Source organism: Balaenoptera ricei, chromosome 8 (assembly GCF_028023285.1).
Source record: "Balaenoptera ricei isolate mBalRic1 chromosome 8, mBalRic1.hap2, whole genome shotgun sequence".
NCBI classification, from domain to species: domain Eukaryota; kingdom Metazoa; phylum Chordata; class Mammalia; order Artiodactyla; family Balaenopteridae; genus Balaenoptera; species Balaenoptera ricei.
Genome location: NC_082646.1, coordinates 22,382,239 through 22,512,876, shown reverse-complemented (window position 1 = coordinate 22,512,876; position 130,638 = coordinate 22,382,239). Strand labels below are relative to the sequence as shown.

The following is a 130,638-nucleotide window of genomic DNA, read 5'->3' as shown; positions in this document are numbered from 1 at the left end:
CCACGGCCTGGGAGGCACCGGGCTGCACAGCAGGAGGCGAGCAGCGGGCGAGCGAGTTAAGCTTCATCTGCCGCTCCCCATTGCTCCCCATCGCTCCCCATTGCTCCCCATCGCTCCCCATCGCTCCCCATTGCTCCCCATCGCTCGCATTACCGCCTGAACAAACTCGACCCCACCCCGCCACCAGGTCCGTGGAAAAATTGTCTTCCACGAAACCGGTACCTGGTGCCAAAAAGGTTGGGGACTGCTGGTGTATAGCACAGGGAACTCTGTTTAACGCACTGTGGTGACTTAATGGGAAGGAAATCTGAAAAAGAGGGGATATATGTATATGTATAGCTGATTCATTTTGCTGTATAGTAGAAACGAACACAACATTGTAAAGCAACTATACTCCAATAAAAATTAATTAAAAAAAAATACCTGTGTCAATTAGTTACAATAAAATACACACTTAATGGAATAAATTAAAAGACCCTGGAGATCTGTCAATGCCCTAATTGTCCATATTATTACTACTCTCAGGGTAATTATTGATTAAACCCTTACAAAATATTTATGCATTATGTCTCACCTGTCTTCTTGTAGATACTGTTAGTTATTATAGTACATTAACCCAAGCCATTCAGTCCTGTCATCGAGAGGTGGTTTCTTCTTTCCTTAACACTTGCCTAAACACACCTGTTATTACACTATAGACCAGTAATGGAGTCTTCTGGAAGAAACGTTAAAAGAATCATAACCTCAGGAAAGGCCTGAAGCCTGTACTCTTTACTATTGATACCAAGTGGAATAGATTCACAGGTACAGGCTTTCCACTCTAAGCTGATGTCACCAAGTGCATGGTTGAATGATGACTGAGGATTTCCAGGACCTTTTTTTTTTTTTTAGTTCAAAAGCAGATGATTTTGTGATAGTAGATGGCCAATTATATACCAAGATTACAAGATAAGAAATTAATTATCTAGGATGGAAGGAAATTAAGATGAAATATTTGCTTGTGACTAATATTCTATTGATATATTCTGTTGGGAAAATAAGAACACCCCTTTCTTCCTGATTTAGCACTAATTTTTGATTTAACAAGCTAACTATGTACAAAGTGGAACAAAACACTTTTAAATGGTGTCTTATTGCAGTTGGTCTCCCAGAGTTCAGGAAAAAAAATCTATAAAATATCTTAGAAAATGATCATAAGGTAATAAATCAAGAGGAAAACCTAAGAAAAATGATTTTTTTAAACTTACAATATTTTATTTAAAAAATGGAAATATAATTGACATATAACATGTTAGTTTTGGATGTACAACAATGATTTCATACTTGTATAAATTGCAAGATGATCACTAAGAAAAATGATTCTGAGGAAAATAGTGACACATACTGATTGGCTTTGTCTGTAAAACTACACAGAACAATTATCGTTACACAAAGTGCCATTTATTGCTTCCCTTTACTTTTTCATGACCACGTCATTATTTACATAGGTTCAGAACAAATCTATCTTTTTTCTATTGGGATTGGATAAAAATTTGTGACAGAAATGTCACATTCAAAAACAAATCTCATTTAATTAGGTATGATAAGCTCACTATTAAGAAACAAGGACTGCAGTTGAATATTTGGAAATGATGCCTACAAAATCCTTCCAGAAAACATACCTGTACGTGTTCTATGGCTAGTGGAATCTTGGCCTTACAGTTAATAAAGAATGCTACTTCCTGACAGACAAGGAACATTGGCTGACTTGGGGATCTCAGAGAAGGAACAGCACCCCAGTTATACAGTTACTGCAGGTAAAGCTTGGTAGAGGCAAACTGGATGCCTTTTGTTCCCAGACATAGAAAGGACAAGTGGATAACATCGATTCAAACACAGTACTTCTGTAATGCTGATGGGATCAAAGTATGACTAGGAGCTTTATGAAGCCTCTAGACAGATGTTAATTCATCACAAGACTTTAGCTCTTTTAAACCATACAAAAAGGAAATCTTTGCATATGAATCAATACCTCTTGTGACTCCTATGTGAGTTAAACTAGCCAAATAGGAAAAACCCACCAAGTTAATGACATGAATCAGAAAATTGCTGAACAAACCTATATGTCTATGCTTCAGGGACAGAAACTCACCAAGCAAGCAGGAGTGATACTTGTTCTGCTGCCCTTTTGACTTAGCTCATCAGGTACCACAGTCAAAACCCCCCCCCTGCAACAAACAAAGAAAGAAACTTCGAGCATTTGGCATTTTTAAATAAACTAAAAAAAGGCAGAAACATCCTAACACTAGCCTCTGAATGAAGACCTGAACCCTTCTTGTAAGCTGCTAACAACCTGATACAAACAACTTTATTCCTGATTTTTGCAATATTGATATCTGACTGTAATCCTGGCAACTTCTCATTTTTTCTCTAAATACCTGCTATGTTCTTTGTTTGGAGAACACAGTTGTTCTGAAGTATCGTCTCCCTTGCAAAATAGTGAAAGTAAAAAGTCTTTTCTTAATGGTTCTGTGTCTTGAGTTCTCCTTTCACAATTGGTAATTGTTGAAGCTGGGTGAACAGCTTCTCTCTAATTTTGTATATGCTCTTAAATTTCCATAATAAAAAATTAAAATAATATAGAAGGACTACACGCAGTATTAAAGAAATATTGTTACTGCTTTCATGCAGAGACACAGGGCTTAGTCTAATTTTAGCTAGTTTCCAAACCTGAAGGCTACTTGGAAGCTGTGTACAATTTTACAGCACGTGCTGCTAGTAGAAATGACAAATCATCGCAACGATGGTACTGGGGTTGGCAGCCTGGACCCAAGGAAAGTTATCTTTGTAGTTGTGAAGCTGGTGTTTTCTGGCCTCACTAGTGAGGTTGGGTTCCTTAATGTCAAGCAAAGATGAAAGGGGCCAGAGTTTCCATATCATTTGCTGTGTTCAGTGTGCATGTCAAAAACATATCCCAAAGCTATGGCAACTGAAAAATATTTGTTTTAATCAGTGTTTGGGAAACAAATGCTGGTATTTGGCTTTAGGGATGTCTTCTTCAGCATTGGTATTGGCACATTCGATTCACAATAAAGTCCAGCAGCGCTTGTGTTGTTTTTTAAAATCCCATATGGACTTACTCTGTAAAACCTCTTGGCACACTTGCACATTTTTGTTTCCTGGAGGTTCTTTTGGATTTTTTTGGCTCTGGTATCATGATTATTTATTATATTTTCCCTTGAAATATAGAAAGAAAGAACTCGCTTGTTACATTCTGTCCTTTGTATATTTAACAAGTATTTATTGATCTCCTACTGTGTATGAAGCTTTATTCTTGGCACTCTGGAAAGATATAAAAATCAATCAGATAAATATTTTGATCTCAAGGTACTTTCAGCCCAATCAGGAAGACAAGTTATGGGCCAGGCATTGGACTAGATGCTGGGGATGCAGAGGTGAACATACCAAGCTCCTGACTCTGTGTTGCTCCATTAAGACAGATAAGTACAGGAATCAGAGAAGGCCTTATGGAAAAAAATAAGTTCGAAGATGGAGTCATAAAGGACAAATTAGAGTTAGCTAGACAAAACAGAGTGGGATGGAAGGTGTCTTTTTCAGTTGTCTCAAGGTGTCTTTTCTGGTTGGTTGGTTCATTTCAGCAACCAAACAAAGTCCCCACACCCGTAATTCCTTTTAGTTAAAATTCCAATCCAACCCATTACCTCGTAGGTAATGTTTCCTATGTTCTCTTTATCGTACACACAAAAGAGACAACTCCAAATTCCCGTAACTGCTGACAGCCCTCCAGCCCACCCAGTGGGCCCAAGTCCCTTCTTTGAGCCTGAGGAAGGGTTGATTTGGGGTGAGTTATCTGCCAAGTATGGCAACTTGCAGTGCTGCCTATTCCAGATCAATTTATTCAAGACTCTTATATTCATTGTCCGTGGGGTAAGGCTCAGGGTGAAATGTTGAGGACACGTGTGACATAGGATTGGGAGTGGGGCTTAGGGGCAGAGTTCCTCAACCTTAATACTACCTAACTGATCTCAGTCTTAAATTTACCATTAAAAAAAAAAAATTATTAGCACCTTTAATTATTATTTATTTATTTATTTGGCTGTGTTGGGTCTTCGTTTCTGTGTGAGGGCTTTCTCTACTTGTGGCAAGTGGGGGCTACTCTTCATCACGGTGCTCGGGCCTCTCTTGTTGCGGAGCACAGGCTCCAGACGCGCAGGCTCAGTAGTTGTGGCTCACGGGCCTAGTTGCTCTGTGGCATGTGGGATCTTCCCAGACCAAGGCTCGAACCCGTGTCCCCTGCATTAGCAGGCAGATTCTCAACCACTGCGCTACCAGGGAAGCCCTGATCTCAGTCTTTAATAAAATTGGCTGTTAGAGATTCTAGATCTTGGTAGAGAAAAAAAAAAAAAACTACCACCAAGCTTCTTTTCTCCCTTTCCTTTCCCAGCTTTTCTAGGGTCAAAGGAAAATGACTGAAATTCATGCCCTGAGATAAAGAGTGATGCTACAGTTATTAAATTCAACTCTCCAACCAGCAGGAGGTCCCCTCTGGTAAGAAGAACTAACACTTTTATAGGGTGTGGCTGGGAGGCTCAAAACCACAGGACTCCAAATCCTACCCCCTCTCGGGGAGTCACGTGGCCTCTGTGTGAGCTTCCTCAGAGAATGAAGACCTTATAATTCTCGTTGTTAGCAGGTGTCCTCCTGTGTTTCAGTGAAATCTCCCTCCCTGTGTTGGGAGTTTTGCTCTCTCTTGCTCCATAGAATGTCATGATTTGGGTGTGTGTGTGTGTGTGTGTGTGTGTGTGTGTGTGTGATATAAATCCATGACAGCTGGAAAATGCACTTTAATTTACAGTAGAAATGGTTTTGTTGCCTTGGTACAGTTATATTAAAAGTGTTCAGGGCCAATAACAGCTAATATGAATTAGTACTTTTCACGTGCTGTTTGTTTCCCAGGGCTGCTGAAACAAAGTACCACAGACTGGGAGGCTTAAACAACAGAAAAGTATTGTCTCACAGTTCTGGAGGCTGGAAGTCTGAGATCAAGGTGTTGGTAGGGTCGGTTTCTTCCAAGGGTTCTGAGGCAGAATCTGTTCCATGCCTCTCCCCTAGCTTCTGGTGGCTGCTGGCCATCTCTGGTGGTCCTTGGCTTGTAGAATCATCACCCCAAGTCTGCCTTCATCTTCACATGATGCTCTCCCTCTGTGAGTGTCTGTGTCCAAGTTTTCCCTTTTTAAGAGGACACTGACCATATTGGATTAGAGTCCACCTGAATAACTTCATTCATGTGAACTAATTATGTCTGCAATGAGGGTCACAGTTTGATGTACTGGAGATTAGGACTTCAACATATGAATTTTGGTGGACGCAATTCAACACATTAACATGTGTCAATGCTTTGAATATATTCGTGATTTTATTCTCACAACACTTTTAGGTAGGTAATGTTACCCTCATTTTAAAGATGAGGAAAATGAGGCTTAAGTAATTTAGTAGTTTGTTCAAGATTGCACAGCCAGTAAGCGGCAGAAGCAGGATTTAGAACCTAAATTTAGAACACTCTGCTTCTAGAACCCAGAATTCTAACTACTTCATTGTACTGTCTTATTTCTCCTTATATCATTTTTACTTCCCTTTCCCTTATAGTTGCAGAAAGTTACTTGTCAGAAACCAATAAACATCAGTGCAGTAGTAAGTAAAATTTCGACGGTACCCTAACACTGCCACCTGGTGGTGGAAACAATTAAAGCAGCTTCTAACTTCCTAGCAAAAGTTGCCTTCCAAGAAATGTTCACTTGCATTTTCCTCTAATTACAACAGTTCAGCCAAACAAGTATGGATTCTGCTTGATATTGCTTTGCACCAAACACAAACCATAAGAGAAAAAATAAGAAAGGAATAGCACAAATTTTGAGCCCTTGATGGGCTCTAAATTTTGCTAGTTAAAATATGTAACTCATTATATTGATAGAAAACTCTTCAGTGTCTATTCTGTGATAATACATATTTAACAGCTTTGTATTTTTGAAACCTATACCTGGTCTTTTTTTTTGGCCGTGCCGCCCGTGGGATCTTACTTCCCCGACCGGGGATTGAACTCACACCCTCTGCAGTGGAAGCATGGTGTCTTAACCACTGGACTGCCAGGAAAGTCCTACCTGGTCTTATTCTATTTTGAAAAACTGGTTTTTCCTGATGCCCTTGCTCTGGTGACTCAGTATAGACATTATTCCATTCTGCTGTTCAAACTCAGGATTCAAAAATAACTTGAGATTAGTTAACAATTACTAACCACTTACTATTCTTTAAAGGAAAAAAAAAGAGGGGGTGAACAGAATTGGCTTTGTTGCTTTTCCATCTCTGGGCATGTTATTTCCTAGGCCTTCATCTGGTAACTCTTTCTACAGTTTGCAATCCACTATTAGGTTATTAATTTGTTATTTTATATCAGTAAGGTTTCCTGTTTATCCAATGGTTTATAATCTATCACTGTAATTATTTATTTTGATGCTGAAATTATCCCACATTTGGCCAATGCTGCCCACTGTAAGCTGGCTCCTGTGATCTACTGACACATACCCATCATTCTTGGATACTTCCTTGCTTTCCTGCACAAAAAAATTTTCCAAGCTAATCTAGTATTTTCCCTACTCTGGCCATGGAATCAGCAATTTTTTCAAGGAGCCCTTTTGTAAGTCACCTATACTTCAATTAAAAAAGGAGCCCTTGAATAAAAACAAAGAAAACAAAAAATAAACAAAATGAAAAAACAAAACCATGAAGGAACTGGAGTATTGAATAAAAAAAAAAAAAAAAAGGAGCCCTGGTTTATTTTACTGGGGAATGTTATTTAGAAGACAAGATCTGAGTGTCAGCTAGAGGATATATGTATATATATACACGGTATATTGAAAACCATGAGATCACACTGATATTTCTAATTTCAATCTAATACCGCAGAGCCCACTCCAGTTTTCTCTTTTTTCATATCTGCAACTCCCTTCTCTGACGGCGAGAAGCCTGGCACTTCTTATCCTTAGCATGCTTACTTATTTCATCAACGCCCCTGTGCAGTCCATCTCCCATCGTAGCTGCTGCCCCACGGCCGGTGTGGATGGCCTCCTTACTCACGTGGGCCACACCCGAACCAGACTTCTGCTCTGCATGGACATCTTCCTCATCCTGCTCCGTCATGACACTCTGATCTAAGCCACCAAGTCCCCCCATGTCCCCGGACATGGACGCTACCTTCCTCTGACTTACCTAATGGCTTCAGGACTGAAGGGTTAAAGAACAGGAAAGAAGGGAAGGGAAGGGAAAGGGAAGGGAGACTAGAAAGAGCTGCACACAATTTAAGAAAAAACCAAAAACTGATTACAGCAAATTCTCTTTCACTCACTTGTGTTCTAATGTGGCTTCATTCCCTACTAGAATGTAAGCTCCATGGATGGAGCCTGTGTCTGTCTTATTTACCATTATATGCCTAGCACTTAGCGTATTTCCTGACACAAAGTATGAATGTGAAAACTTTTTGAATGAATGAATGAAAGTATAACAGGAGGAAAAAAAAGAGCTTTATAACTACCATGTTGGGAAATGTACATAACCTACAACCCCACTTGTCTAAGCCTTAGCCTGACATCTGGCTGTGTACCACATCTGGCACAGTGTGTGGCAGGCACATAGTAGGTATTCAAGAAATTATTTTTAAATGGATAGATCCAAGGAATTATCTGATACATTCATTTCATCTATTGTGTGTCACAGTGAAAAAAAAAGCTGGAAACTATGGTTTTAAATGATGAATGAGGTTAACTAAATTTTCAAACGATACCAGGACGGGTAAGCTCAATGTTCAGTTTGAACATAATACTTCACATTTAACAACTGCTTGTTAAACTGGTGAAGTGTAATTATCAGAGATAGAAATGGAGTTGGCTAAATTCAAGCTAAGAAATCTGAGGAGGAAAAAAGAAATTGAATAATTTAAACACAGGGTAAGACTGGCTGTGTGCAAACACAGAATAAGAGATCTGTGGGTCCCAGCGGAGACAAGACACTAATGACAAAAGGAAGATGCAGAGAGTTAGCTCTGATTATAGCCTTAAGAATGGGTCCTCATTTTAAGTTTTAGTGACATAATTAACTCGTTAACTAGCTTCTGTTTCCTTGTTACTAATGCTTCCTTCTTCCCAGGCAGTAGGAGTGCTTTTCAAACTAAAATAACTCAATATCATCCCCCCATCCAGGTGGAGTGTGAAAATCGGGTCCTACAAACTTTTAAGCTGAAATATGTAGGTGATTTTACATCACTCTGAAAGAGGAACTGTTCATCCATCCAACGAGTATTGATGGTTTATTCTACGCAAGGCACTGTCTTGGGTGCAGGAGGTACACGGCTGGCAGGGCAGATTGGATCCCTACCTTCATGGAGCTTCAGCCTAGTAGGGGCCAGAGCGTAGGGAAACAGGGGCGGATAAAGGCACAGATCACAGAGCCAGGAAGTCTGATGCAAAATGGGAACCTCAGTGTTTTGGACAATGAATCAGTCCTTCAGACTATATGGTCACTCCTTTTGCTTGAAATATTGTTAACGGCACAGAACACACTTCCCTGAAGCAGGCATAAATAATGTTTTTGTTATCCACTCTGCGCCCTGCCTCGGTAAGGCAGGTAATTGGCACTGACTAGAATCCACTACATTTGATACTGCTCCGACCCAGACGAGCTTACTCTGTCTAGATTGGGGCTCCATGTGTCAGGCAAAGTTACAGACTATTCAAAAACAGGACATATGAGGAATGGTTAAAATAATAAGATTATTAAGCTGATAGAGGGATGTTGTTGGTGATTTAAACAATGACCTTCAGAACTTCATCTGGTAAATGACTGACGTTAGGTGACTTTTCTCAGCATTTGAGTCCAAAAGTTTTTGAAATAGTCAGATCCCGAAAACAAAAAGGTAAAATCATTAGCATTATTACTAATGCTATGTTGACGCTGCAGTAAAACAAACACACAAACAGAAAAACGTGCAGTAACAGGGCTGGGAACACAAATAAGCCGAGAACCCTAGATTCAACCTTCATTTTCAGTTTCTAAAGTGTTTCCAAGTTAGATATTTCCACGTTTGGATGTCAGGAAAAAGAAAAAAAGGTCCCCAGAGGCCACATGCAGAGGAAGGGCTGTAGACACAGACTGACTAACATTCTGTTTCCTGCTTTTTATTTGATTTGATTCTTCGAAAAAAATAGATATAAGAATTGCTGATGCGCAGCCCAGCTCGAGGCTGGCATAGGCGGGCTTTGAAAAGATTCTGTACTTTCTGTCTCTTTGTGGTGATGCTTGCAGCTGTACAGAACAGGAGAAACAGAACCTAGAGGCTGGTTTCCCAAGCTCCACGGCAGCTACCCCCCCGCCACCCACCCAGTGAAAGCACTGTCCCTTGAAAGTCAGTTGTAACAATCAGTTGTTTATTTTCTATTATGTGCCAGACGCTGGACAAGGTGCTTTCTCAGAAGTTCCAGCCAGGTGAGGGACTGGGATAAGGGATATAGCCCGAAGTGCGGGTCCAACAGGGGCTCTCATGCTCGCCCCCAGGACCTGATCTGAGCACTTTCACAGACCTTCTGAGTGATTTCCTTATAGAAAATAGACTTTTGCTTCTCTCTTCTTTCCCATTCTTGTCAGTTCAGGGTTCGATCGTGCATCCTAATAACCATATATTTCATTTTCCACCCACTCGGCCTCCTTGCTCCTTCCCACTCGGTCTGGGGAGAATTCATAAACGTCGTTGTTCACGAAGCCACTCTCCATGCTCACCAGCGTCAAGAACCCGCTTTCGGATGGGTTCATGGCCACGTTGTCATAGTCACAAGACATGGTGTCGGGAGTGGCCTCTCCCGAGCGCGCTCGGAATGAGATGTTCTTCAGGTCCGGCCGGGTCTCGGCTAGATCAGCTTCGCTCTGCTTTCGTATGACATTGTAAACCTCCAGGTCCGGGCTGTTCCCCGGCTGAGGAGCGGGCCAGGCGGGGCGCTGCTCCTTCGTGCTGGGGCCTGGCTGCCCCCGTTTCCTAGGAGTAAAGAGAACCAGGGCTCAGCGGACAAGGGGACTGAGAACATCCCTGTGCCCCTGTGCAGGCAGGAGGGGGCCATTCTGGGCAGTCACTGTGCTGCGCTTCTCACCTGCCTCAACCTACAGGTCAAGGTTTTGGGTGGGGTGGGAATAAAAGAGGAGAGTGTTGTTATATATCTATCACTCACTGCTGCCAGAGCACAGAACGGAGGTGTTGATTCTGGGATCCCCAGAGCCTCCAGGGGGTCCATGGATAGAATTGCATGGGGGAAAATACCGCCTTTAAAAAAATCCATCTCTAAGTGAAATTGAGCTTGTCCTTCGGTTTTGAATGTGGGCAGTTAACCTGAGTAGTGATAGCTTTCTTTGTTTTTGTTTTTGTTTCTGTGTTTTTCTTTTTGGCTGCACCACTCGGCTTGTGGGATCTTAGTTCCCCCACCAGGGATCGAACCCGGCCCTCGGCAGTGAAAGCAACGGAGTCCTAACCACTGGACCGCCAGGGAATTCCCACTAGTAATATCTTGACTTGCTCACCAACAGAAATCATAGATATTTTCATATCACATCACAGTTATTACTTAAGATGCCTTAAAATATTTTATGCTCATCTCTACTTCAGTATTATGATACTTATACTCACCACTAAATAAAGAAGCATTAATAAAGGAGCATGTGTATTACTGTTTCACATTCATTTCTGGAAATATTTCGCTAAACTATATAACAGCATTATTCCTTCCCTTGTAATCCAGTGTAATTTATTTTATGCATTTAAAAATATTGTTCTGGGAAGGGATCCATAGGCTTCACCAGACTGCTACAGGGGTCTGTGGCACAAAGATGGTTAAAAACCTGAGATAGACTCCAGCTTCAAAGCCACAATCCCACATTGTGGTGAGGTGATAAATAGATAGATAAGGGAGGGAAATCAAGACCCAACCACAGACTAAGCAGTTAGAAAATATATTTGCAAGTTTTTGAACTGAATTCTATTTTTGGGTTAAAAGGAATTAACCAATGAAAATGATCATAGGAAGAGATAACATTTTTGAGTGCTCACTATATACTCATTCTGCATATATTAACTGCTTTAATTCTTCTAATAATCCTATAAGGAAGTTATTATTAAATGAAGTAGGGTCTACATTGGAATCTTACTAGTTTATCTTAAATTGGTCATCAAAGGGAGTCAAGTCTTAAACTGTACCTTTGCTTTCTTTCTTCTATGTAGACCATGATGATGGGGGATAAAAAGGTAGCTGAGAAGACCTCTGGTTACCTCAAAAATGGTGGCACATGATCCAGTAACAGAGGTGCTTTAGGCTACTTAGTGCAGCTATTTTGTAGCAATCTACACTTGTGAATTCAATTAAAAGTCAATTAAAAGGATTTGGCTATTTCATTTTGAATTAAGTGGTTTAGCGTCAGTGGTTTGCCAGGCTTTGGAACAGTCGTTTTCAGAGGGCTCACTATCCATTCCTTCACTCACCCAACAAGCATTCCTGGAGTGAGCGCATACATGCATGAGAGCACTTTGCTGAGTGATGTGTGGATGCACAGACGAATAACACGGTCTCACCCCTCAAGTCGTTTAAAATCTTCCACACACACAAAAATTAAAGAATGTAAGATCACTCTCTTAATCACAGCTAAGCACAATGCTTAGTACTTCTGAGTGCCCTGAGCCCATCAGAAAATTTACTCTCAAATCTGTAGGAGTGATTCTCTTGGAGCTGCCACGGCTTTTAATGAAGTCCAAATCTTGAAGAGTTCAGAAAACACAAAGGTTTACATGATGAAGGTTTTACTTGCCTCCTTCTACAGATCCAAACCCAACATACACCTGTGGTGACCACAAGGAAGAGGAGAAGGGGGATGCTGGGGGTTAGGATGTAGGCAAGATTCAAGGCAGCTTCTGCAAAGAAAAGCACACATTATCAGCATTAGTGGTGTTTCTGTGTGCTTCAAAACAGGCTTAAAAAAGCGTAATCAACACAGAGCATTCCAAGGAGCGCATTCTGGAAGGAAATAGTTACCCAGAGAGCAAAGTCTTCCAGTTTCAATAAATGAGGCTTTTCTACCTGTCCTATTATCTGAAGTAATAGCGAGAAAAGAAGTTTACATTTTTGGGTCTCTTGCAAAATACAAGATGGGCAGTTTTGTTAATTAAACATTTTTTTCAGATGAAAGAGATTATCTCTTTTCTCGTTCTTCCTCTTTGTTAACAAAGCTGAGGCTGCTTGGGGGTGCTGATGTCTTTGACTCTAAGGACAGAAACAGTAGTTTCCAAGGTGGGATCGGGGAGAGGGAGGTAAAAAGAAACAAGCCAGAAGTCTCCGTGTTATTGCCAGGAATGAGAAGGTCACGTGTAACACATGAATCAGACTGTAGAGCCTTACCCACGTTTCTGACTGCAAACTGGATCCGGTTGGGCCCATGAGCAGTGACTGTGGAGGGCACTTAGAGATCTACCATTCTTACCTTTCCTAAGACTTAAGTCTTAGAACCAGAGAATTTTCCCTCAAGGGGCTTTGGGAGGAATCAATGATTGGGGACTGAGCCCTTTCCTACTCCTACTGGTTAAGATTCCCAACCATCCAGAGGCTGTGGCTTTGTTTTTCTGTGAGGCTACAAACCCGACAACCACCAAAAAGAAACCTCAAAACAAAACCTACTTTAAATACCACCGTAGTAACAATGAGCAATAAAAATGCCACCCACCGCTGCACAGAACTTTGGATTTTTTAAAAAGCATTTTCACACATTACATCTGTTGTATGATAAAGAATTTGACTGGGCTTTGTCCCTGGTACCTGGGCGGGAGGCTCTAAATCTTTGGAATTTCTCAGAAATAGGAGTAACTTCCTTATCCATGAGCCCTTCAGACCAGATCAGAGTTTATACTGACAGAGATGTCTCAGGATGGGGGCTGGTGGGGCCTAGGGGGTGAGTTCAGTTACACAGCCAATGATCAAATCAACTGTGCTGAGTAATGAGACCTTAAGAAAATCTCTGCACACCAAAGCGCAGTGGAGCCTTCTGGCTGGTGAACACGTTGATTTGCCAGGAAGGTGATTAGGCATCCTGATTCCACAGGGAGAGGACACAGAGAGTCCCCATTCGAGACCCTCCCAGACCTTACTGTATGTGTTTCATTTGGCTGCTCCTAGATTTGTATCCTTTATAATAAAACATAGTCATAGGTACAGTGTTTTCCCGAGTTCTGTAAGTTGTTCTAGTGAATGATTGAACGTGATGGGGTCATGGGCGCTCCCTGGAATTGTAGCCAGTCGATTAGAAGTGTGGGTGGCCTGGGGACCCCTAACTTGTGGCTGATATCTGAAGTGAGGGCAGTCTTGCTGGGGACTGAGCCCTTAACCTGTAGGGTCTGTGCTAACATGCGGTGACTAGTGTCACAACTGAATTGCAGTACTGTAATATCCTGTTTCATTTTATGGACACAGAAATGCTCTCAGGTAGGTGAGAAAAATGTTATTACTTCTATTATGCAAATAACTAAACTGAAAAATTAAGTGTTTTTTAAAAAATTGCCCAGTGACAAAAACTCAGATCTTTCTCTTTTTTGTCTTAATTGAAATATAGTTGACATATAATATTATGTTAGTTTTGGATGTATTCTATATTGATTTGACATTTGCATACATTATGAAATGATCACCATGATAAGTCTAGTAACCAGCCCTGATCTCCCTCTTGAAACTCAAGGTGAGAGTTGAGGTTGAAAGTCCATTAGCACTCCAATTTATCACTCCATTTTCTTTTATCTTTTATGTCCATTGCCTCTATTTGTCTCGTAAAGAAATATTAATCATGGCCTGGGTCTTTCTGCTCTTATTTCTCTACATCCATTCTCTAGTTCCCCTCCCCCCAAACAACTTCTGGGAGGTTCTCAAGCCTCGTCTGTCTTCATGCAGATTTTTTTTTACCTCCTGTCTTGTCTAATCGCCCCAATTGTCTTAGGATAGCTCCATTTGTGTATTTCACTGACAAAATCTAACATATAATGCAGTTTTTACAAAGTCACAAGTGCTCTGTCTGGTTCCATTTTTAAGTTGCTGTGGGAAAGAACAAAGTAGGGTATATAATCATGGGGAATTTGTGATCAAGAGAGTCATATTATCTATTTTTCTCTGGGAGAGTTCTGTACATACCTTTGCTTTCTTTCAGTGTTTCTGTGGCATCTTCTTTCTCTGTGTCTTCTGGAAGTATGGGCATTGCTGGCTCTGTTCTTTCACCTGGAGGGAGACACATGCACTTGAGAACCTGGAGAAAGGCATCAAAATCCAGATATTCTCTGAGGTCCTACCAGCTTCAGGGTGGGATGCCAAAAAGCACCAGCATTGTGACCAGTGCCGTTTATAAACACAGGGAAGTAAAGAATTGAATTTGCTGACCTAGAGGTTTACTTGTCTTTATCTTTCTGGTGAGACTTGCTGCCAAGAATCATGTACGGACACAACCAGCAGGCAGCTGATATCAAGGACCATAAAGTACTGAAGTGCCAAGGGGAAGGGCCAATGACTCACTTCTAGGACCACAAATTATCAGTTTGACTTGCTTCTTGGATCATTAGATTGGATTATTCCTTTCATATTGTCAGTAATGACAAGTAACATCCCAAACTGAACTTGCAACTATTACTTTTCAGATATTTGAGAGAAAGACAATGCTAGTGAGATTAATGAACTACTGGTCATGTCCGGTGTGGCATATACCTGTCCAAAGGGTCAGGGTTAACACCAGTGGTCTTTCTGCTGAATAATCTGGTTTAAAGAACATGTGGTTCTAAACCTATGAAAAGCTTCTAAACCTGTGAAACAGCCCAAATTAACTCAAATCTCAATTGACAGTCTTACCTCCAGGCCTTGTAGAAGGAGCTGTTGGTTTTTCTATAGCAGAAAGAAACAAGAATGAGAGTAATAAGTAAATTTCCATGCCATCTGAATGAAGTTGGCCAGAGCATGGCATCCATTTATCTGTTCATTCAGTTGTCCAACAAATTTCGTTTAGTATTATCAGACACTAGAAACCGGGTTAGTAAGTCCAAAGAATCTCTTCTGCACAAAGACTAGCCTTTCCTCAGCTTTACTTGGGCACTTTTTTCTTTTTTAAAAAGTAAACTTTTTAGTTTTAAAACTGAAAGTTTTAAATATGAGAATTTCCAAATATACGCAAAAGTGGAAAGATCGGTATAATGAACCCCTATGTACCATCATGCAGCTTTAACTCTTAGGAACGTATGGCTAATCTGCTTTCAACAATAATCCCCACTCCTCCCTGGCTACACCCAGGCCTGAACTGTTGTAAAGCAATCCAAGACATTTGATCAATTCCTATTGGGGATATTTTAGAGCAACAAACACTGATCTCCAAGCAGTGGAAGTGGCCTGGGACTAAGTAGACCACGGCCAGCCCCAAGGCAGAGCCTGGTGATCTAGAACACGAGTCATTTAAAATATTTCTAAGAACCTCAGGAGAGTCAGGCTGCACAGACAACCTACATCAATGTTTTTATTTTTGGCTGAAAGTGTGTCAGCCTTTTGTACTGGCGGTGACTCTACGCTGATCAGATGCTCTGGGATCATAGCGTCAGGGTCCATAAGGTCAAAATTTTAGAATTCACAGTCCTAAGGCCAGGATGTCAAAGCTATTCTGAAGTTTTATTCAGAAAGGAAACTTTTAATCGTGTGTGTGTGTGTGCGTGTGTGTAGAGATGATGCAAATCCATTTATTTATTAAAAATGTCTGCTATATGATAGAAACAGCATCATGCTCTAAATGTTTTATTAAAAACAAACACAATTTATCCTGATAATAGCCTTATGAGGTAAGTGCTGTTCTGAATTTGCACACAAGGAGACTCAGGTACAGGGAGATTAAACACCTTGCTCAAATCTCACAGCTAATAAGTAGCTGAACTGGGATTTTAATTTAAAAAATTCAAATGAAAAATTAAAATCACAAGGAGACAAACTCTGTGCTAGGTATTAGAGATACAATAGCAGGTGAAAAGTAGTCCCAGCCCTCTAAGGAACTTATATTCTACAGGATGGCAATAAAATATGGAAGTACAGGAGAATATTAACACATTAATTTTGTGATATATTGCAATACATCATATATTCAAAGACATTACACGATGTAGTCATTTTCTTGTCCCTCCATAGTTCAATCCACTGGGCAAAACTGCAGTGAACATGGCAAATTAACGCAGCACTTCCATCAGTTGCTGCAATGGTCTGTGACACATGGCCTCAGATGATTTGTCTCTGATTTCCACTGAATGCGTCTATGCCTTTAGGACACCCCAGGAGGAATCAAGTGATCAGATCTGGCTAGCATGCCACCTACTCTATGTGGTCATGTTGTCAAATCTAGTTTTAGATGCTATCTTTCAACCTGTCCCTTGCCCTCTGGTATAATGGGATGTTGTGCCATCCTGTTGCAACCATACTGGGTGACCTTCCCCTAGCCCGTCAAGTGCAGGGATTAACTGGTCAAACATGTATATTTCCAGACCTCATGCCAACCATATAGTGAAGGGGACAAACCTGTAAACAGGCAGTTAAAGTACTGTGTGTGTGAGGTGTTATGATCCTCATAGGAGGAACACTTAACCTAGTTTTGAGGGGCCCTGGATGCTTACCAGAGGAAGTGATTTTTTAAAACTTCTTATTTGGAAATAATTTCAGATTTATGGAAATTTGCAAGATTAGTACAAAGAATTCCCATGTATCCTTCACCAAAATGTTATCATTTTATCACGTTTCATTTATATAATTATTCTCTGTCTCGCTCTTTATATATATCCTATATATTTATATCTACAAGTCTATATCTAAATCTATACACACACACACACATACACGTATATATATTCACATACAGATACATCCATAACTTTTTTCCTGAGAATAAGTTGCAGCCATAGTTACCCTTTACTCCCTAAATACTTCAGTGTGTATTTAAGATGGGAGGGGGGGGGTAATACTCTAACATAATCATAGTAAAATTATCAAAACCAAGAAATCAACATTGATATATATAGTATTAACCAATCTACAGATCTTATTCAAATTCTGCAGATTGTCCTAAAAACGCCCCTTATAGAAAATCACCATTGTCATCATCATCATTATCATCAAGGATCACCTACTGCACTGGGTTGTGATGAGAGGTGATGTTTAACCTGAACCTGAAGGCTGAGAATGAGCTGACCGGGAAAGAGGGAAGGGTGTTCCAAGCACTGGAAACAGCAGTTAAGAGCTCTTGGGGAACTTCACAGAGGGCAGAGGGGAATGGGATGGGGGGGGAATAAGAGTGGTAAGAACTGGGGCTGGAGACAGGCAAGGGTCTGATCAAGCCAATTTTTTATGGCGTGCTGAGGTGTGTGAACTTATCCTGAGGAGGGGGGCCACGTAAAGGCAATGTGTTAGTCTTTCTCCGTGTGCCCACTTCTCTCTGCTGGATCTATTCTTGGTCCTTCTCTGTGTCCTGGGAGGCTGACGTCTATGGACTGTTTCTTGCGGCTCCCTTGTCCTTTGGCTCTTTTTTTTTTGGCTGTGTTGGGTCTTCGCTGCTGCGCACGGGCTTTCTCTAGTTGCAGAGAGTGGGAGAGCGGGGGCTATTCTTCATTGCGGTGCGTGGGCTTCTCACTGCGGTGGCTTCTCTTGTTGCGGAGTATGGGCTCTAGGTATGCAGGCTTCAGTAGTTGCAGCACGCGGGCTCAGTAGTTGTGGCGTGCGGGCTTAGTTGCTCCGCAGCATGTGGGATCTTCCCGGACCAGGAAAGACCTTCCTGGACCTTCTCAAACCCATGTATCCATGCATTGGCAGGTGGATTCTTAACCACTGCGCCACCAGGGAAGTCTGTCCTTTGGCTCTTGATTGGACTTAACCAGTAGGAGGCAGAAGCAGGAGATTAGAGGGTAGGAGAAGAGAGGAGTCCTGGTAGTTATTCCGCAGGCCCCCTTCCCACGTCACTGTGGTTTGACAGTAGCTGTGTTCTCTGGTTACAGCTCCTGTTGGGTGGCTCCTCTTCCATGACTCCAAGCTTTCTCTGGAGTCCCTCCCCTTGCTCCTTGAAACCTAGGGGTAGTAACAACTTCCCATTGTAGCTAATTCCTGGGCACTTCACCATCTCATGCTCTGTGCCCACACCTTGGCAAATATCATTTTACTTTACTCTTCTCATTAAACCCTTTGAGTGGGCCATCTTTTTCCTGCTAGGACTCAGTCTAAATCAGGCAGTAGCAAAATTAATAAAGATTATGATTAAAAAAAAAAACCTAACTAGGTTCAAAGTCCAAAAATGAAAGGCTATGAAAACAAATGTCAAAATCTCACATTTCAAAAAATATTTAAGAAGTACAACATTTTAAATCATGGAGCTAATAGGATATAAGGAACAAAAGTGATGGGGCAGCCAGTTTGTAACAAGTGCCTTGCTTTAATTGCTCTAAAAATGTGCCCTGCTAAGCCAGCCTCAGTCCTTGCAACCTCCCTGCCTGAGACAACTCTGTATGGTGGGGAACGCCAGGTCTTTGGAGAGAATTCATCCGAAGGGGTGAAGAGGGAGGAAAAACAACTTTAGCAGCAAAAGCACAGTCAAATTCTGACAATTTAAAAATGACAGGATTGTTTAGTCCCTGAATAGATGTAACTAACAAGTCATTCTACTTGTGTCAGGAAAGGATGCAGAATTGGGGTCAAGCAGTTGGCTTCAGGGAGGTGAGAAACTTCAGTAACAGATCAAAAATCACTTCACGTTTAGATCGAAGTCCAACATAATGGAGGAGTTTGGGAAACCTCAGCACAGTGAGACTACAGGCTTGTAGCCAATTCAAAACCCTTCACAGATTTAGAAGCAAACGCCAATTAAATTTGCAAGGCGTGCATTTAGAGGGTGCCCTAAGGAGTTTAAGCCTGCTAATCAAATTGACTTCTATCTGCCCAGTGTCAGTAAAATTGATATATTTTATCATCTACCTCCTCTGGTCATTATTCTGTTTCCTTCAAGCCCCAGAAAATAATGTCACGTGGCTGGTAGAAGACTTGCAGGAACAATGGCCAGCTTCCTTTCATATTTCTTCTTTACAGTAAGTCCACTACATACGAACGAGTTCTGTTCGGAAAGCACGTTTGTAAGTCCAACGACGTTAGCCTAGGTACCCAACTAACACAATCGGCTATATAGTACTGTACTGTAATAGGCTTATAATACTTTTCAGACAAATAATACATAAAAAACAAACAGAAAATGTAACGAAAACATTTTAAATCTTACAGTACAGTACAGTACCAGCTACATCACCATTGCTTTTACACTTGCCTCAGGACATCCTGGGCTTGAAATAAAGATACTGTACCACTATACTCTATACAGTACTGTACAGTAAAGTACACGAAAGCACAAGCACTTGTAGAGGATGCGCGCATGTGACAATGTACGCCAGACACGTGAACTAACTTACGGGACTGGACATGCAAACGTAGGTTGGCATCTTTGAAAGTTTGCAGCTTGAAGGTTCGTATGTAGGGACTTACTGTATTCCAAGCTCCTACAGCATACAACCTCATATCCGGAAAGAATAAGAATTATAACTGTCCACTTGGAGGGCTTTTTGTTTCTTGAATTCTCATAATTCTTGCCTTATCATACATAAATTAGACCCTTTCATTTCTTCAACCCTTCTCTTAGCATCTAACACCCCTCTCCTGTGCTAGAATTACTCCTCAGTGAGGAAGTGTCACTACATCTCCCTTCACAAGAACTCCCAATGTTTAACACTGCAGGCATTTGCAACAAGCTTTCTCAGAGACCACGTGACAAATTCTTGGAACCAGCAGCTGCTTATGAAATGAGAGAGGAGGTTGAGAATTCAGCCATATAATTTGGGAGAGGATTCATTACCAGCGGAATATTTGCAGATGAAATTGTTCTTCATGGTGCATCGGTCGTCATTCCACTGGAACATGTAGGGGCCCCCGATTCCGGCGGGTGCTGATGGCTGATGGTACATGACCACGCAGACCTCGCTGCCGCACGAAGGCTCATCCACATACCAGTTCCTGTAGGAAAGGGGTCAACAGTGGAGGCAACTGGAGAAGGATACCACAAGACTTCAAAGCCTTTGTTTTCCTATCATGTTCCACTGAGCCAGGAGCTTAAGAGACAGGGAGGAACTGAAGTGTTTCCAGTAAGTAGAACCATGCTTTCTAATACGGACATCACAATCAATCATCTGACATTTGCCTTTGCAGGGAGGAATATATTACCATATAAGGTCTGCAAAGGAATTATGAGAAAAAGCAGCCAGCAGGGCCAGTCTGGATGATCTTATTTCTTTTTTGCTTTTGGCTAACTGGGTTTTGTTTCTCTTTTTTTAGAAATCAGATGCACTGAGAGAGGCATGGCTTATCTCATCCAGAGCTTGCCCTGTTTCCATCTCCCCATGCTTTTCAACAGCCATAGCTGCCTTCCTAGCTCTGAGGAGCGGATAGAAAATTCAAGCATCTGAGCAAGACTTTCCAGCATGGAGATGCTTCAAAGCAAGAGATGGGGTGGGGGCAAAAGCAGGAGGCCCAAGTAGTCTTCTTCAGGTTTTAAGTTGTTTCTACTTCATCAGGCTGATGAGCCCTTCTGTCAGCCTCTGCCGCCTGATTTCTTGTCTTTGTCTCCCTAGCTCCTGGGCGGGGTGCACTAGCAGCCCCAATGGTACTTGAAATTAAATGATGCTGCCACCCAGTTGGATATGTGGGTGCCAGGTTAAAGCCTGAGATTCCATAGATAGTTTAAATGCTGCAAGCACCCACCCCATGTGCTGACTCAGGGCTGGGCTTTGTAGTTCGCCTGGTTACTCACCTAAGCAGTTTCCTTCGGGGGCCCAGATCTGCCCTGATGCTCAGGCTATTTAGATGAGCCCTGCTGCTCTGCCTAGCTCGTGTCAGAGCCCCTCCTTAGGAGACAGCTCTCTGTGTAGCACCCTCATATGGCTCTGCTTGAGTCTTGTGCTGCGGTTCACCGAAAGGAAAAATCCTCTGCTGAATCCACTGGGTTGAATTTGCCTGGATGATAGCTGAGCTTGCGAGGCTGCTTGGACACTGCCTGGAGAGCTGGAGATCCTGACTGGGGCTGGGCTCTGCACCTCATTAGTCACCTCCAGGCAATTTTCCAACCCTGTTGGTAGACCTCCTGCTTGTCTGTTCTCCTCCCCACTGGCCCTATGGCTTTAGGTTATTTTATTTCACAGATGATGGAATGGTTGGAATATTATGCCTGGCATCTAGTTTCTGGACTTGAGCCAGCTTTCAGGCTTGGAACTCACTGCTAGAAGGAGGAAGGACCCTGCAACACCACACTAGGTGCACATGGCAATTTCTTCTATTCTCCCAAAGGGACCTATGGCCATTTACTCAAGTAACAATACACTGGGGAAAGAGGAATACCCAAATATTACAAAGACTGCTGGACACAGGGTGCAAGTTAACACTGATACCCAAAGACTTGAAGTGTCATTAAGACTACCCTTTTGAGTGGGAGCATATTGAGGCCAAGTATTAAATGGAGTTCTGGCCCAGGACTGAAGTAGGAGATAGATAGGCCCCTGGGCTGGACAGCTGGTGTTTGTCAAGTGGAATAAAATTGAAGCTTTGTTCTCACCCAGACACTCCAAGGACAAAGCTAGTGGCAGAAGCTGAGCTCTGCAGGAATAAAGAGATAAGATGACCACTCCTGAGGTCAAGGAAAACTTCTTTGTCTGCACATGCACAGAAAGGCTCCTTGAGGGTCAAAACGGGAGGGGGCGCCACCCCATAATAAGTGTGGACATATCCCCACAGGCCTCTGTGGTGGAATCCATCTTAGCAAAAAGTTGCGCATGCATATTAGGGAGGGTCTTAGGACTGGTCAGGTGTGAAAGAAGAAGATAATTGGCCAAAGGTAAACAAAGACCCAGAAGGACTGTCCTACATTAGTGATTTAAATCACCTCTTTACCGCACTCCTCCTCATTACAGAGGATGCCCGAACCCTTTCTCTCTGGGTGTGTATTTCTGCCTTGCTTCTGTCTTAAATAAACGAACTGCTTCTCCGTGTGCTCTGCCACATGTTATGCTGTGTCTCTAATAATAAACTTTGTACCTGCTTTTATAGTTTTTGCCTCCTTGAGAAATGCATTTTCCAGTGTGGGTAAGAGCTAGGGGAACTTTGCTTCTAGCCTCTAGCCCCTAGTGGACTAGCGGCTAGGATTCCTGGTTTTCATCCAGGCTACCCAGGTTCAATTCCTGGGCAGATGACTAAGATCTCTCTTCAGGACCACTCACTGCTTTCTCTCTGACATCAGGACCAGCTCACAGTGGACCCATCCAGTGGTCATTCCCCAGTCCTAAAATATATGAATTGAAAACTTATGGGGTAAGAGCTATAATAGTGGAGAAGGTCAAGTGGAAGCCTCTGAAACTGCATTCTTCCCTATCCTCTCCAAGATAGTAAATAGAAAACAATATCTTATCCAGGCGAAGATGACAGAAAGTAGTGCCACTCCTAAAGACCTAGAGAATGCAAGGATGGTATTCCCTGTCATATCTCTATATAATTCACTAGTCTGGCTCCTGCAAAAACCAGGCAGATCCTGAAGGATGACACTGGAGTAGCACAAATTTAACCAAGTAGAAGTCTCAATTGCACCTACTATGCCATTTGTGGTATCTTTGCTAGAGCTGCTTAACATGTCCTTGGGTACCTAATATGCAGATTTGGTGACTACATTCTTTTTCACCTGTATCAGAAAGAGAATCAGAAAACAGTCTGCATTTATTTGGAATGGACATCAGTATACATTTATGGTCTTTCCTCAGGACTATACTAATTTTCCTACCCTCTGTCATAATATGATGTGAAAAGAGACTGCCTGGATATCTTGCAAAAAATCACACTGGTCCACCATATTGCTGACATCATGTTAATTGAACCAGATGAGCAAGGACTGGAGGCCTTAGTAAGACTCAAGTCCTCCAAGGGTTGGAGGTAAACGCTATGAAGATTCAGGGGCCTGCTACTTCATGAAACTGTGTAGGTGTCTAGTGATCTAGAGAATGCCAGAACACCCCTTTCAAATTAAAGGTCAAATTATTTCATCTCTCAATAATTTGAAGCGTCTTGCAATAATTTTAAGAAGGAAGCATAGCGTGTGGTAGGTCTCTTTGGGTTCTAGAGGTGGCATATTTCACACCTGGGAATACTGCTCTGGCCTATATACCAGTTGACATGAAAGATAGGTGTCTCTGAGTGGGGTCCAGAGTAGAAAAGGACTGAAGCAGTTCTAGGCTGTGATGTAAGCAGACTTCCCACTTGGGCCATATGATCCATCAGACCCTATTATTAGAGGTATCAGTGGTGAGAAAAATAATGCCATATAGAATCTGTACAAGCTCCAATGAGAGAATCACAGTGCAAACCCTTAAGATTCTACAGCAAGGACATATCATCTATAGATGAGAAAAAAATCACCTTTTGCAAAGCAACTCCTGGCTTGCTATTAGGCAAGGAGCACCAAGAGAACATGCAATCCAACTTGCTTAATGTAAGAGAGACACTGTCAGACGTACCTAGTCAAAAGATTAGGCAGGCCTGGAATCAACTCATTACAAGATGGAAGAGGTATATTTAGGACCAGATGGCACTGTATGAACAGGTAGAGCAGACTGCCATGACATCTTCCACTGTTGTACCAGAGCCTGTCCCTCAGCTTACACCTATAGCTGCATAAAGGAATCCCTTACGACTAGCTGATAAAGGCAGCCTAAGTTTGGTTCATGGATAGGTCAGCCAAACACGGGGGTACAACTCCAAATGGGCAGCAGCTGTACTACAGTCCCACTCAGAGGTGGTTCTGAAGGATCAAGTGATAAGGAAACATCCTCCCAATGGCCAGAGCTTAGTTGATATACCTAGTTAACCACTTAGTATAGAAAGAGAAGTTATTAGAGATTAGACTATATAAAAAGTCAGGGGTAAAGGCAAAGAGCTTGGCCAGTTGATTAGGAGTCTAAAAGGATAAAGGGTGGAAGACTGGGGACAAGGAGCTCTTGGATAGAGTGATGTGAATAGACATATGGGAGTAGGTGTAAAGTATGAAAATCTATCATATGTTAAAGCCCACCGAAAAGCCTCTAGCATGGAAGAGGCACTAAACAACCAGGGAGACAAAATGACTTAGCCAGTTGATGTCAGCCAGCCTGTTATCAGCTGCCCCAGTGCTGGTATAAGAGATACATACTAGGGTAGCCATGGTGGCAGGGATGGAGGCCATGTGTGGGCTCAACAGTAGCCGTTCCCACTCACCAAGGCTGATCTAGCTACTGCCCAACATCCAATCTGCTGGGAACAGAGACCAGCCTAGAATTTGGTAGCAAGTTGACTACATTGGACTCCTTCCATCCTGAAAGGGGCAATGATTCATGTTGATAGGAATAGACATACAATCTGGGTATGGGTTTGCCTTTCTTGCCTCAAGGCCTTAGCGCCACTATCCAAATGCTTACACAGTCTTTGATCTACCAGCACAGAATTCCAAATAAGATCTCATCAGACCAAAAAACCTAGTTTATAGCAAAGGAGATGTGGGAGTAGGCAGGGGATTTACTAGCCACATCACATATTCACCCATCCTGAAGCTGCCAGTTTGACAGAGTGATGGATGAACTTGTTGAAAACACAGCTGAAGCACTAGCTTAGAGGCAATACTCTGTGAGGATAAGGCATCACCCTCCAAGATGCAGTGCACATTTTGAATCATTGACCTTTGTATCATCCTTTGTCATCCAAGAGTATTCTGGGGTCTGGGAGCCAAGGGATGTAGAAGAAAAGTTTGAAGCTAACAGAGGTTGGTTCATGAGGTTAAGGAAAAAAGGCCTCTCTGTAACAGAAAAATGCAAGGTGAAGCAGTAAATGCTGATGTAGAACCTGAAGCAAGTTATCCAGAAGATCTAGCTAAGATAATTCATGAAGGTGGCTAAACTAAACAACAGATTTTCAGTGTAGACGAAACAGCCTTATAATGGAAGATACCATCTAGGACTTTTGTAGCTAGAGAGGAGAAGTCAATGCTTGGCTTCAAGGCTTCAAAGAGCGGGATGACTCGTGTTAGAAACTAATGCAGCTGGTGACTTTAAGTTGAAGCCAGTTCTCATTGATCATTCCAAAAATCCTAGGACCCTTAAGAATTATGCTAAATCTACTCTGCCTTTGCTCTATAAATGGAAAACCAAAGCCTGGATGACTGCACAACTGTTTACAATATGATTTACTGAACATTTTAAGCCACTGTTGAGACTTACTGTCAGAGAAAAGCTTCCTTTCCAAATATTACTGCTCCTTGACAATGCATCTGGTCACCCAAGAGCTCTGATGGAGATGTACAAGGAGATTAGTGTCGTTTTCATGCCTGGTACCACAACATCCATTCTGCAGCCCATGGATAAAGAAGTAATTTTGACTTTCAGGTCTTATTCTTTAGGAAATACATTTCGTAAAGCCATAGCTTATGAAAGGAGGAGTAGCCCTGCTTACCTTCGCTGGTAGTACTTACTTGGGGAATTTGTGTTTCTTGTCTCTGCAATGGTGAGCTCTGTGGGTTTAGAGGTCCTGGTATCTTCTGGGGGAATCCTTCCACCAGAAGATACAGCAAGAGTGTTATTGAACTATGAACAATGGCTGCCACTTGGACATCTGGGGATTCTTGTGTCCAGGGACCAGCAGGCAAGAAGAGGAGTCATTCTCTTTGCAGGACCCTAATCATGAGGCGAAGGTATCTCGGCTGTTACAGGCAGGGAGAGATATGTTTGACACCCAGGTTATCTACTTGGGTACCTGTTGGTACTCATGTGCCCAATTTTGATGGTAAATAGAAAAGTGAAATCACTCCAGCCTAAGCAGTGCAAGTTGACTAGGCCTCACACTCTTCAGGGATGAGGGTCTGGGTCCTGCCACAAGGTAAGAGAGCCATTGAGGCTCCCCGAACAGAGGGTGAGGGGAATCTAGACTGGACAGAGGAGGAGGGGGGTCAATAAATATCAGTTGTGGCGCTGGGACCAGCTGCAGTGGTGGGGAGTGTAGTTCCTCCTAAGCTTCCTTTCTAAAGTTTCTCCCAGGAGAGAGGCCCACGAGAATCTTGGAGGAACGACTCCCGGAACTTAGATGAAGGTGTGGATCTGAACAGCATAATGGGTGAACTTCACGCTGTCTTGAATGGAATAGGTAATAAAGATATAGTCTAATCTTCATTCTTTTGATTGAAAATGAGTTTAAATGTTTTCCCCATATTACTGTTTACCAGTTAGATTTTCTATTTTGTGAACTGTTTGCTCAGGTCTTTTGCCCCTTTATCTTTTGGGGTTTTACTGACTTATATAAACTTTTAGTACTTTTTGACTTATACAAACTCTTTATTGTAAAAAGATCATAACTGTTAAATTTCTTACAACATTTTTCCAGTCTTATGTCTGCCTTTTAATTTTGATATTTTCTGACGTTCTTCCACGTCACTGCTTTTCTTAAGGAGGGACGATGGCAATGCCATGGTGCTGGGGGGCAGGTGTGTGAAGTGAGTCCCGTGCTGTGGGTTTAGAAGGGCCCCACAAACTGCAGGCTTCCTTAAGTCCCCTCTTGGTCAATACAGAGAATTAGATCTTGGCTCTAATTTCTTGCCTGTCATCATAATTTCCTACAGTCTGGAGCCCTTCAGCCTCACAGGCCTTCAATCTCTCACTGGGTCAGCAATCCCACACCTGGGCATACACCCAGAGAAAACCATAATTCAAAAAGACACATGCACCCCAATGTTCACTGCAGTACTATTTACAATAGCCAAGACATGGCAGCAACCTAAATGTCCGTCAACAGAGGAAGGGATAAAAGATGTGGTACATATATACACTGGAATATTACTCAGCCATTAAAAAGAACAAAATAATGCCATTTGCAGCAACATGGATGGACCTAGAGATTGTCATACTGAGCGAAGTAAGTCAGACAGAGAAAGACAAATATATGGTATTGCTTATATGTGGAATCTAAAAAAAGGGTACAAATGAACTTATTTACAAAACAGAAATAGAGTCACAGATGTAGAAAACAAACTTATGGTTACCAGGGTGTAAGGGGGCAGGGGGAGGGGTAAATTGGGAGATTGGGGTTGACATATACACACTAGTATATATAAAATAAATAACTGATAAAGACCTACTGTATAGCACAGGGAACTCTACTCAATACTCTGTAATAGCCTATATGGGAAAAGAATCTAAAAAAGAGTGGATATATGTGTATGTATAACTGATTCACTTTGCTGTACACCTGAAACTAACACAACATCGTAAATCAACTACACTCCAATAAAAATTTACAAAAAATCTCTCACTGGGGTTCTAGTCCAAAAGGCCAGGTAGCCAGAACCACTGACTTCAAGCATTGTGTGCCACTGAAGCAATGCTTCTGGGCCACCCTCCTGGACAGAGCTCTCTGGGCCTAGGTTAAGGCTGATTTACCACCTTCGCCCCACTGCTTTGGTCAGTGGCTCTGCCAGTACTGCTATCCCCTCAGGGCTCTGCCTGGCTGGGCCTTCTCTTCCCCACTGACTGGCACCGTGGATCCAGCCTGCCTCTTTCTGGAGCTACATCAAGTGAGTTAGCTGCTGTGAGTTCCACACACTTACCTAAATGCTGCTGGGCTGCCATCGATCCAGGCATAAAGGTCCTGGCAGGCTGTGCCATTGCTTTGTTTCTCTTCACGCCTCCTAAGCCCAATCCAGAAATCACCATCAGAAGCCAGGAGGTTTTCAATGAACTTTTGTATCAGTCTCTGTTCATCTTCAGACTCGATGCTGACTAGCTGGCCCCCAGCTCTCCTGCAGGCTGCTCTGGCCTCCTCGAAGTTCAGTCTTCGAGAAGCATCATGGAAGTAAATGACTTCATAGCAGGGCTTCTGTGTTCCTCCCCGGCAGACTGGCTGACCTAGAGAAAAAAAGAAGCCTCCCTATGTTAGTGCCCCCGACATATACCAGAGCAGGGATGCCTGGAGGCATCTGAGTGAAGCCAGGAGTTCTGATTACTCATCAGTGGTTTGTTGTAGTGTCATTAAGCTCTCAGAGCAAATTAATACCCCTTCCAGCATGGAGATACAGTGACTTAGACTCCATGTTTTGTTTGTTCCATTACAGATTATTGAAAAGCAGACATTTAAAATTAATCTTTAAAAGAGAGGTAGATGAAGATTTATTGTTTCACTCAAAGGCAAACAAATAACACTTTCATGCCATTAGGGAGTCTCAGGAGACGGTGTGGCTTAAAGTGAGTTATCTCTGTTTGGGGGTTCCTTCAGGTAAGAGAGGCGTTCTGAAGTCAGGCGTGGGCTCCTCTACCCTGGAACCCTCTGTGTATGTGTCAGTAGCAGGACTGAACAGTCACCCAGTCTATGGTATAAGCAGAAGATAAAAGCATCAGATCCATGGGGTTTTCTGCTACTGGTCTTGCCTAAAGTCAACAGCTAAGGTTCAGTGAACTCTTACGATGTGTCATGTACTATGCTAAGGGCTTTTGCATTTACATACACACCTTATCTCATTGAACACTCATAGTAATCCACTGTTGTAGATATTGTTTATGCCCCATTTTACAGATGAGAAAACTGAGGCTCAGAGAAATTAGTCTGGCTAAGGCCACATAAGCTATCAGTAGCATGACTTGAGTCAGAACCCAGATCTAATTACAAAGTCACAGCCATAACCACTGAACTCTGCTCCCCACGCCACCCCAGGCTCAGGTTGCACTGGGAGCCCATGTAATATGTCTCATCTGACTGACACCTGAAGGGCTGAAGACGATCAAGGACAAATGGATGGGATTCTACTGAGGACGGATAAAAAATCGTTCACCAGTACACACCACCCTGGCTTGTGTCTGGGTGCCTAAAGCCGTGCTGCACCCAAAACATTAGCCTCATTGCTCCTTCGTTAAGTCAGTATGTATCGCATGTACGCTCGTGCCTGGCGCTGTGCTAGGTGCAGGGAATACAGAAACACTTGCCGCTCCCTAACCCACAGGAACACACAGCATGTTTCTGGATCCAGATGTACAGTGAAAACCAGATTTCAACAAGGGGAATCCCTTGCAATGGAGAGCCAGTCTGTGGGCTGTGGGTATGAATTACTGCCACAGAGCGAGGAATAAAGGATTTTGGTTTGGGAACCTCTTCCCAGCTCTCACAGTTCTCATTTTCCTAATTTGTTTTGCAACTGTGCACGGAGCCAGATAGCATTAGTTATTCTCCAAATTGTCCAGAATACAGAGCAAAAGGCCACAGGCAGTTAACTGCATTTTCAGTGCTTAAATGGGAACAGAGCACATACAGATAATCTGGAAAGCTCCTGTGAATTCTTATTTTCAGTTTCTTCTTTCATCGCTTTTGTAAAGAAATTTTCAATAAACAAATTGTAAAAGTTTTGCATCTTCTCGCTTTCTCTGTCACTTTTCTCCTATTGCTGAATAGGGAAACTCTAACAGGACTGCTCCATCAGCAAATTAGGAGGCCTCAAAAGTGGGACATTCTCACTAAGGAGGTGTTCCAGAGAGACTAGGGACCACTGGCCAGAGAGGCCGGGGCTGGGATGCTCCCTGGGGAGAAGGCTGGGCCAGCTCAGCTTTATGAGTCCTTAAAGGTGGCTCCAAATGAGGCAGCAGAGGAAAAACAAATGAGCCCCAGGCACCCCCAAGGTGGAGTTGAATTTACTGGCAGTCCCCACTTTTCCATCGTTGGATTATCAAGGGAAAACATAACACCTTAAATGAGTTTCCTGTATGGCCCAGCCTGGCCACACATCCCAAGTCAGCCAGTGAGTGCCAGAGGGAGCCAGAGCTGGAAGAAGGCCCAGGGTGCAGCTGGTCCCCCTGCCTTCAGGAAGTGTTTCTCTCCTCTCATTTGCAGGAAGGGGAAGGGCGGCCACGGAGGACAGAGCCCGTGCTGCCGTCACCCAAACAGCTGAATTCGGTTACCCTCCCATTTTGCCACCCTGCACCCCACCCCATCCTGAAACCAACTTTAGATCCCTTCAATCAGCTTCGGAAGCACCGATAACGGAGCGGAGGTTTTCATCCTCCTCCATCCCTCTTGGCCAATCTGTTGCCTGCCAAGGAAACCTGAGAAAGGGGAACGGACATCCCCTCCGCCGCCGCCCCCCCCACCCCGCACCGCCCCCGCCTCGACATGCAGAACAAATGGAAGAGGCAAGGAGCCAGAGCACTGTACCTCCTCTGAGGTCCAAGTCCGAGGCTGCAGTGACACGACAGGAGGAAGGAAGCAGAGAGAGTCATTCCCCTGAGTCAGGCGGGGCTTGCCCCGCGCTAACTAGGCTTCTTTCCCGATCTCTAAGCGCTCTTATTCCAGGCGCTGGATCCTGCCATCCTCTACCCCCAGAAGAGACCAGGAGTAACGGGCTGCGGTTCCCACGGCACAGCCGATCCAGACTGCCTACTGTACGCACCGTCTCCCGGGACAGGAGGACAAGCCCTGCGTGGGGGTCCCGGGGACCACGGCGCCGCTCTCAGTGGAGAGGGCCGAGGGGGGGCCTACTGGGGCACTTTGCTCACTGCCCCATCTAGCCTTCGTCTCTCGGTATTCTGGCAGCCCTGGGCGGGGAACAGACTTCGAGCGGTCCAGGACACGCAGGGAACCGGCGCTAGGCTCAGCAGCCGGGCGATTGCTCCTCTACAAGTAGGGGGCGCCGCAGGGCTAAGTCCACTGGTGGGGCAGGGGCGCCACCCCTCCACCCACTCCGCGGAGGGCCAGAGAAGAGGCACCGTGGCCCTGAGGACGGTCAGCCTTAGGTGGGGTGCAGTGGGTGCTGCAGCCCAGCGCCCGGGAACCAGCCCCCGCCCCAGCGCGCGCGCACTCACCGCTTAGCAGGCGACCCGTCGCGCCCCGGAGCCCCGCCAGCAGCACGGCCACCAGCACGGCCTGCGGCGCCGCTCCCGGCTGCATGGCCCGGCTCGGGTGCGCCTTCGGACGCCGGGGCGCTACGGCGGTGGAGCGGGAAGAACGGCAGCGGCGTGCTCCGCAACTTCAACGGCGGGCGGCAGCAGCATCTCCAGAGGACCGACGGACCCGGCGCCCGGAGGAGGCGGGGAGGGCGCGGAGCCAGTCCGTCGCCCCTCCGCCCTCTGGGACGTCACTGCGGGGAGGGCAGCCCCGCCGCCTGGCCCGCCCCCGCCAGGGCCTCCTCCAGCGCGCTCGGCGCCAGACGCCCCGCCCGCCCGAGGGGAGCGAGCACGGGGGGGAGCCAGCTCCCCACCCCAACTGGCGCTTCCCACGGAAATCCTGCGTTTGCCCAGGGCGCGGGGACGGGGAAATCCAAGACTGGCTTCTCCGAAATCCGATGAAGACCGCACTGTGGCTAAAAACAGGACCGCATCTTGCCCCCACTCCTCAGGAGCACAGCCAATTTCCCAGCGTCCTAGGCTCCGCAGTTGGGAGAGGCAAACTCTGAGACCTTCCAGGGCTCGGTAGGACGCCGTCCAGGCACTCAGGGCTACACCTGAGAAAGGAATGGCGGATGAAGAGAACAGATGCTCAAGTAGGCAGGGTGACCACTGGCCAGGCAAATTTGGGGACAGCGTGGATAGCGTCCAGAGGAGGCTAAGTTGGAGTTCTGGGCGAGAGGAGAGTGGACTTCCCAGAAACCAAAGGGTGTCCTTGAGCCCAGCAAGGAAATAATAGTACTTTTTGCAGGGCACATGGGTGTAGGTGATTGTTCAGCCTTGTGGTAGAAAGGAGATGACCCCCTCACTTTTCCCCCAGCAAAGAGTGACCTCATTTCCTTTGGAAAAGCTTTCCTCACCAACCCAGCCCTCAATGTGTGCTCCTTTTTCTAAACTCCCACAATAGTCGTGTTTTACATTTACTTCTTGTTGTAAACAAAACGTTTTCAAATATATTCAAATAATAAAGTGAGCCTCCTGTCCAAAAACTAAAGTACTAAGTGCTGGAAGGTGGGTCTGATTTGCCTTTTCCCCTGTACCATGCTCTTGTGAAGCATGGCAGAAGCCCCATCTGGGCCACTGACTTCTGAGTTTTGGTCTCAGATTGAGCCACTGCAATTTTAGACAAACAGGCCTGATTGATCACAGGCTGGGGATCTGTTTCAGTATCAGCTGGTAATACTGGGAAGCTCTGCTACTGCAGAAAGCAGCAGCACTGGCAGGAAGAGGGCTGACGTTTATGGCAGGTTCATTTACAGCCCGTCTTTATGTCTGAATTAGAACATTTCACATCCAAAATACATTCTTTTTAGAAATTCCTGATTATCAAAACAACCAAAGAGAGAGCTGATATGGTGAATAGAAGCACCTGAGTTGGCATCAGATGCAAGTTTCTTTGCCTAAATCAATTAACTCTTGGCAACAATAAAAGTTACCTTAACTTGTGCAGGTTTGATAAGGCAACTAGATATGTAAGTGTGCAGATAGCTGAGCACTTAATGTTAATTGCAGAGGATTTATTTCCAAAATTATAACATCTGCTATAACTTAGAGAAGCTGTTACCTTGGCCCAAATAATTAAATTGTGCCCTGAGTTCTCCCTCTGTCACCCTGGCCCTTGGTCCAGATAGACTTGGTTAAGGTATGCAGTTAACCTAATGCAGATTACAACAGTGACCCCAATTCTTCACCCCACCCTGTAACCACACTCTTTACTGTGTGACTTTGAAGTTCTTCTTACTAAAGGGGCAGAGTATATTTCCCCATCCTTTGTCCTTGTGTTTGACCGTGTGACTTGTTTGGCCAATAGAATGAGCCAGAAGTTTCTGAGCCTAGACTGGTAATGGCCTCATGTGTTTTTGTTGTTCTCTTGCTTCTCTGCCACTCGCTGAGAGGAACATAGCTCAGATATCCCACTGGTCCAGGTACATCCCGAAGAAGATACGTGGGGAAGAGCTGCCTCTGTCAATCAACAGACATGTAGCGAGAAGCAGACCTGCCCTGCAGCCTGAAGCGGAGCTATCTGGCCATACTTAGATCAGTCAAATCCTCCGTTGACCTAAGATATGTGAGCAATAATAAATGTTTTAGATCACTTTGTTATTCAGTACTGTTGCAGCAATACCTGACCATTACACTTGGTAATGCAGAGAGGTGTCATTGGGGGAACACTGGTTGCTGAGAAGGCTCATAACGTAGAATTTTTCTTGGTAAAATTGTCTTGGTCCAGGGTCCAATCCTTAGTTTGACAAGCTCAAACCCAGTCTAAGAGACTAATATATTTACCTGTTGAGAAATAGAATCATCAGGTAAACCGACATTTGCCTTGGCCTGTTGAGCACATACTCTCCCTCTGGGCGAAAGAAGATTTCTCGGTGAGCATGCAATCAGAACAAAGGGAATTAACTATATGGTTTGAAAGTTTAGGCTTTGATAGCCTGTTATGTCCGTCTTCACAAGAGAGAGCTATCTGTCTGGCAGTGAAAAACATCACCCTGACAGGGTAACTTTTATTCTTGATGATGCTGAGATGAGATTACTAATTTTGTAACTTTCTAAATTTCCCTTCTCTAAGCCTGATTACCTTCCTTCTATTCAAAACATTTTTTCTCCAAATAGTACTGTGGCAGAGACATTTCTTTTAGTGATAGAGTCCTTGAATTCTAACTAGGCAGATGTCCCCGCATCCACCCCCATTAAAGACTATTTCCCAGCCTCCCTTGCAGTTTGGTGTGTCCCTAATGATTAAGTTCTGACCAGTGGGTCACTAGCTCCGCTGCTGGCACTGTGAATGGGAGCTGCATTGTACGGAGGTTACATCCAGGACTTGCAGGTGGAGGCCAGGAGTGAAGTGCACGGTGGTCCTAAATAGAGCTGGAGCCCTGGAGCTGCGTGTACAACCCTGAGTAGGTCTGCCAGTTGGACAATGCAGAAGGGACAAAGTCTTAACCTTCTCTTTTCCAATATATACCGAAGGGAATGATCTTTGAAAGTGAGCGAGATTGGCACTGGGATTACATCCATGTGTATAAGACAAAGGAATGTTGAACCGCAAGATCTTTTTTGATCCTCCTCCTAGAGCAATGGAAATAAAAACAAAAATAAACAAATGGGACCTAATGAAACTTCAAAGCTTTTGCACAGCAAAGGAAACCATAAACAAGACAAAAAGACAGCCCTCAGAATGGGAGAAAATATTTGCAAACGAATCAATGGACAAAGGATTAATCTCCAAAATATATAAACAGCTCATGCAGCTCAATATTAAAAAAACAAACAACCCAATCCAAAAATGGGCAGAAGACCTAAATAGACATTTCTCCAAAGAAAACATACAGACGGCCAAGAAGCACATGAAAAGCTGCTCAACATCACTAATTATTAGAGAAATGCAAATCAAAACTACAATGAGGGGCTTCCCTCGTGGTGCAGTGGTTGAGAATCTGCCTGCCAATGCAGGGGACACGGGTTTGAGCCCTGGTCTGGGGGGATCCCACATGCTGCGGAGCAACTAGGCCTGTGAGCCACAACTACTGAGCCTGCACGTCTGGAGCTTGTGCTCCGCAACAAGAGAGGCTGCGACAGTGAGAGGCCCGCGCACCGCGATGAAGAATGGCCCCCGCTCTCCGCAACTAGAGAAAGCCCTCGTACAGAAACGAAGACCCAACACAGCCAAAAATAAATAAATAAATAAATATTAAAAACAAACAAACAAACAAAGAAACCTACAATGAGGTATCACCTCACACCAGTTAGAATGGGCATCATCAGAAAATCTACAAACAACAAATGCTGGAGAGGGTGTGGAGAAAAGGGAACCCTCTTGCACTGTGGGTGGGAATGTAAATTGATACAGCCACTATGGAGAACAGTATGGAGGTTCCTTAAAAAACTAAAAATAGAACTACCATATGACCCAGCGATCCCACTACTGGGCATATACCCAGAGAAAACCATAATTCAAAAAGACACATGCACCCCAATATTCATTGCAGCACTATTTACAATAGCCAGGTCATGGAAGCAACCTAAATGCCCATCGACAGATGAATGGATAAAGAAGATGTGGTACATATATACAATGGAATATTACTGAGCCATAAAATGGAACGAAATTGGGTCATTTGTAGAGACGTGGATGGATCTAGAGACTGTCATACAGAGTGAAGTAAGTCAGAAAGAGAAAAACAAATATCGTATATTAATGCATATATGTGGAACCTAGAAAAATGGTACAGATGAACCGGTTTGCAGGGCAGAAAGTGAGACACAGATGTAGAGAACAAACGTATGGACACCAAGGGGGGAAAGCGGCGGGGGGTGGTGGTGGTGGTGTGATGAATTGGGCGATTGGGATTGACATGTATACACTGATGTGCATAAAACCGATGACTAATAAGAACCTGCTGTTTAAAAAAAAAAAAAGGAATGTTGAGCCAGCTACTCATAGAACTAGAAGCAATTCACTTCTGACTTCAGACATGTTCCAGAAACTGAATAAACCAAATTTTCGGAAACGGATTTTTTTTTTTTTTTTTTTACTGCAAGAAGACTTTAAAGTTTTCAGGACTGACCTTTCATCTCTATTTCCTTATTAATTGTTTTTACTGGTGGTCTACAAGTTGAAGCACATAAAGCCCGTTTCTTGTTTATCTGATATTCACAACATAGATAAAATATAGCAATTTTGGAAATACCCTTCAAATGAAAACAAGATAAATAGGAGTTTGTGAATGTATAAGATGAGAGAGACGATTACTGTGTGGTACCAAATACAGTGATATTCACTAAGTAAAATAGACACAAGTATTCAATAACTGGTAAAATTCCTAGAAGTGTTGCATATTTAACTTTTATTTCTTTGTCTAATTTAACTGATTCCAATGATCCTGATGTAAGAGCAGGTTGTTTCAAAAGTGAAGATCTAAGTGAGCCATCCTCTCCCATGTGTCAATCAAATTAGTCCAAGGCTTTGACTTCTTCCTGGTCTTCTTTATCTGACTCTGAAATCACTTTCCTGTTGGCAGTAACATGAATCAGTTCCAATACACAGAACTCTGTAGTTGTGAACACAACATGGCATGAAAAAAACTTTTGAAAGTTTCTCCAGTAAAGATTTACTGTCTTGCATTCTAACTATGCCTTAGATTTTGCAATCAAGTGTAAACTTCTGTGTGGGAGGAGTGGTCATTGCACTGTGAAGTGTGACTTGAAGGACACGGGAGCAGACTTCCTAAACTTAAATATATTGTGCTCACCTGAGTCAAACTGAATTTCATCATTGGTGATTGATTTCTTTGGATGACCCATTGTTCCTTCTTGTCAGCCCTCTTTTACAATGCAAATATTGGATAAAAAAACATAGTGCCACTGAAACATTACTATGTACACACTTTCTAGTTCTTTTTTTCTGACAGAAGGGGACCTGGAGTATCCTAAGATCTGATGAAGGGGTGATGGTAAGGGCGTATCTGTATATGTGAGGAAGGTTTGGGTAGACAGGAAAGGATGGAGGGAGGAAAAAGAGGGCAAAATTAAAATAAAATCGTGTTTAAGATATTTCACAAATTAAAAAATGTTTACAAATTAATGTACAGTATAGAAACACCACTTTCTAAATTAGCTACTGCTGAACTACATGACATTTTTTAGCTAAAATTTTTTGTTACAGGGAACTCTCTGGTTCTCCAGTGGTTAGGACTTGGCGCTTTCGCCGTTGGGCCCAGGTTCAATCCCTGTTGGGGAACTAAGATCCTGGAAGCCACTTGGCATGGCCAAAAAAAAAATTTTGGAGGGGGGTTACAAATATTTTCTGAATTCCTACATGGAGGCAGTGTGCTAGGCACTTTGGGTGACCCAGTTTCTCACGGAACTTACAATATAGTCATAGACGAGTAAAAAATATGTGAAAAGTTAAATAACAACTTAAGAGATAATAAGAGTTGAATAATTATAAAATATGGGCACAAAGTAGTGCATGACTAACTGCCAAAAGAATGGTGCAGACAGTAACTGTGTAAGAAGCTCAGGGGAAGAAGATGTCACAGTGAAATGGAATGGAATTCAAGGCTTCAGGACAGAGGAGGGAGGCCAACCTGGTATACAAAAGGAATTAGGTAAGCGCTTAAATCATTAAGGGAATGATCTGTTCAAGTTGTGAAATAATGTTTTACTCTTAGGTGAATCTACATGGGTAGTAACAGGACTGTTCTTATCATTCCTATAAAAATATGCACAGAAATCTAAGGTACCCAGACAGATCTGTTGATACAATTCAAGTAGCAATCTTCATTATTTGAATCAGATAAGTGAACTTTTGACTGGACTAGTTCTGCTTCACCTTTAGAAGCTAAGTCAAATCATCTAGCTGAAAAGCAAGAAATTAAGTTGTTGAACATTGTGTAGACAATATAGCCAGGTGATTAAGTGATCTTTCCATTTTTTTAGAAGTTTTAAAAATCAGCATAGACATTAATTTTTCATTAATAACATCTGATAACATTCAAGGAAGTTGGCCTCAATACCAATGAGATAAGAATAAAAATTCTATTACTTTTTGTTTTTCCCTGAATGTAGTACGCAAATAAATATCTGTCAAATTAATGTCGAGTTAGCCACATTGGGTTTCAATCAGAATACAAAAATGAAGACATTTACATTTTTTATTAGGGATTCTTTCGTGATTAACCAGTGATAGCCGGTTTCCTTTAAACTCTTCGGGACCATGTGCCTGGTGCTGCTCTAACATTATTCTGCGGATAAGGCTATTAACCCATCACTGTGAAGCTACAGCCCTTGCTACATGAACTTAGATTTAGCAAGCTTAGGTATGCCTTTGGTGGTATCAGAGTCGATAATCTAGAAGACCTGCTGAGCTGCCAAAGATGGCAGGGCTAGGTGTGGGTAGGGGATAAGGGTGCTGAAGGGGAGTGATGGCAGGTGAATACAATCACCCAGGATGAGAAAGGAGGGGAAGAGAATGTGTACAGACTCGAGGTTGATCTACTCTCCTGTTTGCACCAGTTTATAATTGCATGTTGCACAGACATGTAAGTGGGCACAGGCTTTAATGTAGATGAGCAGAAGAAAGTTTTCTCAAGGCAAGAAATCTCTAAAACAGTGGGTGGGTTTTTAGAAGATTTGAAGGTAGGGAGAAAACTGATTTAAAAAAAAAAGAGCACTTCTTTGACAGAAGTAAACTTACTTTGCTTTGTGTACTTTGGCTTTTGGTTTATAAGGAAGGGAAACCAGTTCTTTCTAAAACAAAACAAAATAAAAATAAAAAAGGAAAATTTTTAGTTCTTGCATTGACTGAAATTTACTTACTTGAAAAAAATCTGAGATAAAATTATCACAGAGTTTATAATGACTAGCTTCTTAAATTTGGAGACTGTGGGGTTAGAAATGGTCCAGATTAGGGCATTTGGGATTCATTCAGGAGAGTGCGTTTGTACATCCAGAAGTGTATGGGGTGCTATAGCTTTTATTGTTTTTTCCTCTTCATTTAGCATTTGTTTTTGTAGGATCTAAGCAAGATCAATCATTGTAAAACAAATACTAGCAATGAAGTAGCCCATGTTAATATCCTACGGCTTTACAACATGTGACAATAAGCCCAGAAACAAGAGCACCATTTCTGTGCCAGCAGAGTTGCACATTGTGGAGATATCTTTGGTTTATCAAGGATTGTCAGATTATCTGATGTCTATGCCTTGCCCCCTCCAGCATATAAAAGGCTCTGGACCATGGGCACCTAGATTTAAGGAGTAAAGCTATAAAACCTCTCAGCATTTGCCATAGTTCACACCCACCCTGCCCCGCCCCGAGGCTTATCTGAATGCCTCACTATCAGTCTCACCGAGATCCTTTCTTCTCTTTGTTTTCTTAAGAGTTGGATAATCTCATCTCTCTTTTTAGCCTGTTTAAAGGAAAAAAAAAAAAAAAAAAAGAGCGGATGAGTCTTTTGACTCAATAATAAAGCTATGTGTCTATGGGGGGGGGGGTAGGATTTTTTCCATTTTCCTTCTCGTATTTTGGGGCAGAATTAAAAATTTTTTCCATGATAGATTTATACTTTTCATTTATAACACAATTCAGTTTTTATTCCAGAGGATGCTGCTTTACAAAATAATTTGATTTTGATTCTAAATGGAGAGAATTTTTCTTGCCCATATAATAATAACTTTTATTGACTCTACTACATGAACCATACTAAGAACTTGATACGTTATATCATTATTTTCTTATAATAACTCAGAATTTTGACATCACTATCATCCCATTTTACATATGAAGAATGTGCAGAATACTAAGGTTAAATATCTTACTCAAGGTTTTAAGTGGCAGAACTGGATTTGATACCAGCTCTACTTGAAAACAAAGCCCAAGCTATTGGCCACCTCACTAAATTGCCACTAAATGGTAGCAAGACACAAAATCAGCCAGCTCAAACAGCATGCCACCACGTACATCCATGGCAAGAGGGCTCTTCTAAGTAGCTTACATACAGAACAGAATCTCACACCCCACTGCTCCTCTGTCTTAGATATTGAGACATGCACATCCTCAGGTTCGTTTTCTTAAGAGTAAAAAAACCAAAACAAAACAAAAACTCCCCACTAATTTAGTGCAGGCACAAAGATTTATCAAGATATAGACTGTAGGGCTTCCCTGGTGGCGCAGTGGTTGAGAATCTGCCTGCCAATGCTGGGGACACGAGTTCGAGCCCTGGTCTGGGAGGATCCCACGTGCCGCAGAGCAACTGGGCCCGTGAGCCACAACTACTGAGCCTGCGCGTCTGGAGCCTGTGCTCCGCAACAAGAGAGGCCGCGATAGTGAGAGGCCCGCGCACCGCGATGAAGAGTGGCCCCCGCTTGCCGCAACTAGAGAAAGCCCTCGCACAGAAACAAAGACCCAACACAGCCAAAAATAAATAAATATAATAAAGAATTATATAAAATGGTTAAGATGGAAAAAAAATTATTAAAAAAAAAAGATATAGACTGTATACAAAGAGGCAAATATGGGTACAAATGTTTTTTCATAGAATACAGTTATGTTCAGTATTGGAGATAGCCAGGCAGAAAATTGCATCTGGACTGTTTGAGAACAGGAGGAGAAAGAAATCTGAGAACCTGACAAATCAAACTTGTAGGTTCAAATGGCCAAATAAAATGAAAGAAGCTCTGCTTAGATCAAGGCTAGCAGGAAGATATAACTGAGAACGGACATAGATTTGTTATATCTAGGTAAAAATTCTGTCATCCGTCCATCCATTCAAATTTATTGAGCACTGCATTATTTTCCTAGGGCTGCAGTAACAAAGTATCAAAATCTAGACACTTAAAACAACAGATATTTATTGTCACACGGTTCTGGAGGCTAGAAGTCCAAAACAAGGTGTCGGCAGGGCCCTGCGCCCTCTGAAACCTGTAGGGGCATCCTTCCTTGCCTCTTCCTAGCTTCTGGTCATTTGCTGGCAATCTGGGGCTTTCTTTGGCTTGCAGCTGTGTAGCTCTAATCTCTGCTTTCGGTGGCATGTTGCTTTCTCCCTGTCTTCACATGGCTGTCCTATGAGGACACCAGTCATATTGAATTAGGGGCCCACCCTACTCTAGTATTAACTTCTTAACTAATTTTATCCACAATGATTCTATTTCCAAATGAGGTCACTTTTCATGGTACTGGGGGTTAGGACTTCAACATATCTCTTTTTTTGGTGGGACACATTTCAATCTGTAATGAGCGCCTATGATGTAACATTACTGTGCTAGGGGCTGAACAAAATACCATTCCTGCCTGCCAGGTGATGGCAGACTTGTGGAGAAAAAGACAAGAGTCTCACCTCACATATACTACAATGGGGTTAGAAGAGGATGAAATTAGAGAACTGAGGAGGGACTCTCCATTCAGATGAAGGTGTGTATGTGTCTGTGGGGGAAATTCAGGGAAGATATCCCAGTGGAGGTGATGTCCAAGATTGGGCTTGAAAGCGTAGTCACCAGATAACAGTACAGATGGGATGGGGAAGAAAGCTTTCGAGGCAGAGGAAACAGGGTGTGCAAAGCCCTGGAGGCTGCATATTACTAAGTAATTCCTCAGGATGAGTCTTTAGTCCTGGTGGCTGCAAGAGAAGCTGCAAAGCTCAGGCACGCTCCACCAAGACGTGGGAGGAGGGGCCGTGCTGGTGCACGAGTAATCAGCAGAGTACACTGCTGCTTTGGCTTTGCTTTATTCCGTTCAAGTTAATTAATCATATAATGATTAATTAATCAATCACATTAATGATTAATTAATTATATTAATTAATCAATCATATTAATCTTGCCTTTTAAGAGCCTACAGAGTTTTAATTTTATTTATTTTGGGACAAGATTTCTTCTTTTTACTTGAATTTAAGGCATCATGTATCACAGATATTGAAAGAAAAAAAAATTCAGGGTCTTTTAAAAACTAAGCTTATTTTTTTTCCAGTTATACATATACATGTATCTATTCTTTTTCAAATTCTTTTCCCATTTAGGTTATTACAGAATATTGAGCAGAGTTCCCTGTGCTATAAAATAGGTCCTTGTTGGTTATCTATTTTAAAAGTATAGTAGTGTGTATATGTCATTCCCAAACTCCCAACTTATCCCTCCCCCGCACCTTTCCCCTTTGGTAACCTTAAGTTTGTTTTCTGTGAGTCTGTTTCTGAAAAACCAAGCTAATTTAAAAATACCTGTCAATTTGCTATGGATTGAATAAAATAATGTCTATAGAAAAAGACCTGGGATATTTTCAGTGTAGATAATCAATGTTAGTTTCTTTTCCAACTTTCCCATTACACATGTAACTCAGTGGGAATTAAATGCTCCCATACTGTGATTACACAGCACTTTATACCCTTATTACAGTATTGATCTTACTTTCCCTGCTTTATCTCATAGTTGCTACCATGTCTCTTTCAGAGTGTTACTCATCCTTTTATCCTTCCTTAGAGCTTAACAGTGCCTTGTAAATGATACTCAATGAATTTTTGTTGAATTGATTTGTCATGATATATGAATGAACCCATTACACTGTCTAATGCACAATCATTAGTCTAAGCAAAAAAAAAAAAAGTTTTAGAAAGTGAAATTAAACAGTAAGTAAGTTTAGTTCTTAAAATCCCCTATGAACAAAACTATATGATTATTTTCTGTGTAACTATTGGGTAGTCACAGGCAAGTTATATTGTCATAATGCTTCTAATATAAATGAACAAATATTTAGTTATAAGACTCTAAATAATAGTAGGGTAAAACAATCATTCATTTAAATTTTGATTTCAGGTGATTTTTATTATAATGGATTATATTATATTACAAAACTTAATCAGTTTTGTAATATAATATAATGCACCAGAAACAAAGTTTTCAAATATGATTTGATTACTGCTTCCTGGACATGTTTCCTGGGAATGCATAACAAAACTACTGTAGGCAACTGTGTCATCAGAACAAAAACAATGCCAACTATTCTAAGAAATCTCTGCCAGGATAAGTAAATACATTCAGTGGTAAGAGAAAATTCTTACAATTTACCTTATTAGTAGGGATAAATAATTTACTTGTTAATTTCATAATGACAAAAGAATTCTCATTTCTAACCATGGTGTTTCGGTTGTGTTCATTAATGGAATTTATAAGACATTTTAATCATTTATTAGTTCTTAAAATAATAGCATAAGGGGGTCAGAATTTATACTTATAATTTTTTTTCAGTTTTTGTTGTGATAACTGACATACAACACTGTGTAAGTTCAAGGGGTACAGCGTAATGACTTGACATACATATATTTTGTGAAATGATTAGTACTTGAGTTTAGTTACCATCCATCATCTTATATAATTACAAATTTTATTTTTGCTTTTGATGAAAACTTTTAGGATCTACTCTCTTAGCAACTTTCAAATATACCAGTACAGTATTTTTTATTATAGTCATAATGTTGTATATTATATCCCCAAGACTTATGTATAATAATATATTTATAATATTTTAATGCTGGATATTTTCTTATATTATACATTTTAGTTATATTACTTATAGTTATATCCTACTGCCCAAAAAATAAATTACAGAATAAAAAGTGATTTTAGTAAGTTAGGATATGATCATTTATACATTTAATATCTCATAGAAGGTTAATGGAATTTTAGTGCCACTTCAAGGATTAAGCTGCTGAGTTCTCTGTTTTTGGCTTTTCAGAGCCAAACAATTTGGGTGGCAACATAGATTAGTGGAGTCAAATACATTTGGGTCTGAACCCCAATTCTGCTGTGTGATTAATGGCAAGTAATATCTTAACTATTCCTCCTGGTTCCTCCTTTCCTCCTTCCAATGTAATCACTATCCCATTGGTTAGAGGTTTGTGACCTTGGGTAAATCAAAGAACCACTTCTCTGAGTATTGATTTCTCATCTATAAGGAAGGTTGTGAAAATTGGAGATAATACAAACATTGCTTAACAATGCATGGCATATGGTGGATATTCAATAAATGGTAGCTATTATTATTATAGAAAAAAATTTTTTCAAAGCTTTCAAAATGTGAGAGTGGGAAAAAGAAGGAAAGGATGGATTACCCACCTTCTGTGTACAGGCATGGAGGATTTTTGATGATTCAACCTCTTACCTACAGGTGAGTTAGTGAATAGAGTTGGAAGGAAGAAAGGAGAAACAAGGAGGGATATCTAAGATATTACTTGCCCTTTATGCAGTAGAAATCCCTCTACAAATTTTCCAGTATATTATAAACTTTTTCCTCAGTTAAATTTCAGTTATAAAAAAGCTCTTAATAAGCACTAGACTCTAAAAGAAAGGTCCTTTCTTCTCAAGACCTGGTTCTCGTATGAAAAATGCATTTCTTCCTTGTATTATGATTAAAAATTTTTGACTGAAACATTCATTAAAGATAGCATATGGGGCTTCCCTGGTGGCGCTGTGGTTGAGAGTCTGCCTGCCAATGCAGGGGACACGGGTTCGAGCCCTGGTCTGGGAAAATCCCACATGCCACGGAGCAACTGGGCCCGTGAGCCACAATTACTGAGCCTGCGCGTCTGGAGCCTGTGCTCGGCAACAAGAGAGGCCGCGATGGTGAGAGGCCCGCGCACCGCGATGAAGAGTGGTCCCCACTTGCCGCAACTAGAGAAAGCCCTCGCACAGAAACGAAGACTCAACACAGTCATAAATAAATAAATAAATAAATAAATAAATAAATAAATAAATAAATAAAAGAACGTGAATTTCTAAAAAAAAAAAAAAAAAGATAGCATATGGTAGTGTTTATTTCTCTGATTACCTATCTACATTACCAAAAGAAATTGTCTCTTCACCACCACAGTATAGGAGACTAATTACTGAATTTAATCTTAAGAATATCTTAGAAGAGTATTGAACTGGTTCCAATTCAATAAGCTCTTTGCTTAGTTACCTGGCAACCATCCCGATACCTAGAGAATCTAGAAACTCTTGAAACCAGTGTGGTATAGTAGTTAAGCACATTGGCTCCATTGTCAGATGGACCCAGGTTCAAACTGTCTTTACTATATTTTAGCTGTGTGACCTTGAAAAAGTCACTTACATGTTTCTGCTTCAGCTTCCTCATCGGTAATAGGGGTAATTATAAACCTCCTCAGACAAAGCTGTTCTGATGATTAAATAAGAATATGAACAAAGGACTTAGAGTATATATGCTGTGTAGTTAGTTCTCAAAAATATTACTATTCTCTAGTGAGAGGAGCAGATGGTTGGAAAAGGAAAAAACTTGAAGAAAATAGACTAGGAAGCACTGGGGGAAATATATTAACTCAAATAGAAATTTAAAAAAATATTTATTCTTTCCTTTGACTATCAATGCAATACATGCTCATGACACAAACATTAAAACATGTGAAAAAAAGCACATAAAGGAAAATAGTATTTACACAAATTCATTGCTGAATCTAAAATCTTAATATAAGTTTAAGATTTTAAAACATGTAAAAATTTTAGAAGAACCCTAAAGGACCTCCAAAATAAATAATCTAAGGATTTAAAGATAATACATCAAAGGGAGAAAGGCAGCTAGGGGAGCAGCTTAATGATCATGACACAAAAAGCATGCTCAGTGATGAAAAGAAGATAGCAGTTCATCCAATTAAAAATAAATGGAGATGTAGAGGCAGGAACAAACTTAAAGTTGCTGAAAGATGGTGATAAGCCTGGCTTGACTGGGACAAGATGTTTGTTTTGGGGAATAGAGGTATATAGGGTAGGATAGTTGAATGGCATCATGCTGAGGACCTTGACATAAAGATAGATCTATTTATACTTGATTTAGTAAAGATAGGAACTATATTTCTGACCTCAATATTAATAAGTTAGAAATAAAAAAGAGATAAGAAGACTTCATAGATTTGGTAATTAAAAAGCATACTTCTAAATACTTCATGGGACAAATTATAAATCAAAATAGAAATTTTAAAATACTTAAAGTGGAATAATAATGAAAACATTATATAGCTTGTGAGTTGCAGCTAAAATAGTACTTTGAGGGCTAGTTATAACTATAAATACTAATATTAGAAAAGAGATAAAGTGGAAAATTAAGAAACAAAGTGAGACGGGAAGGAAGTTAGAATGAAAATAAGAACTAACCCAGAATTGAAGGGAGAAGTAATAAAAATCAAGAACTGATAACATAGGAAACAAAAATAATGACAGAGGATAATAAAAACAAATGTTGGTTTTCTGAAAAGACTGTTAAAATAGATAATCCTTTGATATAATTACTTAAGAAAAAAGGATGCAAATGATTAGAAATGAAAAGGGGTAATAACTAGGGCTCAGCAGAGAGTACAAAGATGATTAAAAACACTATGAATCCTTTACATGAATAAATTTGAAAATGTAGATGAAATGGACGATTTCCTAGTAACTTACCAAACTACTGCAAGGGAAAAAAAAAACCTATTTTCTCAAACACAAAAACAAAATAAACAAACAAACCAAACCTATAGTACTTATGCAGATTAGTGCCATATTTTTCATTTCACCTAATTTTAGTCAATATTTAGCTCATGGGTTGGGCTTGCCTTGGATTGAGTTGGGTCTACTTGCTGTACTATCCACCACTCTAATAACCTTGGCTTCTAAGTTAGTTTCTATACCAGCGTCTTTTTCTAGGTTTCCAAGAACTGTTGCAAAGGGTGTGTGTATATAGTGGAATATAGTAATATTCTTTTCTCCCTTGATTTTTGACAGGGTTCTAATTGAGAACCACTGATCCAGACCTGCAGAATTATCATGACATTTACCTCTTAATCTATATTTGTAGAGAGAGGCATTATGATAAAATTTAATTATATTTTATTTACCTGCAATGGTTAAATTAACTTTGCCTACACATTTTGCTCCATAGTTGAAATTTCAAAATATATCTTCAGTGGTAATTTTTCTTTTTGCAGATGATGAAGATTGGGTTAAAAAAAATATGTGAGAGTCTCTTTACAGTATGACCAAGCCAATCTTGATTGTGTCTTTTAATCAGGATGTCGATACCTGGGTGATCATGTCTTTCATAATCTACTCATCATCCTTTGAGATTTACCACTTTGGTCAAACCATTTCATTTAATACTAAAGCTTATTTTGTACTTCCTAAAATTTTATTTTTCAATTATGGGTTAAAAAAAGAGGGAAAGCAGAGAAGATAAAAACAAACTTTCATTGGGTACCAGCTGGATGTCAGGCTTTGTGTAATTCCTTTAATCCTGAGGTAGATGATATTATTGTTTCTTTACAAATAGAAGGAACTCAACCAACATAAAAATTAGCAACTTTTCTCAGGGTCACTTAACATTAATTAGGTAACTAGTAACTGGCAGAGCCAAGGATTCAAACTCATTCTCAATTCTGTTTGACTCCATGCTTCTTCTGCTACACTACTTAAAACACATACTAGAGATTGTGGCACACTTACACACACATTACACACAGTAACAGAATGGTTTCTTTATTCAATCTTGATTCTGGAAATGAAGAATTAATTAGGATTAACCATGGTGAAGAAGACAGTCTCTGCTCTTACAGAAAAATTTATATTCTAGTGGAAAATGTGTGCTATGGGAATACACAGCAGGGGGAGCTAATCCAGAGTGAAGTCTGCTTGATCAAAGTTAATTTACTTATTTTATAGGATCATGTAGCGCTTTGCAAAAAGTGGTTAAAGGGTAAAGAATAGTTAAACTATAGTGGTACCTATAAACTGATGAACTTTCTAAGATCTTATTTAATGTATGCTAAATATTTATGATGACTTTTGATTACAAGTTAAGTATAAAATGAGAATTACAGTACATTCCAATTTTAGAATATTACCTAAGCAGAACCAAGGTTCTGTGGTTTTACAGAAATTAGAGAACATTACCTGATGTTTTTCTTGAGGCTCCAGAATCTAATTTTTATCTCTATGCCAATAATTGCAAGTTAAATGCCCGATGGAATCACAAGGGAGTCTTAGTTCTTATTCTACACAGTCTTAATCTTCAGTAGCTTCTATTCCTGTTCTGTTACAAAATGCAGTTGAGGAAGGTTAGCATTACTATTGGCTTAAGGTAAAACTATGTCTCACATTTGGGCTTGATTCCAAAAGGCAGTATGTGCCTGTTGGCCTGTTGATTTTGATAGCAGAATGCTTCAACTGTGAATTTACTCTATGAATTTACTCCCATTCCGTATCTATTAATTGAAATCTGCTATGTAGATTCTACAACTTCCATATAGTAAATTTATATTTACTCTAATAATAAGATACAGAACTGTTGGCCCGCAAATGATCTACCATGTACTTTAAAAGATAGCCTGACTGGGCTTCCCTGGTGGTGCAGTGGTTGAGAATCTGTCTGCCAATGCAGGGGACACGGGTTCAAGCCCTGGTTTGGGAAGAGACCACATGCCCAGAGCAACTAGGCCCGTGAGCCACAACTACTGAGTGTGCGCGTCTGGAGCCTGTGCTCTGCAACAAGAGAGGCCGCGACAGTGAGAGGCCCGCGCACCGCGATGAAGAGTGGCCCCCGCTCGCTGCAACTAGAGAAAGCCCTTGCACAGAAACGAAGACCCAACACACCCATAAATAAATAAATAAATAAATAAATAAATAAATAAATAAAAAGCCAAAAAAAGAAAAAAAAAGCCTGACTAATCAGCGAAAAGGCTTTCTCCAGCTCTAATCTGATATTTAGAAGGTAGATCTAAAGGCAGTCATCTATGGGAGTGGATGGAAGATGTTAGAGGATTATTAATCGGAGGGAGGAAGAATGCTGACTTGCAGAAAAAAATGCATGTCTAAGCACATTTTCATACCTCCTGAAAATTGCCTGATCCTGGCTCAATTCCCAGCTTGGGCATATATAATTTTCATTTGAAAAATAGTGGCTTACTAAAATGAGAGAAACATATCAGTCATTACATAAAAGGGAGTCAACAATTTTTCTTAAATGTAGGTTTTGATAAAATATGAATTTGTTTTGAAGAAGAAAAAATGTGTATTTTCTTGGTTCTGTTACATATTTTTTCTTGTTACATATATTTTAATGGAAAACCAATAGTAATTACCTGAAGAGCATAGCTCTTATTTTATTTTTTTTAATAGTCTTCTTTTTTTAAATATTTATTTATTTATTTATTTATGTTTGGCTGCGTCGGGTCTTCATTACGGCACGCTGGCTTGTCTCCAGTCGTGGCGCACGGGCTCCAGAGCGTGCAGGCTCCGTAGTTGCGGTGCATGAGCTCTGTAGTTGTGGCGTGTGGACTCCACAGCGCGTGGGCTCTGTAGTTGTGGCACACAGGCTTAGTTGCCCCGTGGCATGTGGGATCTTAGTTCCCTGACCAGGGATGGAACCTGCGTTCCCTGCATTGGAAGGTGGATTCTTAACCACTGGACCACCAGGGAAGTCCCGCATAGCTCTTATTTTAAAAGTCACACAAAACAAATGCATGAAAGTATAAGCATAAATGATTTTTTAAAACTGCTTTATTTATTTTTTAAATTTCCCAGCTTGTTTTTAATTTTTTAAAACTTTTATTGGAGTATAGTTGATTTACAATGTTGTGTTAGTTTCAGGTGTACAGCAAAGTGAAAAACGACTTTAATGTTGCTTTAAAAGGCACTTATTTTTTAAAAAAGCAATAAGTGAGATTTGAATTTTAATGTTGAGAACAATATGAACATAAAATGAATTATTACACCTTTAAATTCAATAAAGTATAGATATATTAAAGATACTTCTATATATGATTGAATTATATACTATTGATGATTTGCTCTACGATAATTACCAAGACTTGTCCTTAGCAAACAAGTAACTGCTGAGTCTTTAATGTTTTCATCATGTTGATGGTTACACACATATGATGAATGGGTGAATGGGACTGACCTCATCTTTCAGGTATGTCTCTCCTGTCCTGCCCATTAGGTTGTAAGAAGGAGAGGGTGGGGGATTCTCCATCCAGATGACTCTATCTCATCTCTGGCCCACACTTCTCTAGCCCATATATTTAGCCCACAGGCCTATTTGACAGCTCGAATAGGCTTATCATTGCTTATCTCAAAGGCACCTCACACTCCATGAGTCTAAAACTGAACTTCTAACCCCTTCCCACTTCCCCCAAAACCCCCAACACCTGACCTTTATTTAACGTTCCTTGTTTCAGAGAATGGCACCATCCATCGTGTTGTGCAAGCCAGAAAACTATGAGTTATCTTTGATACCTTGCTATGCCTCACCATCCATATCCAATACACAACTGAAGTCCTACTTATTTTACTTCCTAAATATCTCTTAAATCTATCTACTTTTTCCTAATCCAAACTACCATCACCTCCCAACTGGATGATTGCAATGGCCTTCACTCTGGTTTCCCTACTTCTGCTCCAGCCACTTTTAATTCATTCTCTTGAATTTTTTCAAACAAATCTGATATTATCATCCCCCAGCTTAAAACCCTTCAATGGTTTCTTATTGTTTATGTACTATGGCCTAACCTTCCCATCACCACACTGGCCATTCAGCTTCAGACACGCACTATGCTGTTTCTACTGTCCGGAATGCTCTTGTAGTGCTCCCTCCACCCCTCCTTCTGGCCTAATTAATGCCCACTCTTCCTTCGAATCTCAGCTTAATCTTTGCAGAAATTCTCCCTGACTCTTTTGATTGGATCAATACTGCCCTATTAAATGTGCCTCTAATATCATGTAAAATTCTTCATAAATATCTCTCTCCTTAATTAAATTGCGAGTTTCAGATAAGGACAGAGTTTGTATCTTGTTTTTTGTTGTTGTTCATCATTGTTCTCCAGTGCCCAGCACAATGCCAGGTGTACAGCAAAGTGAAAAACTGCTTTAATGTTGCTTTAAAAGGCACTTATTCTTTAAAAAAGCAATAAGTGAGATTTGAATTTTAATGTTCACTCAATAAATATTTGTTGAGTGAATCTTGCACAATTTTCCCAAATCAGATTCTCCTAACTTTTGGCTTGGGGTCTTATCCTACTGTTGATGTCTTTGCTTGGCTCTTCTTGCCTGAGCTTGACATTGCCTCTTCAGCTTTGGCCCTTTCCTTGCCTACATCTCTTCTTTTTTTAAGGCTACAAACTTTTCAACTGCTTTGGGCAAACATTCTGTAAAGTTCAGTTTGGCCTTGTGACCCTACACTTCAGTGCAGGGCCCTCACCTGTATGCATTGAGACCCATACAATGTCCAATTCAACTTCACACATAGAGACTAATGTCTATACCTACTCCAACATCTACATTATATCTATTGGGAACATTTATGGCCATAAACCCCAGAGAATGCAAAGGTAATATATAAAACTTTATAACCACAATTAAGAACTATCTTTTTTCTTTCTGTTTTTACTTATTCAGTGCTCTAAAAATTTATCCTTTAAAATAAAAGTTTCAAAGTTCAGATAAAATATCTTAAATAACTTCTAAGTTTTTTCAAATAAATTACCGAATTAGTGTTACAATGAAAATATGCCTTTTTCTTCCTTAAATAGTCATTTAACAGAGTTTATCTCAACAATAGAATCAATTATTGGTAAATTGATTTTTGAACAGTATCTTTTGGCTTGGCCAAGAAAAAATTACTATGGTTAGGTGAATTGTCTCATATATTGATGGCTCTAAAGTAGTTTTCTGGGTATGGCAGTAGAGAATGACATAAATGTTTAGGAAGGTGATTGGAGTTTGGGGGAAAGGTACATGCTTCTAGGAATTTGTTTGTTTTTTTTTTTTTTTTAATTTTAAAACCAAGCCTATCTCTGTACCAAAGTTCTACTGTATAGAATATTGTCTTGTCCCATGTGTTCAAGTCCATGTCTTGTTTCTTTGTCTAGCATCCCCGACACTCTGGGACAGTGGCCTTGACTTATTTTCTACTCCTGATGCTGAATTCTAATTCCCACGTCAAGATTTCTTTTATATGCTGTTGAACCTTGGCACCATGATCTTAAATTTCCATTTATTGTCTTTTTCTGGTATCACTTCCTTCAGAGAACTGATAATGCTCATTGACTGTGGCTTTCTTCTGTGGCCTACAGACTGTATTTCCACTCTTGTCTGTTGCTTGCACATCCTTTTCACAACTGACTACATGTCTGTTCGTTCCCTCTGAGTCTGTGAGGCCTCTGAGTCTTGGTGAATCCTATTTTGGACCGTCCTCCTATTAATGAGTACCTCATATGCCATCCAGCTCAAGGAACTGGACTATCATGCAGGATTCTGGTCCAGACAAGTTACATCATCTATTCACTCATAAGCATTTATTTGGTAGGTTAGAAGATCATCTGATATTTGTCAGGTCTTGTGATTATAAAGTCGAAGAAGTCATGATCCTTTTCCTTAAGAAACTTAGAGCCTGTAGGAGAAATACCTCAACTACACCACAGTACATACCTCAACTACACTACAGTACGATATGTCAGTGATTACGACTGGGGAATGCACAGGGTACTAGGGAAGCACAAAACAAGGGGCATTTGTTATCAGCCTGGGGAATATATAAGGGTGAGGAAAGACTTGAATGTGACTATTTTTGAATTGTTTTTAAATACAAGTAGGCATTAGCTAAAGGGAGAAATGGGAGAAAAGCATTTCCAAGCGGAAGAAACTGTAGACTCAATGTCACCGAGGTGATCATGTCTCCTAGGTTCCTGCCTGTCTTTGATCACAACATTTCACCAATGGATCAATATATAGCCTGGTTTTATGTATATTTCTCTTTATAGACACCTTATTTAAAATACCTTGCTGATTCATCAACATTGAACTCATAGCCAACAGCACTTATAACTCATGTCTGAATAAAGCTTATCTAATGCATGTATTTTCTCCATAAGGCATATCACAACCTTCTTGCACTTAAGAACACTAGACAGTACTTCAGCACTTGGAGGCTATTTAAAACAGCGAAATCATCAAAAAAAAAAAAAAAAAAAAAAGCAAAGAACGTGGCACTTAATAAACTGCAAAAAGGAAACCTGTTCACGGTATGAGCTGAAACAAGAAGGCAGAACATTGCCTTGTTCAGCCTCAGCTAGGAACATGTGTGTTGGGCAAATCAAATTTTTCTCTGCTCTGTGAATGTCCTCCAATGACCATGAAAGTGCTACAGGTATTGATTTTGGGGTTACAAATAAACTGTTGCTAGTAAGTTAATTTGCATATACAGAATTGTGAATAATGAGGATTGACTATATTTCCAACACAGTGGCTTGGGGAACTGCAAAATCTCAGGAGCCAAATAGACAAACGGCTGTATCACCTCAGGCTCTGAGGGTATGCTTGACCACACCTATTGTGACTAAAATACCTTAGCATAGAAAGTGATTAAATGGTGAAGTAAATATAGATACAGAAAATTTTAAATTTTCTTATCTGGCTCCAATATAACTTACCTGCATATCTTTTCACCTTGCCGTTGATAGAGGCAAAGGGAAAAGGCAGATTATGGATTTGATTTCAGGTATGTTGTATTTTCTGAGTTACCTGATCCACAGAATTACCCAGTTCTTCAATAAATTCTATTTGATTCACCCTACTGCTTATAAGGTGTTTAAAAATTTGAACAATAAGGCTTCATGTAGCTGGAATCAAATTGATAGTTCTGCCTTTATTTAAAAAAATACACCATCCTTTTTTGCTTCATTCTGTGTTCAGTAGTTTCATTTAATCATGTTTTACCAGGAGATAGATAGTATGGGTCCTTGCCTAATTGTACCGCGGGGCTTAAAATGCTTTTATTTTGTTCTTAGGGTGAATGTATACAGAAGAGAAAGTATACAGATCTTTGGAAAAAAGAGGATGCGATGCATTTGGGGCATGACCCTATCCAACTCTGGGGCTGGGTCTGCCTGGGGCAATGAATTCAGCTATTTGATCTCAAATCTCATTTCTTACCCTGAGTATCTTTTCTCAGATGTTGCTAAAGAAGATTAAGAGGGGAACCTCATCTGTCAACTGAAAATGTTTCCCCAGATTGAATAACGTTTGAAAACAAAGTGGTACAATAGAGGATTTAAAAGAGTGATTCATATTTATGCAATCTTTTAATTATCATTTACTACCAAAATATTTGCTTGTTACTGTGAATGCACAGTCTGTTTTTATGATTCTGCCTCTTGAATTCTTTGACAAATTAGGAACAACAAGAATTTAAATAAGTATCTTTTGTTGGTGAAGGAGAAATCCACCACTTCCTAATGGTATTTATTTTATGGAGGAAAAGGAACTTTGTTATTATTACATGAGGGCAGGAAAGCAAAATTAAAACAAAGCCAGATAACACTGTGACTGAGAAAAATTTGGTTTGTCTGGGAAGCCATTCCTGGGCAATTTGACAACAGAGAGGATTTTCTTTTATCTGAGCATCCTGGGCAATGACACTGAGGAAGTTTATTGTGTCTTTGGTTTGGCTCTACAAAACTGACTTATAATGATTCTGAGTATCCCTTTGAAAGTGTAAGATAATGGAGGATAATGTTAAAGTTTTCCACTTTCATGATTCGGTGTCTAAAAATACACCTTTGTGAAACTTCTTAGACTCTTTTTCTAAGAATGTTCTCATCATAGCATGATTTGCTTCTGGTTCACTGAAGCACCATATAGCAAATTGACTTTTGAGGAAGGCTTACACTATGGTCAGTATTGGTTGTAAAGGTTGTGTGACTGAACAGATTTAAAACCCCATTCCCAATAAAGAGTATATATTTATTGTTGTTCTGCAGATTGCATATTTTCCTTGTGAAAACCTTTAGTTTATATTCACTCACATTAAAACTCTGATTCCAGATGGACATTTCTAAATACGTCATCTATATACATGCCTTAAAGTACTGCTCTGATCTTTTCTTCCTCCTCCCAGCAAATGAATTATTTATAATTCTTTTCATAAAGAGATAATCAGCTAAAGAGCTTTCTTAAAGGTGGCAAAACTAAAAAGCAAATTAATTTTATGATTTCAAAGAATTAGCTGACTATTCATTTCTTATAATGTTTTCAAACTACTTTAGAACTCTCAAAGGAAGAATAATGGTCCAGTTGAGTGCTATACGGTTTCCTTTATGGACAGAGTAAGCCATTTAATCTTGACAGACTCAAATTGTTCTTGATTTTCTGCCATGGATATCCATTGCAGAAATAGTACTTGTGATTAATAGCATTTTGTCCACTAACCAAAAGCATTTATAAGGTATACCTGGAAAATATTCCAAAATGGAGGATAACATTAAAGTTTTAAAAGTTTAGCAACTGAAAAATCAATATCAGTTGGGGAGAAAAAGCTATAAAAGTAGTTTTAGGAGAGACAGAGATAAATTTTTAGATTTTCATTAATTTTAAGGAGAAAGTGGAAGAAAAAAACCTTTAAGAGACTTGATGGGAAATATTTATTTCCTTTTTATAATGAAAATTATACCAGGAATTTACTTATACAAATGTATATGTTCAAAATATGTAGAAGATTCTCAAATTGAATAGATCATTGTAAATGTTTTATTAGTTACCTAGAACCTCCCACCTCCCCATTTATGTTGTGCCATTAAGGTAAGAATTCTAGAATGGTGGTGGCAGCAATGCAGAGAGAGTACTACAGACTTAGAAAAACAGCAGTATCCAAAAATAGATTCTATGTTTTAGTGATTACAGGGAGTCACATTTCCTCCCATCATATATAGACCCAGGAGGTAAAAGCAAAACCGAGATGCGAGGGGATATGCTAAATTGCTCCTAAAGCAGACTTGCAAACAGACTAGCTTTGGGGCATATTCTTGCAAAAATTGTCAGCCTAAAAAAATTTGCCAGATGTGTATATGTACAAAAGGCTAACCAAAATGGTGTTATCACTGTATACAGCATATGTTCACTGATTAATTCAGTTATGAATTTATTTATTCAGTCAACAAATATCGATATTTACGAGTTTCAATAGCCGGAAAAGCACGAGAGTTAAGTAAATAAGAAATGACCTCTGCCCTCATGGAGGAAAAGAGAGTTAACATTTGTTGAGAGAAAACAATGGCCCGGCGCTTTACATATCTTATACCAACTCGATGAGGGGAATATTTTTATCATTCCTCCTTCTCTACCTGAGGAAGCTGAGCCTCACAGGGGTTAAATAGGCTGCTCAAGGTCACTCATATAGTAAGTGGCCGAGTCAGACTTCCAAACCCTATGGTGCCTGGAATTTAGCAGGAAGGACAGAAACATACCTATAACACAATTACCTATAACACAGATCGTGACTTGCTCTGAGAGCACAGAGAAGGAAGCTATTCATTCTGTTGTCTCTAAGTCACCTCTGGGAAAGCTTCACAGAGAAGTTGCATTTGAGCTGGGCCTTGAAGGTAAATGGGGGAGAGCATTTCAGGTAGAGACACGAAAGTGCATTGTAGGTTGAAGAAACAGCATATAGTCACTGTTTCTCACACTTGTATTCATACCACAGTTTTGAATTTTAGAATATTTGGCAGCATAGCTGAACAATGCCCTGGCCAGCAATCATTACAACACAATGAGTCTCACAGGCTTTGGAGTTAGGAGACAGGCTTTGAATCTAGGCTCGGCCACTTACCAGTTGTGGGAACTTTGGAAAGTCATTTAAGCCTTGTTTGATTAAATGGGAATAATCCTCATGAGGCTATTTTAAGGAGAATATGAGTTGATGCATGTACAGTGCTTAGTTTAATATATATAGCACATGGTAGACACTCACTAAATTGGGTGTTATGAGTACCACATCACGACAGTATCTGAGGATATCTGTAAGAGCCTTCAGTTATTACACAATTCTCTTGTTTTTTTCACCATGGCATTGTTTGACTAGAATTGTATCGTACCAAACTGATTCAGCTCTCCTATATACTCGCAAGGCACAGTTTCAGTAATATTCTCTTTCTATCCTGCTGGCTTGCTGCTTGGTTGGGCCTCTTGTCTTGTACTCTCAACATCATAGAATCTTCTTTATACTGCATTGCAGGACCCACTTGACTTAATGTACAATTTGGCAGATATCACAGTATAATGTGCATGTTTAGGTTTAGAAAAAATATATTTTACCCATTTACCACTTCGGTAGCACATATGGGGAGGGGTACACAGTGTGCCCAAGCCTAGTGGTGAGAACCAACTGTACAGAGTAGGCTGCGTTGGGGGTAGGGTGGGGTATAGGGGAAGGAGGAAGGAGAGTGGTAGAAGCCAGTCAGGTTATAGTCAGACTGGAAAAGAACTTGAACACCATGCTGCAGAGTCTGGTCTCCATCCTGCAGAAATGGAGAGCCAGGGGAAAAAAAACAAAAGTAGGTGTATGGACTGAATTGTGTCATTTCCACCCCCACTCCTGCAATTCCTATGTTGAAGCCCTAACCCTCAGTGTAACTCTATTTGGAAACAGATCCTTCAGGGAGGTAAAGTTAAATGAGGTCATTAGGGGCCCTAATACAATAAGACTGGTGTCCTTACAAGATGGGGAAGAGACACTAGAGCTTTCTCCCTCTGCCATGTGAGGACACAGTGAGAAGGTGGCCATCTAGAAGCCCGGAAAGGAGGCTTCATCAGAAACCAACTCTGGAGGCACCTTGATCTCAGACTTCCAGCCTCCAGAAATGTGAGCGAATAAAATTCTGTTATTTAAGCCACATGGTCTGTGGTATTTTGTTATGGCAGCCCTAGCAGACTAATACAGTAAGAAAGCAGCATAATAGGATTTGGGTTTTAGGAAGATAACTAGTGCAGCATGGAGGATATTCTTTGTTTGGTCAACTCTATACATTCTTTGAAGCTCAGTTCCTTTGGGAAGATTCCTTGATTCCTTAAGCTTGACTTTGATGTCCTTCAATGTGTTCCCATAGTATTAAGTGCATACATCTATCATGAAAATGTATCATAATTCCTGCCTTTAATTGGCATTCTCCCCCACCAGATTATAAACTCCTTGAGATCAGGGAACACATCTTGTCTTTGTATTCCCAGCATCTAGTACAGTACTTGGCACATGGCAGGTTCTCAATAGATATCTGGGAATTAATTAAGTAATTAATAATAGAAGAACCTGAGGCAAGGAAATCAGTTCTAAGACTACCATTAGCAGAACATCTACTCGTAACTCACCATATTGTCTTAATTGTTTGACAAAAGATGAAAGAAGTTGATAATAGTTTGTCTTTAATCTTTTATTTCTAATCCCTTCCAAAAATGAAATTAAAACGTGCTGAAGAAGTCAACTTTTAATGATCTTTGCTTCACTGAAAATTAGGTTCCCTTCCCACTATTAAGTCCTGGTATAAATATACAATATCTAATATCCTCAAGAGAGAATAAAATGCTGACTATTTCTAATCACTTAATTTGTTTGGAGGAATCACCAAGAGTCCACAAAGGAAACTAATGTGATCAGCAAACTCACATGCATTGTTCTGTAATTTATGTAGAATTCCCGATAAGTCTTTTGGACTTTGCCAATACATCTGTTGATTAAAGACATTAGGCCAGACGAATCCTCTATCTGCTTTTAAAGTACAGGAACAGTTAGAGGAATGGAATTTATCCATTAACCACATAAAATGTTTCTATAAATCACTGTACTAATTGTTGAGTTAGAGGCTGTGTCTGCAAAAGAAAAGCAAACAAGGGATGTTGCCAAGCAGAGACATGTTCAGTTGATTTGACAACACCAATGTGTTTAATTGCAGCCTTTAGGCAAAATGGTTCTAGATGACGGACTCATTCCTCTGATCACTTAATTTTGACCTATTAAGATAGGCAATTCTATTCAGTTTTTCCTGTTCTTACAATATTTCTGTTCTTACAACACTGTATATGGTTTGGGGCCTTATTGGGTGGAAAGTGTGTGAATCCGTCTTTCCCCACTTCCCTATGATTTCACTGTTCTTACACATCCTTGGGCTTCTGCAGAGACTGAGAATAGCCAAAGTTTAATAGAATTTCTTAATCTTAAATTAAAATTCTAATAAAGGTCTTCCTATTGCTCAAGCTGATATACTAGAAGCAGAAAATTTTTATATACATATGTTAAAAAAAGAATAACTGGGATGATTTAGAAAATAATAATGAAATTTTAATGCAAATCAGATGACTTTCTGAAATATTGGCCTACCTTTTGGAGATACTTTTTTTTCTCCTCAGATTCCTGAATCTTTAGGGTTTCAGCAGTGACATCTCTTCTCTCTAAAGAAAATAGAATCAAATACAATCTGAAATAATTTTATCATGATTTTACAATAATGTTGATAAAAAATTAAAGTTTAAAAGGTAATACATAAAGTAGGAAGGTAAACACAAATACGTACTGTCTTGAAACTTTATGAACCAGATTCATAAATAACTGGAGACTGAATTAATTAGCTCTGGCTGCAGGGAACCTCTAATCTCTTTAGAAGAGGAGTAGCCCAAGTCCAGAGACAAGAAAAGGTCTCTAAACAGAACTTACTTGCAGTATCATAGATTACAATTTCTACATTCCTATTCAATGTGTTATAGGAATTTAGGCATTTTCCTCTGGATAAATGGGGTGGTCCCTGAGGCAGGGTCTTGGTATGCAATTCAGAAAGTTATGCCAAAGGAAGAAGTTGTATCTTTACACTTATTACCTATTTTTTTTTTTTTTAAGAGTCTAGGAATCAGGATATTGAAAGGCATAAAACTTGGTACTTACTGCTTTTCTCAAGGAAAAAAGGCTGGAAGTAACTTTTCTCTAAAAAATACAAAAGGGAAGTAGTCATTGGAAAAACCATAGCATTAAAGGTATTTAATTTTTCTATACCTGTAAAAATTGCATAATAGTTTCCCATCTTAGGCCTTACAGGTCAGGGAACTTGGTTCCTAATGTTGACTCTGCCTTCAACCTTCTCTAGGGCTTTCACTTTTGAACTCTATTATGTGAAAAACCATCCTTCATATCCTTTCAGCCAACATATAACATTTGCCAAGATTATTCTACACCGTTTAGGCAAATAGATGTCATAACCAAGGGATATTTTCAGATGGACTTTTAGATGTAACAAAGATACCACTGATCATTTTGGGGTGGAAGGATTGCTGGGAAGATTTTAGAACTGTTTTTTCAGGGTTTTAGACATCTGAATGAAAGATTCTTATTTTAGAATTAGGTTCGGCAGTTTCTCCTGGGAGGGGCTCTGGTGTCTGCCCCGTGGTTACGGAGGAGGCAGAAATCGCTGACAGGAGGCATCTACTCACCAAGCGCACTGCTCCTCGAGGGCCGCGCCACCGGCAGACGCTGACTGCTACCTCTGGACAGCACCAACTGAGATTCGTTAGGGGGATACATTGACGCCCCGATCCAGAACTGCTTGGCCAAGTTGGCATCGTGATCCGAAGAGCCGGTGAACACCAGTAATCCCTGCGGGTGAGTTTCACACGACTCCCTTCGGCTGCTAAGACCGTTGCTGGGCCTCGTTTCCATGGCAACTCAGGACGCTTCTCCAAGCTCCCTTGCCCTTCTCCCAGCCACCCCCCGCCGCCCCCCCTCCACCGGAAACCCGCTAAGTTGGCCACAACCACGGCCGGAAGCCCTTAGTTTCCTCGATAGAAGCTGGGGTCTAGCGCGCGCGCTTGTGCGCCACCTGAATCCCACTTCTGCAGTGATCGCAGACTTCGGGACCAGTCCAAGCCTTCGTGTCGAGATAGGAGAGTCAAAACATCAACTTTGGGGCGTCTTGTCCTGTTGGAGTCACTGGGGGAGCACTTCAGCTCTCGTTTATTCTGAGTTAGCCTCCAACCCACCACCTCCACCCCCCGCCCCCCACCCCCCCACCCCGCGACCAGCTTCCTTTCCCCCCAACTATATCTAAATAAAGCTTCCCTTAGCTCCACCGTCCCAATCCCCTTTCCACACCAGATTGCTGTAGCTCAGCACCCTCTATGGGGAAGTTCTGGGCCTGCAGTGGTTGGTGAATTCAGTAAGGCAGCTAACAACCTAGCCTATGGAAGCTAGAGGTGTGAACTGGGCTGATAGGCACCTCTGTATATAATGTTTTATACACTTTCTCCCCTGCATCCTTTAAGACCAATCTTACGGAAAGAAGGTCGATTTAGATTGTAACATCAGTCCCACTAAAAGCTGCTTAGACTGCAACAGTTGTAAATATATCGGATGAGTGGACCCAGTCCCTTCATGAAAAACACTATAAAAATTTTGGTTAATGAATTCTTATAAAAATATTAATAAGTGTATGTGCATAGCTTTCCTGGGAGATCTGGTTAATCTAGGAACAATTTAACCATTTCAGCGATAGGAAAGTTGTAATTACTGTGGCAGGAATTGAAATGGACATCATAAAACCAATTTAGGAAAGGAAACGGACACATTGGTAATAACCATAATTTAGTTTCCATATGGCCTTATGGTTTCCATAGTGACCTTATGGCACTTTATGCTTTCAAGATATTAATACAGTCCCACAGAAAGATAGCTCAAAAATTGATAATTACAAATCTATACAATGACAGTCAGCTAAGGAGAAAAATCCTATTCCCCAACATATCCGAAAATTTTTTGGTTCAGAGCCTGAAGCAATATTGAAAAATTGTATACAAAGATATACATATATTACATATGTTGTATATTTAGCAGCCAAAATGTTGATATCTCTCTTGGCTGACCTATTGAAAAATAGGCAATGGGTAATGTTAGCAAATTCCAATCCCCCAAATCCCCCCCACCCCCAGAACACTGATATGCACAGGCAGCTCATTTAGATGAATTCCCAAATCTTTTTACCTGGCCGTGTGGTTAGTGATTGGTACTATTAGCAATCAGCTAACTACACTGCCTAGTAACTAGACTCACAGAAAAAAAAAAAAGGCTTTCATCATAAACTGCGTCTCAGGTTGGTGCCCCATACGTTGTGACAGGCAAATCATTGTTTCAGTTGTAGCTCACTTTACCTGGTGGGTTGGTGAATACCCTACTAAATAATGAAAACTAGGCACAATGAATCACAACAAACAGCATTAAGCGTTACATAGGGGGCCCCACCCAGCAGTTTAAATGTCTTAAAGCCATTCAACACCACGGATTTCGCTTTGCTTACATGGTATTGTACAATCTTACTTTTACTCCTAGAGGTTGCTAACAGTTTAACCATATCTAGAAGCAGCAGCTCGCAGGAGTCTGCGGGGGTTACTAGCATGTTGACAACGTGCTCCGTCAGCAGCGCTAAACGCTGACGCATCAAATCTCGAAGCTCAGCGGGCTCTTCTCAAACGCTTGGGGTCGGCGGTTTGCCGCCGAGGGTGGCGTCTTCCTCCTGGCGGGGCGGCGGGTGATGCTGTGTCTTGTTTTGATGGCAGTGGAATTAGTGATTGTAAGCATCAGAGTACAATCAGCTAATTACACTGCCTACAAACCGAGCACCGGGCGCCCGCGGGCTGCAGCTCCCGGACGGTTCGCAGCGCCGACGCGGTATCCCCGAGCGGGCGGGCCGCGGGATCGGGCTCGCCGCGACCCCGCATTTCACCGGGGGCGACGCCCGACAGAGCCTAGGCGCGAGGCCCAGGACGCGGGTCCTCGGAGGACGCCTCCGAAGCCTCCCGGGCACTCTCGCCCAGCCCGCTGGCTGCGCTGGCCCCCGCCGGACTCGCTGCGCACCCTTGGCACTGCCAGCGGGCGGCGCTCCAGCGGGGACCTGCACCCCCAGGTTCGGGCCCCCCAGGCCCAGGTGACTCCCGGGAGCCCCCAGCCAGCTGGCTTCACCGGGGCCACCGAATCCCTGCGCCCCTCCTTCCCTGCCGCCGTCTCCCGCACCTCCCAGGGCCCTCCCGCTCAGGTTCCCTTCCCCTCCCCTTCGTTTTCTCGGGCCGGCTCCCACCTCCCTCACCCGGGTCCGGCCAGCCCCAGAAAACTTCTCTTCAGTTCTGGGCCCAACTCTAGAGCCGGCTCTCTCAACCCCGTGCGCCCCGCCGCTCCGAGTGGCCGAGTAACCGTGGCCGTGGCGGGCTAACCGCCCTTGGAACCCCGCGGGTGGAAGGGGCGGGGCGGGCGCGAGACAGGGTGGGATGGGGGAGGGGCTGCATGGGGGAGGGGAGGAAGCCGCGAGAAGGGGCGGAGGGCGGGCCCCTGTGGGGAACAGGCCCCGGAGACAGACACTGGTCTTGAGAAGTTCCCTGAGCTCCTCCCCTCCCCCCCTCTCCAATAAGTCCCACAGGCCCTCCCAGTTTTCAAACCCATCCGCGTCAGGGAAAACACCTTGCCGAGTACCAAATTGTAGCCTAGAATTTTCTAATGGGCGGTTGGCCTGGGTAGCCTGTAATGTGCAGGAGGACAGCCTTTGAGGTCCCATCTGTACCCTTGTGTTCCCCGTGGGTTCTCTCTTACACTCTCGGAGGGCCATGCAATAGGGTGGGTTCTGGATCTTCTAGTAAAAGAGTGAGACAGCCAGCTCATTAGTTAGATCAGAGTTTGGTCCACTTGAGATCAAGGCCACGGTTTTGTACTCTGTAGGTCAGCTTTAGGCAAAAATGAGCCCTACTTCCAGCACATAATTATTTAAATACCTGCTATATGTTCAGGACCTAAGGTCATTCATTCCACCCTCCCTATGTACAATCTGGATGGTAACACAAGGTGAACGTACATTATTTGCCATTCAAGACAGTATATAGTAAATTACTAAGGTGGGTAGAAATAAAGGGGGCAGGGTGGGGCATGTAGGAGAACTGTAATTGGTCAGGGAAATTTCATGGAGGAGGTGGCACTAGAGTAGGTCCTTGAAGCAAGACTAAATTTGGACATTCAGGGTGAGGGCTGTGGAGGAGAGAGAAACAATGTCTTGTGACCGGTTACATTTTCTTATTCTCACAATTCCACATTGGATGATGTAGATGTGTTTATGTGTGCATTTGGAGTAGATTGGGCAAAGAGGATAATTAGGATTTCTGGGAGACGTCTACTAATAATTCTTTCCTTTAGTTACTCTTTCCCCTTGTTTCCTTCAGTGCATGAATCAGGAGAGAATAAAGAATATTCTCTGATTACCCAATTTGTAGAACTCAATTGGAAGTAGCCCCCTGACTGCCCTTTGGTCTTCATGCACCCAGGATGGATTACTTGTTGTTGACCCCAAAACCTTAGTTCTAAATTATTGCCCACAAAGTAAAACTCCCCAGTTATAGATTGGTTCCCTAAACCCAGCAAGTGGTCTCATAGATGCCACTCAATGTGGATAGGCCCAGGTGATCTAGATCATTCAACACACATTCTAAGCTCACACTGTTAAAACACCAGAAGAACTTCTCAAGGATGAATTTGAGTGAGTTTTAGCATTATCTTTGAATATGAAAGACAGCCCATTGTTTGTTAAATGAATCATTTCTTCTGTGTACACCAAAGAGAAGAGTAAGAAACCAAAGTGAAGTATAAAATGTACAGTACAGAAAACGTTAATTGTAAAAATTAACTTGTAAAGTTAAATTGCAAAAGGCAGGTCATTTACAGCTAACTGTAATTTGTGTTCATTGTATCTTTGGGAGAGGCACAATGTTGTTGAATACATTATGTAAACCCCTCACATGCCTTTAACATGTATAATATACGAAGCCATATCAGGCAACATGCTGTAATCAGAGCTAATTAACCTCTGAGCTCTCTAGAGATAACTGAGAGCCAATTTTGTATTTTCTAGTTAAATATACATATATAAATAAAATCAGGAGCAAAATAGCCTCCATTCCATTAACAATATGCAGACTTACAAGCCTCGGTTAGGACATAGTTACAAAAGCAATTCTGTTCTTTCAAATTGTTAGTCATTTTTACCCAATACAGTATTTAATACCTCTTTTTTGATTGATGTTTTATGATTATTAGTTGCGTCTTACATGTCTTACCTGAGCTGAATTGCTGCCATCCAAGGCAATGGTTGCAGTAGATGCCTTGAAATTTAGATTTTTAAAACTTATCTTCAAAGGTGATAAAAAATAAAGAAAACTTATATAAAAGTCATCAATATGCGATGCATACTGAAATAAGATTTTTAAAATGCAGTTTATTTTGTAGGTAGCACAACTAAAAAATTAAAATAACGAGATGAAATGTGTGTGGCCTAATTCTGTTTAAAAAAAAAAAGAATGCTTGTTCTTAGGGTTGCTGTTGATTTGGCCTGCAGTTACTAGAGAAACTCCAAGGATCTCATTCCCTTTATGGTTCATGTCTAGACATGCCTGGAGACCAGGGAGACCCATGATTTAATCTAAGTAAGAATGCTTGTGGTGTTTTAAATGCCCAAACAGAAGAGTGCATTTGTTTTAGACAGCACCAGGAAGGTACCTTTCAGGGGACTTGTTTACTGTTGTATTTAATTTCTGGGCATTTGGTGATTAGGAAGGTGGGGAAGCTGCACTAAGGGAAGGAGGTGAGATTGGTTGTTAGGAGGAAACCAAGAAGAATGTAGAAAACAAATACGTTCTGCTTTAGCTTTGGCAAATTTATATTGGCTAAATTTATCACTCCTAAAAAGAACTAGAGTGATGTGAGTTGGGAATTACAAAAGATGGAGACAACTTATTCTCTGCTTACAACACACACAAACATACCCCCTGAACATTTTCTAACTTCCACAGCTTTTGTCAGGGAGGAAGAAGTGAAGAATCAGACTGAGGAGAAATTATTGGAGTTTAGAAGCTTCTTTTTAAACCTATTTTTTAAGTGTATATTTTTTCTTAGGAAATATAAAACCATGTTTTGATTTTTATGTAGATCAACAAATGTCAGATTACCTTATTAACATTCATGATACTATAAATAGGAACTAATTTATGTGTTGAAGCAAGACTAGATTGAGGTCAACTTGGTGCCTTTGAAGAACTAAAAATCAACGAATCTGTTTAATTATGAGAGGAGATTTTCTCTCAAGCTAAAATGAACTGCCAGCAATTTTTCTAATTTTACTTCTGATTCCATTTCATTGTACTCTCATTAGTAAGAGTGCACCAGATTCTTAATCAGCTTCGTTTCTACTTATTGATTAATCAATACTGTTGCTTTCCATATGAAAATGTTAAATTAATTTATCTTTTTGTAAATCAGAAACAATCTGAAAAATAAGCTTTATAATTAGAGTTGCTTGAGCACCTAGTTATGACCTAGCAGCAGGAGCAGTTATTGCATATTTGTCATCTTTAGAGAACATAGTCTAGGGATCTATGGTCTAGTTAAAGAGGAAGACAATTTCTATACATAGATAATTAAGATAGTTATAGTATATTAATTTTATTACTATATACAATATAAGTTGTATATTATTTATATACTTATATAATTATTTTAAATACCAAGATGGTTAGATTAATAGGTGCTTCGAGACTCCTGAATACTAATGTGAGCTTCATTATTGCCAACATTTAGGAAAAAGAAAAAAGGAAAACACCAAGGATTGGGACACAGAGAAGGTTATGTGGAAGCTGTGGGCTCGAGCCAGGTCTGGAAGGAAAAGTAGGACATAGATAAAGGGAAAAGATAGAGAGGGTGCTCTTGGTAGCAGGAGCAACTTATGAAGAAAAAACACAAGCAAATTCATGGAGATTGTAATACACATGGCTAACAGGAGAGCAATGAATGTGTCCCCACTGGGGAAATAAGATTAGAGAGTCAGGTAAGTAGGAGATAGATCCTGGAGCACTTTAGGTGTTAGGCCAGGGAATTTTAATCTCATTCTTCTGTCTGAGGGGCTGTGACTCATATGACATGTTGTTTTATGGAGATTAATAGAGTGGCATAGGTTAGAAGAGGGAGAGACAGAGGAGGCTTAGAGTCCATTTAGGAGATTATTTTAATAGCCCAGGTATGGAGTCACGCAGAAATTATGGTCTGAATGAAAGAGACTTTGTGAAGGGAACTTCACAGGACCTGGTGACTGGTTAGAGTGAAGAAGAGAACAAGATTAACCTCCAGGTTTCAGTGACAAGTAGAGATGTTGGCAGGCAAATATAGTGAGAGGAGAATTATGATGTATTTAGGTTTAGGTGTGTTTAGGTAATGGAAGGACATTGTGGTGAAGTTAGATATTTGGAGCTGGAACTCTGGAAAGAGACCAGAACTGAAAGGAGAGTTTTAATAGTTTTCTGAAGCTGTAATCGTTGTAATAGTTGAAGTTACAAAAATAAATGAGATCTCCAAGAGAGGTACATTTTCTTATTTTTCACTGAGCCTCTAGCACATGCTGTGATTCACTCAGGACAAAGTAGGTGATTATCAGCAATGTATTTTTCTTGAATAGAGAATAGAACAAGGAAAGCGGAATGCTCAGGACCAACTTTGAGAGCATCCATTTCCTATTTAGGGGCTGGCAGACGGAAGTAAACCTTGAGAAGGGTTAATCCACAAGGAGAAGCAGAAGAGAGGACTCACAGAATCCAAGTTGTTTTAAACAGGGTCATAGACACGTATGAATTCAAGGGAAACTGCTGCCTCCGCACCACCACATCGTAAAGTTTGGTCAGTGGAATTAGCCAGAGGGCGGAGGATGACCGCACTGGCTCCTCCGAAGGTTTGCTTTAGGGCTTGATTCAGTGAGACAGTCGAGGGGCAATGAACTTCTCTAGGCTATTACTAAACAGGTTAACTTTCCTGGCTGCTTCTCACCACTGATTAACCTCTGTCGCCTCTCTGAAAAACCTCAGGTAGATTTTCAAGGTTTATAGAGATAATTCGACAACTCTAGGGATTCAGTATGGCCAACAAGTAGACTGAGTACACAGTTGAAGAAAGTCTACTCTCCTTAAGAACTCTATGAAACCAAAAGGAGGAAATTGACTATCTTGTTAATTCATTTACAGGAACGAAAATACTTTAAAATGTGATTCTCTTAAGCATCACTCTATGACTACTTATTCTTGTTTTTGTTTCTAATCTCCCCGTTTGGTACTTAAGTCTTTTTTCTAGGCAGAATTTATATTCTTTAGTTTTTAATAATTACATAACTCTCATTTGTTACCTTTATTTCCTCTACAAACATAGAATATATCTCAAGGATTTCATCATGCTTACATTTAGTAAGGTTCATATTGTCCTTCCCCTCTTAGCTCATCTACTGCTTGTTTAAAATCCTACTTCCTGGGTAAGATCTTCCTTGGTGACCTTAGTTCATTTTGATATTTCCCTTTTCTCTTTGCACTTAATATATTCACTCTACAATTTATGTCTTCCATTAGTAAGATAATATTATTATTTAATACCCAAATTGCATTTTGAAATCAGCATTTTATTATACTATTAGAATACTATATTATTCTAATACTATACTGCAACAGGTCCAGGCAGGCCTTGGAAATTGTGAATAGAACAGTAGAATAACTGTTATAGTATACTATAGTATACTATAGTATACTATTATATATATAATAGTATATTAGTATACTATATATATTAGTATATATTAGTATATTATAGTATATAATTAGTATATAATTATATATTAATCACTATATGTATATTAGTATGCTAATAGTATTAGTATACTAATATATTAAATTAGTATATAATATATTAGTATATTAGTATACTATATATATAATAGTATATTATATATATATTATATATAGTATACTATAGTGTACTATTATACTATATATACTATTAGGTATATATAACACACATTTATTATATTAGCACAGAATGTTGTATATACATTTTCTTACACCCTGAATTATTTTTAGTGGGCTAACTTGGTTTCCAACTTGATGCATGATACATACATTTTTGTGCCCTCTAGGACAATGCCACTTAACCATGTGTGTGCTCAATAATGCACATGGAAAATACAAATAAAGTAGGAAAAAGGCTGTGGTAAATAAAACACTTGTAGGTAACCTTATCAAAAAGAAGCATTCTATAGTTTGATTCATTTAGTTTATCAGTAAATGAGTTTCACTTAGTAGATTAGGCAATTCTAAACTTAATTTCTTTTGGGTTCAAATTAATAGTACATGACTACAGAATTTTATTAGGTAACATTTTGGCATATGCAATTTTGTTTCAACAATTAATGTGACTTCCTTTGTATGTGTTTTGAATATAATGGGAGTGAGTTCATGTGTGGGTTTTAGACTAGTTCATTGCTTTATAAAATGGTGCTGCTTAGTTGCTGTTATCAAAAAATATATACTTTCTGTCAGAAGTGGGATTTTTGCTAAAACAGCTATCTTTTCCCCCTCACTAGCAATGATGTGCATTTGCAAACGGGTGGATGTAATTTGCAATTTAAGGAAGGGAAGCTAATGAAATCAAATAGGTCTGATTTTAAGGCTGGCTATGACATCAAAAGTCCAGTCAATTTAATGTTCAATTTAGATGATATTTTAAAATTATCTTGCCTATTTGAAAACTTCTATCATAAATAGTTTCATTTTATAGCTGAAGCTTAGCTAAAATTAAGAAGACAAATGTAGTGTCAAATTTTCAAGGTAAATCTTTATTGGAGAACCTTGAGGCTTGAAGATACCTTAGTGATCAAGTTGAATTCCCTCATGTTAAAATGAAGAAATGTGATTCTGGAAACTGCTACTTCTACAAGGTCATTTTGGTTATTTTCATGTTTTAAACCATTTGAATCTCTGTTTCAGGCTTAATGAGAAGGTAAAGTATGTCTGTGATGCTCTGTTTCCTTCTGTTCTTCATCCTCATTCTGAGTGACCAGAAGTCTCATGTATCCCCCATTTTGTGTGGTGCCTCCCCCAGGCTTTCTCTACTCTTCCAAACCTCTCCAGCCAGAACACAATTCTTTTGTTCTACTATGGATAACCCATCTGACATTTTCCAAAAGGAAATCCTGGAGAGACAATGTCTTAATCAGGGAATAAATGTCTGATAGTGGGAATTCTGGACATTACTTAAAAACAGTGGGAGAGCTGATTTTTTTGTCTTCAAAACTCAACACCCATTTTCTGTTCTACTTAAATATGAAGTTGGATTAGGCTCGCCCAGGCTGAACTGTCTGCTAAATTCTAGTTTCCTTTCAGTGGACATTACTATATGGGTATTAAATTGCCATAAAAAACCCAGTAGACCTCAATCTGAACCAACCATTGTTCTTTTTATACGGGTTCTTCTGCTGAGCTCATTTATTTCAATGATAACATTATTGTCTTGGTTACTAATGCTTGAAACTTGAAGTAATTTTGGAGTATCCCATTTCTCAAGCTCTGTATCCAAATGGTCTTGTGTACGTATCTGAGCTCTTTCTCTAGATTGTAAACCTCTTGAAAGGAAAGTTGAAAATTTTTTTAAGCCCACAGCACGTAGCAGTGTCTAATATGTAGTAGATAGTCACCGAATACACTGAGTAAATGTTAATTATAACAGAAGGTATAATTGTCATTAATGTTTAGGAGATGATTTTAATAAGGTGTTTAAGATCATCATAAACAAGTAACTGAAGGAAGTCTTGCATGACGTATAGTTTCTGTTTGATTGTTCTTTCCTGAAGTCTAAGTACACTGTTATTCTACTGTTCTATTCACAATTTCCAAGGCCTGTCTGGACCTGCTGCAGAAAATAATGCTAGGAAAGGGTTCAAAGCCTCATCAACTAATGTGTTTCACCAACTCAGAGTGCAATAGAATGGCATGTCATCGGGAAGGTGAAACAGTGAAAGAATTATTAAACACCATTTTAATGTTGTAAATGCAAACACAAACCATTTGAAAAGGAAATATTTGAGAATGTGCTAATAACATATGTTGCCTTTGGTTCTGAAGCAGATTTTATTTCAGCAGTATACGAGTAGTTGTCCTGATTTTCAATTTTGTCACCGCTAACATAAGTTAAAAAAAAAAATCTTTGGAAAAGTTATCTCAGCAAAGTCTAGAAAAGATGAGAATAAATGATGCAAATTTGTCATAACAATTTTTCTTAAGCTTAAGGCATTACTAAGCAATCAAAAGTGTAAAATAAAATTAAAATCTCCTTGATAGCTAGGAGATATCTATCTTAACGATATTCCACCTTTGCTGCTCATTAGAATCACTTGGAGATCTTTAAAAAATCCTGATGCCCACGTTGCACTCCATCCCAATTAAATCAGAATGTCCAGGGGGTAGGAGCCAGGCATTTAAAAAAGATATTAAGGTGATTCCAAGTACAGCAGTTTGGGAACTCCTGCCACTGAGTGAGGAGAATGAGAAATATATCATGGGAAGCTGAAATAAGTAAGATACTGTTGAAGTAAAAGGGCATTAAGGTCCTAGTCTCACCATTATCTTATGTGTTCTGCACTTATAGTAGACACTTAAATACTTACTGAATTGAATTGAACTAGCCTTATTAAATCGTGCCATTACTAGACATGAAGGTGCTCACCCATCTGTTTCCTACGGTCCTTATATTACCATTTCTCATACATCTTAATCATCAAAGATATTACACTAGCCAGTGCACCTCCTAATATGTGTTCCATCTCAGTTCATCACTGATGAAGTTTGTAACAATCACAGCACTCCGGCATGCCAGGAGCCATCTATATCCATATTCTATCCATATTCTAGTACCACCAGCCATGAGGTTTTTATTTCAGCCAGCAGGTGCGTAATCCACTTCCCAAATCCCATTTTAGACTCTGCTTCCTTACACATTCCTGTTACAAACTGTCTTAGACTAGGCTCCTTAGGAACAGCCTCTGAGATGGGGAGTTGCATGCAGAAAGTTTATTGGGGAGTTTTCTTGAGAAATACACGCATAAGGGAGTGAGAAAGATAGGATCGGGCAGAGGGAGAGGTGGACCAGTGATTTGGTTGTAGTAGAGGCCTCTGCCTATCTTATGGGGAGCTCTGGAGATGGGATGGCCCTTCAGAGTTGTTGCAAATTGAACTTGGGGGCCAGGCTTTTGTACCCCTACACTAGACAGTCAATGGTTGCGGGCCACCCCTTGGGCAAGGGATAACTATACCATGAGGTAGTTTCTGAGAGTAATTCCCAATGAGAGATAGAGCTTTGAGCCATCATCATCTGATAGTTCCAGTAGTTGGGGGATGATTGTATTGACGCTGAAGAGGGGAATGACTTATCGTTGGCCAATGGGAGCTCTTCATGTAGGCTTTTGTATCTTTTGACATGACCCATTGGTTTTTTATAGCTTTCTTGCTTTCTGGTGTAATACATTGTAGGCTCACCTAATATATTACCTGAATGAGAACTGGAATCGACCATTTCTCCAAGAATTTTTTTTTAAAGTGGGAAATTGTAATTAGAGACCACAAAATGAGTGTTAGCATTATTTATTGATTCTAGGCCTTTTTAGTGGACAGAACTAAAATACATATTTTAGTATGTTAAAAAAATCACAAATTCATATTAATATTGCCATTTCAAATTTAACATTATAGGATTTTTACTTAATTTCTTTGAGTTTGTACTTTTATTCTTTTTTCCTTACATTGAAAATCTTAGTACATGACAACATGGAAGTAAATATGTATATTACCCTATTCTATTCTCTCTTTATATATGTATATATCTATATATATATAGCTTCAAATTGTAATACTAATATTACTGTAAACATGGTACAGAATGACATTTTAAAAACATATCTTCATAGTTTTCTCTAGAATATATTCCAATGTGTTCTAGAATCACTTGAAATATTTCTTTTCTTTGTGTAGTTGTCACTAGATATAATTTTTATCTTGCTAGTAAAATATAAGCATAGTAGATCCTAAAATTAATTTTACTTTCCATTCATTTTGAAGTTTTGAGTGAAATTCATTTTACGATAGAATTAATTGGTTGAAGTGAAAATGACTAGTGAAGGAACACCATTTTGAAGCAGGATCTCCTAGGATTCTGTCAAATCACTCTTCTTGATCTTAATACTATTCAGCTTGTTTATTTATTACTTGTAGGAGGACATATTCTTGTCAAATTTACAGATAACATGTAGCCAAAAAGATAGAGAATTTAGTGGATGACAAAATCAGAGTGACAAATAATCTCGATTCCCTAATGGTCTAAATTTAACACAATGACATATGACAGGTACAGCTGAATATGTAGTTATCTTTTACTCCGTTTAATCCACAAAAGCATTAGAAAAGACATAATAAAATGATAAATATAAACTAACATATATTAATAAGAAAGGTACTTTTGAGTACTTAGTATATCTAGTAAATTCAGTTAGGATCCAAATCTGGCAGTCTGATTCCAAGACCTTAAGTACACGTCTTATCCACCTTTTTACAGATGATATTTTGAATATTAGAGCAGTTGAGAAACCTCTCCAAGTTTCTAGTAAGCTAGAGGACTGGGAGTCAATCCCATGACGCTTGATCTTATAGCTGATTTGTTTACTACTCTGCTGTACTGCCTTCCTGTAACAACTGCTACATACCCTCCACTAGGTGCTTTAATACAAAACATTATTGATTGTAGCTCGCTAACAACCCTATGAGGTCATCCCTCCCAATTTCACAGACAGGCAAATGAAAGTTCAAGAAGTTAAGCAAGTTGCCCAAGGTTACATGGATAGTGAGTTGTAAAGTTGCCATTTATACGTAGTCCTGTCTGACTCCAAAGCCCATATATTTAAAAAATGTTTAATTTATTTTTAAAAAATTTAAAAAATTTTTATACATTTTTAAAGGTTACTTTCCATTTACAGTTGTTACAAAGTATTGTCTGTATTTTACACCCAATAGTTTGTGCCCCCCACTCCCCAACCCCTATATTGCCCCTTTCCCCCACCTCACTGATAATCACTAGTTTGTTCTCTGTATCTGTGAGTCTGCTTCTTTTTTTGTTATATTCACTAGTTTTTGTATTTTTTTAGATTCCACATATAAGTGATATCAGACAGTATTTGACTTTCTCTGATTTGTTTCACTTAGCATAATGCCCTCCAAGTCTATCCATGTTGCTGCAAATGGCAAAATTTTGTTCTTTTTAATGGCTGAGTAGTATTCCATTGTGTGTGTGTGTGTGTGTGTGTGTGTGTGTGTGTGTGTGTGTGTGTATGCCACATCTTCTTTATCCATTCATCTGCTGATGGACATGTAGGTTGCTTCCATATCTTGGCAACTGTAAATAATGCTGCTATGAACACTGGGGTGCATGTTTTCTTTTCAAATTAATGTTTTTGGTATTTTTTGGTGTATACCCAGAAGGAGTGGAATTGCTGGGTCATATGGTAGTTCTATTTTTAGTTTTTTGAGGAACGTCCATACAATTTTCCACAGTGGCTGCACCAATTTACATTCCCACCAACAGTGTACAAGGATTGCCTTTTCTCTATATCCTCACCAACATTTGTTACCTGTGTTCTTTTTGATGATAGCCATTCTGACAGGTGTGAGGTGATATCTCATTGTGGTTTTGGTTTGCATTTCCCTGATGATTAGTGATGCTGAGTATCTTCTCATGTGCCTGTTGGCCATCTGCGTTCCCTCTTTGGAAAAATGTCTATTCAGGTCTTCTCAAAGCCCGTATTCTTAAGCATTATGTTGTGCAGGAAGGAAAGATGTGGCAAAACAATAGCATTAGCGAAAAAGACTAAGTGCTAGTTCAGCGTGAAGCAGAGGTATGATGCCACTACCACCAAGGCGAATGCCACCTGAGGCTGTGTTCTAGAAATACAGTATTCAGAGCAAGGGAGGTTAACAGTCCCATTCTATTCTGTCATGGCAGAGCACACCTGGAACATTGGGCTTCTGGGCTTTACACTTTGAAAGAAGATTACTGATGCACCTGAAACTCATCCAGATGTGAGCGCTGAGCATGGCGAAATGTCTGAGTAACATGTTTATGGGAAGAACTGTCGAAAAGCTAAGAATAGTTAGCTACCGCCTCCAAAGAGGAGTCTCAATGGCTAGTATTTGAAGCGTCTTCATGTGGTGGAGGATTAGATACAATCTGTATGGTTCCAGAGGGAAAAAATTAGGCTGCAAATATAGAGAATCAAAGAGTTGGATGTAGTTTCTCAAGGGGAGGAAGGACCTCCTGGCATTTGGAACTTTTTAGAAAAGAAATGGGCTTCCTTGTAAGAGAATGAATTCTTTTTCAGTGACAGAGAACCTGAATGACCACTTATGATGGGTGTTAAAGACATATGCCAGGTGTAGTGGTTCTTAAATTTAGTAAGCATAAGAATCACCAGAGGGAACTTGTTAAATACTGATTTCCAGGTTTGCCTTCAGAAGTATTGATTCAGTGGATCTGGGTTAAGGTCCTGGAATCTGCATTTTTAACAAGCAGCTCAGTGGGTCCAAATCAGGTGATCAGCGACCTACGCTGTGAGAGCTAGTGAGACTAGATAAACTTTGAGGTCTTGTTCATTTATTTTACAAATAAGCATTTTAGTGAAAAATGTGTGTAGTCGATATAATGACTATTCAAAGAGAGTTGTCTTTAGTTTCAGAATAGATCCAAGACAAACTTCTTTAATATGTTGATGGTTATGAGAGACAAAAATATTGGAATGTAGGCTCTTAGGATATGGAAGGAGAAGGCTTGATTCTTAATCAATGTCATAAAAGATAAGACTTTAAGAGCAAAATAGAAGATAGAAATCCAGTTTGAAGATCTTTAAACACTTTAAGTAAGGAACGCACTCTGCATATGCCAAGGAGCAATCTGATGGGGACCTGGAAAAAGCTGTCAATTATCCTAAAGGACAGCACCTGTGTAAGGCTAACACCTATCAGGTTTTGGGGCCCAGGTTTATATAAACTGCAGCCTAAAACTGACAAAACAAGTGTGGTGAGAGTGTCTTCTAACTCTGGCCCACCTTCTGTTGGGCTAAAGAGCTTTTGCTGGCAAGTTTAATATATATTTGATTAATCTTAACTTTTACTTAAAGTGTGCAACCTGAGAGCCGCATTTTAGGAACTACTGTATCCTGAAATGTTTTTGCTCTCTGTAAATAGGTTTTCAACACTGGTACGTGGTGTAATTTACTGTCCCATGTCCAGACTTTTAAAAGCATTTAATTTGCAGAGTGATTCATTTGTTTAAGTGTATCACAGTATTTAAAAGATTTTTTTTCTTTGAAAATCATTCAAATGATTTGAAAATCATTAAAGGTTAGTTGAGGAATTGGTGTTCTTGGCTGTTTTGTTGATTGATAGTATTGATGTGCTTTTTTTTAGTTCATTAAGGACTAACAAGTGACGTCTGTTTTAAATTTAAGGTATATAAAGTTTCCAAATGGCAATTACATGTTGATAATAAGTTAGACCCTTGTTTCTGTTTTATTTCTTCTTGCCTCCTTTTAATGGCTGCAGACCTACTCGTCGACTCTTCTTGAATCATGAGAGATGAAATAGCAACAACAGTCTTCTTTGTCACAAGATTAGCAAAAAAACATGATAAATTGAGTAAACAACAGATAGAAGACTTTGCAGAAAAGTTGATGATGATCTTGTTTGAAACATACAAAAGTCACTGGCACGCTGATCACCCTTCTAAAGGACAAGCCTTCAGGTGAGAGTTGATATGCATGGCAAAGGGAAGTAATAAGTCAAGTTGATATGCATGGCAAAGGGAAGTAATAAGTCAGCAGTGACCACCTGCAATGATTTTGTTGGCAACCTTTAAGTAATTAAAATTTTATGGGCTCAAATTTATTTGTTTGAACTTGGACTTGAAAAAAGGAGATGTGGTAGATGACAGTACAAGTCAAAAACTATAGGGCAAACCTCTTTATGTGAGGTGGATTAAACAATTTCTAACTTGTGTTTACCCTGAAGGCTATACAGTGAACCTTTGGTGTGACTTAGTAATGGAATCCATGTTCTGAGTTGCTGTGTAAAAAGTCGGTATTTTACTCTTGCTGTAAAACTGGAGGGTTGCCGAGGAGTTGAGGAAAGATGGGAGTGAGGTGGGAGCTGTGTGTATTGGAGTTTCTTGCCTACAACATGATTCTCCAGCTAAAGTACCTGTCACCACGTCTTTGTTTCCCTTTCCTTGTTTTTAAAGGTGTATCAGGATAAACAATAATCAGAATAAAGATCCTATTCTAGAAAGGGCTTGTGCTGAAAGTAATGTGGATTTTTCTCACCTGGGACTTCCAAAGGAGATGACCATATGGGTAGATCCCTTTGAAGTGTGCTGTAGGTGAGTAATCTCATTGGAGTTAGTTTGTGTGCTCTGTGACCCTTGGAAACCTTAGGATATTTAGTCAGCTCTATGCACCTTTGTGAAAGGTGATACTCCAAAGCCCTGGATTAGCAGGGAGGGCACAGGGTGACTAAGACTAGATGCAAACTATATCAGAAAAAACAGACTTCCCAATTAGGGTGGATGGAGCTGGAAGCACAAAGATTTTTGCATAGTATTTGAAATTTGACTTTAATCACTGCATCATATTGCCAACTGTAGATTATAATGTCCAAGTATTATAGGCAGTATCAAGGGGGAAGAGGAGTTATTTACCATCAGCAATTCAGTCCATCAGTTGAATCGAAAGAAAGTAGTCTGACTTTATCTTAGTTAATTCCTAGAAAGCTTTTATAGACTCCTTGACCCCTGCCAATTATGACAGTATTAGTAGCTGAAGGTCATAATGTCTCTCAATGTGCTTTGCTGTCAAACCATTTCAATTTGTTTTTTTTTTAATTGAAGTATAGTTGATTTACAAAATTATATTAGTTTCAGATATACAACATAGTAATTCAAAGTTTTTACAGATTATACCCCATTTAAATTTATTATGAAACATTGGCTATATTCCCTGTGCAGTACTGTATCCTTGTAGCTTATTTATTTTATACATAGTACTTTGTACCTACCCCTATCTTTCCCCTCCCCACTTCCCTTTGCCCTGCTGGTAACCACTAGTTTGTTCTCTATGTCTGCTGAGTCTGTTTCTGTTTTGCTATATACATATGTTTTATTTTTTAGATCCCACATATAAATGATATCATACAGTATTTGACTTTCTCTGTCTGACTTAGTTCACTAAGCATAATATTCTCTAGGTCCATCCATGTTGCTGCAAATGGCAGAATTTCATTCTTTTTTATGGCTGAGTAGTACTCAGTTGTATATATATATGCCACATCTTCTTTATCCATTCATTTGTTGATGGACACTTGGGTTGCTACCATGTCTTGGCTATTGTAAATAGTGCTGCTCTGAATATTGGGGTGCATGCAATGTTTTGAATTTTCTGGATATGTACCCAGGAGTGTTTTTTTTCTGGATATATACCCAGGATATATATTGCTGGATCATATGGTAATCCTACTTTTAGTTTGAGGAACCTCCATACTGTTTTCCATAGTGGCTGCACCAATTTACATTCCCACCGATAGTGTACAAGGGTTCCATTTTCTCCATGTTCATGCCAACATTTGTTATTTGTAGACATTTTGATGATAGCCATTCTGACAGGTGTGAGGTGATGTCTCATTGTTTTGATTTGCATTTCTCTAATAATGTAAGATGTTGAGCATCTCTTTATGTGCCTGTTAGCCGTTTGTATGTCCATTTCTTTGGAAAAATGTCTATTCAGGTTTTCTGCACATTTTTTTTTTTGAATTTTATTTTATTTATATTTTGTACAGCAGGTTCTTATTAGTTACCCATTTTATACTTATTAGTGTATATATGTCAATCCCAATCTCCCAATTCATCACCCCCCCCCCACCACTTTCCCCCCTTGGTGTCCATATGTTTGTTCTCTACATCTGTGTCTCACTTTCTGCCCTGCAAACCGGTTCATCTGTACCATTTTTCTAGGTTCCACATATATGCGTTAATATACGATATTTGTTTTTCTCTTTCTGACTTACTTCACTCTGTATGACAGTCTCTAGATCCATCCACGTCTCTGCAAATGACTCAATTTCGTTCCTTTTTATGGCTGAGTAATATTTCACTGTATATATTTACCACAACTTCTTTATCCATTCATGTGTTGATGGACATATAGGTTGCTTCCATGTCCTGGTTATTGTAAATAGTGGTGCAATGAATATTGGGGTGCATGTGGCATTTTGAATTATGGTTTTCTCTGGGTATATGCCCAGTAGTGGGATTGCTGGGTCATTTGGTAATTCTATTTTTAGTGTTTTAAGGAACCTCTATACTGTTCTCCATAGTGACTGTATCAATTTTCATTCCCACCCACAGTGCAAGAGGGTTCCCTTTTCTCCACACCCTTTCCAGCATTTGTAGTTTGTAGATTTTCTGATGATGGCCATTCTGACCAGTGTGAGGTGACACCTCATTGTAGTTTTGATTTGCATTTCTCTAATGATTAGTGATGTTGAGCAGCTTTTCATGTGCTTCTTGGCCATCTGTATGTCTTCTTTGGAGAAATGTCTGTTTAGGTCTTCTGCCCATTTTTGGATTGGGTTGTTTGTTTCTTTAATATTGAGCTGCATGAGCTGTTTATATATTTTGGAGATTAATCCTTTGTCCGTTGATTCATTTGCAAATATTTTCTCCCATTCTGAGGGTTGTCTTTTCGCCTTGTTTGTGGTTTCCTTTGCTGTGCAAAAGCTTTGAAGTTTCATTAGGTCCCATTTGTTTATTTTTGTTTTTATTTCCATTACTCTAGGAGGTGGATCAAAAAAGATCTTGCTGTGATTTATGTCAAAGAGTGTTCTTCCTATGTTTTCCTCTAAGAGTTTTATAGTATCCCATCTTACATTTAGGTCTCTAATCCATCTTGAGTTTATTTTTGTGTTTGGTGTTAGGGACTGTTCTAATTTCATTCTTTTACATGTAGCTGTCCAGTTTTCCCAGCACCACTTATTGAAGAGTCTGTCTTTTCTGCATTGTATATCCTTGCCTCCTTTGTCATAGATTAGTTGACCATAAGTGCGTGGGTTTATCTCTGGGCTTTCTATCCTGTTCCATTGATCTATGTTTCTGTTTTTGTGCCAGTACCATATTGTCTTGATTACTGTAGCTTCTAGTATAGTCTGAAGTCAGGGAGTCTGATTCCTCCAGCTCCGTTTTTTTCTCTCAAGACTGCTTTGGCTATTCGGGGTCTTTTGTGTCTCCATACAAATTTTAAGATTTTTTTTGTTCTAGTTCTATAAAAAATGTCATTGGTAATTTGATAGGGATTGCATTGAATCTGTAGATTGCTTTGGGTAGTATAGTCATTTCCACAATATTGATTCTTCCAATCCAAGAACATGGTATATCTCTCCATCTGTTGGTATCATCTTTAATTTCTTTCATCAGTGTCATAGTTTTCTGCATACAGGTCTTTTGTCTCCCTAGGTAGGTTTATTCCTAGGTATTTTATTCTTTTTGTTGCAATGGTAAATAGGAGTGTTTCCTTAATTTCTCTTTCAGATTTTTCATCATTAGTGTATAGGAATGCAAGAGATTTCTGTGCATTAATTTTGTATCCTTCAACTTCACCAGATTCATTGATTAGCTCTAGTAGTTTTCTGGTGACATCTTTAGGATTCTCTATGTATAGTATCATGTCATCTGCAAACAGTGACAGTTTTACTTCTTTTCCAATTTGTATTCCTTTTATTTCTTTTTCTTCTCTGATTGCCGTGGCTAGGACTTCCAAAACTAAGTTGAATAATAGTGGTGAGAGTGGACCTCCTTGTCTTGTTCCTGATTTTAGAAGAAATGCTTTCAGTTTTTCACCATTGAAAATGATGCTTGCTGTGGGTTTGTTGTATATGGCTTTTATTATGTCGAGGTAGGTTCCCTCTATGCCCACTTTCTGGATAGATTTTATCATAAATGGGTGTTGAATTTTGTTAAAAGCTTTTTCTGCATCTATAGAGATGATCATATGGTTTTTCTTCTTCAGTTTGTTAATATGGTGTATCACATTGATTGATTTGCATATATTGAAGAATCCTTGCATCCCTGGGATAAATCCCACTTGATCATGGTGTATGATCCTTTTAATGTGTTGTCGGATTCTGTTTGCTAGTATTTTGTTGAGGATTTTTCATCTATATTCATCAGTGATATTGGTCTGTAACTTTCTTTTTTTGTAGTATCCCTGTCTGGTCTTGGTATCAGGGTGATGGTGGCCTCACAGAATGAGTTTGGGAGTGTTCCTTCCTCTGCAATTTTTGGAAGAGTTTGAGAAGGATGGGTGTTAACTCTTCTCTAAATGTTTGATAGAATTCACCTGTAAAGCCATCTGGTCGTGTACTTTTGTTTGTTGGGAGATTTTTAATCACAGTTTCAATTTCATTACTTGTGATTTGTCTGTTCATATTTTCTATTTCTTCCTGGTTCAGTCTTGGAAGGTTATACCTTTGTAAGAATTTGTCCATTTCTTCCAGGTTGTCCATTTTATTGGCATAGAGTTGCTTGTAGTAGTCTCTTAGGATGCTTTGTATTTCTGCGGTGTCTGTTGTAACTTCTCCTTTTTCATTTCTAATTTTATTGATTTGAGTCCTCTCCCTCTTTTTCTTGATGAGTCTGGCTAATGGTTTATCAATCTTTTATGTCTTCTCAAAGAACCAGCTTTTAGTTTTATTGATCTTTGCTATTGTTTTCTTTGTCTCTTTTTCGTTTTTTTCTGCTCTGATATTTATGATTTCTTTCCTTCAACTAACTTTAGGTTTTTTGTTCTTCTTTCCTTAGTTTCTCCTTTTCTTAGTTCCTTTAGGTGTATCGTTAGATTGTGTATTTGAGATGTTTGTTGTTTCTTGAGGTAGAATTGTATTGCTATAAACTTCCCTCTTAGAATTGCTTTTACTGCATCCCATAGGTTTTGGATCATCGTGTTTTCACTGTCATTTGTCTCTAGGTAGTTTTTTGTTTCATCTTTGATTTCTTCAGTGATCTCTTGGCTATTTAGTAACGTAGTGTTTAGCCTCCGTGTGTGTGTGTTTTATGTTTTTTCCCTGTAATTGATTTCTAATCTCATAGCGTTGTGATCAGAAAAGATGCTTGATATGATTTCAATTTTCTTAAATATACTGAGGCTTGATTTGTGACCCAAGATGTGATCTATCCTGGAGAATGTTCCATGTACACTTGAGAAGAAAGTGTAATCTGCTGTTGTTTGGATGGAATGTCCTATAAATATCAATTAAATCTATCTGGTCTATTGTGTCTTTTAAAGCTTGTGTTTCCTTATTAATTTTCTGTTTGGATGATCTGTCCGTTGGTGTAAGTGAGGTGTTAAAGTCCCCCACTGTTATTGTGTTACTGTCGATTTCCTCTTTTAGAGCTGTTAGCAGTTGCCTTATGTATTGAGATGCTCCTATGTTGGGTGAACATATATTTATAATTATTATATCCTCTTTTTGGATTGATCCCTTGATCATTTGTAGTGTCCTTCCTTGTCTCTTGTAACATTCTTTATTTTAAAGTCTATTTTATCTGATATGAGTATTGCTACTCCAGGTTTCTTTTGATTTCCATTTGCTTGGAATATCTTTTTCCATCCCCTCACTTTCAGTCTGTATGTGTCCCTAGGTCTGAAGTGGGTCTCTTGTAGACAGCATATATATGGGTCTTGTTTTTGTATCCATTCAGTGGTCCTGTTTCTTTTGGTTGGAGCATTTAATCCATTCACATTTAAGGTAATTATCGATATGTATGTTCCTATGACCATTTTCTTAATTGTTTTGTGTTTGCTTTTGTAGTTCCTTTTCTTCTCTTGTGTTTCCCACTTAGAGAAGTTCCTTTAGCTTTTGTTGTAGAGCTGGTTTGGTTGTGCTGAATTCTCTTAGCTTTTGCTTGTCTGTAAAGCTTTTGATTTCTCCATCAAATCTGAATGAGATCTTTGCTGGGTAGAGTAATCTTGGTTGTAGGTTCTTCCCTTTCGTCACTTTAAATATGTCTTGCCACTCCCTTCTGGCTTGTAGAGTTTCTGCTGAGAAATCAGCTGTTAACTTTATGGGAGTTCCCTTGTATGTTATTTGCCCTTTTCCCCTTGCTGCTTTCAATAATTTTTCTGTGTCTTTAATTTTTGCCAATTTGGTTATGTTGTATCTCAGTGTGTTTCTCCTTGGGTTTATCCTGTATGGGAGTCTCTGCGCTTCCTGGACTTGGGTGGCTATTTCCTTTCCCATGTTAGGGAAGTTTTCGACTATAATCTCTTCAAATATTTTCTAGGATCCTTTCTCTCTCTCTCTTCTCCTTCTGGGATCCCTATAATGCAAATGTTTTGTGTTTAATGTTGTCCCAGAGGTCTCTTAGGCTGTCTTCATTTGTTTTTTCTTTATTTTGTTCTGCAGCAGTGAATTTCACCATTCTGTCTTCCAGGTCACTTATCTGTTCTTCTGCCTCAGTTATTCTCCTATTGATTCCTTCTAGTGTATTTTTCTTTTCACTTATTGTATTGGTCCTCTGTGTGTGTGTGTTCTTTAATTCTTCTAGGTCTTTGTTAAACATTTCTTGCATCTTCTCAATCTTTGCCTCCACTCTTTTTCCAAGGTCCTGGATCATCTTCACTATCATTATTCTGAATTCTTTTTCTGGAATGTAGCCTATCTCCACTTCATTGAGTTGTTTTTCTGGGGTTTTATCTTGTTCCTTCATCTGGTACATAGCCCTCTGGCTTTTCATCTTGTCTATCTTTCTGTGAATGTGGTTTTTGTTCCACAGGCTGCAGGATTGTAGTTCTTCTTGCTTCTGCTGTCTGCCCTCTGGTGGATGAGGCTAACTAAGAGGCTTGTGCAAGTTTCCTGATGGGAGGGACTGGTGGTGGGTAGAGCTGGCTGTTGCTCTGGTGGGCAGAGCTCAGTAAAACTTTAATCTGCTTGTCTGCTGATGGGTGGGGCTGGGTTTCCTCCCTGTTGGGTGTTTGGCCTGAGGTGACCCAGCACTGGAGCCTACCTGGGCTCTTTGGTGAGGCTAATGGAAGACTCTGGGGGGGCTCACAACAAGGAGTAATTCCTAGAACTCCTGCTGCCAATGTCCTTGTCCTCACGGTGAGACACAGCCACCCCCCGCCTCTGCAGGAGACCCTCCAACACTAGCAGGTAGGTCTTGTTCAGTCTCCTATGGGGTCACTGCTCCTTCTCCTGGGTCCCGATGCACACACTACTTTCTGTGTGCCCTCCAAGAGTGAAGTCTCTGTTTCCCCCAGTCCTGTCGAAGTCCTGCAATGAAATCCCGCTAGCCTTCAAAATCTGATTCTCTAAGAATTCCTCCTCCCGTTGCTGGACGCCCAGGTTGGGAAGCCTGACGTTGGGCTCACAGCCTTCACTCTAGTAGGTGGAATTCTGTAGTGTAAGTGTTCTTCAGTTTGTGAGTCACCCACCCAGTAGTTATGGGATTTAATTTTATTGTGATTGCGCCCCTCCTACCATATCATTGTGGCTCCTCCTTTGTCTTTGGATGTGGGGTATCTTTTTTGGTGAGTTCCAGTGTCTTCCTTTTGATGATCGTTCAGCAGTTAGTTGTGATTCCGGTGCTCTCGCAAGAGGGAGTGAGAGCACGTCCTTCTACTCCGCCATCTTGAACCAATCCGATCTGTCCATTTTTTGACTGGGTTGTTTGTTTGTTGTTTTTTTTTTCATATTGAGTTGTATGAGCCGTCTATATATTGTGGACATTAATCCCTTGTCAGTTATGTTACTTGTAAATATTTTCTTCCATTCAGTAGGTTATCTTTTTGCTTTCTTGATGGTTTCCTTTGTTGTGCAAAAGCTTTGAAGTTTCATTAGGTCCCATTTGTTTATTTTCGTTTTTGTTTTCTTTGCCTTAGGAGACAGATCCAAAAAAAAAATATTACTACAATTTATATCAGGGTTCTGCCTATGTTTTTCTCTAGGAGTTTATATCATTTGCAGTCTAACATATAGGTCTTTAATCCATTTTGAGTTTATTCTTTATATGGTGTAAGAAACTGTTCTAATTTCATTCTCTACTTGTAGCTGCCCTGTTGTCCCAGCACCACTTATTGAAGAGAATGTCTTTTCCCCATTGTATATTCTTGCCTCTCTGTTATAGATTAATTAACCATAGGTGCATGGGTTTATTTCTGGGCTCTCTATTCTCTTCCACTGATATATGTGTCTATTTTTGTGCCAGTATCATACTGTTTTGATTACCAGAGTTTTGTAGTATAGGCTGAAGTGCGGGAGCTTGATACCTCCAGCTCTGTTCTTTCTCAAGATTGCTTTGGCTATTTGGGGTCTTTTGTGTTTTCATACAAATCTTAGAATTATTTGCTATAGTTCTGTGAAAAATGCCATTAGTATTTTGATAGGGATAGCACTGAATCTGTAGATTGCCTTGGGTAGTATGGTTATTTTAACAATATTAATCCTTCCAATCCATGAACATGGTATGTCTTTCCATCTCTTTTTGTCTTCAGTTTCTTTCATCAGTGTTTTATAAATTTCTGAGTAGAGGTCTTTTTACCTCCTTAGTTAGATTTATTCTTAGGTATTTTATTCTTTTTGATGTGATGGTAAATGAGATTGTTTTCTTAATTTCTTTCTGATAGTTCATTGTTAGTGTGTAGAAATGTAACAGATTTCTGCAACAAATTTCTGTATACTAATTTTGTATTCTGCAATTTTACCAAATTGTTTTCTGGTGGTGTCTTTAGGATTTTCTATGTATACTATCATGTCATCTCCAAACAGTGACAGTTTTACTTCTTCCTTTCCAATTTGGATTCCTTTTCTTTTTCTTTTTCTTTTCTTGTTGGATTGCTGTGTCTAGAGTTTTGAATACTATGTTGAATAAAAGAGGTGAGAGTCGGTATCTTTGTCTTGTTCTGATCTTAGAGGAAATGCTGTCAGCTTTTTATCATGAGTATGATGTTAGCTGTGGACTTACCATATATGGCCTTTGTTATGTTGAGAGATGTTCTCTCTATACCCACTTTGTGGAGAGTTTTTATTATAAATGAATGTTGAATAGTGTCAAAAGATTTTTGTGCATCTATTGAGATGATAATAGGATCTTTTATTCAACTTGTTAATGTGATGTATTGCATTGATTTGCGGTTATTGAACCATCCTTGCATTCCTGGGATAAATCCCACTGGACATGGTGTATGATCCTTTTAATGTATTGTTGGATTTGATTCGCTAATATTTTGTTGAGGATTTTTGCATCTATGTTCATCAACAATACTGACCTGTAATTTTTTTCTGTGATATCTTTGTCTGGTTTTGGTATCAGGGTGTTGTGGCCTCATAGAATGAGTTTGGAAGTGTTCCTTCCTCTGCAATTTTTTGGAAGAGTTTGAGGAGGATAGGTGTTCACTCTTCTCTGAATGTTTGCTAGAACTCACCTGTAAAGCTGTCTGGTCCTGGAATTTTGTTTGTTGGGAGTTTTTTTTTTTCCCATTATTAATTCAATTTCTTTACTGATAATTGGTCTGTTCATGTTTTCTATTTCAGCCTGGTTCAGTCTTGGGAGATTGTACAGTTCTAGGAATTTGTCCATTTCTTCTAGGTTGTCCATTTTATTTGCATATGGTTATTCATAGTAATATCTTGTGATTTTTTTTTTGTTTGTAACTTCTTTTTTATTTCTGATTTTATTGATTTGGGCCCTCTCTTTTTCTCTTGATGAGTCTGGCTAAAGGTTTATCAATTTTGTTTATCTTTTCAAGAACCACCTCTTAGTTTCATTGATCTTTTTTTGTTTGTTTGTTTTTTGTCTCTATTTCATTTCTGCTCTGATATTTATAATTTCTTTCCTTCTACCAACTTTGGACTTTATTTGTCTTCTTCTAGTTTCTTTAGGTGTAAGGTTAGTCTGTTTGAGACTTTTGTTTCCCAAGGTAGGCTTGTATCACTATAAACTTCCCTCTTAGAACTACTTTTGCTGCATCCCATAGATTTTTGGATCATTGTGTTTTTGTTTTCATTTGTCTCCAGGTATTTTTTGATTTCCTCTTTGATTTCTTCAATGATCCATTGGTTGTTTAGTTTATATTGTTTAGCCTTTACATGTTTGTGGGGATTTTTTTGCAGTTTTCTTATAGTGATTTCTAGTTTTGCAGCATTGTGGTCAGAAAAGATGCTCAATATGATTTTAGTCTACTTAAATGTACTGAGAATTGATTTGTGGCCTAGCATGTGATTTGTCCTGGAGAATGTTCCATGTACACTTGAAAAGAATGTGTATTCTGCTGCTTTTGGATGGAATGCCCTGTAGATATCTGTTAGGTCCATTTGGTCTACTGTGTCATTTAAGGCTAGTGTTTCCTTCCTGATTTTCTGTCTGGATGATCTGTTCATTGATATAAGTGGAGAGTTAAAGTCCCCTACTATTATTGTGTTACTGTTAAGTTGTCCCTTTATCTCTGTTAATATTAACTTTACATATTTAGGTGCTCCTATGTTGGGTACATATATATTTACAACTGTTATACCTTCTTCTTGGATTGATCCCTTGATCATTATGTAATGTCCTTCTTTGTCTCTTGTTACAGTTTTTGTTTTAAAGTCTACTTTGTCTTAGAGTCTACTTTGTCTGGTGTAAGTATTGCTACCCTGGCTTTCTTTTCATTTCTTATTTCCATGGTATACCTTTTTCTGTCCTCTCACTTTCAGTGTATGTGTGTCTTTAGATATGAAGTGAGTTTCTTGTAGACAGCAAATATATGAGTATTGTTTTTGTATCTTCACTCACTCTATGTCTTTTGATTAGAACGTTTATTCCAGTTACATTTAACGTAATTATTGATTGATATGTACTTATAGCCAGTTTATTAATTGTTTTGGTGTTGTTTTTGTAGTTATTTTGTTCCTTTCTTCTTTTCTCTCTTCCCTTGTTATTTGATGACTATCTTTAGTGTTATGTTCAAATTTCTTTCTGTTTTTTGTGTATCTATTATGGATTTAATTTTTGGTTACCATGAGGTTTATATATAGCAATCTACATATGTGATTATTTAAGTTGCTGATCTCTTAATTTCAAATGCATTTTAACAACCCTGCATTTTTACTCCTCCCCCCTCATGATTACTGTTTTTTGACATCATAGTTTCCATCTAATTGTTTTGTGTATTCCTTAACTACTTATTGCAGATCTAGGCAATTTTACTACTTTTGTCTTTTAACCTTCCTATTAGCTTTGTATGTGGTTGATCTTACTGCCTTTATTGTATATTTTGCCTTTACCAATGAGCTTACCTTTCATAATTTTCATGTTTCTAGTTGTGGTTTTTCTTTTTTGCTTAGCAAAGCCCCTTTTAACATTTCTTGTAAAGCTGCTTTGGTGATGCTGGACTCTTTTAGCTTTTGCTTATCTGTAAAATTTTGATCTCTCTTTCAAATCTGAGGGTAAGCCTTGCCAAGTAGAATATTCTTGACTATAGGTTTTTCATTTCATCACTTTAAATATACTGCAACACACCCTTCTGACCTGCAGAGTTTCTGCTGAAAAGTCAGCTGATAGCTTTATGGGGAGTCCCCTTATATGCAACTTGTTGCTTTTCCCTTGCTTTTAATATCTTTTCTTTATCTTTAATTTTTGCCATTTTAATTACAATGTATCTTGCTGTGGTCCTCCTTGGGTTGATCCTGTTTGAGGCTCTCTGTGTTTCCTGGACCTGGATATCTGTTTCCTCTGCCAGGTAGGGAAGTTTTCAGCTATTATGTCTTCAAATATATTCTCTGACCCTTTTTCTCTTCTCCTTCTAGGATCCCTATAATGCGAATGTTAGCATGCTTGGTGGTGTTCCAGAGATCTCTTAAAATATTCTAATTTCTTTTTATTCTTTTTTTCTGTTTCAGCTTCAGTGACTTCTATTACTCTGTCTTCCAGCTCACTGATCTGTTCCTCTGTATCATCTAATCTACTGTTGATTCCTTCTCGTGTATTTTCACTTCATTTACTGTAATCTCCAGTTCTGCTTTGTTCTTCTCTATCTTCTAACTCTTTGTTTAACTTCTCACTATTTCCCTCCATTCTTCTCCCAAGTTCTTTGTTCATCTTTATGATCATTACCTTCAACTCTTTATTGGGTAGATTGCCTTTCTCCACTTAATTCTTCTTCTGGGGTTTTATCCTGTTCCTTCATTTGGAACATGTACCTCTGTTTCCTCATTTTGCCTAATTTGTTTTTATTTCTATGTATCCGGTTGGTTGATAACATTTCCTGGCTTTGGAGAAGTAGCCTTTTGTAGGAGACATCCTGTGCATCCCAGCAGTGCACTCCCCTCCAGTCACCAGAGGTATATGCTCTAGGGGTGCCCCCTATGTGGGCTGTGTGGGTCCTTATGTTGTGGTGGACTGACTACTGTTGGTGGTCTAGTAGGTGGGGCTGGTCCCTGATCTGATTGGTTGCCAGGCCCTGCCTTGTATGGAGGCTGCCAGCTGCTGGTTGTGGGGTTGGGTCATGAGGCAGCTGACTGTGGAACCATGGGGAAGGGGGTCCCAGGGCTAGTGCTGGCTCACTGATGGGCAGAGCTGGGTTCTGGCCTTGGTGGTTGTGGGGCTGAGGTTTCCAGTTCTAGTGTCAGCCTGCTGGTGGGCAGGGTTGGTTCCTGATACAACTGGTTGTGCATTCTGGAGTGTCTCAGAGTTGGTGCTGGCCCATTGGTGAATGGGGCTGGATCCCAATGTGGCTGGCTGAGGGGGTTCATGGTTTCCTGGAGCTGGTGTTGGCCTGCCAGGGGGTCAGGCTGTGGTTGAGAGGGTGCTGAGGCTAGTGTTGGCTCACTGGCTCACTAGGGCTGAGTCCTGAGATTTCTGGCTGCAGGGCCTTTGGGTCCTAGAGTTAGCTGGTGTAGGCCTGCTGTGGGGTGGGGCAGCTCCCTGACATAGCTGGCTACAGGGTCTGGGGTGTCCCAAAGGTTGTTTTGGCTTGCTGGTAGGTGGGGCTGGACCCCTGAATGGCTGGCTGAGGGACCCAAGGTGTCTCAGAGCTAGTGTTGGCCTGTTGGTAGATGGGGCCTGGGCCTAGGTGATCTTGGAGCTGATGTTAGCCTGCTGGTGGGTGGGCTGGGTCTTGCCATGGCAGGCTGTGGGGTTATGGTGGTCCTGGGGCTGGTGCCTGCCCAGTTGTGGGTGAGGCCAGGGCCCAGGGGTCTTGAGGATGTCCACTGGTGGGTGAGGTTCCTCCCTAGGCTAGTGCTGGCTCATTGGTGGTGGGGGCAGGGTCCAGGGCATCCTAGGGCCGATTACTTCCCACTGGTAGGCAGAGCTGGGTCCTGGGGTCTCTGCCTGCAGGGCCCTGTGGGTCCTGGGGCTAGTGCTGGTGCACTAGTGTGTGGGGTCAGGCCCTGGGCCCTCTGTTGGACAGTGCTGCTTCCTGGGGCAGCTGTGGGTTCAGGGGGTCTTAAGGCCATGTGCCTGCTAGTAGGTGGGGCTGTTTTCCCACCTGGCTAGTTGCTTGGCCTGAGGCATCTCAGCACTGGTGCTGATGGGCTGATGGGCTGATGGGCGGGTCTGGGTCCTGGTGCTAATAAGCTAGAGGGAGGATTTCAAAATGGCGCTTGCCAGCACGAATGTCCACGTGGTAGAACAAGCTCCCCAAAATGGTTGCTGCCAGTGTCTGTGTCCCCAGGATGAGCTCAAGTTGCCCCCTGCCTCTCCAGGAGGCTCTCCAAGATCAGCTGGTGGGTCTGACCCAGGCTCCTTTCAAATTACTGCTTCTGCCCTGGGTCCTGGAGATTTTGTGTGGGCCCTTTACGAGTGGCATCTCTATTTCCCACAGCCCTCTGACTTTCCTAAAGTCAGCCCCACTGGCCTTCAAAGCCAAGCATTCTGGGGGCTCATCTTCCTGGTACAGGATCCCTGGTCTGGAAAGCTCCATGTGGGGCTCAGACCCATTGCTTCTTCGGGAGAACCTCTACAACTGTAATTAGCCGCCCACTTGTGTGTTGCCCACCCAGGGGTATGGGTCTGACCTATACCATGACTCTGCCCCTCTTACTGGTCTCATTGTGGTTCCTTCTCTATAACTTTAGTTGTAGAAGATCTTTTCTGCTAGATTCCGGTCTCTCATCAATACTTGCTCTCTAAATAGTTGTAATCTTGGTGTGCCCATGAGAGGAGGTAGGCTCAGTGTCTTCCTACTCCACTATCTTGGCCAAGCTCTCAGAATTTGTTTTCTTTTTTTTAAAGTAACTCTTCTTGTAAATTACTGAGTTGTTTCCAGAAAAGATTAGAGATAAAACCTGTGAGAATTTGAATCCCTAATGAATGCTTTATTTTCCTTTCCTACTTAGGTATGGCGAGAAAAATCATCCGTTTACAATTGCTTCTTTCAAAGACAGATGGGAGGAATGGGAATTATCCCAACAAATCAGTGATGCTGTTAATAGAGCCACGTTAGACTACTCCTCTGGCACTTCCTCTGATGAAGAAAGTTGTAACAAAGAACCTCAGATAATTCCTAAAGTCAGCAATCCAAAGAGTATTTATCAGGTAAAGTGTTCTCCACTTCTTCTCTGTACATTTTTTTTTCTACTCTAATTCTAAAAAGAGTATGCTCACTGTAAAAGCAAAGAAACAAATAATTGGAAAATATGGAAAGATTATAAAGATTAAAATCACAATAATAATATTCTGGCAAAACCTTTTCTGTCTTTTTTTCTTCCTTCTCTCTCTTTATACCCTCTACTTGGCTGAGTGCTCACTGATTTAGGGAGAATCTCTGACCATTTGTATGTATGTAAATTTGTTTTCTTAATCACTTATGTATTGACACGTTAAAGCAATTTAAATATTTTACATTTTAAATCATTTGCTTCCCTTATAATTTATTTAGCTAATGTATTATTGGAAGACATCTAGGTTGTTTTCACATTGTTGTGATATTAAAAAAACTAATTTTTACAGAGATGTCAGAATTCTAAGTTATTTCTAGAGATCTGATTCTCAGACATGTAATTACTGGGTCATTGGGTATGGATATTTTATGAGTTCTTACCACAGGACAAAGTACCTTCTAGAAAGATGTCTTTGTTTGTAGTCTTACCAGCTCTATGTGAAAGTGTTTATCATTTTCCCTAAAATTGGGTATTCTCATTGAAAAATATCATTTTTATTAATTAAATTAAACATTAAAACAAAAACTCCATGTACCTAAATGTTGTAGGTACTTACTGTCTTATGAGTTTTTTCTCCTTCACCCATTTATCATTTGAGGTCCTACTGTGTTATTAAAGGCTTTTCAAAGGTTAGAAATATTTTAACCCCTTGTCATATTACTGGCAAACTTTTTCCCCCTAGCTTGTTTAGTTTTCTAAACTATATATGTAGTTCATATTTAGTTCTATATGTAAAGTTTAAAATTATGTAGTAAAATGTTTGCCCTTAATTCTATTTTTATGCTTAGAGAGATCTTCTTAATCTAAGGATCAGATCTGTAGTCAGCTATATTCTTTTAGAACAATGTCCTTTGAAAGTGTGGTCTGCAAAACATTTATATTGGTCATCTGAGATGTTTAAGATGGGTGTTTCTAGACCTCAACCCCAGAGATTGTGATTAGATAGTTTTGGGTTGAGCGAGGTGGGGATCAGGTAGGAGAGAACACAGGAATATATACTAATTTGAATAAATTTTTTGTTTTTAAAATTCTTGGTTGGGCTAAAGAATTTTGTTAAAAGATATGAAGTGACTTACTTCATACTCTCCAATGCAACTCAACTTTCCAAAGATAATGATCTACTTTGATTTCTATTCATTTGTATTTCCTATGCTTTTGAAAGGTTGAACCTGTGAGTTATGGGTTTATATTTAATCCTTAGAAGTGGCTTATTAGTTTACAGAAAATCATCATGCTCCCTTTTTCTTCTTTTTTTCTCCCCAGGTTGAAAACTTGAAACAGCCCTTTCAATCTTGGTTCCATATCCCCCGCAAAAAGAATATGGGTGATGGCCGAATGGGCCTCCTAGGAAATGTTTATCATGCATTGCATAAGATCCCTAAGGGTCACAGGCCTGCTGCTGGGCACCGAGTGGACAGGTACCACTGGGTCAACACACACCGATAGTGCAGCAGCGGCTGGGCCCTCGCGGGGTAGAGCTCAGCAGAGTCACTTTATTTTCTCTGAAATGAAAACAAGTCTAAGCTCAAGAGGCCCAGGAAACAGAAAAAATAACCACATTAGGGACTAGGGTGCATGATGAATCCTCTCATGCAGATCATGACTGTGTTCTTAGCTGTACTTTTAATTCTTTAATTTTATATGAAGGTTTATATAACACTAATGAATGTACCCAATAAGGTAATAGAATGAAGATATTGACCTGTGATAAGATTCAATGCATTATGAAGAGTAACAGTTTAAATAAACGTGCTGTGTTTTTAATACCTTCTTAGTTGAGTTTGTTGCAAGAAAGTTTTAAAAGTTCTTGTTTTTCATTAACCATTAAAAAAAAAAAAAAAGTAGACCTTCATTTAGGGAAGAGTGATCCTCATAGTATTCAGGTTCTACTTTATTACCTGCCATTACTGTTCTATTTTATAAGGTCAGTAAGAGCTTGTTTGAAAACCACTTTTTAAGACATCATTCCCTTAAAAAATTTGGCTTATTTCTAAACCTCATAATAGCCTTAATTATGACATTTTGTGGATGATATATCTCATTATGAAGAAGTCAAGTGAAGCAGAAAAAAGCATAGTACCAAGGAAAGAAAAATCCCTCCCATCCAACCAGAAATTACCATTATTAACATTAAATGGTGACCATCTTTCCAGTGATCCTTTATATACATACAAATCTAAGAATTGACATATAGACAATTTAATAAGAAAACCATACTACGGGAGCTACTTGATAGATATTTAGATTTAATTTTACTTGACCTTAGAAAAAAAAACCTAAAGTGAAACTGAAAGTTATTGAAATAGTCATAAGCTTTTCTACCACAGAGTATTTTATTTTTTGAAATATTTCTTTTATGGTTTAAAAAAAGGAACACTAGGAGGCCAGAACAGTCTTTAAAACTTAAAAAAAAATATAGTATTGCTTATTTGTTACTATGAAAGCTGCAGAAATTAACATTCTTCATTTTTCTCTTTGCCCTTATTTTCCATGTCACTTTACAAAATGAGGTATAATTGACATATAACATTAGTTTCAGGTGCACAGCATGATCTGATATTTGTATACATTGTGAAATGATTACAACAATAAGTCTAGTTAACGTCTGTCAGCATAAATAGTTACTTTTTTTGGGGGGGGGGATGAGAACTGTTTTTACTCTCTTGGTAACTTTCAAATATGCAACGTTTTTAATGTCAAGGTTTAACATTTAAGATCTCCCAATTCATCACCCCCCCACCACCCCCCACCACCCCCAACCACTGTCCCCGCTTGGTGTCCATATGTTTGCTCTCTACATCTGTGTCTCAATTTCTGCCCTGCAAACTGGTTCATCTGTACCATTTTTCTAGGTTCCACATATATGCATTAATATACGATATTTGTTTTTCTCTTTCTGACTTACTTCACTCTGTATGACAGTCTCTAGATCCATCCACGTCTCAACAAATGACTCAATTTTGTTCCTTTTTATGGCTGAGTAATATTCTATTGTATATATGTACCACAACTTCTTTATCCATTCATCTGTTGATGGGCATTTAGGTTGCTTCCATGACCTGGCTATTGTAAATAGTGCTGCAATGAACATTGGGGTGCATGTGTCTTTTTGAATTATGGTTTTCTCTGGGTATATGCCCAGTAGTGGGATTGCTGGGCCATATGGTAATTCTATTTTTAGTTTTTTACGGAATCTCCATACTGTTCTCCATAGTGGTTGTATCATTTACATTCCCACCAACAGTGCAAGAGGGTTCCCTTTTCTCCACACCCTCGCCAACATTTGTTGTTTGTAGATTTTCTGATGATGCCCATTCTAACTGGTGTGAGGTGATACCTCATTGTAGTTTTGATTTGCATTTCCCTAATAATTAGTGATGTTGAGCAGCTTTTCATGTGCTTCTTGGCCATCTGTATGTCTTCTTTGGAGAAATGTCTATTTAGGTCTTCTGCCCATTTTTGGATTGGGTGTTTGTTTCTTTAATATTGAGCTGCATGAGCTGTTTATATATTTTGGAGATTAATCCTTTGTCCGTTGATTCATTTGCAAATATTTTCTCCCATTCTGAGGGTTGTCTTTTTGTCTTGTTTGTGGTTTCCTTTGCTGTGCAAAAGCTTTGAAGTTTCATTAGGTCCCATTTGTGTATTTTTGTTTTTATTTCCATTACTCTAGGAGGTGGATCAAAAAAGATCTTGCTGTGATTTATGTCAAAGAGTGTTCTTCCTATGTTTTCCTCTAAGAGTTTTATAGTGTCCAGTCTTACACTTATGTCTCGAATCCATTTTGAGTTTATTTTTGTATATGGTGTTAAGGGGTGTTCTAATTTCATTTTTTACATGTAGCTGTCCAGTTTTCCCAGCACCACTTATTGAAGAGACTGTCTTTTCTCCATTGCATATCCTTGCCTCCTTTGTCATAGATTAGTTGACCAGAGGTGCGTGGGTTTATCTCTGGGCTTTCTATCTTGTTCCATTGATCTATGTTTCTGTTTTTGTGCCAGTACCATATTGTCTTGATTACTGTAGCTTTCTAGTATAGTCTGAAGTCAGGGAGTGTGGTTCCTCCAGCTCCGTTTTTTTCCCTCAAGACTGCTTTGGCTATTCGGGGTCTTTTGTGTCTCCATACAAATTTTAAGATTATTTGTTCTAGTTCTGTAAAATATGCCATTGGTAATTTGATAGAGATTGCATTGAATCTGTAGATTGCTTTGGGTAGTATAGTCATTTTCACAATATTGATTCTTCCAATCCAAGAACATGGTATATCTCTCTATCTGTTGGTATCATCTTTAATTTCTTTCATCAGTGTCATAGTTTTCTGCATACAGTTCTTTTGTCTCCCTAGGTAGGTTTATTCCTAGGTATTTTATTCTTTTTGTTGCAATGGTAAATAGGAGTGTTTCCTTAATTTCTCTTTCAGATTTTTCATCATTAGTGTATAGGAATGCAAGAGATTTCTGTGCATTAATTTTGTATCCTTCAGCTTCACCAAATTCATTGATTAGCTCTAGTAGTTTTCTGGTGGCATCTTTAGGATTCTCTATGTATAGTATCATGTCATCTGCAAACAGTGACTGTTTTACTTCTTTTCCAATTTGTATTCCTTTTATTTCTTTTTCTTCTCTGATTGCCGTGGCTAGGACTTCCAAAACTAAGTTGAATAATAGTGGTGAGAGTGGACATCCTTGTCTTCTTCCTGATCTTAGAGGAAATGCTTTCAGTTTTTCACCATTGAGAATGATGTTTGCTGTGGGTTTGTCGTATATGGCTTTTATTATGTTGAAGTAGGTTCCCTCTATGCCCACTTTATGGAGAGTATTTATCATTAATGGGTATTGAATTTTGTCAAAAGCTTTTTCTGCCTCTATTGAGATGATCATATGGTTTTTATTCTTCAATTTGTTAATATGGTGTATCACACTGATTGATTTGCATATATTGAAGAATCCTTGCATCCCTGGGATACATCCCACTTGATCATCGTGTATGATCCTTTTAATGTGTTGTCAGATTCTGTTTGCTAGTATTTTGTTGAGGATTTTTGCATCTATATTCATCAGTGATATTGGTCTGTAATTTTCTTTTTTTGTAGTATCTTTGTCTGGTTTTGGTATCAGGGTGATGGTGGCCTCACAGAATGAGTTTGGGAGTGCTCCTTCCTCTGCAATTTTTTGGAAGAGTGTCAGAAGGATGGATGTTAGCTCTTCTGTAAATGTTTGATAGAATTCACCTGTAAAGCCATCTGGTCCTGGACTTATGTTTGTTGGAAGATTTTAATCACAGTTTCAATTTCATTACTTGTGATTGGTGTGTTCATATTTTCTATTTCTTCCTGGTTCAGTCTTGGAAGGTTATACCTTTGTAAGAATTTGTCCATTTCTTCCAGGTTGTCCATTTTATTGGCATAGAGTTGCTTGTAGTAGTCTCTTAGGATGCTTTGTATTTCTGTGGTGTCTGTTTTAACTTCTCCTATTTCATTTCTAATTTTATTGATTTGAGTCCTCTCCCTCTTTTTCTTGATGAGTCTGGTTAATGGTTTATCAATCTTGTTTATCTTCTCAAAGAACCAGCTTTTAGTTTTATTGATCTTTGCTATTGTTTTCTTTGTCCCTTTTTTATTTTTTTCTGCTCTGATATTTATGATTTCTTTCCTTCAACTAACTTTAGGTTTTTTGTTCTTCTTTCCTTAGTTTCTCCTTTTCTTAGTTCCTTTAGATGTATCGTTAGATTGTGTATTTGAGATGTTTGTTGTTTCTTGAGGTAGAATTGTATTGCTATAAACTTCCCTCTTAGAATTGCTTTTACTGCATCCCATAGGTTTTTGATCATCGTGTTTTCACTGTCATTTGTCTTTAGGTATTTTTTGATTTCATCTTTGATTTCTTCAGTGATCTCTTGGCTATTTAGTAATGTAGTATTTAGCCTCCGTGTGTGTGTGTTTTATGTTTTTTTCCCTGTAATTGATTTTTAATCTCATGGCGTTGCGATCAGAAAAGATGCTTGATATGATTTCAATTTTCTTAAATATACTGAGGCTTGATTTGTGACCCAAGATGTGATCTATCCTGGAGAACGTTCTGTGCGCACTTGAGAAGAAAGTGTAATCTGCTGTTGTTTGGATGGAATGTCCTATAAATATCAATTAAATCTATCTGGTCTATTGTGTCATTTAAAGCTTGTATTTCCTTATTAATTTTCTGTTTGGATGATCTGTCCATTGGTGTAAGTGAGGTGTTAAAGTCCCCCACTGTTATTGTGTTACTGTCGATTTCCTCTTTTAGAGCTGTTAGCAGTTGCCTTATGTATTGAGGTGCTCCTATGTTGGGTGCATATATATTTATAATTGTTATATCTTCTTCTTGGATTGATCCCTTGATCATTATGTAGTGTCCTTCCTTGTCTGTTGTAACATTCTTTATTTTAACGTCTATTTTATCTGATATGAGTATTGCTACTTAGCTTTCTTTTGATTTCCATTTGCATGGAATATCTTTTTCCATCCCCTCACTTTCAGTCTGTATGTGTCCCTAGGTCTGAGGTGGGTCTCTTGTAGACAGCATATATATGGGTCTTGTTTTTGTACCCATTCAGCTAGCCTGTTTCTTTTGGTTGGAGCATTTAATCCATTCACGTTTAAGGTAATTATCGATATGTATGTTCCTATGACCATTTTCTTAATTGTTTTGTGTTTGTTTTTGTAGTTCCTTTTCTTCTCTTGTGTTTCCCACTTAGAGAAGTTCCTTTAGCATTTGTTGTAGAGTTGGTTTAGTGGTGCTGAATTCTCTTAGCTTTTGCTTGTCTGTAAAGCTTTTGATTTCTCCATCGAATCTGAATGAGATCCTTGCTGGATAGAGTAATCTTGGTTGTAGGTTCCTCCCTTTCATCACTTTAAGTGTATCATGCCACTCCCTTCTGGCTTGTAGAGTTTCTGCTGAGAAATCAGCTGTTAACCTTATGGGAGTTCCCTTGTTTGTTATTTGTCCTTTTTCCCTTGCTGCTTTCGATAATTTTTCTTTGTCTTTAATTGTTGCCACTTTGATTACTATGTGTCTTGGCATGTTTCTCCTTGGGTTTATCTTGTGTGGGACTCTCTGTGCTTCCTGGACTTGGGTGGCTCTTTACTTTCCCATGTTAGGGATGTTTTCAACTATAATCTCTTCAAATATTTTCTCTGGTTTTTCTCTCTCTCTTCTCCTTCTGGGACCCCTATAATGTGAATGTTGTTGTGTTTAATGTTGTCCCAGAAGTCTTTTAGGCTGTCTTCATTTCTTTTCATTCTTTTTTCTTTATTCTGTTCTGCAGCAGTGAATTCCACCATTCTGTCTTCCAGGTCACTTATCCGTTCTTCTGCCTCAGTTATTCTGCTATTGATTCCTTCTAGTGTAGTTGTCATTTCAGTTATTGTATTGTTCATCTCTGTTTGTTTGTTCTTTAATTCTTCTAGGTCTTTGTTAAACATTTCTTGCATCTTCTTGATCTTTGCCTCCATTGTTTTTCCGAGGTCCTGGATCATCTTCACTATCATTGTTCTGAATTCTTTTTCTGGAAGGTTGCCTATCTCCACTTCATTGAGTTGTTTTTCTGGGGTTTTATCTTGTTCCTTCATCTGGTACATAGCCCTCTGCCTTTTCATTTTGTCTCTCTTTCTGTGCATGTGGTTTTTGTTCCACAGGCTGCAGCATTGTAGTTCTTCTTGCTTCTGCTGTCTGCTCTGTGTCACCAAGCCATGGCTGTAAGAAGGTCTGGATACAGATCAGGGGTGGAGGGTGCTCAGGAGAAGCACCCAGTCCACCCCTTGGAGGTGGTGGGTGTTGAAGTCCAGCAGGCTCTCCCGCAGGGAAGCATGCACGGTAGGCAGAGGAACCGAGTACTGCAGCCTGCACTGGTCCTCACAGCACGAGAAGAATTTGGCCGTGCTGTCGCGGTGCAGCTTCACCGAGTGATCGTGGCCTGAGCATGGCGTTGCGGACACTCGCTGCGGACACGATGCCCACACCTGCCTGGGGGCCACGGCTCATCTCCTGGCCCCTCGGGCGCCCACAGCCTAGTGGCTACAGCCCCGCAGCCTGTGCAGGACTGGCATCGCAGCCAGAAGACGCAAGGCCACGGGCCCCAGCTAGGCTGGCCCCTCGATGCCGAGCTCCCGCACCTTGATTCACCTTTGATTAGGTGGATTTTATTGTTAAGCAGCCTTTTCACAAATAGCTCATAGGTGTTCTATCCTGTGAGTTCATTTGTGCTTGAGGCTCTTTATTCTTTTATACTTGAAGAACAACTTGTTTGAGTATTAAAATCTTAGGTCATGTTTTCTTTCACTTATAGCTTCATAGCCATGACTCTAATCTAATGTTTCTGGCATTGTACATTGCTGTAGAGAAACCTGAGACCAGTTTCATTTTCCCAGCTTTCTGACACTCACACAAACATGTATGTTTACATTTTTAGGTGACTCCCTTTGCCTGACAGTCTGAAAAATTCTTTCTTTATACTTTAAGTCTATGTCTCAGTCATTCTGTATCATTCTTTTCCTGAAACATTGTGCCTCCTTCTGATCTGAAGATTTAATTTTTCTAAAGCTATCTTATGTAATATTATATTTGAATGTGTTCCTTGTCAATTTAGGGGATACCAAGTCTCTTTATGTTGGAAAATTTTCTTTGTCATAACTATTATTTGATTGCTTTCATATCTTTCTTCTTTTTTAAACCATGAGTATTTTAAGCTTTCCTACTGCCAGTTTGATTCTCAGTCCTGTTTAGTCTTTCTTGTTTTTACCTTATATATTCCATAATGATGTTACTTTCGATTTCAATTAATGATTTTCTCTGTACGTTTTATTCACATCTCAAATTTGTTGGACTGAAAAATGAAAGAGAAGTGTATAAAAGTTACTATATCTAAAATATAATGTAATACTTGACTGTGACAGAAGAATGGGTTTCTAAGAACTTTTGCACAGAGGGTTTTATTAACAAAGTGCTTCTTGAAATTTGTGAGGTTGGCTTGAAAGAACTTCTTCCAGAAAACAGATGGTAAATCTGTGGCACATGTATTACTATTCCTGTACCCCATGATGGATGTGCTAATAAATCACAATGTTCTTATTTGGGTGCAGAGATTGTCTCACAATTCTATGCAACATAGTACTAGAGAGAGCCATTAAAATGAATTGTTCCAAATTGTACTCAAGAAGAAATCAATTCCATCACTGTTCTAGAACTTGGCACAGATGGAGCCATCCATGAGCTTTACAGCCCTGCAAAATTCTTTAGAGCTTCTCATGTTGCCCTGAAGCAACATGAAAAATATAAGGAACTATATAAGGGGAAAATATAAGGAACTATGTATTTTTTGCTGTGATTAAAAGTAGTCAGTATACAAGTCCAGGATGTGAAGAGAGTCCCAGACAGGATAAACCCAAGGAGGAAAACACTGAGACACATAGTAATCAAACTGACAAAAATTAAAGACAAAGAAAAAATATTAAAAGCAACAAGGGAAAAATGACAAATAACATACAAGGGAACTCCCATAATATTATCAGCTGATCTCTCAGCAGAAACCCTGCAAGACAGAAGGGAGTGGCACAATATATTTAAAGTGATGAAAGGGAAGAACCTACAACCAAGAATACTCTACCCAGCAACGCTCTCATTCAGATTTGACAGAGAAGCCAAAAACTTTACACACAAGCAAAAGCTAAGAGAATTCAGCACCACCAGACCAGCTTTGCAACAAATGTTAAAGGAACCCCTCTAGGTGGGAAAGAGACTAACAACTTAAAAAAAAAACATACACAAAAAACCCTTGCACATATATAGACTGCTAAATCAAAACCACATTGGAACAGCAAACCCCCAAAGTACAGTAGATACACACACGAAAAAGAAAAAGCAACCCAAACACAGCACTAAAGATGGTCATCAAACCACAAGAGAAGAGAACAAAAGAGGAAGGGAAGAAAAAAAGCCCTACCAAAACAAACCCAAAACAATTAAAAAATGGCAATAGGCATACACTTATCAATAATTACCTTAAATGTAAATGGATTAAATGTGCCAGACAAAAGACATAGACTGACTGAGTGGATTCAAAAACAAGACCCGTATATATGCTGTCTATAAGAGACCCACCTCAGACCTAGGGACACAAACAGACTGAAAGTGAAGGGATGGAAAAAGATATTCCATGCAAATGGAAATCAAAAGAAAGCTGGAGTAGAAATACTCATATCAGATAAAATAGACTTTAAAATAAAGACTGTTACAAGAAATGAGGAAAGACACTACAGAATGATCAAGGGAACAATCCAAGAAGAAGATATAACAATTATAAATATATGTGCATCCAACAGAGGAGCAACTCAATACATAATGCAAATGCTAACAGCTATAAAAGAGGAAATTGACAGTAACACAATGAGAGTAGGGGACTTTAAAACCTCACTTACACCAATGGACAGATCATCCAGACAGAAAATTAATACGGAAACACAGCTTTAAATGACACAATAGACCAGATAGATTTAATTGATATTTATAGGACATTCCACCTGAAAGTGGCAGAATATGCTTTCTTCCTAAGCACACATGAGCATTCTCCAGGATAGATCACATCTTGGGTCACAAGTCAAGCCTTGCCAAATGGAAGAAAATTGAAATCGTATCAAACTTCTTTTCTGACCACTACGTATGAAATTAAAAATCAATTACAGGAAAAAAAAACTGTAAAAAACACAAATACATGGAGGGTAAACAGTGAACTACTAAGTAAACAAGAGAACTCTGAAGAAACCAAAGAGGAAATCAAAAAATACCTAGAGAGAAATGACAACAAAAACACGATGACCCAAAACCCATGGGACGCAGCAAAAGCAGTTCTAAGAGGGAAGTTTATACCAATACAATCCTACCTCAAGAAACAAGAAAAATCTCAAATAAACAATCTAACCTTACCCCTAAAGGAATTAGAGAAAGAAGAACAAACAAAACCCAACTTTAGTAGAAGGAAAGAAATCATAAAGATCAGAGTAGAAATAAATGAAATAGAAACAAAGAAAACAATAGCAAAGATCAATGAAACTAAAAGCTCATTCTTTGAAAAGCTAAACAAAATTGATAAACCTTTAGTCAGACTCATGAAGAGAAAAAGGAAGAGGATGGAAATCAAAATTAGAAATGAAAAGGAGACATCACAAGTGACATCACAGAAATACAAAGGATCATAAGAGACTACTATAAGCAACTGTATGCCAATAAAATGGACAACCTGGAAGAAATGGACAAATTCTTAGAAAAGTACAGTCTCCCGAGACTGAACCAGGAAGAAATAGAAAATATAAACAGACTTATCACAAGCACTGAAATTGAAACTGTGATTAAAAAATTCGTAGCAAACAAAAAGTGCAGGACCTGATGGCTTCACAGGCGAATTCTATCAAACATTTAGAGAAGAGCTAACACCTATCCTTCTGAAACCATTCCAAAAAACTGCAGAGGAAGGAACACTCCCAAACTCATTCTATGAAGCCACCATCACCCTGATACCAAAACCAGACAAAGATACCACACACACACAAAAAAATACAGGTCAATATCACTGATGAACATAGATACAAAAATCCTCAAAAAATAGTAGCAATCTGAATCCAACCATACATTAAAAGGATCATACACCATGATCAAGTGGGATATATCCCAGGGGTGCAAAGATTCTTTAATATCTGCAAATCAGTCAGTGTGATATACCACATCAACAAATGAAGACTAAAAACCATACGATCATCTCAGTAGATGCAGAAAAAGCTTTTGACAAAATTCAGCACCCATTTATGATAAAAATTCTCCAGAAAGTGGTCATAGAGGGAACCTACCTCTACACAATAAAGGCCTTATTGACAAACCTATAGCTAAAATACTCAATGGTGAAAAGCTGAAAGCATTTCCTCTAAGATCAGGAACAAGACAAGGATGTCCACTCTCGCCACTTTTATTCAACATAGTTTTGGAAGTCCTAGCTACAGCAATCAGAGAAGAAAAAGAGATAAAAGGAATCCAAGTTGAAAAAGAAGTTGAACTGTCACTGTTTGCAGATGACATGATACTATATATAGAAAATCCTAAAGATGCCACCAGAAAACTACTAGAGCTCATCAATGAATTTGGTAAAGTTGAAGGATACAAAATTAATGCACAGAAATCTCTTGCATTCCTATACAAAAACAATGAAAGATCAGAAAGAGAAATTCAAGAAACAATCCCATTTACCATCGCATCAAAAAAAAAAATTACCTAGGAATAAACCTACCTAAGGAGACAAAAACCTGTACTCTAGAAACTATAAGATGCTGATGAAAGAAATCGAAGAAGACACAAACAGATGGAAAGATATACCATGTTCGTGGATTGGAAGAATCAATATTGTGAAAATGACTATACTACCCAAAGCAATCTACAGATTCAATGCAATCCCTATCAAATTACCAATGGCATTTTTCAAAGAACTAGAACAAAAAAATCTTAAAATTTGTATGGAGACACAAAAGTCTCTGAATAGCCAAAGCAATCTTGAGAAAGAATAACGGAGCTGGAAGAATCAGGCTTCCTGACTTCAGACTATACTACAAAGCTATAGTCATCAGAACATTATGGTACTGGCACAAAAATAGAAATATAGATCAATGGAACAAGATAGAAAACTCAGAAATAAACCCATATATCTATGGTCAATTAATCTATGACAAAGGAGGCAAGACTACACAATGGTGGGAAGCCAGTGTCTTCAACAAATTGTGCTGGGAAAACTGGACAGCTACATGTAAAAAATGAAATTAGATCATTCTTTAACACCATATACAAAAATAATCTCAAAATGGATTAAAGACCTAAATGTGAGACCAGACACTATAAAACTCTTAGAAGAAAACATAGGCAGAACACTCTGTGACATAAATTGCAGCAGTATCTTTTTTAATCCATCTCCCAGAATAATGGAAATAAAAACAAAAATAAACAAATGAGACCTAATTAAACTCAAAACCTTTTGCACAGCAAAGGAAACCATAAACAAAACAAAAAAATAACCCACAGATTGGGAGAAAATATTTGCAAATGATGTCACTGACAAGGGATTAGTCTCTAAAATTTACAAGCAGCTCATGAGGCTTAATATCATCAAAACAAACAACCCAATCAAAAAATGGGCAGAAGACATGAATAGACATTTCTCCAAAGAAGACACACAGATGGCCAAGAGGCACATGAAAAGATGTTCACCATCACTAACTATTAGAGAAATGCAAATCAAAACTACAATGAGCTATCACCTCACATCAGTCAAAAAAATCATCAAAAAATCCACAAACAATAAATGTTGGAAAGAGTGTGGAGAGAAGGGACCCCTCTTACACTGTTGGTGGGAATGTAAATTGGTACAGCCCCTATGGAGAACAGTATGGAGGTTCCTTAAAAAACTAAAAATAGAGCTACCATATGACCCTGCAATCCCACTCCTGGGTATATATCTGGAGGAAAACATGGTCTGAAAGGATACACGCACCCCAATGTTCATTGTAGCACTGTTTATGATAGCAAAGACATGGAAACAATCTAAATGTCCATCAACAGAGGAATGGATAAAGAAGATGTGGTACATATATACAATGGAATATTACTCAGCGATAAAAGGAACAAAATTGGGTCATTTGTAGACATGTGGATGGACCTAGAGATTGTCATACTGAGTAAAGTAAGTCAGACAGAGAAAGAGGAATATTGTATGATATCCCTTATATGCAGAATCTAAAAAGAAATGATACAAATGAACTTATTTACAAAACAGAAACAGACTCATGGACTTAGAGAACGAACTTATGGTTACTGGGGGGAAGGGTGGGGGAAGGGATAGTTAGGCAGTTTGGGATCGACATGTACACACTGCCATATTTAAAACCTTTACAGACAAGCAAAAGCTAAGATAATTCAGAAGGAGAAACTAAGGATACAATCCCATTTACCATAGCAACAAAAAGAATAAAATACCTAGGAATAAACCTATCTAAGGATGCAAAAGACCCGTACTCAGAAAACTATGAAACACTGATGAAAGAAATCAAAGATGACATAAACAACAAATGGAGAAATATACCACGTTCTTGAATTGGAAGAATCAACATTGTGAAAATGACTATACTACCCAAAGCAGTCTACAGATTCAATGCAATCCCTACCAAATTACTAATGGCGTTCTTCACAGAATTAGAACAAAAAATTTTACAATTTTTCTTTTGTATGGACACACAAAAGACCCCAAATAGCCAAAGCAATCTTGACAAAGAAAAACGGAGCTGGAGGAATCAGGCTCCCTTGTCTTCAGACTATACTACAAGGCTACAGTAATCAAGACAGTATGGGGGCTTCCCTGGTGGCACAGTGGTTAAGAATCTGCCTGCCAATGCAGGCGACATAGGTTCGAGCCCTGGTCCGGGAAGATCCCACATGCTACAGAGCAACTAAGCCCGTGAGCCACAACTACTGAGCCTGCGTGCCAGAACTACTGAAGCCCGTGTGCTTAGAGCCCATGCTCCGCAACAAGAGAAGCCACCACAATGAGAAGCCTGCGCACCGCAGCGAAGAGTGGCCTCCACTTGCCACAACTAGAGAAAGCCTGTGCACAGCAACAAAGACCCAATGCAGCCCAAAATAAATAAATTAAAAAAAGAAAAAAGACAGTATGGTACTGGCACAAAAACAGAAACATAGATCAGTGGAACAGGATACAAAGCCCAGAGATAAACCCACACACATATGGCCACCTAATTTATGACCAAGCAGGCAAGAACATATAATGGAGAAAAGACAGCCTCTTCAATAAGTGGTGTTGTTAAAACTGGACAGCTACATGTTAAAGAATGATATTAGAACACTCCCTAATGCCATACACAAAAATAAACTCAAAATGGATTAAAGACCTAAATGTAAGACTGGACACTATAAAACTCTTAGAGGAAAACATAGGAAAAACACTCTTGCCATCAACCACGGCGAGATCTTTTTTGACCCACCTCCAAGAGTAATGAAAATAAAAACAAAAATAAACAAATGGAATCTAATGAAGCAAAGGCTTTTGCACAGCAAAGAAAACTATAAACAAGATGAAAAGACAACCCTCAGAATGGGAGAAAATTTGCAAATGAAGCAACAAAGGATTAATCTCTAAAATATACAAACAGCTCATGGAGCTCAATATCAAAAAAACAAACAACCCAATTAAAAAATGGTTGGAAGACCTAAATAGACATTTCACCAAAGGAGACATACAGGTGGCCAAGTGGCACATGGAAAGATGCTCAACATCACTAATTATCAGAGAAATGCAAATCGAAACTACAATGAGGTATCACCTCACACCAGTCAGAATGGCCATCATCAAAAGATCTACAAACAATAAGTGCTGCAGAGGGTGTGGAGAAAATGGAACCCTCGTGCACTGCTGGTGGGAATGTAAATTGATACAGCCACTATGGCGAACAGTATGGAGGTTCCTTAAAAAACAAAAAATAGAACTACCATACGACCCAGCAATCCCACTACTGGGCATATACCCTGAGAAAACCATAATTCAGAAGGACACATGTACCCCAATATTCATTGCAGCACTATTTACAATAGCCAGGAAATGGAAATAATGTAAATGTCCAACGATAGATGAATGGATAAAGAAGATGTGGTACATATATACAATGGAATATTACTCAGCCATAAAAAGGAACAAAATTGGGTCATTTGTAGACATGTGGATGGACGTGGAGTCTGTTATACAGAGTGAAATAAGCCAGAAAGAGAAAAACAAATATTGTATACTAATGCATATATGTGGAATCTAGAAAAATGGTATAGATGAACCTTTTTGCAGGGCAGGAATAGAGACATAGGTGTAGAGAATGGACATGTGGACACATGGGGGGAAGGGGAGGGTGGGACCAATTGGGAGATTAGGATTGACATATATACAGTACCATGCGTAAAATAGATAGCTTGAGGGAACAGGCTATAAAGCACAGGAAGCTGAGCTTGGTGCTCTGTGATGACGTAGATGAGTGGGATGGGTGGGGTGGGAGGGAGGTCCAAGAGGGAGGGGATATAGGTATACATATAGTTGATTCAGTTTATTGTACAGTAGAAACTAACACAACATTGTAAAGCAATCATACTCCAATAAAAAAATAAGTAAAAAAAAGAATAAAACATAAAAAAGAAATGAAAAAGTAAATAAAAAATAAAATTAAAAGAATAATAAAAAAGAACAACAACAAAACAAAACGAAAAAAGCAACAGTAATAATAATAATATTTTCCTGTGGCCTCAGCTGTCAGTGTCCCTGCCCCCACAGTGAGCCACAGCCAATCCCTGCCTTCCTAGGAAGTCCTCCAATACTTCTAGGTAGGCCTCTGGACCTGCTGTGGGCACTCTGTGGCCAGCTCAGACTCGGTCTGATCTGGCCTTGCTCCTGCGTGTACTTGCTCCCAAAGTCCACAGTTGCCGCCAAAGTGCATAGCCTCAATTGTGGGAACACTCGTTAATTCAGATATTCCACAGATGCAGGGTTCACCAACCATTCGCAGGGACGTAATCTGCTGCTCCCGTGGCTGCAGGGAGAGATCCCTTCCTCTTCTCTGGTCCCACTGCCCCTGGAGTTCAGCTTTGGTTTTGGCCCCGCCTCTGCGTGTGGGCCACCCTCAGGCGTCTGCTCCCCGCCCAGGCAAGAGGGGCGAATGCAGTGGCTGATTAGTGCTCACTTGCTCACTCAGGCCAGGGAGAGGGAGGGATAAGGCAGTCACAGTTGGGATGTGCGGGGTGTGCCTGCAGCGGCAGAAGGCGGCAGGAAGTTGCAACGGCCTGCGGTGCACTGTGCGCTCTCCTGGAGAAGCTGGCCCCAGAAGAGCGCATGGCATGCTTCAGGCTGCCGTGGGACCCTCGGCAGTGGTGGGCTGCACAGGCTCCCGGGAAGGTGTGGGCGGGGACCTGCACTTGCTCACAGGACCCGCGGTGGCAGCGGTAGCCATCTTGCCCGCCTCTGGTGTCCAAGATAACAGCTGTGGCTTGTGCCCGCCCCTGGAGCTTGTAGGCGGTGCCCCGCCATTTGTGAGCGCACGGAGCAAGAAGCGCCTATGTTGGACCCACCCCTCTCCTCGCGCATCCCGCAGCAATGGCCTCTTGCCTCTCTGGCAGGCCCAGGCTTCTTCCTGGACCCCCTCCTGGCTAGCTGTGGTGCACTGGCCTCCTCAGGCTGTCTTCACACAGCCAACCCCAGTCCTCTCCCTGGGGTCTGAGCTCCAAGGCCTGAGCCTCAGCTCCCAGCCCCCACCCGCCCCAGAGGGCGAGCAGACAAGCCTCTCAGGCTGGTGAGTGCTGGTCGGCGCCGCTCCTCTGTGCGGGATTCTCTCCGTTTTGCCCTCCGCACCCCTGTTGCTGTGCTCTTCTCTGAGTCTCCGAAGCTCCCCCCTCCACCCCCGCCAGTGAGGGGGCTTCCTAGTGTGCATAAACTTTTCCTCCTTCACAGCTCGCTCGCAGAGGTGCAGGACCCATCCCTATTCCTTTGTCTCATTTTTCTTTTTTCTTTTGCCCTACCCAGTTATGTGGAGATTTTCTTGCCTTTCTGGAAGTCTGAGGCCTTCTGCCAGCGTTCAGTAGGTGTTCTGTAGAAGCTGTTCCACATGTAGATGTATTTTTGATGTATTTGTGGGGAGGAAGGTGATCTCCACATCTTACTCCTCCTCCATCTTGAAGGATTTCCCCAACCTTAGATTTTTGATTCGAGACTTTTCTTCTTTTCTAATATAGGTACTCAGGGCTATAAATTTCCCTCTCAACACTGCTCAGCTGTTCCCACAAGCTTTTATATGTTGACTTTTCATTGTCATCCAGTTCAATGTATTTTAAAATTTTTCCTTGAGACAACTTCTTTGATCCTTGGATTATTTAGAAGTATGTTGTTTAGTTTCTAAGTATTTGGAGATTTACCTATTATTTTTCTGTTACTGGTTTCTAATTTGATTATATTCTGGTTAGAGAATATGCTTCGTATGTTTTTAATTCTTTTAAATTAGTTGAGATTTGTTCTATAGTCCAGGATGTGGTTTATCTTGATAAATCTTCACTGGGCCCTTGAAAATAATTTATTCTACTGTTGTTTGGGGGAATGTTCCACTAATGTTAAGTAGTACTATTGATTAAGTGTTGAGTTCTTCTATATCCTTGCTGATTTTCTGTCTAGATGTCTTATAAATTGTTCAGAGGGGATGTTGAAGTCTCCAATTATAATTGCAATTTGTCTATTTCTCCTTTCAGTTCTATCAGTTTCTGTTTTACATATGGTACAACTCTGTTGTTGTTTTATATGGTACAGCTCTGTTGTTTTATACATTTAGAACTGCTGTGTCTTCTTGATAGACTGACATTTTTATCATTATATAATGTTCCTTTCTGTCTCTAGTAATTTATTTTGCCCTGATATTGCTCTATCTGATATTAATGTAGCCACTCCTGCTTTCTTTTGATTAATGTATGCATGGTATATCTTTTCCCATCTTTTTACTTTCAACCTGCTGTGAACCTGCTTATAGTTGATGATGTTTGTATAGTTGAGTCATATTTTCTGCCAATTTCTGTCTTTTAATTGGTATATTTAGACTATTTACATTATTATAATTATAGATATGTTAGTTCTTAAGTCTGCTATTTAATTTTTGTTTTCCATTTGTTCTCTCTGCTTTTCATTTGTCTTCTTGCCTTTCTGTGTGTGTGTGTTTAGTGGTTGCTTTAGGTATTGCATTATAAGTACATAACTTGTCATGATCTACCATTGTTATTTTATCAGTTCAAATGAAGTGTAGAAACCTGAACCCCCTTCATTTCTCATTATCCTCCTCCATTTATAATTGTATTAAATATTTTTTCTACATAGACTTTAGAGTCACATCTGACAGCACTGTAATTTTTACTTTAACTTTCAAACATAATTTAGAAAACTCAAAGGAGAAGGAAAGAAAGATATTGTTTTTATCCTTATTTTTGCTTACTGTGTTCTTCCTTCCTGGTGTTCCAAGGTGTTTTCTTTTGTTTCTTTTCTTTTTAGAGAATTTCCTTTAGCCTTTTTTTAGGGTAGTCTGGGTTAGTTTTTCTTCATCTGTGAATGTATTGATTTTTCTCTTCATTTCTAAAGAATATGTTCACCAGATATAGAATTCTGGATTGATGATTCTTTTATTTCAGCACTAGAAAAGTGTGCTACTTCTTCCTGGCTTCTATGGTTTCTAATGAGAAATCTGCTGTCATAAAAATGTTTTTCTTCTATAGGTGAGGTGTCATTTTTCTCTGGTTGCTTTCAAAATTTTTCTCTGCTTTTAGTTTTCAGAAGTCTAATTATGGTGCATCTTGGTGTGGATTTATTTGGATTTATCTTGTCTCATATTCACTCAGCTCCTTGAATCTGTAGGTTTATGTCTCTTTCCAAATTTGAGGAGTTTCAGCCATTATTTCTTTGAGTACTTTTATAGCCTGCCATCTTTCTCTTCTCCTTCTGAGACTTTGATGACCTGAATGCCAGATCATTTGTTATAGTACCATAGTTCCCTGAGGCACTGATACATTCATTTGTTCAGTCTTTTTTTCTCTCTGTTGTTCATATTGGGTAATTTCTATTGTTCTATCTAAAAATTCACTTTTTTCCTCCCTCTATTCTTTCCATTTTACTGTTGAGCCCATCCACTGAGCTTTTTATTTTGGTTTTTATATTTTTCAGTTCTAAATTTTTCATTTGATTCTTCTTTTTCTTCGATTTCTTTTTTGTGACTTTATAGTTCCTTGCTGAGACTTCCATTTTTTCATTTGTTTCAAGCATGTTCATAATTGCTTGTTGAAGTATTTTTATGATGGTTCTTTTAAACTCTTTGAAATATAATTCTAATATCTTTGTCATTTTGGTGTTGGCATCTATTGTCTTTTTTTCCACTCAGTTTTATATCTTTCTGGTTCTCTGACTGAAACCTGTATATTTTTGATATTATAAGGCTTGGGATCTTATTTAAACTTTGTTTTAGCTGATTTCCTTTGACACTATTCCACCCACTTTGGGCGGGAGGGGAGAGGATGCTGCCTTGTTACTGCCTGATGGGAGATACAAGTCCAGGTTCCCCACTTGGCCTCCACTGACATGCAGGAAGGGGTTTCTCATAACTGTTGGGCAGGTATGGGAATTCCACCTCCCCATGTGGTACCCATGAATGCTTTAATGAGGGTGGTATAATTACCAGTGGGCAATGGTAAAAGTTCTGACTCACCACTTGGCCTCCACTGATGCTACTACAGCAGGGGGGTGGTGGTAAGGTAGCGCATTACTGCCATATGTTGGTAGATTCTCCATGTGGTCTCCACTGATACCATGGGGTGTAGAGGGGTTTGTTACTGCCCTGAGAGGATGGAAAGGTAAAAACTCCTAGTTCTCTGCTTGGTTCTCTTCTCTGACACCACTCCCGAAGGAGGTTGTGGTGTCTTGCTGCAGCCCGGCAAGGGTGAAACTCTAGATTCCCCACTCAACCTTTGCTGGCATGGGTGGAGGCAGCTTTTTTCTGATATTTGACTAGAGTAAAGCAGTTATTGTCTCAAAGTTTTCTGTCTTGCTAGGCTGCCCCTTTCTTAGTCCTTTGGCTAGAGAGAGCAGGCTTTTGGGGGGCTTTTTTGGTCTGTGCTCGTTGGTATTTATGGATTACTGGCTTCTTTATATCCAAGTCTGGAATATTAAGGGAAAAAGGGACTCTGTGGAGTTCACCACCATATCCTACTTTGGGTTCTGAGGTCCCTAGCTGGTCTAGTTTCTTCTCTATGCATTTCAAAATCTTCTTGTTTGTTTTTGTATGTAATGTCCAGAGGCTTAGTTGTTCTCAGTGGGAGGAATAGGGAAAAGTATGTCTGATTCATCCTTCTGGAAGCAGAAGTCTATGTACCACTTTTGAAATAAAAATTGTTTTAAGAAGAATTATTTTAAGCATTGTAGTTTTGGGAAAGCGTTCTTATTGCTGGTAGTTGGTAAAATACGGCTTCTGTATCTATTGAGGTTTTCTGATTCTTTTTTTTGATCAGTGAGTTGTGCATGTATGTATATGTGTGTGCACACAAGCTAATTCCTTAAAGATACTAGAGTCTCAAAACTTTAAAAACTTACTATTGATTTGATTCAGCAATAAACACGCATAATGCAGCAGGAAGAAGAACATGATCTTTGCCTTATAATCTATGGTATTTCCATTAAAAATCATGCACTTAGTAAAAGCCTGTAGTTGTTAGTGTATTAATAGAATCAAATGGAGGGCCCAAGAATTCAGCCAAGAGGTTAATAGAATCATGTTTAGGTGCCTTGTTCAGCAAAGAATGAGGAATATAAAAAAAATAACTTTAGTTTTTGCACGACTTTTTCTTTGCCACCTCTCTGAGGATCTGGATTTTTAGTCTAACTATTCTAAATAGTCTTGTGTGCCTGGCTTAGTTAATGTTCACTATGCTTTCTAGGAAATACGTTTCATAATTTATGTGAATAGTTAAATAATGTTCTTGATACACACTCAATATTTATCATATCAAAATAAGATTTACCTTCTCAGAGTATTGGAGAAGGCTTTAATCTTATGAAGTTATTATGCAATGATTTCGGAGGTATGCTTTATTTAAGAATTCCCAGTTCATGGAACAGACAGAACAGCTGCCACATAGCCCATTATTAAGGGCAATTATCATTTTATTGGTATCTATTCTATGAAGGCAGCAGGTAATTTTAACTGAGATAGTAACTAATGAAACAGTTTTTTAAAAATTAAAAAAAAATTTTTTTGGCTGCTCTGCATGGCTTGTGGGATCTTAGTTCCTCAACCAGGGGTTGAACCCAGGCCCCTGGCAGTGGAAGTACAGAGTCCTAACCACTGGACTGCCAGGGAATTCCCACTAATGAAACAGCTGTAAGGCTGACAAATTTTGTACTTGCTTTGCCTGATGGCTAATCTAATGATTTAAACTGAATGAATGTTTAAGATGACTAAGTGACCAATCTCTAGCAACAAAAAAATGAAAACCCAATGTCAGTGTAAAATTGGAGAAATGGAGGGGTTAGATGTAGTGAGTTGATTCTGAGCAGATCTTCCTTAGGGCTTGATTTAAAACTCTTTGTTAAACCTTAATTGTAAATCTTCTTGTCATGTTGTCTCGGTGTTTTAATTTTTCTCTAAAGTAATTTACTGTTAGTATTTTGATTGGTTGGATTTAAAGCTAAATCCTCAGCCATTATCTGAACATGTTTTAATTAGGACAAAGACCTGCAGGACTAAAAATGTTGACTATGAGATGGTCACTGAATTAAATGATTAGCTATTATTCATTATCCATCCATATAATGTTTGTTTAAATTAGAGTTTTAATTCTTAACTCGTCTGCTTTCTTTGCATTGCTTGGGAGACTCAATAACAGTTTATATATTAAAAAAAGAACCCTTCTGCTATCTTGAAACACAGTAAGAAATTTATCCATGTGAGAAACAGCTTGAATTGCAGACTTTGGATTGTAATCTGAGGTTTGGAGTTTGTATTAAAAATTTTATTTTGGCTTACACTGAATTCACGTGATGGTTGTATCTCTCCTAATTAATATTCAAATCCACCCTGAAGCTTCAGTTTTAGGTAACTGCTTATCTCTTTGAAATTTTCCAATCAATCAGGGCCTCCAACGTGAATTTTGCATATGCCACATGGCCTATATTTTATGTATTCTCATTCCAGATCACCAAATATTTTGTAAATATATCCATCTCCTATTGTGTGACTTGGTAACAAACAATTTTAGATAAGTTAGCCTGATAAATGCTGATATATACAAATTTTACATTTTTATATAGAGGTTCAGTCAATATCTTTAAATGAATATTACAATAATATATGTGGTCTAATCTTTTAGCCACAGTGAAAATGTCAGCATGTTTTTCTTTTGTGTCAAGAATTAGCCCTTTATGTTATGTATCTACCCCAAATTATAATATACATTTATGTGATTTATATATGAATGTTCTCTTATCAGCTTCATTGGATGTTATACTGATATATTTAACACCTTTCAATAATGCAGACTTGAAATGAGGCCAGCATTTTCTTTCTAGATCTAAAAATAAAACAGAAAAAGAAACATGCAGTTATTTCTATAAAAAAACAATCCACAGAATGAGGAAAAATAGTTGCAGAATAAAGAATTCCTGCAAATCAATTAAAAATAGGCAATCCAATGACAAATTGGCAAAAGGCTTGAATAGGCATCTCTCTCGAGAGGACATTCAAATGTTGTATAAATACATGAAAGATGTTCAGTTCCATTGGCCATTAGGAAAATGCAAATTAAAACCACACACCCAGAAGAATGGATAAAATAAAAAAGATGGAAAATGCTAGTTCTGATAAAGATGGAGAACAAACAAAACTCTGATCCACGGCTGGTGGGACTCTGGTTGATAGCAGATACTAATATTGAGCATATCCATACCCTCAGACCCAGAAGTTCTAGTCCTAAGTAAATACCTGAGTAGGTATAGTCATCAAAAGGTACACAACTATTTGTATTAACCCTAAGCTGGAAAATACCCACCTGTGCATCAGTATAGAGTGAATAAATTGTGATATATCTGTACAACGGAATACTTTACAACAAAGAGGATCAACAAGCTATAACTACCTGCAACAATATGGATAAATCTCACAGATCTGAGCAATAAAGTAACTCATAGTTTATGATTCTATTGATATAAAATTCATGAATAAGCAAAAACAATTTATGATGTTTGGTGTCAGGATAGTGGCCACTCTCAGGTGACTGGGAGGGGAGACATGGGGTGCTTCTGGGGAGCTGGTAACATTCTATATCTTGGTCTGGATGCTTCCATGGGAACGTTCATTTGGCTAGTTCAAGAGGTGTACATTTATGATATGTGCACTTTAAAAACTTGTATTATATTTTAATAAAGTTTTAAAAGTAGTTTTCACCCCAGACTCTGGTGATAACTTTAAAGTGGACGGGGGCCCAGGGCTGGAGTCAGTTTTCAGTTACGTCTCTAGGGTGCTTGTTTCTGATCTTGATCTCAACATGTTCAGATCACTGCTCTGCATGAGAAAAATGAGGATGCTTGGGGTTTTCTCTTTGCTAATTATACATTACAAAATATTAATTCTGATCACTTGGAACCAAAATATTTGTTGGTTTTTAAGAGTATAACAACATTTTAAGTGCTTAAGATTGAAAACAACCTTTTATAAAACAGCAGTAGGTATCATTACTGTACAGTGGGAGAAACCCTGAATGAGAAGGCAGTGGACCTAGTTGCTGTTTGTCCTTTTCTAGCTGGGTGAACCGGGGCAAGTCTGAGTCTCAGTTCCTGCAATACCTGACCTGCCTGAAGGCAGAGGGATTAACTCTGAGATCTAAGATCCACCATCTGTTGGTAAAGTTTTTAATAAGTGACTGATGATGTTACCTGTTCATACCGCCATTAATTTCCAATCCTTTGTTCTGCTGACATGCTCAATGATAAATATGGCCCTAAACATGCAATAAAAAGTTCCAAAGTATATAGCAAAGTAAAGTACAGTCTCAGTGCTGTAGATCATATGGGCATCTTACCTTATCTTCATCCCCAGGCTGATCTCTTGGTTTTCTTGGGATTTGTTGCTCTGCAGCGAGGATGCTTTTCAGGAAGTGTTCCATGTTGGTAAAAAGGAGAAGATCTTTGTTTTTCCTAATATACTGTAGAGGGTGTGGAAGATAAATGATAATATACTTAATATCTTGGCTCTCATTTCTTTTAAGTACTCTTGAATCTTCTTAACCAGTACCTGAGTGTAATATATACAGTTCTGCTATTAAAATAAAATGAGACCTCTTCATAGATGGTGGTTGGCAGAGTACTAACAACCCAGCTCCACAACTATCTCTGTCTTGGAAAAGTCGTTTTTAATACTTCTAAGCCTCAGAAGATTTCTCATCTGTAAGTTAGGAATAAAAGTAACATCTACCCTATAAGGGCGTGGGGAAGATTAAATGAGATAATGCATGTAAAACTCCCAGCAGAACATCTGACGCATGGCAAGTGTGTAATGTTTGCTATTATCTGCCTCCTAGTTAGCTCCGGTAGATTGAAATGTTTTACTGCATAGCATCAGGGTCCATATAAATCTATTCATTAGCACAGTAAATATATTGAAAGCCTGTTCTTAGAGTGGCACATGGGCTATAGCAGAAAAAGCAAAGCAAACAACTCTGCCCTCATGGAGCTAACATCCTAGCACGGGAAGAAAAGCAAAAACCAAATGTAAGTAAATTATGTAGTACATTAGGACATGATATAGGATAAAGAAAAGTAGAGCAGAGTAAGGAAAAGCTGATGAACAGGGTAAAGAGGGTTGCAGATTAAGACAGGGTTGTCACGGTAGTCATTAAGAAGGTGACACTTGAACAAAGACATGAAGGAGGCAAGAGAGTCAGGCCTAGACCAGGGTTTCTCAACCTGAGCACTAGTGACACTTGGGGATAGATGATTTTTTTGTTGTGGGGCTGTCCAGTGCACTGTAGGATGTTTAGAAGCATCCCTGGCCTCTACCCACTAGTTAACAGTAGCACACACCTCCTCTGAGTCAGACAATCCAAAGTGTCTCCAGACATTGCTAAATGTCCAGCCAGGGATAAAATTGCTCCTGGTTGGGAGCTACTGCCTTAGAGGAAGGAACATTGCAGGCAGAGGGAACCCTTAAGAGGGGAGTGTCCCTGGTGTGTCTGAAGAACTGCAAGGAGGGAAATGTGGTTGGAGTTGAATGAATGAGGGGAAGAGTAGTAGGTGAGGGGGTGAGACACAAGGGGGACTTGGCTTCTTTGGCTTTTACCCTAGTGAAATGGGGACCACAGCAGGACTTTGAGCAGCCCCAACTTTCACTTTCAAAGGATGACTATCAGGACTATGCCAAGAATAGACTGTAGAGAGGCAAGCTTGGACTCAGGGAGGTCGGTTAGTAAGTCTGATGGCAGTCCAGGCAGGAGATGCCTTGCACCAGGCTGGTAGCAGCACAGGTGATGAGAAGTGGTCAGATTATGGATATACTTGAAGGTGGAGTTTGTGAAGGAAGAGTTTCTGAAAAATATCCTGTAGAGGGTGTGGAAGATAAATGATAATATACTTAATATCTTGGATTTGTTGGGGGTGTATGTAACAGAGAGACAGGTTTGGCCTGAAGAGAAGACTCTGGCCTGAAAAATCAAAAGAACACAGTTGCCACCAACAGAGATGGGGAAGGTTTCGAGTGGAGCAGGTTTGGAAAGAAGATTGGTTTGGGGCATGTTGAGTTTGAGATACTTACTAGGCATCCCAGTGGAGATGGTTAGTAAGCAGTTGGATATATGAGTTGAGTTAGAGAGTTGGGTCAGGTCTGGAGATAAAAATTTGAGAGTTGTTGACATATAGGTGGGATTTAAAGCTAGAACACTAGAGGAGATCCCCGAGGGGAGTGAATATAGAAGGGACGAGGACAGGACTGAATCCTGTCCCTCCAACATTAAGAGGCCAGGGAGAAGAGGAGTGACCAGCAAAGGAGACTGACAAGGAACAGTCATCGAGGCAGGAGGAAAACCAGAGGAGGCCGGTGTCCTGGGAGCCAAGTAAAGAAGGTAGATGGAGGAGGAGAAAGGAATCATATTGTCAAATGCTGCTGTTAGGTGAGGATAGAGAATTGACCAACATCACCATCACCTCCAGCAACCACAAATAAATCTGACTTAGTAACTAATGGAGGTTTGATTACAGGGAGATGTATATGGAATATTTCCTTAGGCGTCAGGTGATCTAGAATCTAGTCTCAGATCCACCACTACAAATAGCTGTATGGTTTAGGGCAAATTGCTTAATTTCCCCTTAAATACAAAATGTGAGTAAAAATATGTATGGTACCTATTTTGCAGGATTGCTGCGTGGCTCAAATGAGACATACATATATATATATATATATATACCTTGAAATTTATGGTCTTATATACATAATGAAAAAAGAATATATTCTTGTTTATAACTCAAGAATGAATTGACCTTTAGTGGAAGACGGTCTTTTAGTGGAAGTTCATAGATTTAAATTTTATATTTTAATAGTTAAAAAGCTGAGATAATATCCTTAGAAAAGTGCTTAATAAGTATTAAGAATACCATTGTCAAGCTTGCACAGAAAACAGCACACAGTAAGCCTGGGTAAATAGGCTACCACTTGGGCATCTGAATTTAATCTCTAAGTCACAGTGAGTTTTATAGATGGAATTCTGCTTACTTATTGATAATATGTTAGTAGGACATGAATTAACTGTGGAGCCGTGTTTGCAATCCCCATGAGCCAGGTCCCCACTGTCTGCCCTGCAGAATATAGGATTTAAAAAATATTGTCATACGTGGTTTGAGAAGCAGCCTGAGTGTCAAGGCAGTGTACCACCTAGGGAGGCCAGAAATATCTGAGTAGGTCATACACTGAGGCATTTACTCTGTGAAGGAGTCAATTTTAAAACCATGTGCTACACAAGTTAAAGCCAGTTACCTCCTCTGATGACTCTGGCTGCAAGTGAGACTCATGTTTCCTTTCAATGAGTTTAGAGAGAAGATCTCTTCCTCTTTCAGAGATGGGTTGCTCTCCCAGCAGAATAGCACTTAAGCTTTGGCCAAGCTTACTGTCCTGGGAAACTGCTGACAATTGCAGAGTGATAGAGAATGCTTCCCTGAAATAGGCCATCAACCCCTGGTCAAGGAAAAGGTGAGGTGGGCAGATCAGTTCGGCTTCCAGGCAACTGCTATTAAAGCTTTAAAGTAATAGTTGAAAGAAAAATGGGGCTTGAGATTTATCATCTTTACTTGCCCCCACCACGGGTTACTTTTATCATTTGTAATTCTGCTGAGGCTCAAGTGTTGACAATGAAACATCCACAGAAAGCTGCGATGCTGTTCTCATAGGAAGACCACTTCTCTCCAGAATTCTTAGAGTGGTGCGTGCATTCTGTCATATGCTGCCACAGGAAATTTGATTGGGAAAATCTTCTTGGCCAGGCAGTAGGAACCAAAGGCCACCAGTGGGACTTAAGTAGATTTGAAATGTTGCAAAGCTCATAGCACTTACCGTCCTGGGGAATGGGGCGTGAGTCACAGAGAAAGAGAAGCAAAACGCCTGTGCATGTTATAAATACCTTGTAAAATGACCTCAGGAAGGCGGGGTTGGAGTCCTGGTGGAGGTCATCGACAGCGATGTGGGCCAGGCAGTGGGTCAACAGCAGAACGAAACTTCCCACTGATGCCAAACACTCTCTCCTAACAAACAGTGTGTTTTCAGCACTCTGAGTGGAGAAAATGCCCAAACACAGAGAGGTCAGCCTCGGGGAACATTTCCACTGCCTCCTTCTTTTTTTAGTTTTATATGATCTAAAACAACTTTGGGAATCATAAAGTCATGGACTCCCTGGGCTTAATGGAAATTTACTGAAGGGAAGATTCAAAGGTCAAGGGAAAAATTATCGTTTTAGCTCAACTCTCTGAATAAATCATTTTCCCAATAAATCTGTCTCCCAATTTTTTTGCTACCCCTAGCTTATAGAAAACAAACTTGGAAATTCAGAGAAAAATTATTCATATATCTCTGTTTTTTTATCAATGTCCTCCAATTACTGTTTCTTTACTCAGTGGTTCTCGAACTTCAGTGTGAATAAGAATCACCTAGGAGTGATTGTATTTTGGGGGCCCATCCCAGAATTTCTGGTTCTGTGGGCTCACCATTTCCATTTTTACCAAACTCCCCAGGTGGTTGATGCAGGAGATCCAAGGACCAGAGTTTGAGAAGCATTGCCTCCTCAGGGCTCTCAGGCTTTCTTTGTCTTTTTTGCCATTATTGTAATCAAGTTCTCAAATCTCCTGTCTTGCCTAATTGATTTGAAATAACTTCTTGTTCATTCTCTTAAGAGGCAATAGGCTGGCATGGAAAAGCCTTAGATGATTTGGAATCAGACTGTCTGAGGTCAGTTTCTGGAATTAGCTGTGGATGGCAGCATAGACTAGTGATTTAAAAAGTTTGATGTCAGATACACCCAGACTTGAGTTTCAACTCTTGCCACACTGTGATCTCCGGCAAGTTACTTGGCCTCCCTGGGTCTCAGTTTCCTAATTCATAAAATGGAAACGACACCCCCTACCTTGGGGTTAGGGTGCTGTAAGTTATAAATGAGATAATGCATGTAAGGCATATGGCCAAGTGCCTGGCACGTAGCACTCAATGAATCCTGAGTTTGTTTCCCCATCAGTAAGAAAGGATTAAATTCTTGCTTACTTCATAGATTGCCCTGAGGATCAAGTGAATTAATGCCTGGAGAATATCATATATGAGAAATTTTTGGTTTTATTAAATCCCCTAACAACCTACTAGTCAAGTATAAGCCATTTACTAGTCCTCTAACATTGGTTAGCAGTTCCCCTCTCACAATCATTGTTTGCTGTCATAGTGTTTAAGGTCGATATACACCAGCTGAGAGTTCCACCAAGGCACTGCCAGTCTACATATTTGAGGAACTACCAGGACAGGAACAATTTAGATCCCTCTCTGTAGAAAGATGCTGAATGTGCAGGATTTCCTGAGCTGGGACCATGACTCTTACGGGAAACACCAGTCTGGAACCACCTGCTTCGATAAGGACAGAGATTCATTAATGGGCACAAAGCCATTATGATTCTCTGGGCACAAGCCAGGACATAGTCATTTCACTAATTAGAGAAAGCTCTTACATGGGGACTTTTATCATGCCTTAGCTAAATGACTTATTACCTAGAGGGAATAAAATATGTGAGGACTTGAGAGAGAAAAATGTTCTATTACATCTGTTCTTTTTGCTTCTGTCTCTCTTTACTAGACCCTAGAATTCTACAAACCCCACATCTGAGACTGGGAATTTGAAGCACCTGATAGAAGAAGGAACCTTGGAAGGCATTGTCTGAGGCTTCCATGGCAGGAAGACCAGAAGCAATCTGCAGGGTGATTTCTGGAGCCTGAAAAGAATAAAAAACAAACAAAAACAAAAACAAAACCCACCCTTTTGCTAAAAAGTTCTCATGTAGCTCAGTTATGTAGCACCAACCAGGAAAGGGAAGTAAATGCATTGAGACATCAATTTAAATTGTAACAGGATAAGTGGATTCAGTATAGACTACAGGAAAGTGGAAGGAGTATTTAACTCAGTGTTTGCAATTTATGCTAACTACAAGCATTGATTTACTACTTTTCTAAACAGAGGTAAAGTGGCAGTCAGGCATGAGGGCTCTCAGGCCATGGTGCCTGGATTCTGACCTGGCTCTCCCCTTTTGGTTGTGTGTTCTTGGATAAGTTTACTCAACCATTCTGTATCTCCCCCGCCCCCCACCCCCAATTTTAAAATGAGAAAAAAAATAGCATCAGTGCCATAGGGTTTTTGTGAAGATTACATGAGTTAATTCACGCAAACTAATAGAACATTTTCTGTCATGTACAAAGTACCTAATTCATTCTACTTATTATTCTATCATTTGAGAGATTAGACTTTTGATTGGTAAAATGACTCCTATCCGTCCCCTTAAAGGGGAGACTTGGAAAGTTCCCTGTTCTGAGTGCTTCATTCTAAGGAATATCCACCACCTCAAAGCCTCCTTCCTGGTGACCCTGACCTTCTTGGCTCCAGGGATGACCGCTCCACAGAGCGACCAGAGCCAGACTCACGTGAAGCTGTGGGATGAGGAGGTGCAGGATGGAGAGGCCATGCTGGTAAACCACAAACTCCTTGGCAGAGAGGTCTGTGGATTGCACAGTTGTCAGCCCTTCCTTCTGCGTTATCTGAGGTTTTGGGAGATCCTGCAAAGAGGTTTTGGGGGCTGCAGAGATCAAGAGAAACCAGTAAGATTTCACTGACTTTTGCATACAGTAATGATATATTAATAAAAATAATAACAACAACACAACAATTCAGCTTAGGAAAAGGTGTATTTGTATCCATCCATCCATCCTCCAGTTCTGTATATACATTGTGGCTCAGGCTCTCCTGCCAGTCGTCATGGAAAAGCAACTGAGTTCCAGTCATTAGGAACAGAGGTTCCAGAACAACAGAATGAGGGTCCAGAAAAGATGGCGACAGACTTTCTTCTATTTCATAGGGTTGTTTGGAGCATTAAATGTAATGTACTCAGAACAGTGACTGGCACACAGTGAACACTCAGGAAATTCTCAGGAAAGAGTGCTGAGCTAGCAGTCAGAGGACCTGAGTTCTGGTCCAGGTTCTGTAAGACCCTGGGAAAGTCACTTAACGACTTTGAATATCAGTTCTCTCATCTATAAAAAAAATTCCACTGTCTTACAGAATCAGAATTTGGGTTACCAGGTGTAAACAAGATTGCTTTCAACATTATAAAGTCAAATATAAGACAATGAAAATTGAAGTAGTGGTGGGAACTCTCAAAGAAGGGCCCACCTCTCTGCCCATATTCTTCTTAGTTTACCCCAAGGGGAGACAGAATTAATATTAAGAATGGTCAAACTTTTTCTGTAAAGGGTCAAAAAGTAAATATTTTAGGTTTTCCAGCCAAGAGATAAAACTGGGGTTCAGATTGAGTGTTCCCTATCATCAGGGTAGAAGTGTGGCTTTACTCCCTTACAAAGCCTTCCCTTGCTTCTCTGATACAGTGATCTGCCCTCCTGGGAACTCAGCAGAATATGTTGCCTGCATCTCCCTTTCGGCACTGCCTTTACAGTATTGGATAATTTTTCATATGGGGAAGCAGGTTAAGAGCACAGGCTCTAGGGTGAGACTCTCTGGGACTGAATTCCAGCTGAACTTCTCAATAGCAATATAATTTTTCACTGCTTACTTGACCTATTCAGAAGCTTCAGTTTCCTTATCTATAAAATGACTAATACTACTTACTTCGCTGTGTTGTCATAAAGATTTAATGAGCTAACATAACCAAAAATTTAGAATAGCACATGATATATTGTAAAGCACTCCATAGAAATGTTATTCTTCTTTTGACATTTTTTCCTAATCATTTAAAAATCTAAAACCATTCGAAGCTTGTGGGCCATAAAAAGATAGATAGCAAGCTGGAGTTGGCCTGTGGGCAATAGTTGGCTGACCCCTGGTCAAATTCAAAGATGTTTCTGGAACTGTGCTTACTAGTGGCCTGCATCATGGTCACCTGAAAGGCCTACATTCATTTCCTGTTAATCCTCTCCCACTTGGGAGGTAGGTGAGTTGAAACAGAACCGAGTCTTCAGTTCAAGCCAGCCACTTTTTCCAATTGCAAGGAGGTGGTTTTGGTAAAGTGATTTGGAGTCTCTTTCTGGGGCAAGGTCGTCTTTCTCTGTCTCCTCTGTCTATCTCCCTATGTATCCCACTTTTCCATTAACTCCTTGTAACATGTGGATGGGGTAAAATCCCAAGATTTAGATTCAATGTTCAGTGGGGGGATAGAGGGCCTTTAGGAATTCCCTTTGGGGGAACTGGCCAAGTTATTATTACAGTGGGACTTTGATTTCTATTTGTTATTCCTCATATGGAAAAATCCCTTGGGAATCTTAGGATATGTGTGGGGAGACAGGGATGATTGGCAAGGCAGGGTTCTGATACTCCTAGACCTAGGGGTTACACCATTGAATACTTTCAGTGCGCCGTGATAATTCTAAACAGGAGCTCCCAGGGGAAGGAAATTACCTGGTTTGTGATGCACCTGTCCTTGCAGTTCAGCTCCGTCCTTGTGAGCTTGGGACCTGATATCTACTTTTCTCAGGGTGGAGAAGAGTGGTGAGGTCCACGTGACATCAACTTTATCTGCATCTGAACAGAGGAGAAGAAAGCAGTTGTTGGGAGTAAGGACACAGGACTGTGGCCAAAGACAAAAAGAGCTAGACGTAGCAACAGGTGTGATATGTGGCTTCTACAATGGCCCCCGTGATCCCCCATGTGTATCCATGCCCTTGTGTAATCCCCTCTCCTTGAGTGTGGGTTGGATCTACTGATTTGCTTCTAATGAATGGAATATGGCAAAAGTAGTGAGATGAGGATACAAAAAAACCTGTCGTTTCCTTTTTTTTGGCCCTCTCTCACTTGCTCTGAAGGAAGCCAGTTGCTGTGTTGTGAGTTGCCCTGTGAAGTCCATGTGGCAAGGAATTGATGTCTCTGGACAAAAGCCAGTGAGGACTTGAGGTCTGCCAATAGCCACAAGAGTGAACTTGGACTCTGCAGTCAAACCTTGAGATGACGGCAGCCCTGGCCTGATGATACCTTGTTGTTGCCTGTATGACACCCTGAGCCAGAGGCTCCCAGCTAAGCTGCACCCAGATTCTTGACCCACAGAAACTGTGAGATAATAAATGTTTGTTGCTTTAAGCCACAAAATTTTAGGGTAGTTTGTTACACGGCAGTGTGTAACTGATACGTTGGGTTTCTTTATGTTCTTCCTAAAGAAGCTACCATGGCCACACTCTTATGGAGCTTGAAGCTCTGATTATCATATTATAACTTATCAGAACATATCAGCATTAGCAGCAGAAGGGAACATTGGACCCGTGACCAGCCTTACCTGTGCCTGGCCGCCCATCCTCCAATCCTAAGCCATGGCCTTGAGCTCCCACTAGCGCTGCAGTGAGGCTCTTCAGGAAGGGGATCAACAGCGGGCAGGCAGCAGCCTGGTCCCTGGGAGAAGTGATGATTGTTCCATAAAATCTGTCTCCAGGGTAATTCTCCAAACACACAGGGGTTCCTGAGGCAACAATCTAGGATGAAATAGTCAGAACCTAGTCCTGTGCTTGGTTCCTACATGTCCCACGTGGCTGCTTTGGGAGCTTCTCTCTGAAGGCCCCAACAAAAGTTGGACATACAGATCCCCTTGGCCAAGCCCGGAGGTCAGTACCTGGGTGTGCAGGAGTTGGAGGCGGCTCAGCTCCCGTTGGTACTGCAATTGACCGAGGGCCCTATCCAGGAAGATCTGTCTCGCTCTCACCACCTCCTGAAACTCATGGGAGAGATGCCGAACCACCTAGAACACAGAAAATGAAATGCCCCAAGTAGAATGGAGATTCTTTCTCTTTCTTCCTGCTCCCCTCCCAGACTACCAGCTGCTCCTTGAGTCCACCCATCCTTGAACTGTCCTGAAGAGCCACATCTGATGACATGGGCAAATGTGCTATCTCACATGGGTCCCCTTGGCAGCCTCTGAGCCTCACCTTCCTGGGATGGTTCCAGACCTGTGGGCTCTGATTCCTACTCTGCTGTAGCCACATCTCCTCCTCCTGGCCCCTCAGCCGGCCAACTGCTTGCTGGAGCTTTCCTGCTGCCTGTCCTAAACTCTGCAGGACTTTCTGCATGCCCAGAGTCACCTGAGCCTCCTGTACCCACTCCTCCCTGTCTGCTGCAAGGGGCAGAGAAAAGGACCACACGGCAGTGCCACCTCTGGGGTTAGGGAGGAGAAGGAAAGACACAATGGTTTATTGGAGCCAGGGGAATGTGCCAGGTCAGAGCCAGGGCCCGGCTGGAAACCTGGGAGGTAGAGGAGCACGTGGAGAGGGCAGGAGGACCGCTGCTGGGCACCTGGGATTGGTGGCACCACTCCCAGGAGGTTTCTGCTCTGGGAATCTGGGCCCCGGGGATGCTGCTTCCCCACCTTGAGAGAGTAGGCCCCGCTCCGGGCCGCTCTGGTTGCCTCTCCTCTCGGCCTCCCGCAGGCAGCAGGACTCCAGGGCCACGCAGGCCTCCTCAGCAGCCCTCAGCTATGGGGCGGGACGGGGAGCACTGAGGGGTGCGTCGTGGAGGGGAAGGCAGGAGCTCGGGGACGGCCAGCTCCTCCTCCCCCTCCATCCTGCTGAGACACTTCGTTTGGGCTCGGAGCTGGGAAATCCTGGGATTTTTCTGCCCTGAGATGGACTCCATTCCTGTGGTTGGGGAGAGAAAAGGGCTCCCCACTTCCAAGAGGCACCTCTGCAGTCTGGGCAGATGGGTGGGTGAGGCCATGAGGCGGGGCCTCTGGGCCTCACCTGCTGCCCCACGTCTTCGCCGGGAGTGGAGAGCAGCTGCTGGCTCAGGGCGCCCAGGTGTTCCACCAGCCGGGCCTCTTCGCGTTCCTGGTGGCGCCAGTACTGCTCCCGGGCTCTCAGCTCCTTCTCCAGGGCGTCCAGCTGCAATGTCCAGCTTGCTCAGGGCCCAGACACTTTTCCTCCTCACAGTCGGGGGTCTGGCTGAAGACCTCCAAAGCCTTTCAAGATATGGGCCTCCCCGACCCCGGGCATCCGTGACTAAGCTTGGTGAGCCAGCCGACTTGATGGTAGATGGAAAACTAATCACCACGCACCTTCTGCAAGCTCCCAGGCCCTCCCTCCCTCTTCCTAACACCTGAACTCTCCAGGGTCACCTGCCCCCTGCCCACCTTCTTCCTGGGAGGCCAGGGGAGATGGGCATATGGCAGCAGGAAATAGTTCTCAGATCCTCTTATTGCTCCTTCAAACTCATCTTTGAAACTGTGAGCCGGGGGCGGGGGTGGTGGTGCTAGAATTTATATTTCTTAGCTTTTAACAAGAATCCTTTATAACATATCTATCTTTGTTTCTGAAATTGCAACTAGGCTGAGAATGCATGGGACGACCCTAAATCATTTTCATTTCAGTGGAGAACCTGCCAAAGGCTGAATTACTGCCATGACCTCTTGACAGGTCTTCATGCTCTAGTCTGGCCCTGCTCCCATCCATCCTCTGCACTGCTACCAGAGGGAACTTTCTAGAATGCTGATTATATATACACATACTCAAGCATAAAAATGTCTGGGAGGAGGTGTGCCAACCTGTTAATAGTGGCTGCATTTGGAGGGAGAGACTGGAGGAGAGGTGAGTAGTGTCTGGATAGAGGAGCAAAATGGGGTAGTTGTTGATGGCAGATGGAGTGAGAGGAATGGGGAGGAGGGAGCTCTTACATCTTTATTTAGATACTTTAAAAAATGTAGTAGGATTTGGAGTAATTATTTTCTTTTTGTATTGTTCTAAATTTTCCAAATTTAACCGTCTCCAAAATATTCGTATCTGATCATATCACATGTCTACTTAGAATCCTTCAGTGGCTCCCCATGGCTTTCATGATAAGTTACATTTCTTGGCCTCAGCCAAGCACACAAGGCTGTTCATGATTCGTTTCCTGCCTTCTTCATTGGCTTCACCTGCTGCCTTTGCCCCTCTGCCTTCCTCATTCTCCTGGAACCTTCGTGGTCTCACACCTGCCACCTTTGCACTTGCTGGTCCCTGAGGCCTTTCTCTGACTCCTTCCTCAGGTTTCATCCCAAGTGTCGCCTCTTTAGGGAAGCCTTCCTTGAACTCTCACCCTGTGATTTAGATGACCCCCGCCCCGTGCTCCCTTAACACCCTTGTAATCCATGATCACGGCTGGCACCTACAGCTGCCCAGTGCCCTGAGGAGAGGGGCCCTGTCTAGCTTTCTGCATTCAGCACCAAACACAGTGCCTGAGACACAGAAGGTATTTGATATGTAGTTGCTGAGTGAATGAAGAAATAAGAGTCATCGCCTCCTACATACCAGACCAGGGTCTCTCACTCCCCGAGGTAAGGCCTCCAGCACCTGGACAACGGGCACCACCACCCTGGCAGAAGGGTCCATCTGAGCACCAATGACGGGACCAGGTTCTCCAGTCAAGGGGTCTATGGCTTGAGCCCCAATTGCAATTGGGACCAGACCTGTGGGATGCCAAGCCCATCACTGGCTTCAGGAACCGGTGATGGGGAAAGAAGGCAGGGGCAGTCATGGGAAGAAGGAAACACGGCTGGGAGGGAGCTAAAGGAGCCTGAGAAATCCGCTCACCCTTCGAGGGGCTCTGAGCGGGATTAGAGGGTTTCCTGGAAGCCGCAGACCCTGAGGGTGAGGGTGCGTGGGGAGTTTCTGAAGAGCTCATCTTTGAAAGGACCCAGTTTTCTCAGTAGGGGATAAGTGATCTGTGGTACCAGTGTTCTGGAATCACTGAGCACCTCTATTTTGGGTCTCAGCAGCCCTAGTGGTAGTGTCAGAATGACCCCACTCTTTGGCTCATGAGTGAGTGGACGGGGGGCACCCCTCTGGAGCTTTACAGGGTTTTCAGTTACATTCCTGATCCCCCAGGGCTTTAGGAAGCGCCAAGTTCTCTCCTACCTTTGCCGTTGGCATCTTCCATTGAACCTGCCAGGGGCGTGGCATCACTGGAATTCCCATCAATCTCCATGCCCAGGATGGGTACCATGAGCCCCGAGCCCTCAGGGTCTGGAATCTCCATCCCGTATAGGACCGGGACCCACAGCGCTGTCCCAGGATAGCACATCATCCCTAACACATGGGGGAGGGGGCACAGGGAGGAGGAAGTGAGGGCTGAGTGCCACACTGAGGGGCTTTCCAGGCTCAAAGGGCTACATCTCCGATCAGAGAGGCTTCCTTGCAAAGACTGCATTTGTTTCCTTTGGGGCCCAGCTTAGCATTTTGAATTCATAAAGGAAGGATTGAGTGGCAGCAGGGGTTTTGGGAAGCTGAGAACAATTTCTAGGCTAGGCTGAAAAGGTGGAAAAGAAGGGGACAAACATTCTTGAGCACCTACATGTGCCAGAGTCTGAGCTCAGAACTCCATATAAATTATATTTTATTTGGTCCTACAACTAAATCTCTGAAGTATATACTATTTTAATCCTCATTTTAAGGATGCTATAACAGAGGCAGAGCGAGGTTTAGTAAGTTGCCCAAGGTCAAAGAGGTAATAAACAGTGGGGCAGGTCTTCAAACTCAAGTCAGTTCTGATCCCAAACCCTGGTTCTTTTTTGTACACACCCTGGATACAAAGTTCTAGAAAGAGTGAGTGAGATAAGCTCCAGGAAGATGCCACTCCTACTTCCTTTCCCTGCCTTTCCTTGTGTTAGTTAGTGCTGTGGGGTGGTAGAGGAGTTGGGTGGGCTCCTTTCCTGAGTTTACTAATGGAAAGCCGAAGGCTGCTGCAGGAATGAAAGTGACAAGAGGACTGAGGACCCAGGAGACTCAGGCTTTATGCCTGGCTGTGCAGCTAACTAGCTATGGGACCCTGGTGGTCAAGTCTCTTAGCTCCCTTGACTTCAGATCCTGCAATGTAAAATGGGCGTCATAACATGTTATGGTGCTTGGGGATCCTATGAAGTTGCATGAGAATATACACTTTACAACCATCAAGTGTAAGACCCAGTGGAATTGGCAAGAGATTAAAAGACAGAGATTAAAAGCCAAGCCATTCATGAGCTTGGGGCATGAAGTCATCGAAATCCTTCTCTCTTCCTTTGGTCACATGTGTGCCTGGCCAGTGGGACTGTAGTCTTGTCCCTGGGTTTACTGGCTGAGGGGCACTGAAGCACCAGGTCATTCTGGGCCTGGGATTTCAGGGCCCGGGAGCCTTTGGCCCAGGTCAACACGTACCTATCCTGCCGCCGCCGGCCTCCATGCTCTCTGCTGCCTCCCGCTGTCTCTGCAGTCTCCGGGCCTGCTGCAGGAGGTGGTGCAGACTCAAAGCCAGCGCCTGTCTCATGTCCTTGATGGCAGTCTCCAGAAGCCCCTGTACGTGCCGCCCTGGCCTCTCCTGGGACCTCCGGAGCACTGCAATCACTCGCCTCTGGGCCACCAGCACATTGGCATCCAGCAGGGCCTGTGACCCTCCGGTATGGGGCACAGTCTGGCCCTCCTGTCGGGAAGCTCCCTGGAGCCAGACTGGTTTCCTGCTCAGTGGCTCCACAAAGCTGTCACCAGGCAGCATGAGGGTCCCCGAGGTGTCCCGCAGTCCTCCCAGTGCAAGCACCTGCCCTGGAAGCAGAGGGGAAGGGATGTAGGCGGAGGAGGCACGTGAGAGACAGGGCGCGCATGGAGGTTGCAGGGGCAGGGCAGGGGACGGGGTGAGGGAGAGGGCGGGGGCGCGTGTAGTACACGCTGGTGGTAGGAGGAGGGAATGGCCTTCTTGGTGGAAAAACATCCCTATGTTTTTGCTGCAGAAGCAACTCTGTTCTCTCCGCCCTTGGGGGACACCAAAGATGGCAAAGGGTGAGGGGAACTGGGAAGGAGAGGAAAGGTGGGGGTCAGAGGGAGAGGGAGGATGGAGGGTGGAAATACGCGCTTGGGGTGGAGTTTGCAGACCGGACCAGAACGTGGAGGGTCTGGGGGGCTGAGAGGAGAGGATTGGGAAGCCAGGCCAGGTAGGGAGGAGAGGCAAAAGGATAGCACCGAGGGCTGCCAGGAGACCTGTGTTTTCATCCAATCCGACTCCCAGGATTGGCGAGATGCCTCCTGTGACTGGATCTTCCATGGGGCCCCCCAACTCCAGAGGGGCCAAGGTCTTGGTGAGGGGATTGCAGTACGTCCCTCCAAGAGTGAGCCACTGCCTCGTTTGTGGGTGCAGAGTCACAGCCAGCACGGGCACTTCGATGCCAGTGGTGGGG

At 40.5% G+C, this 130,638-nt stretch overlaps 4 protein-coding genes across 4 annotated transcripts; 2 read left to right on the top strand and 2 right to left on the bottom strand.

Annotated features, from left to right (window-relative positions):
- Window positions 1-9,208: 9,208 nt before the first annotated feature.
- Window positions 9,209-31,315, bottom strand: LAYN (layilin). Its single transcript, XM_059930412.1, has 7 exons — window positions 31,046-31,315; window positions 27,811-28,108; window positions 20,011-20,168; window positions 14,955-14,987; window positions 14,250-14,333; window positions 11,890-11,992; window positions 9,209-10,075 (listed from the first exon to the last, which is right to left on the bottom strand). Exons 1-7 carry the CDS (start codon window positions 31,128-31,130, stop codon window positions 9,712-9,714), a joined length of 1,125 nt encoding a protein of 374 aa, XP_059786395.1. The 5' UTR covers window positions 31,131-31,315; the 3' UTR covers window positions 9,209-9,711.
- Window positions 31,316-38,326: 7,011 nt separating this feature from the next.
- Window positions 38,327-60,130, bottom strand: HOATZ (HOATZ cilia and flagella associated protein). Its single transcript, XM_059929346.1, has 5 exons — window positions 59,905-60,130; window positions 59,363-59,401; window positions 58,805-58,875; window positions 38,985-39,044; window positions 38,327-38,383 (listed from the first exon to the last, which is right to left on the bottom strand). The coding sequence occupies exons 1-5, from the start codon at window positions 60,128-60,130 to the stop codon at window positions 38,327-38,329; spliced, it is 453 nt and encodes a 150-aa protein (XP_059785329.1).
- A 1,882-nt stretch (window positions 60,131-62,012) lies between these two features.
- On the top strand, window positions 62,013-62,669 carry LOC132369672 (proline-rich protein 2-like). The gene has a single exon (XM_059929345.1). The coding sequence runs from the start codon at window positions 62,013-62,015 to the stop codon at window positions 62,667-62,669; it is 657 nt and encodes a 218-aa protein (XP_059785328.1).
- A 13,293-nt stretch (window positions 62,670-75,962) lies between these two features.
- BTG4 (BTG anti-proliferation factor 4) lies at window positions 75,963-92,520 on the top strand. The gene is made up of 4 exons (XM_059929332.1): window positions 75,963-76,135; window positions 76,631-76,768; window positions 90,751-90,949; window positions 92,338-92,520. Exons 1-4 carry the CDS (start codon window positions 75,963-75,965, stop codon window positions 92,518-92,520), a joined length of 693 nt encoding a protein of 230 aa, XP_059785315.1.
- The last annotated feature ends 38,118 nt before the right edge of the window (window positions 92,521-130,638 follow it).

What these genes read in the sequence shown, in the direction of transcription:
- LAYN (XM_059930412.1), bottom strand. Translation starts at nt 31,130, where the DNA reads ATGCAGCCGGGAGCGGCGCCGCAGGCCGTGCTGGTGGCCGTGCTGCTG. An exon ending in AACACTGAAAGAAAGCAAAG is followed by an intron (nt 11,993 to 14,249) that starts GTATGTACAGAA and finishes TTTTCTTTGCAG; the next exon opens with AAGCTGCCTTGAATCTTGCC. An exon ending in GTTTGGATCTGTAGAAGGAG is followed by an intron (nt 10,076 to 11,889) that starts GCAAGTAAAACC and finishes CTTTACTCCTAG; the next exon opens with GAAACGGGGGCAGCCAGGCC.
- HOATZ (XM_059929346.1), bottom strand. Translation starts at nt 60,130, where the DNA reads ATGGAAACGAGGCCCAGCAACGGTCTTAGCAGCCGAAGGGAGTCGTGT. An exon ending in CTCGAGGAGCAGTGCGCTTG is followed by an intron (nt 59,402 to 59,904) that starts GTGAGTAGATGC and finishes TGTATTTTTTAG; the next exon opens with AGAAAAGTTACTTCCAGCCT. An exon ending in AAAAAAAGTATCTCCAAAAG is followed by an intron (nt 39,045 to 58,804) that starts GTAGGCCAATAT and finishes TCCTTTAAACAG; the next exon opens with GCTAAAAAGAGAGATGAGAT.
- LOC132369672 (XM_059929345.1), top strand. Translation starts at nt 62,013, where the DNA reads ATGGCAGTGGAATTAGTGATTGTAAGCATCAGAGTACAATCAGCTAAT.
- BTG4 (XM_059929332.1), top strand. Translation starts at nt 75,963, where the DNA reads ATGAGAGATGAAATAGCAACAACAGTCTTCTTTGTCACAAGATTAGCA. An exon ending in TCTAAAGGACAAGCCTTCAG is followed by an intron (nt 76,136 to 76,630) that starts GTGAGAGTTGAT and finishes TTGTTTTTAAAG; the next exon opens with GTGTATCAGGATAAACAATA. An exon ending in ATCCAAAGAGTATTTATCAG is followed by an intron (nt 90,950 to 92,337) that starts GTAAAGTGTTCT and finishes TTTTCTCCCCAG; the next exon opens with GTTGAAAACTTGAAACAGCC.